The following is a 144,179-nucleotide window of genomic DNA, read 5'->3' on the forward strand; positions in this document are numbered from 1 at the left end:
CCCGTTTCAGAATTGCATATTGTATAATTTGATTATAATTGGTGATGCATTCATATATATATATACTTTTAATGTTGGTGAAGGCGTAGCTAATGAAGTACCTTTTATAATGCAGCAGCTTAACCTGTGATAATATATCTTACTTTATTAGTTACTTTCTGTTTTGTCTTAATAATCTAAAGCTGTGAAGTAACTATTAACTTAAGCTATCAAATATATGTATTGGGGTAAAAGTAGCATACAATTGAAATATTCAAAGTACAAGTACCTCAAAACTGTAGGCAAAGTACAATACTTGAGTAAATGTACTTAGTTACTTTTCACCACTGCTAATGACGTTAGTTTGGGAAGAAAACACACAGTAGTGAACCTTCATGTTCTTTATTTACAGGGATCCTTGGTTTGTTCTTTGCTATAATATAATATAATATGTATAAATATATACATATTATACATATATATACATATATACATAGCACAGGAGATTGAAAAGAAATGAATAAATACACAGAAGTGTGAATAGTGTTAATTTGTATATCGACAACATAAGGCTCTTTTCAAGTGTATACCTTCTCCTCATATCTTGTTATTTACAGCACAATTGTGGCAAGCCAGCTACAAACAAATGGAAAAAGTTATAGATATATTTTTTTACTCCAAATGAATTCCAAATAGATCCAGACTGAAGGGAGCAAATGTGACAGTTCATGTCGGAGAGAAATCATCTGTTCCTTTTACTACGCCAGGCTCTCCGTCAGCTGAGTGTGTATATCCTGAAAGCTCGGCCTCTGCTTGGCGTTCCTCCTCCAGCAGCTCAGCATGAGATCATTGTAGACTCTGTCAGGACAACAGAGAGGCTTTGGCAGGTACACCTGGGAGCATGAGACAAAATAATAACATAGCATTATAGTTTAAAAAGGCTGTGGGTAGTACTTGTTATGGGCAAATATGTCATCGTCTTATGCTTTAGGATTAAAGAATGTAAATCTTTAACTGTACAGGCACCAAACACCTTTTCAGTAGAATAGATGATTCTATCAGTTTTGCATCCAGGTGTCTTGTTATCTGTTGTCTTGTTATCCTGTGTATTGTTTCTGTCTTTAAAGACGGGGACACACACAGGGGTCATGATTGCGGTATTTCCCTTGATGGGCATCAGCTGAAGGGCATGACCCTCTGCAGGCATATATGATGTGTGATGGTTCACAGGCTTATTCCGTCTCTGCAATACTGTGACTTAACTCTTTGACCAGGTCACAGTGTCATCAAAGGACACATCTGGCTGGGTGTATCCATGGTTTATTGTGGGGCAAACTAATAACAAAGGGATTTGTAAACAGGCCTTAAAAGCGCATTCAGGTTATCGTAAAGACAGGACACTATGCTTCAAAGAAAAACATCTGCCTTGACTGGTTTCCGTCTTCTGTTTATTCTTGTTTGCGAACCAAGATAACAGCATGCTGACTGAGTATAAATGTCCGTGCATTTAACTGTGTCGTCAGAGCACCTCTTGCAGATGAAGGTGATGTATCTGTGAGACTGTGCTCTCTTTGCTTGCAAGCAAATAAATTGACTATTACAACTTTGATCGTTCATCCAGACTCTGTTTCATTTGACATTGATTTGATAACACTTTGACACTCTTCTCCCGACTATTCATAGAAATATTCCACAACATACTAGAATACAGCACCGTGAGACACAAATGCAGAGGAAATATAGGATACTTTGTACGAGTGTCACTAATAAAACCATAACTGAGATCATAATGAGATTATACTTTGGAGGATTGGTAGCCTAAACCTGTGTGACGCTCACCTGCTTGCCCTGGTCCCTGAAGAACTCGCCTGTGTTTTCAATGACCTGCTCGTCAGAGAGCTGGGAGTAGGGCTGCTTCTTACACAGAGTCAGAATCTCCCACAGAGTCACGCCGAAGGCCCACACGTCACTGGCCATGGTGAACTTCCCCTGAGAGAACAGACAACTTAAATCCAAATCCAACCTAGTAAAGACTTTTTAGAGTTAGAGTTAGAGTGAGTTATTTATTTTGCACAATTCAAACAACTAATTTTAAAATAATCAAACATAACAGAAATAAAACTAACTTGGCTTATTTGAAGCCTCCACCTATATAACATAAAAATTTTACAAAATTACAAAGAAAAAAATGTAATATGCTTAAGACATTACATTACAACAAAACAAATAAAGAAAGAAAAGAAAAAGAAAATAAATAATGTAATTGTGTCACGTGTGAGTGAGCGTGTGTGTGTGTGCATGTGTAATATAACAGCTAAAACAAGAAAGACATACACTTCGTGTGCATGCCGGTTTATCACAGCTGCAATATTATTAGCAGACTGCAAATCAAAACAATCTTTGAGCACAGAGGCCCAATCCCAATGTCCGCACTCTTGGACTGGGCGTTTAGGGCTGTCCTGTCCCACTATCAAATCGTCACGTTCTTGAGAGCTCGCTCACAGATATTTTGAGAGCTTTATGCCCACTTTCCGTAAGTCTGCATTTCTGCAGAAATTACCCACAATTCATAGCGTTGTTTTTGTCTACTGTGTAACTATTCCAAGTGTCTCCGGCTCCGCACAGCACTCACCAGTAGGATGCTCTCCCAGGACATCCAGCGAATGGGCAGGACGGCCCGGCCCTGGATCCTGTAGTAGTCCCCTCTGTACAGGTTCCGACTCATGCCGAAATCAGCGATCTTTATGGTGTAGTTCTTACCCACCAGGCAGTTGCGGGTCGCCAGATCCCGGTGGACAAAGTTGAGAGAGGACAAGTACTTCATGCCAGATGAGATCTGCACAGCCATGCCAATTAGTTTACTGTAGCTAAAGAGCAGAAGAGACCACAAACACAGAGATTACAAGTCATAAGTACAGAATAGACCTTTTCATTGCCATTCTGCTTTGGTCCAAGTTTACTTCCTGTCAGCTACTGCACTAACAAACACAGCAACAGGAAATACAAACAGTCCAAACAGTTAGGGCTGTCTAGTTGGCTCTGTGTATGAATCCAAGATAGTCATGACACTTTATTGTCCAGATATGAGCCTACCTAACCATACTCTCCCCCTCTTTCTCCTCCTGGTCCATCTTGTCTTCATCAGCGGCCTCTTTCAGTCTGAGATTGCAGAGGAACTGGTTCAGGTCTCCATTTTCCATATACTCAGTGATCATACACAGTGGGTCTGTGTCCACGCACACGGCCAGCAGACGGACAATGTTGGGGTCCCTCAGGCGAGACATGATTCGGATCTCCTTCAGGAAGTCATTCCTTCAGCACAGCAGGGACAAACTATTGTAATGTACCGCTTGATTGGCGGCTGACTTATGTACTGTACAGCTCGTTCTTCTACCTTGCATTCTTGTTGGCGTCTTCCCGCAGTGTTTTCACAGCAACCAGCAGAGGTGAGTCCCTGTTTCCCTCTATGGACAAATCCTCATCCAAAAAGTCCTGCATGCCCTCTGCCTCACACAAGTGCACCTGTTTTTAAAAAGCACTTTATTAGTCCATCATACACTTGGCACCACAAACCAACTGTTTAACGAAGTGTTGCCTGTTTGTCAGCATGCACTGTACAGCCATTGCATTTCACACTCATGCTTTTAACACACAGCAATAACTATCTTTCAATCTTAAAATGATAGCATTAAAGAAGATGCATCAACATCATTTTAGTGAGGAAGGAGAGAGCAGCTCGATGAATCTCATATATTTAACATACCAAATCAATGCCAACAAACATTACAGGTACAAAAGACAATATACTTCTCCAAACTGGCCCTCTCCCAGCTTCTCCTTAAAGGTGAGCTTGTCTCTGGGGAACTCGCTCATGGATGAATCGGTGCCAGCAAAGAGATTCATGTTGACAGCTGTGATGGAGTAGGTGCTGCTGTCTGAAGACTCCTGGAGGCTGATGATGTCTGCCTCCGCGTAGTGGGGGGCACCGTCTGAAACACTGGTTGCAAGGGCTCTACAGGAGGTGCTCGGCCCTGATGTGGGTGCACATACAAATACACATTCAGCTATAGCTAAAGTCGACCGAAATAATAGTATTGATTGAATTGTGCTTTTACCGTCTTACCAAGGTGTTCGGTGGACTGAGCAAACTCGGGCAGTTTCCGGATAAGGCGGGAAGGCTCCTGGTAGTCGGAACAAAGGGGGAAGATTCTCTCATAGGTGGAGTTGGAGGTGGAGCCGCTCTCGCTGGACAGAGAGGAGTGGAGGGAGGAGAAGGCCTGGGTCTGCACCGCAAGACGAGCTGTGAGTTCATTATCCAGCAGGCGACGAGATGCCTGTGGAAGCAAGTCGGTGAGAGCGGAGGTGTGTCATTTGTTGTTTCGGTCAAATAATCTGCAAGATCATTTTCACCTCATATTACATACCGTCAGTTTTTGGGATGTCAGATTTATCAAACGGAAAGAGGAAATACTTGGATATAAGCAGTGGTTGTCACTGAGGAAGAGGAGAGGTTGTTTGCACACTGAAATGTGCAGAAATGTTTTATTCATGCAACGTTTCTACCTAAAAGGTCTTCATCGGGCAAACTCCCTGGTGAACATGAAGCAGGCTATATATATATATATATATATATATATATATATATATATATATATATATATATATATATATATATGCAGACACAAATATATAAGCTGCCTGAGATGGAGCAGGGCATGGGAGGAGCCTGGCTTGATCAGAGTCTATTTGGGATCGAGTTCAGGTGTGAGCCCTTTGAATTATTACCTGCAGCAGAACTCTGGGCTCTCTACTGGCAACAATAGTTTGTCTGAGTGTAAAAGTGAGTATACTACATTTATGTTAGCAGTACGTGTTGATCGTTGACAGTTAGGGGTGCCAGATATTTGCTCCCTATATTCAATTTGGAGTAAAATTTTAGATAAAACCAGCATTGAATGCGTAAGCCTCACCTGCTTCTCATTGTCCCTGACCAGAATGTTCATCACATTACCTGGTAATCATCGACCTCATACACTCCTGATTACTGAATATACTACAATCTTGTTTGATCTGATACAAACGGCTTGAAAAACAACAACTCTCTCCTCACCTTCTCAAGCATCTTTTGCCAGACCTGCCTCCAGAGGATGATGACTATGATGGTCAATAGGATGGCAATAATAGCCACCAAGCAGCCAATCAGGATCCTGGTATTGCTGTCATCCAATTTATGAGTAGGATCATCTCCTAACAGAACCAGATGAGAGTTACGACTTGATGTAATCCATCACAGCTCAAATTTATACTACAATATATCCCATAACAATCATATTTCTATGGTATAATCCCCTTCATATATCATTACAACGACAGTAAAGTAATTTATTTCAATGATCTGTCATTTCTGGTGCTACCAGCAGGGGGCACTGTGTAACCAGAAAACATTTTAGTTAAACCGCCTTTGAAACTGAGTTAGATGATAATCAACTTTTATTTCAGACTCATGAGTCCATATAGCATCAAATGTGTGTAATTACCTTCACTAGTAAATCACGTTACATTATAGTAAGATGTACGACACCAATCCAAGCTTGATTAAGAAAAATCATAAATAAATGATCTAAATATATCATCGAAATATACTTTTTTTTATTGTATTTTTGGTTGAATGGCGGTAATCCCCGGCCCGTGTTTTGTTTACAACCGCGGTGCTTCCCAGCAGCCGTATATCAAACCAGCCTGCTGCACACTCTCTTGCCAGGATTTCTTCCACTGCCCGACGAGCAAATTCAAGAAAATTACAACCCCTACTTTAAGAAAAAAAACAATCACATAGGGTTTAGCTATTGACCTGGCAGTGTGTTCGTGGGGTGTCCGTGTTTGCGGGGACTCAGAGAAGTGTTGTACACGGCTGAGCCTGTGTGAGAAAGAAAAACACAAAGCTAAAGGATACAAGTTCAGGCAAGAGTTTGGTGCAGTAAACATGCATTAACATTTACTTGTAATGGAGGACAAAAGCCCCTTCAAACAGGATACACAATCAAATCAAAGTTCCACTCCAGGTCCCATCTTACCTGACTGGAAGGCAACTTCACTGAACAACATCCAACGGTCGCTGAAGTGGAAACGGCATTTGATGGCGCTGGCTGTGCGGTCGCCGAGGGACACGGTGATGAAACGGGCGCCTTGGCTCACGCGGTCGACGGTGGGCCTAAAGGTCACGGGGTCAGCCTCCCAGTCTGATCCTGACCGGAAGTAGCAGGTGGCCTGTCTGAACATACTCACCCCGCGGCTAAACATGTTATTACAGTGAACCTGTGGAGGTGGGATGTGTAAAAAAACAAACAAGCATGATCAAAGTACTGAAGACTGTGTCCGCAAATAGTTGTCTTGTTAATATCTACAGGGGAATATGCATTTGTTTGTCTACCTATGACATTGATGACTAAACGGGAGCAAAAGTGCTCCAAACAGTCAGAATCGAGGGGGAAGATGATGCAGGAGCAGGTGTAGTGATGACTAATCTCTGCTGAAAAACCCCCGTTATCTCTGATCTCAGGCCACAGCACGTAGCCATGGCTAATTATACACAGAATGTGATTTTCACACTGCGAGGCTATTTTGCAGGAATTTATGCCTCAATAGAATTTGCAGCAGCTATATGTAAGATGGGTGCTTGCCCGGCGCAGTTCAGTTGGCTCAGAAAAATTCCACTTTATTTTACTATTGAGCTGATGAGTGAAGTTCTCCCCCGCACCCACTTCTTACCTTCATGGAAGTGAAGTTCCGGACGTGGTCAAACTCAAAGATCATCTCCGCGTAACCCTTGGGGAGGCTCTTGTTGTTCCAGCCCACGTAGTCGTACCCAGGCCACATGCCGTATATGTTGCTGTGGAGGAAGTCATCCAGACCCCAGGTGCCGTCTGTCAGCTGGCCGAGGCCCTTTGTCAGCCTAGTGCAGAGATGGATGGAAGAAATGAAGATAGAAAAAAAAAAAGAATCGTGTCTTAAATCAGTTTTGGAGAAAATGACTGTTCTCCCACAGGGTAAGCGAAAAAAGATAAGATAAGAAATATAAACCCCTAATTGTGGCAGTAAAATCCAGACCTTTCAGCTGATGCTCCATCATACACAGAGTCATTAAAGTAGACATCCAGGCCTCTGTAGATCATTTGGTGCCCATCTGGAATGCTATAAGACATCAGGCCATCTACAGGGAGCAGGTCAAAGGTCAGAGATTGTGATTGATTTACTCAGCATGCTCATAGGATAGAATGACAATGAAGTCATAATAAAACTGGTAAGTTGCAAAAAATCTGTTCAGACTTTGGTAATTATTTCAACAAAGAAAGATAAACTCGACGATGTGAAGGTGTTGCACTCTGTATAGTGGACATCAATGACTAACCCAGCCATTCACAGCCGTAGAGCTCCACTCTCATACACACGATCATGGAGGGGTCCGTCACAGGCATGAAGCGGACAAAACGAGCTATAATGGGGGGCTCCAGATCCTTCAGCACCACATCATACGCATTCCTGTTCCCCTCAATGACCTGGCACAGGATGACACAGATAAAACTGAGTGAAACGTGTCAGCATATATACGTTATTGTCAAATCTTTTGTGAAATCTGGACAAATCTGTAAAGGTAATCTATAAATTAGTGTCCTTTATCTCAAATTGAAGTAACTAGTACGTAAAGCTGTTAAATAAATGCAGCCGCTTCCTGTTTGAAAACTGTCAACCCGGTCCCTCGGGCCTCCCTGTCATGGCCGTCTCTGCTCCTCTCTTCACCTTCATCTGATGCAATTAAGACGTCCTGATAATGTGAAGACCGAAATTGAATCATACATGCGCCTGTGGAAATGAGAAACAGTGACAGACGGTAATATCTAGCCGTGCTCACCTGCCTTCCCTTCCGATCATGCCAGCCCACCCAGTTGCTGCCGTCGCGGCTGTACTTGATCTTGTATCGCTGGGCAAACTCATTACCCATACCGTCGGCGTGGCGCCCTTGGGTGCCCACCAGTGTGATGAAGTGCAGTGAACGCAGGTCCACCTGGAGATACTCGTTGAGGCCGTCTGGCTCTGACATGATGTCAGGACACCAGGCCCCATCACCGTCGCCGTTGTCTAAGTCGAGTCTGAAGAGGTGGAAGAAATAAGAGGAGAGAAAAAGAGTTCTGGTGCGCAGACGAGAGGAGCGTGACAATTCAGAGGGAGAGAGATGGATGAAAAGGGGGAAGAAATGTTGCATGATATGAATGGAGGAAGAAGACAATTGAAAGTGAGTTGTTCACGATGCATAATTCATATTTGCATGACAACATATTTGACGACTCAACGTTGCTGCTGGACAACAGCTGTTAAAACAGCACTGTGATTATTCCGCCTGGGTCCAGTGAATGAAACTTTCACGTATGCTGAGCTTCAAATTTCATTCTTGACCTTGGCCGCAGCAGATGACCAAACAATCTCAACCTGAGCTCCATTTAGTAGCTGTTTTTGGAGCAAAATCCATCTGCTGATGAAGATCACTTGATTTGATCAAAAGCTCCAGGACAGTGCCTAAATGGACCTTGAAGTGATATTGTTTTGTCAACTTTCACATTATGCTGTTTGCAACACCAAGTCTGAGGCATTTAAAAAAACAAAAAAAAAGCAGTGTGGGATAAATCGAAGACGAATTTAGCATGAAAAGCAATAGCCACCAGGATCGAAAAGAAGTGGTTACAAATATGTTACCCAAAGCAAATGAAATGAAGGTCAAATGTAAGAAAAGAATCATCATGCCACGTGCCTGCCAAATCTTGCAGCAGTTGACTCGGACCACTGACTGGAGGCAGAGATGTCCTCGTCCTGAATCTGCCCACCGGTCATACCGAGAGGATATCGACAAATTTCTACAAACACAAGAAGCATCCATGATACACATGCTGCTCACACAATGATTATGTTTGTGAGTACTGTATTCTTTCACATGAGTTTTAATCGTTTCTATTTGCATGTGAGGGGTTGAGTGTAAAGCGGTCAGGTCCTGTCCCTCCTCCCCCCCCCCCCCAGTCCCCTTCCTGCAGCCCTGCAAGGCCTCTAAAGCCAAACAGAGGCATCACTGTGTAGGTACCAGTCTAAGCAAAATGAGTCGGGAGTGGCCTGCTCTTCAAGTTTCATCCTTTTTTATAATCTTTACCAGCCACGTGAGAGACATTTTACATGTTTAAAATCCTGGCATCTGGCTTTATCAGTTATGTAATAAAGATAAATTTGGCAGCAACAGATGCCACGTTCTAGCGTTAATATGATTCAGTGCCCATACTGTACATCTGCTCACTGCATCTACCAGAGTGTCACTGTTTATCCTCAACATCTCTACCTGGTAATTAAGGGACGTCTGTGTTTTATTCACCTTCCCACACCGAACGCCTGACATGTACTTTAACAGAGCAGCAGAACAAATACGCCTTTTACTGTGAAAATATTCCAAGTGGGAAACTCAAATGAGCGCATGTGTGAGTGAAAGTGTGTGTGTGTGTGTGTGTGTGTGTGTGTGTGTAGGTGCCTGTGTGTTACCTACACCTATGCCTACAAATTTTCTAACTTTATTTTTCCACGAATGCCCCCTGCTTGTGAAAGGTCTGCCTGTTCTGAGGCTATTTGCTGTCTGACCATGAGGTAAATCACACACACACACACACACACACACACACACACACACACACACACACACACACACACACACATTACATTCTTGCATTCTAAGCCCACCCACCTAAATTTGCTTTCCTTCTCCATCTTGTCAACATGCGTCTCCCTCAGGAGGTTATTTTGAGCTGATGTATGACATATTGACTGGCTCATACTTTAATCACACATTAAAAAAAAACTACACTTACATCAAATTAAACTCATGATATCGTTGATTGTCTGACTCGTGTGAGCCCTGCGACACACCAACAGGCCCGACCAAAGTGTCCTTGAGCAGGATATTTAACCCCTTCCTGCTCTGAGAAAGAACGACACGGATGTAAAACACACATTTCTACTACCTGGGTTGACTTGAGATCGTACAGCGACAGCCAGGATAAGGACAGTGAAGACATGGTGTGAGATCTGTTGAACCGTCATGACCCTCATCTCTTCTCAAGAATCTGCACACCTAAATGCTTTTAAATCAGTGGATGAGATTAGTAGTACACTTTCAGCCATAACTGTCAAGATAATTCATTTATTTGTTTTCATACATCACATCAACTAATTCCCCACAGCAAATGTTGGGATTTGTTTGAAGGATTCAGAGGTTTTATTTGCCACACACACAATATGTGTACTGAAATGCAGGGTGGCAGACTTTTAAAGCTGTGCTAAAATACTAGTATGCTGTAAATAATAAGAATTACATTATTAGAGTACAATCCCCCCAATGAAAAACAGACATATAAACATTTTTAAATGTGTGTAAAGTAAACGTCAGGATAGGATGTTGTAAATAGTTCTATGGAGTTGAACTGCTCCTCACAGTGGTAAAAATGCACATACAGTCCTCAGCCCAGAGTCTTGCACACTCTGCCACCACCACTACTGCATTTTATTTACCTTGTAAAAGCCCTGTGAAGGTCTCAGCGACTTGTGCCTCTAACACACTCTGGTGTAGTCTACAAGAACTCAGCCCGCTGTTCACAAACTGCACCTATAGACGTACACATCATTTCTCCAAAGATTTGTTGGGACAATGTCATTCTGTGTCAGTATGTGAAGAGAATGTAGTTATACTGTAGTTTAGCGCAGGAGAAGTTGAAAAAACCACGTCTGTAAGGAATGTTTCAGTCCATTTCTGGAGAGCTGACATGATGATCGCTGACTCACTTTCCAGTGGAATAACTTTGTGCCATCAGTCTTTGAGGCACAGATTAAATGATACAAATGAAAGGCAAATAAAGCACAAATATTGTGCCTTTCTTCCCCTTAATGTTTACAGATATACCCTTTTCTTGCATTTAAACCTATTTCAAACCTGTGTAATGTATTTTCCTGTATGATGTCACTTTCTGTACGGAGCTGAATTGACACGAACTTCTTTCAGAGTCAACGTGGACACTGGGGTTAACAGCCACATATGAGAAAAATACGGATTTGACTTACTTTGCCAAGTTCTTCTCTTGTTATTATCAAACCATCTGTCTGTGGTAGTATTCCACATCTACTGTGACTTGATGCATGCAGCACTGTTAGTCGCTGACCTCTTATTTCTCGGTAGGTCTTTCTGGGAATGGAAAAGAGAGAGAGCGAGAGAGCGGGAAAGAGAGAGAGAGGGAGGTAACGGAGGCTGGTGTGACAGTCTCTCTGGCTGGAGGAAAGAAACAGAGAAAATAACACCCTTTGGGATATTGAGGGGAAGCCAAAACCCCAGAATTCCACCTGATTCACAAATGGTTTCAATTGTGGCCCACAGAGCAACAGTATGTGGCAGCTTCCACATAGAGCTACTGACAAAAACAGACTGGAGTTCTTCTTTTTTCCTGCAGAGGAGAACTTGCTAATTAGTGAAGGAGACATCATGTTTGAGAAAATAAAAATCACTGCATACGAACAAGATGAGTCACAGCTGGGATTCAAATGGACACAGCAGCTGAAGCAGAGAGGAGGCGAAAGCTTGTTCTGATTATCATAAATCAATATGTGAATCTGAATGCTTTGGTACGGAAAAGCACACAATATGTATTGAAAAGGATGTACAGATGTTTGGTAACCTTTTATTTCTCATGCAACACTTACAGTTCTCATACAGAACGTACAATACAAACACTTTTACACTTGACACTTAGAGATCATGTTAATGTGTTCGATACTTTAAGTAACCAAAGCTGGCATTGGGTTTTAACGCAGAACTTAACTGTGAACATTTTATTTTCTACTCGCAGTCATTAAAAACTGCTGCAGCAGCAACACAAGTATATCAATATTCCACAGCAAAAGGAAAAGCCCAGCACTTGTAATGATAATATAATATCTTATAAAAAAGGTCATGCGCATGTTTCCAGTCTTTGTGCTAAACTAAGCTAACCTGCTGCTGGATGCAGCTTCATGTTTCGTGTATATGAGTGGAATTAACATGCAGATTTTGTTACCTCCGGTCAGTCTTGGTGTTTACCTGTTTCTAGTCTTTTAACCAACAAGTTGCTGGCTCCACCTACATATGTATCACTTAGACTGCCTGCCTTCAATCACCTCTGGCCAGATCATCCTTCATATGACTACAACACCTCTACCCGGTTATTGCTGCTGTTGGCGATCTTTTGCACGACTGTTTAGTTTAGTGTTACTTAGTTCATTTAATTTAATACCATTCTATTTTATTGTATATACTGTGAATTTTCTGCATTTTTTATTACTTTATTTCCTTTAAATTTAATAGGTTCTGCTCTGTTATTTTATTGTATTGTATATATTGTGCATTTTCCACACAAATTTTCCCCTGATGATGAATAAAGTATCTATCTATCTATCTGTCTATCTAGCTATCTATCTATCTATCTATCTATCTATCTATCTATCTATCTAATGTTCTCATGGATAGGCCTATATGACATGACATATGTGACAACAGACTTGCTCTCAATATATAAGGATGAACTGGGAAAGCAGGTGGATTCATTTTGGTAAGCGTTGACAAGCCTAAGAGTTTACAGGTAGGAGCTCACAGTGACAATGCTACAGGTATACGTTGCTGAGACGTTCACTCAAAACCACATGTCACCTCATGGTGGTGCTAGAAGAAAAATGGGATCACCAAATACATCAGGATTCATCGGGAACCATGAATGTCTACACACAGAGTTGAGATGTTTCCGTCTGTGGTGGTGGTGGACCAACCGACTGACATTTCCGTCTCTCCAGCCACAGTGCTAGTCTGCTAAAAAGTACAAACCAAGGGATGGACTTTGCACTGCGTGTTCTGTGAAACAATGGTTTTTTTTTTTTTTTTATTCCTTTTTACCTGCAGAATACAAGAGGGGTTGAGCACAATGACACTCTAGACCATTTTTCATTATGACCAAGTAAGCCAAAGTAGAGGCCGCGTCCTGGAGGCCACCCACTATCTGTGTCAGCAGCAGCTAGCGGAGCTGCAGGGTGTTGTGGCTGGATGTGGGTGGGTAATGGCTGATATTCTTTATATTTTCCAGCTCGTCTGCAGCGTTACATCGAGCCGCTGCGGTCCTGCACACACAGTGAGCTTATTGAGAGATGTCCCTATTTACCACAGCTGGTGTATCTCTAGCAATAATAGAGTGCGAGCCCTCATTCACACACAATACATTTTCTCTGTAATCAATATTAATGAGAAAAACACTTTGAAAAGGTCAGCCCAGGAACCGTTGCTCATATTTCTGGTTATATCCCCCAGAGATGTATTTCAGCAATTAGTAACTCACACCAAATGCACTGAACACCCCATGACAGCAGACGGCATTTGAGACAGGGCATGCAATTCCACACGGAGAAACATTGATTTAAGTGCACTTTAATTCTTAGTACACTTCATCTGAACAGACACAACTTGGCGAGAAATGACAGAGGAATGTGAGTGCAGGAGAGCGGGAAGAGGTGACAAGCTTCAGGGAAAAGAGGGGAGGAGAGGGGAGTGAGGGAGAGAAAGAGGGAGCGAGGGAGGGCCAGGAAGCGATTAATCGATTTTGGAAAGAGCTCAAAGACACGTCCTCAATTCGGTGATTCAGAGATCTGGCTCACAGTCAGTAAAGGTGGAGCCAGTGCGACTGCTGGCCAGAAGAATACGAAGTCCCGGAGTCTCATACGCCTCCATCTTTCTCTGAAATGCTACTTCAGGACTTTCCAAGCAAGTCCTCTGAAGGTTGGAGCAACAGTGACCAAGCAGTTTATGGTTGCCGCAGCACAGCATGAACTAATAATACTGACAGTACGTGGTGGCTACATTTTTAAGCAGCAGAGACAAGGTTGTAGCAGCACCTGGGCACAGTGAGATGTCTGCCTCTGAGACACAGCATCATCTAATAATATGAAACACTGGAGAATATTATGAATTCAATCATGGCATGTATTTTATGCAACGCATATAAGTTAATCAAACTATATACAATGTGTTGAAAAGAGAAAAAAAACGAACTATCAGAGAAACATGCTCATTTTTAAACCCACGTAATTACAGGTAAGCACAGTAAGGTTTTCATTTTCACACTCCAAAACAAATGTGTTAGCATAACCAGACAGACTTGGCAAAGAGGTATTTTTCTTCACAGATCTTCATTTGAAAACAGCAAAAAAAACAACAACCACGTTCAAGTCGGATTTGTCACAACTCCACAAACACAGACACAACAGTGTAACAAGCCCGGCGAGTCAGGAAACCAAACGGATGTAAGGTACAACAATCATCAAACGGACACAGGCACAGTATGTAATGCACATACTAGCAGAGATCTCCAGAGAGACAGAGCCTGAAACACCACAGGGTACTTTCTGACAGGTCTGCACTGGGCCAAATCCCCATCTAGAAGTGCACCCATTTCTTTTTGGGAGGGGGTGGAGCCACAATAGAGTGAACTTAAACATTATCGGATCAAATTTGTCCATTCAGTTATACTTTCTGAATCTCTGTTTCTATTATCTAATCTCCCTCAGCTCATATGAGTGGGACATTTTCTTTCTCAGTGCACAGGAAATCAAAACAGGAGGTGAGTGAGTCAGTTGATGATGCAGTTTACTGGTGTCACAATACAGGATTTCTGTCTGAAGAAGTCCTTCAGATTCTGAACTTCAGCTGTTTCCCATTGGGCCGGTGCAATGTGCAGCTTCAAGAGCACCACCACTACACAGCCACCTCATCCCCTAAGCAGTCCGCCAGACACTCTGTGTTCAGCACGTTTAAGAGTCGAGCTGCACCGTCAGACCCCGCTCCCTCCCCCTGACCCCAGCTGTCCCGGTCATCGCTCTCATCTGTGTTCGATTCGTACTCCGATCCGATCCCCGACTCCCTAAACCGGAGCAGCTCCAGGGCTCCCAAGACCTGCTCCCCTAGCAGCGGGCTCTCATCCGGGGCCCCGTCGCTGGGAGTCTCCCCTGTGTTCTGGCCCCGCTCCTGGATGTCCGGCCCCCGGGAGGAGAAGCGGAAGCACTCGAGCCGAACTCCACTGCTGCTGAGCCCCAGAGGGCTGGTGTCGGTGCCCAAGGTGCTTGGAGAGCAGGGCCCGAGGAGGGCGGAGACCCAGGGACTGTCACTGATTTGGACCTGGGATTGAGCTGCAAAAGGGCCCGTAGATGAAGAAGAGCTGGGGGGCTTGGGGCGGAAAGTGATCTCCAGAAGACTGTCCTGGGAGCCCACTGAGGACAGAGAGAAAACATCAATGTTTAAGATGAAATAAAAACACAGGGAGTTATCACATATAAACAGAGATACATGAGAAGAGAGGTCTGAGAAAAGAGGATGAGATTATATATATGACGTCTGTGCTGACAGGATTTGATAAATCGTGACTACACGGTAGCAGAGGGCGTTACTGAATCCTCTGAGAGGGTGAGAGGGCTGCCATGGGATAATTAATTACGTGCCTGAAGTGGATGAGAAAAGAAGCCATAAGGACAGGAAGGAGGCACAAAGAAAGTGACGAAGGGAGACGAGAGGAAGGAAGAAAAGGATGATTATATGACAGAAATTAGTAAATAAGAAAAAAAGGAAATAGATGATGATATGTGGCAACCAAACAAAATACAATTATATATTCTAAATGAGAAAGAAAGTAGATTTCCACTCACTAGATGTTAATTGGCCGGCAGCTTTAAGCTCCAGTTCTTGGATCTGTTTCACCAGCAGGGAAATGTGTTGCAGCAGGTCGGTGTTCTGCTGCAGCAGCCTCTGCACTCTGGCCTGAGTTTCAGTCCGCGTACATACCTCCACCGACAGCTGCTCCTGGAGGACATGGACCTGCACACACACACGCACGCACACACACACACACACCCACACACACACACACACACACACACCAGTAAGAGGCAACCTGCTCATTAAATTCCTCAGTGGCCCCTAAATTTGGAGTTTGCTCGGTCAAAACGTTTACTCTTTAGACAGTAATGAGTTGAAGAAAAAGGCTTTCATTTCCCCAGAGGCCGTATTAAAGGAGACAGGCAACACATCAGCATTACGAATCAAAATCTGTCAATGAGATTGTCCAATGAAGGCTGCAAACTCTAAAACTCACTGACGCTTTGCTTCAAATCTTCAAAGGCCATGAAACCACAACTCAAGCGAATTTCATTTGATGTGAAACTTTTCAAAAGTAGCGGTTTAGAGGAATGAAAGAGGTGAGGATGTAATAACCTCAAACGCCTCACCACAGTCTATTAAACACACCACTGATTGAAAATGGAAACAGCGCATCGCTCTATTATGTGCTGTAACGTTTTGTGTCAAGCATCAAAGAGTTTTCCAATAATCCTATTTCAGGGATTTTGATGTGCATCCTAATACCACTGAAATAAATAATTGCTCCTTTGGTTGTCAGGCGCTCATCAAACAAACGTGCTCTTCAAAATTCAGTGAATTTTAAATTGAGTCATGTGTTTTTAGCCGTAATAACAGCAAGTCTCTGAGGATAGCAATGTCCGTCGATCGGTCATTGGTTGGTCAACCACTTTGGTCCAGACTTAAATATCTCAGCAACTACTGGATGGATTGCCATGAAAGTTTGAGATAATTGATTTCCAGAGATTAAAAAACAACTGTTGGATGCGTTGCCATGACATTTGGTAGACACATCTATATCCTCCTTGGGAGGAACAATTCTATTTTTGGTGATACAAGGTTTTGCACTTAATTCAGTGAATTGTAAACTCTAGACAATGAGGCCATCAGGCGTTTCATCAAGAACAATACAAAATATCACAGGTGTGGTACCACAGGATACAATAGTTGCCATCAGTACCTGCTCTGAAGCGGCCAGTTTCTGTTGTTCCTGCTGCTGCAGTTGTTTCTGGAGGAGCTGGACCTGGGGCTCTGCAGAGCAGGGAGCCTCTTCTGCCGACTGACCCGACACAGAGGCCTCAAGGATGGGGGAGCCCAGCAGGAGAGACGGGTCATCGGACACCTAACGCAGATGACAGTAAATTGGGCTCTATACTTCTAATGGCAACAAAAATGTAGCTGTGATGTTTTCTTTCCTTGAAATGTCAGTTTCTCTGAAGTGATCAAACACATAGAAACATAAGCACCACCCACGGGAATTCAACTCATCATGAGAAATACAAAAAAAAGATAGCTACGTCATTTATGAACCTTGCAGTGGCAGAAAAAAAAAGAAGAAAAACAACATCACAGTACATGTGGCTGAGTTTGGGCTGCATGGGAAGAAAAGAACAGTAAAGTATAGGGTAAGATAGCCAACAATCCAAAGTAAAGTAACAGTGGAAAGTTAAACATCATATCAAAGCTTGAGTGTATACTGTATAGTAACACATCTAAAGAGGTGGTTTAAAAGCTGACACTATCTCTCTCTGCCAGCCTGAGCTCCTTGGAGGAAGAGTCAGAAACTCCACAGATGAGGTATCAGCATTACTGCTTGATGGTCAAGGCCTTCCACAAGACATTCTGTGATGAAGCCTTAAAACCTACCTATTCCCTCCATTCGGTGCTAAATCAGTGAGTGAATTAATTTACAGCATTTTCCAAAAAGAACCCCCAACAGCACAAAGATTGGGGTCAGCTGAGCTATCCAAGTCAAACACTCCGAACAGGTGCATGCTGGGGAACATGCTAATCACTAACGCGCTCATGGCACCTCGTCCATCGTGATTGCTTTCTGCGTTCACGGAGCAACGTTTTCTTTCGGTCAGGGGTTTGAGGGCTTTCTGCTGTTTTTTGACCATGTTTAAGTCACTGTAGAGCTTAATTAAGCTCCACGTGTTTCACAAGCTTGCAGGGCGCGAAGTGGGACCAGAGAGGCCGAGTGGACTGGATACATTGTGGATTGAGAAAGAAGGAGCAGAGAAGTTGAACCTGCAGCAGATTGAGGAGGACTGGTGAGTACAACGAACTCGCTGTAACATCGGTTACCGTGGATATAAAACGTCCACGTTGCTAGGCAATGCCCGTGTGCGCATTACGCGCTGAGTGACATGTTTGGTTTGGTGATGTTTTTACTCTGCTGTTGTCTGCAGGAATTGTCAGATTGTTTCATTTATGTGGGTCAGGCTAATATTCATTTTTGCACCCGCCGTGGTGTCCATTGTTATTTACTGTCGTTTAATTGTCTGAGGTTTGTCTCTTTTCTGGTTCAGGCTACACGGAGGAAGGCGGTTGTATAATCGATAATCAATTGTGTGCACAGGCTGCGATGTGTCTGTGGACTAAAGCCATAAGGGCTCTGTGGTGCGATGTCAAATTAAATGTCAATGCACTCTATTATGTAGCACAATTGCCTTCTTTAATATGTATAGCTGTTCTTACCCCCCTTGAATCATGTCGCATACATTCTGCTTTTATTTGAATAAAAGAGATGTCACTTTTACTTGAGTAAAGTATTCCAGTACCTTTCCCGTCCCTGCTGACACCAACGCATGCCATTTACTGATGTTTCAGACCTTTAAATGTTTTCTGCTGCCATTGTATAATCTGAAGGGCAGTGGAAACAAGCTGTAAACACAAAAGTCACACTTCTTTAAATTGATTTGCCTAATCTGTTTGTAAACCATTACCTTATTTCACATTCAGGCTGTCTGATGAGTATAAGTTGATATCTACAATATTTACTTGCTATTTATTAAGAGCTGGGCACTTTGATTGAGGATCCACAACCCAAGCACGACAAATCAGTCATACTGTACATTTAGCTCTCATCATGTCAAAGTAATCTCTGGTCTAGAGTAGCATCATTTGATCTAATTGTGGAGATGGTGTGTTCATGAGGATTGCATCTATAAGTAGATCTATAGATTGACTGGATGGGCCTGGACAGGTATCATGACTCACACAATTATGCTAGAGTGCTGCTGTGAGAAGAGCAGCCCTGAATCACACGACCTGTCTGTTTTATCCGAGATGGGAGATCAATACGGTGGATTCAGTTGTCATTAATATGACATATGAGATGTTGACATATGACATACTGCTGTTAGACGGTGGCAGAATTATATGGTAGCTTTAATATTTATATAATTAAATAATACAGCAATTTTTCTTGTTCTCGGGTAACTATTTAATTAGTCGTAATATCCATCAATCTAAACCTCCACCACAAAACTATAAAGCTGACAGCGCCACAGAGACGCTGTTTGAAAATGAGCCGGCAGTTATCAGAGAGCAGATATAGCGGCTTGCTAGACAGCCTTGCTATGTTTTTAATGAATAAACCATACGATCACATCAGTGGGAGCTTCTTGGAGCACTTCTTCACAAACGAGCCTTAAAGACGCCGTTGCTCGCTCTACGTGCCTCAGTGGCATTTGCTCATCGTCATACGACTCCTTGTGATGCCAAACATTCATCATGACACATGTGAGCTGCGAACCTCCCAGCATTAATTATTACCAGGACATTTCTGACTGTATGGATCAAAATTGTTCCAGAATATTAGACGATCAGTCAAAAATACACCCTGTTTATTCTCAGATGTTTCCTCTGAAGGAATGAATTCATGTAAAAGCAGCAGGGACGAAGAGACTGATCTATTGACTTGCTTGTGTCCTGTCTGGGTGGAAGAGGGGGCTTCAATTAGGCAGTTCAGTAGCAGGACAGCTGAGACAACGAGTCAATTAGTTATTTAATCTACAGATATGTAATTGATTGATCATTTAAAGGGAGACTCCAGTTATTTAGTGTTTTACATATGGGACATATGTTGCTGTTTTTATTTAGAATTTTATAGTATAGTATTCCTTATGACAAAAAAATGGAAGACTTTGGCTCGTGGACTGTTGGTCGCACAAAACAAGTGATTTAAAAACAGTTTTGGGATATGAGGGTCATCTTTCTACATGTCTAGACTTAACGATTCATTGAGAGTATAACTGGGAGCTTGACAATGATAATTGGGAATAAGAACGTGTTCGTTGCAGCCATGTATTTTAGTGGCTGTGTGCAGCCATAAGGATCAATACATTATACATCGCAGGGTGGTTTTCATCTCTTTACAAAACCTCCTGTGTTTTTAATAGAGTGAGAAAATAGCGGGGCTTTGTACGCGCGACACTGAAAGGATTTCAAAGGACTTCTATACTCTACCGTCTCATTGTTGCAGAGGGCCTCGTCCTTTTTGCTCTTCTCCAGGTCGGACGAGGAGACGCACTCAATGCTCTCCTCTGTGGTGGCTTCAAGGTCGGTCTCTTCTGACAATGCAAACCTCTTCTTTGCTGCAGAGAGACCAGATATACATATAAAGGAGAACTGGCACACAGCTTTTTCTTTGACCGGCTTTGTAGTTTGCAACATATCTAGAGGCGGCGACAGCCACAGCAGCGGGCGACGAGCTGGCAGAAGCCCACACACAAGCAAGGCCTTTGATCAATGGATCGCCCGACACACATCTGCAGCTGCAGCAGGGCAAGCTGCTGGAAAAATATCGGCAGTGGCGGATAATGACATCTTTTCTGTAGGAGAAAGACGGAGACGGGAGGTAGAAGGAGGTTTGTGGATGCAATTTGTGTGCGTAAGTCACCTGGCACTGCCTCCGATTCCTCCACCTTCCCCTCCTCATCCTCCTGGTCATCGCTTTTCTGCTGCAGGGTCAGCTGGTGACACACATCGAACGCCTGCCCCACCGTCCGCACGATCCTCATGGCCTGTGACTGCAAAGGGAGGACACAGAGAAAAGGTGTGTTGGGGTGTTGAGAGCAGGGGGGGGGGGGTAAGCAGCAGCAGCAGGAGCACAGTAAGGGAGGATGCAAAAATGAACGGGCAGGGGAGGAAATGAACGTTTGTTTTACTTGTTGTGTTGTGGAGCTAAATAAATCAGATTACTACGCTGATGATTGAATAACATCAAACATTAGTTAGAGTGATTTGAAGACGTCAGCTTGGAGTTTAGGGCATTGTGACGATTAATCAATAAAGAAAATAATCGTCAGTTGCAGTCTTGTCTTTATTGTATATAATATAATCTATATATTTTTGTACTGGCTTAAATGTGGCACACAGGCAAGAAAATTCAATGTGGCCTTTGCGACAGCAGCACTTCTAAAGCTGTAATATTCAGTCCATGTCCTTCCCCAATCTCACTAAAGATGAGTTTTTGTGTTTTCCATATTGAACAGTGGCAGAAGCGAGAGTTGCGATGAATGTGTTGTCCTCTGGAGAATGATCCCGCCTCGAGGCATTCAGTCAATATGTCAAGGTGACTCAAGCCTGAAGGCAGTTCAATCAAGTGAAATAGCAAAAAAATAAAATAATAACACCGGAATAAAGTGATGAAAACGATTTATGAAATTACATTTCCCTCCATGGATTTCTTCCTGTCCTAAAATTGTCAGGTTAAACTACCAGCCCTCCCAAGGCCAAACACAAACGGCTCTGTTTGTGCTGACATCTAAGCCCCGTTGTGCCGCAACATGCCGTGATGAAAATAAATCAAATCTCTTATCAGCTGGTCCATCTCCTCCTACTCAGCACACATGCTTGGTCTGCAACGCCGAGGCCCCGGGGAGCTACTCGGGCACAACTTGCCGTGTGTCCCTGACGTTGTGGTGGGTGTTGGTTCAGCGGTGGTGAAAATGTCTGAAACCGCTGAGTGAAATAGACCCTCTTCTTTTCTCTTCCCACCAGGATGATTAGTATTCCGCTTCACTAAGTCACTGTCAGACTGGTATCCATGGTGAAGGGATGGGAGTCAACCTCACTGATGCTCCGTCTTTGTCATGGAGGAAAGAAATGCCCCTGCTTGGGATGCAGATATGTGGAGATTCATAAGCATTTTAGCTCAACGCACGCGAGGGATCTGACTCTCAGATTAATTTGCCATATGTGAGAGCCAACAGGACAATACATTACCGAGACAACGGACATAACCATCATTAGAAGCTATGTGTGCAGAGGAGCTGAAAACAAAATTATTTGATTGACAGGTGGTGATTACTGGAAGGACAAAGGCCGAGATCTTCTGCACTTCTGTAAAATACCAACAAAATCCAAAAAAAATACCAAAACCAACAATGCGTTTGTCGTCGCTTGACAATTTGCAACCGCCGCAGCCTGACCTCTTGCTCTCTCTTTTATGGGAAACATGCTTATGATTTCTTGCCGAGAGTGAGATGAGAAGATTGATACCCTCCACGTGTCTGTGTGGTAATTAAGCTCCCGGCATTTTGTGTGTGATATGATTGCTATCATTGTTGTATGGCTGGGCTCAGGTTAAACCCTTTGTAACACATGAACAAACACATATAAATAAGAAATATAACATAGAACTTTCTTTTATTATGTTTGACTTAAATTAATAAATCTAGGAAGGAATAAATACTCTCTGTCAAGAGTTGCACATGCACAGTACGGATCGGGTAGCGAGTGACACGTGCTGTTGACAGTAATATAAATATAGAATATCACGAGACTTAAGCATGAGCAAACTTACTTTCCTCTTTGACTTGAACACATTGCAGCGGAAAATGTTGCTCTGTCCTTCTCTCGCTATATAACTGAAGATCTTCAAGTCTTGGGCATCATGTGAGACATAGAAGATCCTGTCAACAAGAAGACGATACACGTTTTTTAATGTAGTTGGTTACTTGCTGCCAGGTTATTTGGTGTCTTTTGTTTTTGATTTAAAACCTACCTGTAGATGGGATCCTGTGTCACTAAGATCGTATTGTCGTCACATGACCATCCTTTTCTCTGTTACAACACAAAGAAACATGTTGGCTGACGGCGACAAAGGTGGTGAGAAGACAAAAAGATGTAATTCAAATAAAGTTGCATTTCACAGGACTAACCTTCCTCTTTTTGCGCAAAATCACTTGGACACAATCAGTAGATACCACAATGTTGACCTTCTTTTTCTTTATGTTCTTCAGTTTGAATTCATACTGTGAAAAAAAAATATTTGAATGAACCGAATTCTAAAGTTCATTCAAAGCAAACCGATTATTATGCAAGGTGTGACCAGCGTTAAATACCATATGAGCCCGCTAAGATGGAGCCCTTTACACAAGATAAATGAAATGTGTGAACAGAGGGAATGGATCATGCAGACAGGAATATATTTTGGACAATTTTCCTCTTCGGGTAAATGTGAGATTGAGTAAACACTGTCAGTTTCTGTTTGTGGGAGCTGTTTAAGCTTTCAAAGCCAGACTCAGAGGGAGGCAGACATGTGTGGGACACTTTCCTCCCTCTCCGTGATTAATGCTAGAGCCTGTACCCTCTGCCGACACTGCAGGCTCAGACTCCAAATATCAGGCCCCAGAGATCTAAGAACAACCAGGATTTATGAAATAACGCGCCGCGCTTTGAAAAACGCAACATCAGATGATGAATTGATCAGATGGAGTTCTGCGAAATCTGTTTTGGGCGAACGACCCGCTCTGCCTGACAGACTTGGATATTCTCTGTCATCTTTTCTTGGGTTTGTGCAAAAATAACAACCTGACGCTGTCTTTTATTTTCCAGCAGGATTGGAACTGTCCTCGCACTCTTGTATTGGCATTTTCATAATGAAAGAAACCTCACGGGAAGTGAAGAAAAGGGATTGTTGTTGTTGCCAACATAGCAAGTCGTATCTGTGGATTTAAGCCCTGATGAATGTGGTGCAGTTTCTCTATAAGCCTGTGTGACCTGTGTCACATGCTGCAGACAATTCACCTCATTAGAAGCTTCAATGGGCCCTCATTCCTTGTCACCCGCTCTTATCTAGTTCATCAGTCTTATTGTTGTGTGGGAGGTTTGCTCTGCTGTAGAGGCTCAGGCGAAGGACACAACTCACACAATGTGTGTGTGTGTGTGTGTGTGTGTGTGTGTTATCCAGGCCAATGCAACTACATGTAATCTGGGACGAGAGGACCATCCATCTCCACACGCACTGCTGTCAAACGGAGATGAAGTGGAACACAGGAAGTGTTTATGTAGATCCAATTTTCATGCACATCAGCCACCGCCCCAAGCATAATAATGCTCCACAGGTTGTGCCAATTCACCTCATATCGCTTTATCTCTAAATCACTGTGAGTGCTTTAAGGACGAGTCAGCTTTTGAATATTCAGAACCCGTCTCCCCACAAGCAGAGGCTCTTAATTGCTGTGCCATTACCGCACTCACAAAGAGCCCCCGACTCTTTTACACGCTTGCTTTTACGCTATCATCTTCAATCTCGCCCGCGTCTAATACCACGCTGTTTATTTTGCATTTATTTGTCTTTTAATGCATTTTCTTTTCTTCTATTTCTTTTTGTCTCCTTCCATTATGTTTTACTTTAAAGCTTTGCAGAAAAGCATTTTGTCTTCAGATAAAATGCTGATAACATAAGACATTTAATTAAAATGAGTTTGTTTCGGGACAGATAAAAAAAAGGTGCATCACAGTTTTGTCCATCAAGGTTTTCAGCAGCCCTTGGATTACCTTGTGCATTGTGTGGGTACATTTATTTCCCCATTTGAGCTGCTCTATCAAGAGCTCTTTCATAATGCATTGTGAGAAGAATTGTGAAAATCTGAAATCGTTGAGATTCCTGAAGCATGTGCGAAGCGAGGAAATTCAAACCGCATCACTAAATCTTTGCCAGCACAATCAAATGGCCATTATACGGCACTGTACATGAGGGATCAGGATTAAGTGCTTCCTGGGTGTAACTGGCGATGTGGCCGATCGCCGACTGACTCCGTGACTTGGTCCTTAGATTAGATCCAACAGCTGACCAGCAGCTAAATCCTCTCCTCCCTGCGCTTCACTGTAACACTGCAGTGATGTGTAAATAACAAGGCATCGCAGTGTTTCCTGTGGCCTTGTCTGGTCTAAAGACGGCCTCCAGAACCGACGTTTTTTCAGATGGTATCATATATATATAAACCTGCACGCTGTATCTCTCCTCAGCCATAAAGTCTGAGCTGTCCTGAATCGTTGCCGTGATTTAAACCGCTACTGACAAGCCACTGAATCTGCCGAGTGTGTAGTTATGCAGACTTGTGTGTATCGAGGATGTTGAGGTGAGTGAGGACCCTCTGAGCACCGTGCACAAGGTGAGGCATGACACACAGGAGAGGAAGAGTAAATCTTCATGCAGCTGCATCGATGACTGACAGTTAATGTGTTTAGACTGCTGTTGCCACTGTGAGTCAAGTTCAGCTGTCTGGTGCAGGGAGGTCACACATTTGAAGTTTCTTACTCTGATTCTCCTCATTGCAGCGACTATCTCCATTCGGCTGCTGGGGCGACCGACCTCCGAACTGCCAATGTACTGCGAAATGTAAGAGAACGGTTTAAAGATTGACAGTTTGAGGGAATGAATGGATTACTTGGGGAGTGCTGGCAGAGTGTTGATTGCTATTGTAGTTTTGACAGCTTTTTCAGACATTTTGGGAAATATTCCTCCGCGAGGAAATCATTACACGCCAGAGCTGCAACCATTAGTCGATCAGCCAATCCACAGAAAATTTACTTTTTTGATACATTTTCCATGAAGAGTATGAAATATTTGATGGTGCCAGCCTCTCAAAATTGAAAATTGTTGGTCGGACATATCAAGACATTTGATACCATCACCTTGGGCTTAATGTGATGGGCATTTCCCACAGTTTTTGTGATGTTTTGTAGACAATTACTCTATTATCAATTGAGAAAATGTTGCAGCTCTATAACATTACATCGTGCTGGGTGCCAGAAGAACAAATGAAATGTAAAATGTAGGATTCTTCCACCCTCATCAAAAGTTTGTCAAAAACGACATGACGGAAACAAATTCATCAGCATTCATCAAGTCATCAGTTCAAGCGACACTTCTCTATGCAGGTGAGGTAAACAGTAGCGGTGACATGAACAGCCCTCATTTGGACGTTTGACACACAGTAATAATAACCCACCGCTCCCATACTGCCACCCAGAAAGTATCTGTTGCAGAGGGTCCTTACCTTTGCCTCGAAGCAGACCCCATGCTTAAACACCTCGTCGTTGTGCATGGGGATCCTCAAATCGTGCGCGTCATCCACTAAATTGTACTTGGTTACCCCTGGCATCGCTTTAATGTTGGCTGACTTGCGCCGGACTCCCGTTTTACGACCGCGCTAGAGTACCTGCAGATATGCGCATCTCCTCCGCACTCTCCCTCCGTCAAACCGGAGGTCATCCAGGTTGAGGTGCTCCGGTCGCCACGGATGGGTCGGTCGACGGGGTTCAATTAACGCGCTGATCGTTGATCGTTAGGTGCACCGACTGACCCGCTCCCTCCCGGTCTGAGACTCGACGGAGAAGCTGTACACGCCGCTGGGGGTCCCGATGACGCACAGATCTCAACACATGATTGCTTATTCCTCGAAGCACCGCGGCATCAATAAGCGCTAATTCATCAGAGTGAACCATCAGTATTCAGAAGCGGTAGGCTCTCGTTATCCATTGAACTGGGTGTGAACAGATGGAGACGGACTGCTTGTAAATACTCTATGAGCAGCTACAGCTGGTGTTTGGTTTTAGGACATCTAGTGGCATCACAGGGAACAAACAATTCCCAAAATCACTCGCTCCCAGTGGATTCCCGGAGCCCCCAGGGGCCCTTGAATGGCTCCTGGTTCTCTCCTGCAATATGAGGTTTAATGTAGCCGTTTGTTTAACAGAAACTCGGCAGAAGTCTGAAAATGTTTTTCAGACAAAATAATGCAAGAAGCATGATGCTGCTGTAATTAGCTGACACAGTGTAACTCATGATGTTGAGCTGGTGAAGCTTCACCATATAAAGGCATACACAGATCCATTACAAGGGGTGAATGCAGCAACTTCTTACATGTGAAGAAAACGACCTAGTACCCCAGATAAAAACAAGATATCATTTGCAGAATGGGCATAGATTTAGGGGAAGGGTTTAAGACATGTTATCACATTATACCATCAGTTTACTGATAATAAACGTATCAAATGACAATGTGAAAACAATGTCACAAAGTGAACGGTGTCGCTCGTAGTGATGAAGCTACTGAGAATCATCACAAGGATCTGCAGCTTCCCTTGATTTCACAGTGCTTTTTTTGTGAGTTTCAGCTCATTGTTCAGCTGTCGGACCCGCAATCGACATGTACGCCTTTGGGTCCTCCTCCCTGCTTTCAAAGTGTTGTTTTCAGGCACAGCAGGCAGCTGTTTGCAATAAAGAAAGCCGAAACAAACCCAAAAATATATTTACTCCCCTCGCAGCTCTCTGTCAACTCCTGAGGGAAACATCTGGCTCTGTAGATGCTAAATGCTCCACTATGTTAGTTGCTAACAGTATTTGTCTGCTGTTTGGTGTTGTTTAGGTAGCGTGGGTGAGGTGTTGAGGTCTTACTGGTTAAAACAGCTGCCTGCTAGATAAGAGGCTGCTAAAAGCAGAACAGTGAAGCTGTGGACCTTAAAACCAAAACAGTGAATTGAAGGATGCTAAAAAAGCCCTGTAGATCTGAGGGGAACTGGTGATTTTATGATTATAGCAGTCTAAGAAAGTCTTTCACGTTGACCAGTGCTTTCTTAAATCATCACTCTAGCTGTATACACTTGGCATGTACGTTTCATTTTCTGTGTTGAGGTACAGGAGTGTTTCACCCACAGACTGTAGGAAGTAAGTTTTGTTCAGGAAACCTTCGCCTTTGTTTTCCTCTCACTTCTTCCTCTCACATTGTTTTCCTGTTTTCTGATCAAGCTTCAGTCATCTCTCCAGCAGGTGGCAACAGAGCTCTTTAAAATTGTACAGGACAACAGCAAAATACCAACAAGAGGAGACAAAGTCAAACACCCACTTTGATGTACTCGGCGTGCTCCTCTTCGTTTCCTTTGTCCTTCTTTGTTGTTTTGTGCTGCTTTTCTTTCGTTGACCTGCAGGAACCGCTCAGTGTGATTGTTGCACTCTCCACCAGTAAAGCCCGGAGAGACTCCATTAAGCTCCAAATGAACAGAGTGCTCTGTCGCTTCAGAAAATCGCCTCCATCACTTTGTATTTTTTGGGATACAAGCATATGGCCTCTTTTATTCTTTTTTTTCTTTTCCTTGGGACAAAATGTACTCCGAATTCACTCATTGACGGAACAGAAATACCGTGTTTGTCTCCTTTCAAGTAACTGACGTCTCGCTTTGCTGCATCCGGTTCCTGCAGCTTGAGTGACGTACGATCTACGATGCCGCTACAATCGCTGGTGACGCGGCTATCACCTGTTGACACTTAATTTGGTTTCATTTGTGATGCAGCACTTCTATGGAGAAGAGTGGTATCGCTTCTTGTGTCCAAGTGAGTTTTAAATCACTCACCTGCTGTTGATTTGGTTGCGAGCGCCCAATGAAGGCCAAGTGGGGCTTCAGTGGATCTCCTTGTTTCTCTCTCAGCATCCCACTCGCCACGTGTGGGATGCAGGAATACAGCATGAATACAAGCCCAGTCATGTTGCTACACACCCTTTCCTGTCCCTAACTCTATTAAATTAGATTCTAAAGTGAACAAATCACATTTTTGGTGCCTCACAATTTTGTCTTTTGTCACATTAAGCTCTGTTCAAATCTGAAGAGTTGATTTTATTTAAAAAAGGCTCATAGTCTACAGCCACTAGTGGCTCTGTAAGGCTGTAGTTTAGTGGCTTCATGTAGCAGTGAGACATGAAATGGCATCAGGCAGCAACCTCTGGGTCTGAAAATCAAAGCCAATGCTTAAGTGCCATGAATTTGCATTCGTTCTAATAGCCAGCAGGGGGAGACTCCTGATTGTATGGAAGTCTACGAGAAAATGACCCTACTTCTCACTTGATTTATTACCTCAGTAAATATTGTTAACATAAGTTTATGGTCTCAATCGCTCGTCTTCTTCAAAACAGCGTGCTGTTCATTTAATAAATGATGGTAACAATTAGAGTAAAATAGATGATGAAGCAGGGTATGCTTTAGGGGCGTACCTTGTGATTTACGGGTCGATACCACAGGATGCTCAGTCTGGGAGTTGTCTGTGTTTTTGTCTTACAATGTCATTTGTTTTGCAGGTTTAGCAGAAAACAAAGTATTGGACCAATTTGATATTTTACTTGGCGATGACACTCCTGAAACATCAAAGGATCACCAAAGTTATTACAATTAATGTGGGGAACATGAATGGGTGTACGAAATTTCACGGCAATCCATCCAGTAGTTGTCGAGACGTTTCACTCAGAACCACGCATGTCAAATCCGTGGTGGCGCTAAAGAAAAGGTCGTTGGATCACCAAAGTCAGTATATGCTTCATCCTCTGTGGACCATGAATGCAAATTCCATGTCAGTCCATAAATCTTAAGATAATTCAGTCTGGACCAAAGTTGCGGACCAACTGACTGACATTGCCAATCATAGAGGCATGCTGCTATGAAAACAAAAACACACACAACAGGGGTATCACAAAACCAGGCATGGACTCAGGTTCTGCATGGTCTGACTTATCAAACAGGAATCAACTGGAACGTGACCGAGCCGCGTGACTTCTCTGTGCTGCACAAAGAGAAAGGAATTGAAGGATTGTTATGCATCACTCAACCCAGTTAACTGCCAGTTTCTAAAAAGCTACACCAGTCACTGTGTTATTGAAATATAACAATACTGTTGGGGGTGTTGGGATTCATGACATGCTTATGCGTCTTCACAGACGTCTCCTGTGGCTCATTACTGCATCGTTAGTGTCTGATTACGTTTTTTAGGTTGTTCCTCCACGGCTGACTTTGGACTTGCTGTTGTGACAAATATGTGAGCTTAAAACTTTAATGGGGCACATGTGTATGAATATGTCCTGCAAAAAAAGTACGAGACTCACCGGCCAGTCACCGGTCACGGCTGATGAGCTGAAAACCTGCCAGTTTCGACTGGCAGCCGATCCATGAGTGTGTCTCTATACAGTGGGTTAATTAGTGAGCTTTAGAGGTGCTGATGGGTGGATTTTGTTACCTTTGAACAAAGGTCCCGTTTATGCTGAGCTAAGTAGAACTGCCCGTCTGAAAGTCAATGAGTCAAATCATCCGACAGTGACCCGAGTAGAATCTAAATTCCTCCAGTTGAGGAAGATAATGTAATGCTGCTAATGCGGTCTAAACCATCACTAAATCTCATGCCAATGGTTTTTCTAATTGCCAGATAGTCTGTATAAAAAAAATGAATTGGCCAAATTTGATTTGAATCAAAAACTTCTGATGTGTGTACAGCCCTAAAGCTGGACGAACCGTCTCTTGGCTTTAGCCTCATATTTATGTACGGGCAACAAAGAGATTAAGCGTATTTCCCAAAATACCAACATGCCTCAGTTTGACTGTTTGCACATTTACTTTGCGGTCGTTCTCAGCTCTTCAGTCCTGTTTAAATTCCCACTTAAATAATCAGCTTGGGATCCTGATGCTTTTAGCTGTATCACTCCATTAGCGTTTGATTAATGTCTGGAGTTGGTCAACATAATGTTATATGACTGTAAAGCTTTTAAGCCTTCACAACATTGAGTCAAGTCCAATGCATCCTACTGATAAGTAAATAAATAGTAAACAGAACAGACAAATGCATGCTGGGAAGTGCTTTCTTTTGCATTAAACTGTCGTATTAGTGGAAGATTTACTCACCTTAAAGCATGCATATTAATGTGGCAAAGAGGTCACTTCAGAGGTTTGTGGTCTTGTGTCTTGAAACGTCTCGTCAGCTGATTTCCCTGGGAAGATGGGGCTTTGACATGAACTTCACAAGGAAGTTCCTTGAAATCTCTATCAGCAGAATGTTCTCAAATAAATTACAAAGAAGGAAGATCTGATCACAGTTAACACCACAGTGGGTTTCTTATGGGTCACACGCTCACAAAGAGATACTTCAACTCATCCTTAGTGCACTTTCTTTGTGTTTTGTTTATTTTTTGTATAAAACTGCCTTTATAGCCTTTTAAATCAGCCTATGAGTGTACTTCAAGAGGGAGAAACACCCTGGACAGACAACAATCCTCCTCCATACCTTTGGTTAAGCTGGCAGTCCGTTTCGGTCCATCTGATTTGCATGTTTTTGAACTGTAGTAGAAACCAGAGAGCACCAATAGAGGATGTCTACTGAGAAAATTCAAACTACGTCTCCTCAGGCTCCTCATCATTTTTTCCTAGAAATTTAAAATAAGAGCAAACATATGTGACTTTACCTCACAGAGGTGAGTCATCATTATTTGCCATGCATGGCTCGACTCCATGCTGTCTTCATATGGCATCATGAGTTAATGCAGACCAGATGTTGCTCTATTCTCATGTCTCACTCCAGTGTTATGAAGTGTTTTTGAGACCTGACAAGATGCTATTTTCAGCAAGTGGACACAAAAGAGCGTATTTGTGGTAACAGCTTTTAATTTACCATCCAAAGTAAATGAAAATGAGTCCAAGCTCTTGTTGACAGTTGCGTTTTTTCTTTTCGAGTGGATGGGACCACTCAGCTGTGCTGGGTTTGTTCCCTTGGTAACCCAGTAACCATGCCTGCAGCTCTTTGTTTTTACGCCTTGCTCCCGAGTTCAAGCACCGTTGGCAACACTATTAATCACCACTCGCACCGCAAATATGTATTTAAATCAGGAACGCTGACTCATTTCTGCCAGTGAAGTAGGTGCCCAGATCCACCGTTCCACAGAGCTCCACATTGTGTTTACACCTTCATCCAAAGCACTGAAACCGATCCGTGCTTCAGAAACTCTCATGTATGAAAAATATGCCAGCTCATCCAGGTGTGAGACGTGCCTGTGTTTACACTATGGACTGTACAACTTGATGATCCTGAACGTTTACAAAAGATCTTTTTTTTTGTCGTGTAAAACACAGTACGGCTATTTGGAATAACTATTTAAAACTTGAAAATGGAGATTATACGTCTGACTTCAAACACATGAATAAAGACATCACATTAAAACCCAGGCTGTCACAGAAATTGATTGGGCAGTATAGTCAGTCATTTTGTTATCGTCTTGAGTTGTTTTGCGTTTGGGTAGGCCTGTCACGATAACTACTTTTGTATATTTAATTGCAATAAACAATATTATTGTCATTTTAAGACTATTTTATGCCACTGATATGATAATATAATAGCATAATCATGCAAGTCCACTTGTTTACAGAGCTATGCACTTTTAAAGGTGCTAAATTTGATGTTTAGATCATTAAAATAGCAGCAAACAACTATTCGTTATGTAGAAATATAGTGAATTAATGTATTCTCAGTAGCGAATGGAGAGAAAGGATTTTGAAAAACATTCACATAGAAGAGTGTTTCGTATGTTCCTGATAAGTTTTATTCATCAGGTTTCCATTACAATACTAAGTTCTGTGTACTTTGAGTGGTTATCAAAAGCATGCCGTGACTCCTTTGCTTTATGGTTTGACTTGGCAGATAGTTACTTTGTCTTTTTCCAGAAGAAACGCCAGTACATTTTGTTTTTTATCAGTTTAGCATATTCCGTTCATGGGACTGTTTTTCCCCCAGAGACATTAATCTCTGCTCATATCTTGACAATGTCTTGGTGGGTTACTGGTGTATCCATTCCTCATATTTGTCAATTGTGTTTCGACATCATTTTAAATTTGAACTTTAATGTCATCACCTATGTATTGTTCATATATAACAAAAGGCCCTTAAATGAATACAATCACAGAGACGTGATGTTCATTCTTCACCTACTAATGGGAGTTTGTCATAAAGATAAGTCATGATCTTTTTTTGGAACGCTTTGAGTCCTCCTCCGTATACATGTAAAGGCTTTTACACACACGGGTGCGTTTTTTACAATCTCATTTATTTTAACTGTTTATTCATGAATACTCTCACACAGAAGGTGAATATTACTCGTGAAAAGTGGCATACTTTTTCAGAACATTGATTTTTCTGAGCTCTCGCAGGACAAATAAAGGCATCAACTAAATCAAGTTAAGTAAAAAGTGTTGAGACGCGTCTATATTTATGAAACAACAACACGGAGGCTCTGGAGTCCGAACCAAGACAGCAAACTTAATTACTCCATTCAACCTTGACAAAGGCAGCGCGCACCAGATCAACTCCCTCCATTCTTATCTTTCACAATAAAAGCCCCAGACATATAATATTCACAGGCAAATATTCAGCATTTTCATGTTGTTTATTTGTCACGCCCCCGGTGAGTAAAAGCCTTCGGGTTTCTTTTACTGTATGAACATTATTTCTTCCACTGCTGACTGCATGTGTGTTAGGATTGAAAAAAAGAATGAAGACGATGGATAGCTAATATTTAGATGGTACGCTTTTCTAGTATTTGACAAACAGATAAAACATCTTGTATCAGAAAGTAATGAAAATGGTCCAGTCACGCTCTCACTGGCATTAATTAAATTCTAGATGATTCACCAGTAATTTATTCATTTCAAAGTTATTTTGTCCATCCACCTGTATGCGGTTACACACATGACACAGCAATGCATAGCTCAGCTTCACAATAGATTCATTTTCTTCTATGTACACGGAAGTGTACGTCGTCGTTGTGTCAACCATTGGTTTGTGGACTGCGGTTTCGAAGCCTCAGGTTCGCTATCTTGGGCTTTGACCGTTGCCATCTTGTTTTTTTGCAACCAGTCTAGGCAGTGACCATATTTGGAAATAGAGACGCCGTATTCGACTCTGGTAGTCAAAAGGTAGCCACACCCTGAAGCAAACCCCGCTTAACGGTCTATTTTACTCTAATTGGGACCATAATTTACGAAATGAACGTCATGCTGTGTTGAAGAAGACTTGAAACCATTGATTGAGAACATAAACTCATGTTCACCATGTTTACTGAGGTCATGAATCAAGTGAGAAGTAGGGTCGTTTTCTCATTAAACTTACATACAATCGGATGTCTTTTTTCTGCTATTCTTTATGTTGATCCAAGTTGATCCACGCCAAAGTGAACCAGGCTTTAACAAAAATCTCAATCTTTTTTTCTCTCCTTCTCTGTCGCTCTCAGATTTCTGTGTTATCTGTGTTTTTATTCATCTCAAAAACGTCTAGACTATACGCCTTCATGATAACGCAATATAAAGTTACATGGAAACAAAACAAGCCCTGGCCACCCACCTGCAGCCGCACCTGCTCAGGTCTCCACATGCCTCTCTTCTTTTCCAATATATATTCTGATTTTTGGGAGATTAAATTAGACATGAATCATGAACATCTGCCCAAAGAGACGGCTGGAGTCAAAGTGAAACGCAAACTTGTATCAACAATATGTGTGTAACATCAGCTGATACAGCAAAGAGTATAAGTGACAATTATAAGTCAAGTCCATCTGCTGAGCGAAAAAAACAAATCAGTGTTTCTTCAATGAATTTCAATTAGTGTATGTCCAGTAAAGGCCTCATTACACATCACTACTGGTCGAAAGTGACAGAGAGAATGACGGATGGAGTGGAAAGATAAGCTCTGTCATTAACCAAGAGTGTAATGAGCGGTGTTAATGACTTCATCCTTGCCTGAACAAGGCCTCCTTTCCTGAGTGTTTGAACAGAAGTCGGCTGTAGGTGAGCGTAGGAGGGGGAGAGCGGTGAGGAGGTGGGCATATTAGATGGCAGGAGAATGGAGGGAAGGGGCTGATTTACAAAAAGGAGGGGACGAAGCTGCCGTGACTCACAGGCTGTGAGCTGTGGCTAGGTAAACAAACCTGCCTGTGCAGGTGGTTGCTGTCTTCATGGAAACTGGCCATGCACACTCTGATGCTTCCCAGCAATATGATCTTGTATTTTGGATGTGTGCATGACTAGAATTTCACTGCCTTGCACTTCTGCCCAACTTAACTCAGGCTAAGTCCTAACAAAGCTAAGTCCCAGGTTCGAGTCCAACCCGTGGCCCTTTGCTGCATGGCATCATCACTCATCCCCTTTACAGATGCACTTTCAAATATAGGCAAAAAAAGCCCAAATGAATCATCTTAAAAAAAGAAAGAAGAAGATTGATACCACTCTCTTGTTTGTGTGTCATGTGTCGCTACAATTAGCAACAGCAATCAACTGGAAACAGCTAGCCCGGCTAAACCCACCTAGCACATCTAAGGCTAGCTGTTTCCCCCTGTTTCCAGTGTTTGTGCTAAGCTAGCCAGCTGCTAGCTGTAGCACCATATTTATCGTACATACATACCGGCAAATATACTTGCTATTGGCCGATATCCAAGTTCATCTATCGGGAACATCTCTACTTTTCTAGTATATATATTTTTATTTTTTCTCAGCATGTGTTATTGTAATTGTTGTCTTTTATATGTTGTCTATTGAGACCTGTCCGACTAGAGTCCCCTCACCAATAAAGTCATCTATTTATTACAGAAGCTGTCCTTCTATCTAAATTCAATACCTCCTAATTGAACACTGCCCAATATGACCTACCCTTTCCTCCTCACCACCATCATGAACATTATTTAGTTGATAAAAGTAGAAGAACTGACACACAGTCACTCCATGTCTTCCATTCACTGTAACTGTAGAGAAAGAGTCATCCAGACACCCACATGTGAAGCGGAACCACTGAGGCCACAGATTAGTTAGCAGCTATAACAGCACACATGAGCAACTCTTCTTCTTCCTTTCTGCTACATTTGTCTCACCCCACTAACCACATCCCCCTTCTGTGTATGTGTAGGGAGTTTTCCATGGTACAAAACGGGACTCTCTTGTCTCTGGAAATTGGTCATCTTTTATTCATTGCACTTATTTTTACATACAGTACTTCAGATAAAAAAAAGAAAGAAATTCAGATCAGTTTTCACCACATAATAATAAATATATAAATAATAAATAAATAAACACTAATGCCATTGAGCCAGCGGTAGATTTGTCGCGTGAAAGCAACTCATTTCTGTCTATCTGCATTTCATAATTCATGCAGCCCTGGTACAGTACAGGTGTCTCTTTCAGAGGCAGACGTCTTCTGCAGCACAGTCTTGTCCTCAAAGCTTCACGTGTCCTTCAGCTTCCAGCTTGGACGCAGATCTGTATGCAACCTCCGGTCCCCAAAATAACTCCACAACCTGACGTGAATCTCCTTGGACTGAGGTATTTGCTCCGTGTGAACTTTTCCAGACTCTGCTGTGCGTCAGTACGCTTATGTCCCTTTCTGTCTGCTGCTTGCAGGAGAGTTTTTTTTAAGTACAGTTTGTTAGCTTGACCTTTCTGCTGAGCTCCAGCAATGTGGGGGACTTTAAAAAGCGAGGGTAGCAGTCTTTCTCCATCAGGGTGTAGATTTTGGCTTGGGCCAGATTGAAACAGGACAGGTTGGGATGCTCCATGTTCTCCTTTGTGATGGCTTTGGTCACATGGTCAAGATTTACCTGTAGGGGAGCAGAGGAGGTAGAGATGTGATTATCAGATCATCACAGCAAGACAAGGGAAGCCAGCAGATTAACAGAGCATCCTAAATAGTCTAGATAGGCTGTTTTTATATTTACCTCTCGTGATGCATCAGAGCCGATGAACTCGTCGTAAATGTTCTTGGCTTTGGCGGCCAGTTTTGAAGGTTTCGTTTCCCGGTAGTCCTCACAAGCCAAGTAGAATGCGATATTTTCCTCACTGAACTGTGAGTGCAGGAACGCTCTGAACAGGCAAAGTCCATCTAGAAACAGGAGAGAAGGAGAGAGAGAGAGAAGAGAGTGGTAGGTTAACATCTCAAAAACTTCTTGAATGAGTGAAACGTTTGCATCAAGTGTGAGGTTGAGGATCGCTCTTACTTTGACTGGACAACAAGTCGTCAAACGACTCCTTCCACTTTAAAGGCTCGTCCGCGTTTAACCTGCAGCAACAGAAAAACATTAGGAAAAGTTCTAGAAATTACAGAGGTCCACTTTGATTTAACGGACATGCATGAAGAGGGAATTTGAATGCATGTCTTACCTCAGTTTGTCATTTTTCTTTGACTGGCTAGTGATGCTGTGATCTGACTTTTGGAGTAAACTTACAAACAAATCTTTCAGCTCCTTTGCCCTGCAAAGATAACGAGGGATTGTTACAACAGGACTTAGTATGACTATTTAAATCCAGCTGTCATAGCCTAGAAGTACAGGAATAATACATTTTCCTCCAAGACATGATGGATCTCACCTCTCCAGGCAGGTGGTCGGCAGTGATTCAAGTCCTCTGCACATGTTGAGATATTTTGCAGCTCGCTGGTGGATATTTCCAAAGGGTTTGACAGTTGCTTGTAAAGTACGTGATGTGTTACAGAGTTGTCTTCCTTGCTGTAAGTGAGTGAGCTCTCAGCTGGTCTGCCGTCTGTGTGGGAGAGTGACTTTTTATAGGGTAGTCCACTCTGTGACATCACGCCTCTCAGCCAATGAAACCAGACGTGTGGGAGGATGGGGAGACTTCTGGGCACTGATTTTCCTCCAGACTACTTCCTCTCTGACTGAACGACATGTGTGATCGTTACAGCTACTGAGCAACTTCACATGTCTTAAATGTCTTTGTGCTCAATCAGGGTGTGTGAAGGAGTGAGTGTGTGTGGTTTTTGGGGAGTGTGTGTGTGTGTGTGTGTGTGGTTTTTCAATAGTTGTGAAGAGAAGCAGACGTTCTCACATAGACAGAATAATCCCCTTATTCTGGTGAGGTGAGGACACCTCGCCTTGCCTTTTAATATAAAATAAGTTTAGACTTGGTTCAACATATCTTGGCCCCCATATCTGTCGGTAAATTCCAAAATGACCTGAATGAATGATTTGGCCGATCAGGTCCTTTACTAGTAAAATTAGCAATACCACATTGTAAAAAAACTGTGAAATACATAAATAAACTGCCAAAACTATAAACAAAATAATAATAGTGATAACAATTATCTATGTATCTGTTTGTATATATTTGTGTGCAATACAAGACAAAAAAACATAAACCATTCATTAGGTTTCTCCAAACAGCTTAAACAATTTAGTACTTACTTTTATTGCCTAACATTTTTCCTGAGGGCCTCATTTCTTTATTTACCTCATTATCTTCAAATGTTTTCAATAATGGAGGAATTAAGGTCCTCACGGGTACAGTAATACAAGAAGTGTGTTTGTATTATATGTGTTATACAGAAGAGCTTTCATTCTTGCCTGTCTTTCTCTTTCAAGGCGTGACCAAGCAAAGGTAATTGTGCCTTTATATAGCCTTGGGGTTGAGAAAACTATTGTCTAAGAAAATCTATTTTAATACTGGACAGAGGGCCGCTAACAGTAAACTCTGCTGATGGGTTATTTCTCAGTAAGTTCAGAGGGACATGCTCAGGAAAGGGAAAATCAGATAGCTGGGTGAGACGGCGGAGTGCTCATTGAAAGTGTCTGAGCCAGCTTCCTCTGCCCCGAACAATACTTCCCCTCTATGGCTGCTTTGTCCGACACACGGTTCTGCGTGTCAACAGCCGGTCACTTCAGCCTAAAATAATGAGCCGCTCACCTGCTTCTTCTGTTGAAACACAGCTGAACATGGAGAAAGGAACATCCAACAAGGAAAATGTAAAAAAACAAAAGCAGTCTGGATTACAAGAGGGAGTAGAGGGAGTCATCCTGTGGTTTTGTATTAGGGAAGTGTCGCAGTATAGTGTGTTGATTTAATGCAATATTATTTTTTTAATTATGGGGAAAGCAACTATATTTCCAGTACTACAAGAACACAACAATTAAGTACCTTTTTAACTGCAAAATAGGATTTTTCAGAGAAACAGAGAGGCGGCAGGCGGCAACCTCTGGTTCTCAAAAGTGAAGCTAATGCTGACCTGCCTTAAACTTGCATTCTTTCTAAAAGCCAGCAGGGAGGCGACTCCTGTGGTTGCTAAAAGAAGTCTGATTGTATCGAAGTCGATGAGAAAATGACCCTACTTCTCACTTGATTAACTCAGTGAACATGACTTTATGGTCTCAATTGCCAGCTTCAAGTCTTCTTCAATATGTTCATTTAGTAAATTATGGTCCAATTTAGAGTACAATAGACGATAAAGTAGTGTATGCTTTAGTGCAGGGGTCTCAAACTCATTTTCACTCCGGGCCACATCAGCATCATGGTCGCCCACAAAGGGCCGGTTGTAAATGTAACTACTCGTAACATATTGTTAAATAACTCTCTGCATTCACAGTTTAAAGTAGTCTTCAATGTGCTCACAATACATTTCCATGTCAAATGTACAGTAACCAGCCAAAGAGCTGCTTCTAACTGTTTAAGTATCTCATAATTTGACTTTCTATTTCATAATTTTGACTTTCAATCTCATCTTTTTGACTTTCAATCTCATAATTTTAATTTTCAATCTCATAATTTTAATTTTCAATCTCAAAATTTTGACTGTCAATCTAATTGTTTTGACTTTCAATCTCATCTTTTTGACTTTCTATCTCATAAGTTTGACTTTCTATCTCAGAATTATGACTTTCTATCATAGTTATGACTTTCTATCCAATAACTTCGACTTTCTATCTCATAATTTCGACTATGGGGATATTTTTATTATTATTAGTCTAACGGTTTTTTTTACTTTTTTTTTTTTTGTGACCAAACTCTGCTGATGGGTTATTTCTCAGTAAGTTCAGAGGGACATGCTCAGGAAAGGGAAAATCAAAAAAAAGGAAAGCAAAAAAATGTTTTTTTATATTTTATTTTTTTTGCTGGCGGATTCGCGGGCCACATAAAATGACGTGGCGGGCCGGATTCGGCCCGCGGGCCGGGAGTTTGAGACCCCTGCTTTAGTGCGTGACTACCTTCTGATTGACAGCTCGATACCACGGCGTTCTCTGGTCTGGGAGTTATTTGTGTTTTTGTCTTTAAGACTTTAACCCTTTCACATCGTGTTTTCAGGTCATGAAAGTAAATTGTAACATTTTTGGTCAACTAAAAATGTCTTGTTCAATGTTTGGTTGTACTTTGGTGTCACTTCTGGTTGCAAAAAAAACCAAAATGGCAACGGCCAAAAACCAAGATGGTGACGTCCAAAATGCCGAACTTGAGACTTCAAAACAGCAGTCGACAAACCAACGGGTGACGCCGCAGTGACTACGTCCACTTCAGTCTATGGTTTCAATTTGCAACACTCTGAACACAAAAGACTCAAAACATCTCACAAGCACACAGAATATACAACATCTGTATTAAATACAGTACAGTAATACGTCACACAGTGAGTTACTGTAGCATTAACACAGCATATGTTCCTCTCTGAATTTTAATCCTTGAATTTAAAAAAGGATTGTTTTTTTAATAATGTTTTAAAAGTGCAACAATGCAGGAGTCAGTATTTCAACATATTATCATGTATTACTTTGTCTACAGCCAGTCTACAACATTGTGATTTAGTAAAAACACATTTTACATCATATGGTTTAAGTAAAAAAAAAAAGGAGAGTGAAGGATGCAACGTTTTTTTTTCCCCCACATCCCCAAATGAGTCTTATCAAAGCTGAAGGTCATGTGAAAATTGCAGATGATTAAACTGAAACACAGTTTAATGACTCGTCAGACAAACTCACGAGTCTCTGCACCGTGAGGAGGGTGAACGTCGGAGCCCTGAAGAGCGGATGATCTATTTCCACTCTTGCGTCAGTGTGTTTTTGGACACCGTGGCTCGAACATGTTCCTCTCCTCAGCCAGTGGAGCCTTTCTTTATTGAAGACACTTGACATGTTTTCATTAGCAGTTGCTCATTACCAGTTTCATACGGGACAAAACATGATTTCTGCCAACCAAAACATTCTCCTTCATATCGCAGTCATGCAGCGTTTGATCATTGCAGAGATTGGATCATGTTGTGAGATTCAACGTTCAACCCCTTATTAATACACATATATTTTTCCACAATGCAATATGAGGACATTTGCATTTAAAAAATAAATTGTCTTTTATCTCATTCAACTGTTCATGTTTGTTGCTGACACACATTTTTAAAACACTAACTCTTAGTTTCTGAATAAGTGTCTGATAAAATATAATTTGGCACATTTATCATGGCTTTGCTGTCTCTGACAATGAGAATAATGCAGGATATTTTAGACAAGTCAAGATGGGTAAGACAGTGTCTCAGCATGCTGTAGTATAGATCATAGAGTTGCTCTGTATCTGCTGGAAGTGTAAATAAGGAAGTTAAATAAGGTTAGCTACATCAACTCTATGAGATGATAATGTCAGTATTGTTTTTAGAGCTGGTTTCTGCTGGACTTTTGTTGTGACGATTTAATAGGAAATGAAATGTGTTTATCCAGCCATTCCTTTGACCACAAAATGTATCCAATCACGAGCCGATCATGCAGTTCGCATTGAAGTGTCAAGTGTGGACACACATACGTGTTCTGATTGGACTCATGGAATCATGTTTTATTGGCAGAATTAAGGTGAATTAATTCCCAACAAGTGTGTAGCAACACATAAACTATTTGACACCTAAAGTGGAGTAAAGTTAAATGTATTTATTTTTTAATTCATAGTGAAAGTTGAATCTTACTCGAGGCACTTTCTTGAACATGGCAGATCCAGAGAGTCATTTAGTAATTGTTGCTTCAGCCCATATATGCTGCACAAACACAGAATGAGGCAAGCTGTTTTTGTAGAGCTGCAGTTTGAAGCTTCTGCGCAAAGAGGACTATGTTTACTTTATGCTGTGCAGGGAAACATCAGCTGAGAGCTTTCAGAGGGCAAATGTGGCTCCATCATTTCGGAGTATCGGCATCAACTTGATCCAGCCTGAATATGTCAACTCTATTTTCATTCAGTCAGTTAAAGAACTACAAAACCGTGATCAATCCAGATATTCACTGATGACTGTTTTGATGACGATCAAGCTTAACTTAAAAAAAACGTTGATCAATGAATCATTCTAATTCAACAGAAAATTAAAACTGTGTCAAAGTCACGATATTGACGCAGTGGGGACTGTCGCCACTTCCTGCCTTCTCAGGCAAAGTCAGAGCTCGCTTTCAGGAAGGGTCTTTCAAATGCGGAAACTACTTAGCAGCCTGGAATTCCCAGTTACTCTGGCCATTTCCCAGCCGACGTGACCCCAGCTTCTATCTGGAAGACTTCCAAAAACAATACTGTTTCACCACTTCTCCTCCCTCCCCCACCCCGACCAAAGCTCACATGTCTAGATTTTAGTTTTTCAGCATGCATGCAGCGTAATCCCAAGCCATGAAATAGAACGACATAAACACTGGGCATTTATCGGATCATGCCTAGCTTTGGACAGCATCTTGTTCTTTGTTGTTGCATTGTGCAGTATTCAGGCTGCAGATACAGTTCGAGTGGCACCATCTGCCAGTAGACGGAGGAGCCATGGATCAGCATATTCACTCAGCTACCTATATCTGACCGAGCAGCTGGAGGCTTAGCTAATGCATCCCAACTAATAAGTCCTGCCAGTGGCCACCAGTGGTGCACATGATCCTATCTAGGTACTGTGATATCAAATGCCAACTGGCCATAGAACATCTGGAGATGCAGCAGCAAGGATAATAAATCAATGTTAACCAGCCTCAGTTTCAGTGGAATATCAATGACATGAAAAAGAAGCTTTGGCATACAACCATCTGTCTCAGTAGCTTTCTCTGCCTGCCAGCTACTATAGCTGAATGTATTTTTTATTCAGACACACTGGCTTTTGTAAATACATGCATGACTTGTTTTTCAAACATCTACTATCAAGCTTTATAGCATGTTGACAGAGTCCCACTTAAATCTGCTACTTTTAGCTCAATTAAAGCTGCATCCTCCTCCAAGAGCACACAGGGCATCTTTTATCACACCGTGAACATGTTTGGTAAGACATTTAGAGCTTCTCTTTCTTAGAATAATTCCAGAGGGCAGCCAGATAAAAAAACGTTTTCTAATTTTTCCAAAGAATACTCTGCAGGATGCTAATAAGTTTGCACTCGCTGCCACTGAAACAAATACGCCGCCAGCAAGGCAAGCGATGCCTCCGCAGGACACGCGGATAATTGGGTACATTGCCAGCAATCCAGCAGTAGGCAAGACAAAAAGCTGTTATATAGGAAATAATCAGGGAAACTATACTCCACTCATGTGCCTTCACTTATTCTGTAATATGGCTGCCCTGGGAGACAAAAGGGTGAGTGGGAACAGAAGGTTAATGAGGTGCCAGTAAACAAGACAGAAATGCGACATTGGTGTGATGAGGGCACTGGTGTCTTTTCCATATTTATTATATCATTTATTAAATGAGCCAACAGGTCTGTCAACATGTTCTTTTCAAGGAACAAAGCTCAGGAATGAATAATGCAATGAGATGCTTTAAAAAAAAAAGAGCACGCAAGAAAGCAACATATATCAATAACATCATGCCAGTTTTAACAAACACCGTGTGGTTTTTTTAGTTGTCTTTCCATTACAACAACGTAAGTAAATGGTTGATAGCTTTTAAGTGCTGGGGCTCTTTGGGGGACAGGTGAGGGATATTCTGGGTCTGGCCTGTTGAAAGTATCTACGCAAGCACATCTGTTGAGAGCGCTGCCTGCTTGGCAACACTCGAGTGTGGAAATCTTGGCTGAGAAAACATGAGTTTGGTCCAAATCGCTAGTTTCAAGTCTTCTTCAATACCGCATGATGTTCATTCAGTAAATGATGGTCCTTTAGTAAAATAGACGATACAGCAGGGTATGCTTCAGGACGTGGCTACCTTGTTATTGACAGGTTAACATGGTGTTGTCTGGTCTGGGAGTTCCGTTTCTTTGTCTCTGGACTTTAACCCTTTCACAGTGTGTTTTCAGTTTGTGAAAGTTAATTCTAATGTATTTAGTGTCCGGTTGTACTTAGCTCCACCCTCTCGTGTCACTTCTGGTTGCATAAAACCGAGATGGCGACGGCCAAAATGCCAAACCTGAGGCTTCAAAACATCAAACCACAAACTAATGGGTGACGTCACAATGACTATACGTCCAGTTACAGTCTATGGTATTTAGTCATACATGAATGATTTGGACGAATCTAAATGTTGATCTCATGATGGTGCTAGACAAATCAACATTGCCAGCACTAGCTGCTTGATGCAAGTGTTGCTAAAAATCTGATTCGGGAACCAAAGGCCCTTTTTTGGAGGAAGCAGGGCCTAATGTGGGTTTCATCAATCATATGTTCATAATATTTCTTTTTAGCACATTTGGTTATAGCTCCAAGCTCCGCTAAAGCCAGTGAAAGTACCGTAGGGAGAGGTAAGGGTTAATCAACTTTGTTTGGTCCATTCAGATAGTTTACGTAGTTGTGCAAGCATTTTATTTCCAGGAGTTAAGTAAATATCATATTAACATTAAATTAAATGAGATGATGAACCCGAAACCATAGTCTCTTTAAATCGACTTAACATCATGTGGAAAGGTTGGGTTCACTACAGACATTCGTTAGTTAAAGGGCTTCTGCCCTTAATCATGATGAAATCCATAAAATGACCTTCTCTCTTTGTCGCGCACTAGCTTTTCGCCACACTCCACAAGCGATCCCTGCATGCGTTACACAGGGAGTAACTAACTTCTCATGGAAAATGAATGAAAATAAGTTTGGCTGTCTGGCAGATTGTGTATGTCGGTGCTTCCCAGTTTGACTGCATCTCCAACAGCTTGCTAGTGGCCTGCGGGGGAGTCCAACAGAGGTTTAGAGAGAATCAGTGTGCAGGATGGTTGTGTCTTTAGCTTCTTTCATAAAGATGAGCTGTGAGCGTTGCTGGTAGCAGAGACGAGAGCTCAAAAGGCACAAGGAGTGTCAGATCTTTTTAATTGCTATATGCAGCACAGAGTTGGGGGGGGGGGGGGGGGGGGGGGGGGGCTGGTATCTAATTAAAATTACAGCTAACTGTGAGTAAAAAAAGGAATGGGAAAATTGTGGAATAAACAGAGAAGGTGGCCTCCAGAGCTTCCTCTCAATCTTGCTAGCATGAATTTCAAGGTCTATTTTTGCATTGACAGTCAGTGACACAGCTTATATTGTCGAACACATGAATACCTCCTTAGGGGGCTTTGTGCAAAACACAGAGAATGAATAAAAAATTTGAATAAATAAAATAAAGGTTGTGACATCTCCTTGCTATGTGCGATTGGAGTTCATCAGTATTTGTCTGCAGATTATCCAGAAAAATTCAATCTGAGCTGACAGCAAAGGTAAAATCTGACATTTTGAAGCTCCGTCCTGCTGGCTGCAGATTAAAGTTGAAGTCGCCACATTTCACTGTCTGCTTGGCTGATATTTGGGATCTGTTGAATGTAATCTGTTTTGTCACTTGCAAGCAAAGCAATAAAGGAAGCATGCACACCAAGGTTAGCGACTGTGGAAGCAGCATTTTCTTCCATGTGTTGCAATGCTTATGGAACTCAAAATCTGTGTCGTGGGAAAATATAGAATCTTTTTTTGCAGCAGCAGTTCAATCTGTGAAGACATTTGGGGAAATGGAGTTTAAAATTGAGATCTGGAAATTCACCCTTTCACTTTCCATTCTAGAAGAATTCTACCAAGGCTCTCCCGGTTCCTGTTTCCGTACTTTTTTTGTGAAAGATGCTATAGACATTGTTAGCCACAATATCTGTAATTCTACATATTTGTCTGAGTTAAATTGTACTCAAGCAGCATTTGAGACATACATCATAACACGTTCATGTCTTCTGATGATTTGCAGGATTGGGCTTGTTGGTTCTCTGTAATTCTACCATTTTCAGAGAGAACATCATGAATAACCGCCTCCATAAAAAGTTATTTTTGTTGCCTCATTGCAAAAAAGTGATAGTCATTGTCCACAGTGAGGGCGTCTGTAAGTAGACAAATTGTTGATCATTATCAATTATTCATTTCCCTTTGCTCATGACGTCAAAACTCGCCGGCTTGCCAACCAGAATTTCAAGGCAGTTAAACTGCACATCTGCATACAATTTCCTGCTCCGTCCTGGAGCTCTGCAGGTTTGTCTGAAGTTATAAAAGCAGTGATAAAGCAATACTGATGTCAGTGTAGCCTATCTGGCCCTCTGCTCCGACTTGTTGTTATATTACTCATCTTAACGGAGAACATGTAGAGTGCAGGAGAAGAGGGGACTGTGTCAGGGGGCTTGTGTAGAGACAGTTACAAAGATTGATAAAGGACACGGGTTTCCTAATTCTCCTTTATTATCATCGATTCTCAATTGACATATGGGAGAAATTAAAATAATAAATGCACCTGATTCTCTCCAATCTTTTTGTATTGTCTCTGACATCCTCCCACTTGGAAGGTTAAACCTAATGTAATCCTTTCATGGCTGCGCTCACAGAAAAGCTCTTGCAAATCTTTGAAGCGAGACAAAAGTGTTTTCACATTAAGAGTGGAGGTGGTGGGAAAGGTAGCTAACTTAGTGAGCATAATGACAGCGTCACAGTACGCCAACTTCAATTGGAGGTGTAGGAAGCCACAGGACGTATTGTGCCACGGTTCAACCTGGTTTAAAACCCGCTCATGGCCATTGAACGCCAACGTGAACTGTCCGCCCACATGGCAACCGGCGCTCTGCTTCCTTTAACATGTTCAGCACTGCTGGCTGTCTAAAGCTGCAGTGACTCACTGGTAAAACTATACACTGTCTGTTCGGTAAAAAAAGTGATCAGTGATCAAACAAAGGTAATGGAAAAAATACGTATTTCAGATAACAAAAAAGTGACTTCACACTGATTTAAACACCAGATAAGCAGTTACTGTGTGAAGGATGCATCCGCCTATTCAGTGATATCATGTTAGTGACACATTGTGCTTGTTCTTAAAGGTGTTGGACATTCAGAACATTAGTATAGCAGCAAAAATAGTAAAGTCTACCTGAGCAGAGATTGAAGTTACTCTCGCGCTGTGTGTGTGTGTGTGTGTGTGTGTGTGTTCATGGTCGTTAATGGTCACGTGATGTACGTTTTCGAAGGTTGCCGTGTGGATGCAGATCAATTAGAAAACGATGCTGAAACGCCCGTGTGGGCGGAGATCGTTTCTATTTGAAAAATCTGTTTCCAAATAGAAACGGAGTAGTGTGGATGTAGCCTGAGCTTCTCCTTGCTTTGTTGACACAGCCGGGCCGATCGCACGTGCCTTTTAGTGAATGTTGTGCATGTGAGCGTGCGGCACCGGCTACCTCATGGGCGCAGCTCTGCACTGCTCTTATATGTTGGTTCCAGCTGATAACGCCACTTCCACTGACGACGTTTTCACAGAAGCGTTACGCCCACTCTTCCGATATCGAGCCGATATCGAAATGCAGTTGAATTCATTGTCAGGCATCGTGAACCTTTACTCATCCAGACTGATCAGGTTAAGGACTGACATGCACTTTGTTAAGCCGACAAGAAAATCCCCAGGGTGCATTGGGGTTTTCTGAACCTCTTCATGTGAATTTCCTTTCAGGAAGTTTGAAGCTGAAACATCTCCCTGACGTTTGAACTGCTTATGGTGGAGTTGTCATAAATAATCAGAATATTGAATGTGGTTTAGTTTCAGAAGGCTTAAACAGGAACAGATTTATGTAAATCCCCCAATTCACCAAAACACGGATGACTCTGATCTCGTTTTACAAAGACTGAACTGCAGAATATATAACATTAAAAAACAGATTATACGATCATATTTTTTATCCGACTTTTGATAATTTCATACCTATGTTATATGTTAACGTAATTATTCCGTTATTTCACTCAAATGGAGAGAAATGCGTGCAGATTAAAGTTTTACTGTGAGGTCATCTCTCTCAGCCATCTGGTGGAGGCTCAGTTCTAAGAAAAGGAATTGTTTTTTATAAGAATGAGAGCATTAAAGGGTTCATGTGGTTCTGAATTTGAACTTGATTTTCTCAGAATACCAATGATGGATTACGAAAACCTCGCGTTATTCTTTTTCACATGTTGGCTTTCTTGGTTATACTTTTCATATTAAATGTTTTAAAGCTTTTAGAGAGTGTCAGTATTTGCTGTTTGGGGGCTTTTTCATCATTCAATTGAGAGGAATTGTGACAGCGATGATCAACAAACTGATGCTGCCACATATCAGGTTCAGTGGATCCCCTGATGTCCGACAACACGACACAGAGTCATGTGTGGGAATGTTGTGCTCCCAGCGGGAGGAATATATGCATAATTTGTCACGTGGGGTTATATTTTTTTATCTAATGGATACAGAATTGGGGAAATCACATCCAGCTTTTATCATCAGTGAGCCCCGAGCTCTGGTTTCCCCTCTGAGGCATGAGCATTCTTGGCTACATGCCGACTAAAGCCACTGTGGGTTTATTTTCATCGGAAAAAATGTATTTTGCAATGAACGAGCTCTGTGAGCAAATAACATACTGGAAATTAATCTAAGATGCATCAGACAAATTAAAATGAATCAACAAAGACGACTTTCGTTTCACGACTGAGTGAGATAAGGCAGGTTCACCTAATCTCCCCGAAGGTGACGGCACGTGACACATCAAAACATACACGCCAACTAAAAACAGGTTGTCCTTTTTGCTATCTTTTTCCCTAAAAGCATCAAAGACTGACTGGGCTGACAAACATGGGATCATTTTTAATTCAACAGTATCTTCTTAGATGATTTCTAGGTTTTGATGTCAGTAAAAGTCAAATACGTGCCTTTCCTGGTCTCACCGTACCTTTTTTTTGGAATCATCATTCCATAAAATGTTGTAATCTAATGCAGTCTCTGCTGTAGTGAGAGGGGAGCATTGGATGCCTCACAGCAGACACGGTCCCTGGGTGATACTGTCACAGCAGTGATGACAGAGGGCCAAGCGATGACAACCAGTGGTCTCACTGCTCTCTCTCGTGTTCACCCTGGAGACCGCTGACCAACCAGCATGTGACCTGAATCGCTTTCACAAGAGCGCCGTTACTGTTACCGTCACTTTTGTTTCTAACGTGAGTTTTCCATCCATCTTATTTTCTAATATGAGCAATGCTTTTAACTTTACTTTAGTACAAATGTAATGTGATCACTTTGAAGAATAAAGGACACATTCATCAAGTAACTTACTCACATGAATAATCCTAGCAGGAAGACGGGGATAAGGATTTGTATTTTGGGGATAAATCTGTTATTTTTATATCTTGTGTTTCTGCTTATGAAAACGCAATATATTATTTTGACAACTTATAAATACAGATGTAGGAATGACTTTATGGAAAAAGGGCTGAAATGGAAACCAATAGAGCATCTTGTAGAGTTCAGTAGTGAAGTAGTATACTTGCTGTTTGAACCCCTAATAGAAAATAAGTCATGTAACACCATAACATGTTCAATTCAAATGCAAATAACAGCCTAAAACTTCTTATTGTGAATTGTATTTTATTAATAATATTACTTCAGCTCACTGAACAATTAAACCACATAGTGCTTCGTATTAAAAGGACGAAAGCCAAAACGTTTGGTAAACCGCTGGTCTAGGATCTGCTCTGAACCAAGCTAAAGGGCTGCTGCAGCTCTCTTTATTGTAATTATTTGACATTGTGATACATTTGATAAATCCCTTTTATTTCCAAGGAGTAAAAGGTCACTTGCAGCAGTTTGATGAATATGGTTCACAGCAGCCGTGTGTTTCAGTGTTTGTGCAGCAGATGGCAGCAGAGTCTCGCCTCTCTGTGTCGCCTGAAATCAGTGTCACAGCCTGACAATCGTGCACTAGCTCTCATTAAGGCGCCTCTCCTCACTTCCCGTTTATATAACGACAGTCTGTCGACTGTATTCAGTATTTCAAGGTTCAAAAAAATAATGAAAACCTTCTGCTGAATAAAACAAAAAATTTCGGTCAAGCCTAACCTCTGTCATTTACATTAAAAGACAAATTCCTTTGCTTTGCTTACTAGAAATAGTAAAGACACATTGGACGCCAAGCACAAATGATTTTAAATGGAAGTTGTGCATGATTATAAGGCACTAATCATTTCCTGCAGAATAGAGGCAGGCGAAAGAATGCTGTTTATGTTTTCCTGATCAATTTCCTCTCCCTGCAGAAACCCCTTGATACGTTGTGTTTGTCTCGCATCTCCCCCCCATGGACCAAATTATCTTGCACGTTTCCGTAGCAGACAATAGAAACAATGTTTCGAACGCTTTCACGCATTATCCACTGGGTGCAGATATGCATGTGTAAGCATATTTTGTCTCATGTTTACCAATATTTAGCTTTAAGTAAAGGCAATCATTTCAACTGTGTATCAGACGTTTCTCTTCTCTCTGAGTATACTTGAACAAAAAGCCAAGGTGGATACTACAGTGCACCACATTGAGCTGTTTTCTTATATGAATACAATTTAGTGAGACAAGTTTAATACATCGTTGCTATAAGGTAGCCTTCCTCTAGACCTATTTTGTCTACTGGGATCGGTGGGTGTGATTGAAGCCAAATGGGAATGGATTATGGCCATAAGAGCACCTGTCTGAGGATGATAGCTTAGATCAGTATTCTCTCTGGCAATGAGAAGTGGAAATGGGGGCTGCAGTTAAGGCAATAGTGATGTCTATCCCCTGGTCTGTGAAATGGCTCAATCCCCGTGGCCGCTCCACTGTTTGATTGTTATAAATCTTTTGGAATCACATTATCTTGGCACACCAATTATGGACGGTTGTGATTCGGAGGCAGTGAAAGCAGAGTAACCTCTGAGGTAATACTTCACATTCAGTTCTACTGTAAAATAAGAAAAAAGGTCAATGTCAATTTTTTGCTCGTCCTTTGTGGACTGGATATATGTTGGGGTCTGGCGTTTTATGGCCACGGTTTGGAGTGAAGGTTACATGAGCAAGATTGAGAGTCTACAGATATCCTGTGCAGCCTCTCTGTGAGGCTGCACAGGAGTGCTTTGAGCTGAATGATAACATCAGCATGCTAACATGCTCACAATGACGATGCTCACATGCTGATGTTTAGCCGGTATCATTTTTACAATGCACATCCGAGTTTAGATTGTAAGGATGCCAACATTTGCTAATTAGCACTGAATAAATGTGTTCGTGTGACTGCTTGTCCTCCAAGTTTAAAATATGTTCACACTACTGCCCATGTATCTAATACGTACTATTTTAAACTGCCATTGAAGGCACTAATCCAAGTCATTTCTCAACATGTACGATCATTACAGTCACATGGGGGTTGAAGAAAAGGGAAAAACAAGTCTTCAGTCTACTCCGCTTTGAGTGACTTCATCAGAGCACTTAAGCTAAAGGGGTAATTTCATAAATGGATATGAAAGCCATTGAAGTAATTTGTCTACCTTTCTAATATATTTTGATAGTCTTTTCAGTAAGAGGGAGCTATTTGGAGCACTGTGCTCTTATAGGACCATTAGCGATAACAAATAAGTCTTTTTCAGCAGGCCAGGCTAAGAATATCACTAATCATATCATATTTATGTTGCAATTATCAATTAATTCATGCCTAAAGTGCAGCACTACAGATAACAAAAGGGTGATAGATATTTTCCTGTTCACACATATATCCGTTTGTTAAGAAATCCAACATGACTTAAAAAGGCTTTTATCCGTTTATTGCCAACATAAAAGTAATGCAAGCCAGAAGCAGCAATGCTTGCAGGTATGATATTTACGACCATGATATTGTTCTGGAAGCTTTGTTTTCAGAATACATAATAGACCACTTCAATAAGACACATTGACTCTTTTAAGAAACATGGAAACAGAAATATTTAATATTCCTACTGTCACAGGCTGACAGTCAGGAGCGCTGATGGGAAATTAAAGCCGGAGTAATAACATGTGACATGAGAAACCTTGTAGAGAACGTGATTTCGTCTCCGTGATGTATTTCAAATGTTTCTGGGCTCTATACAGACAGAGGGCTGCTGAATTATTTGTCTCTTTCCACCCGTCATGCAGCACCCCTGCCTGGAGTTCTTCGAATTTGATCATTATAAAATATATTGTTGAGAGTCATTAAGCATCTGCCATAGCAGTAATTAAACCTACATATAGTTCACCCCCTTAAGTAATTCACCAAGCCTTTGGTTGCCAAATTAGCATACGGTAACGGTCCTCTTGGAGGCCTAACCCAACGTGAGCCAGTTAATTGCAACGCAGCTTAAAATGCCAGTTTCTGAGGCCGGAGTCAGATGAAAACTCTGGAGAGCTTTAACGGCCACCTCGGTGATATAAATGCATGTTCCTTCAACTCACTGGGGCGTCTCAGACTGCTAAGGACAGACTGCCGAGGACGAACAAGGGCAGCAGGACGGAAGCAGAGCTTAAAGCTAATCGTAATCCCCCCACACACTCTTATGTTAGCTCTCATTTTACCCAGGAGAGCTCTTATGGCTTATCAAGACAGAATTGAAGACTTACACTGTGCTGATCGCGTTTAATTAAGACCCACTAGTGAATGGCTTCTATTGGTGTAACGTCTCGCTAATAGAAGATAACACGTCTTAAGAGACGAGGGTCATTATGGGAACATCTGTTATGACCGTAATACATATAAGAGAGGTATCCCGATGTGGTGTGTAAAGATGATATGCAGGTTAATCATAACAGCCAATCAGTCATTGCTTTTAATTAAAATAGTATTCAATTTAGTCTCCTCTGTAGCCAGAAGTACTTCTCCCAGTTCATAACGGGATGTGCGCTTCCATAAAGACTCACCTGGAAAAGGTAGAAAAGGTCACAGTGGGAACATGAGGTGATTTTTGGTATGCACATTTGTGATGGTCCTTAAAGGGACAGTTCACCCCAAAATGACCTTTAGTGCTATTTATCAGTCTAGATTGTTTTGGTGGTATCGGTCATAGGAACTATTTTATTTCGACTATAGTTCAGACTCAAAACTGCTCAAAACAAGGTCTGTGGATTATCTTGAGTAACCGGCTCGTGATTTCTGGAAAGATTGCTGTTGAGTTTTTCAAATGTTTATTTTGTTTTGGCACTTTGACCACCACAAGCTGAGTGTCATGTAGTCCCATTATATTCAAGGGAAAGCAGACACCTCTTGGCAACTCACACCAAAACAATCTAGACAGATAAATAGCAGCACAGGTAAGAGGAGAACTATGTCGTTTTGATTTTGGGGTGAACTGTCCCTTTTTAAATGTGCCATCAGAGAGCTAGAGTCCGGTAACAAGAGTCCACAGCGATCCCTAACCTTGGTGTTGAGGCACATCTTAACGCTCAAAGAAATTCATGAAATATTAAATCAGATTTTAAGGGTAAAATGTCCTTATTTTACCTCACATCTCTTTGTTCAACTCTGTTATTTGTTTTTGGAGTTTGGAGGGAAACACTGGCAGGCCTACAGGGAGGAGTTTATGTAACTTCCTGGAAGTGTCTCAAAGCTCTACTGGAGGTCTACAGCATGTGGGGAGTTGGAGGCTCGTGAGTTAACATGCTACAGCAATGCAAAACTCCCAAATGCTTTTTTTCATTTGTCTTGGGCTTTGCGAGAGAAGTGTAATGTAATTAATCATTTTACACAGTCCTTATTTTGCACATTTTCCTTCTCCAAAAATAAACATTTCTTCACGAGAGCTATTTTCTCAGCCTGGATTACACACATTTACATTTCTGAAATGAAAAGATTACTACTATCCTGTAGTCTCTGTCACTGTACGACTGTGGTTGTCCAGGTGCAAATGTGACCAATTACAATTTATTATGTACATGTGAATTCAAGAGTTTTTACGAAAAAAGCTAAATACAGATTTGCCTGTTCGAGGAGTTATATGCTACATAACTTTCCATACATTACTGCGAATGTGTGAGTTACTTTACAGTGAGTTCTGTGGGTTTCATTCTCGACAGTCACTCAGTCCATCGCTCCTCAAAACACATTATTTCCTTGACTTTCATTTGTCTCATCTAAGACTTCAAGGGGGACGTGCAGGCCACAAAATTTAGGATAATATTCCTGAATCACTCCATCATCTTCTGGAGGATTTATCAGGACGGTGTTTCTGGTCAGACCTGTCGTTGTCACCCTTCATGTCTTTGATGCTTTATGATCCGTGAAATAGACACTGCAGATGTTGGTATTTTGAGAGCTGGCGCTGCCTTCGCTCCTCCTCTGTTTTTCTCTTCGCTTCTCTTTTGTTCTCTCCTTTGCTGCCGGGAGACAAGTGGGCCACATGAGGAGGCAGATCGAGAAGAGACGAGGCCATCACCTCTGTCAGACAGTCAATCAGGATGACTAACGGTTTAACAACGTTAGGTTACACCATCAGGTAGACTCTCATTCCGGAGCATTGTTCCCTGTAATTTGTTTTCGCTATCTGTCATATCAATGCGATGGCACAACATGCACTGCAGACAGAGATTGAAGTGAACACCTCATTACGTTATCTCTCTCTTCGGCATCCTTCAATCCCAGCCTGGTGAAAACTCGCTACTTCACAAACTGCGATGTGCCAAGTTAAATATTGTATATATGCAACACAATTACAAAGTATATGAGTTGGAAGTCAGAGTTATTTATACAGTACAGCCCTTCATCACAAAAACCTGTCTGAAAGAAATCTACAGAGACGAGCCAACCTAGATCTGATGAGCAGTCAGTCAGAAAATATAACGATGGAATTCACAAAAACAAGGAAACAAAACAAAGCACAGAGAAAAATAGCCGACAAGCAGCCTGGCCCATCGAACCGTTCCAATTTCCCCAGCATGTCCATCTTTACAAATTCAGAGGTGTCGAGCAGGAAAAAACACATTTATAACAAACCCCTGCTGGTGGGAAATAAACCAAAATGTAAGCATCCAAACCGATGTGACCTTCAATTTATTGGTGTGTTTTACAAAGCATTCACTCGTCTGTTAAATCCCTGAATGTTGACAGTGAGATTCGCCACGAGGATATCGGTGAGTGAAAGGCGGCGCAATACGACACACCTCTGTGAAATTCAACCGATTTGTCTCAATTTCCCCATCAAAGAACTTGGAGCATTATTGTGATCCTATTAGTGGACGTCTCTGGGTGAAGACGACTTTATTAAGCCATGGCGAGTGGGATCTGACTGCAGAGTGGGGGGGGGGGGGGGTTTGAATAGCGACTGGGGTGTGAGGCTGAGGATGGAAAAGTGCAAGGAATGTATAGCGGAGGAGAGGAGTGTGTAAGAGACACCTGAATTGAGAGTAATGAATCCAAAGAGGAGCACAGACATCTCTTTCATCTCCGAGCAGACTTGAAGCGCTCTTCCATCATCATCATCTGAAAAAATGTGCATGCTCATAGCACAGGCACATTTACCTGTGGGAGGAAAGACAGAATTCACTTTCAAAGAAAACTCTGCCACTTTCCCTCTTGGCTGCAGTGTTTGTAGTCATTCAAGAAACAACACCCACCGTGAGGGACACGGGCAGGTGACAATTATTTGCCCTGATATTAGCCTTGTTATTGTGCCTGATCAATGTGTGTGGAAATTAGGAGTGAAGGCGTCGAATGCCAAGCTCACAATGCAGCATAACAAGGGCATGGGGGTGTGTGAAGAATTGCTCCGCATGGTGACAGAAAGCAATGTGAGGAGCTCCAGTTTCTTTCACGTGTCGAAAGCTGAAATACTTTGAGGGGAAAGGAAGTTTCATATCTCGGATTTTCTGTCTGTTGTTGAAGTCAAGGCACATCAAGTCAGTTTTATTTTTAATAACCATGCTAGTCGCGTGGTTGTAGAAATTCATTGTTCCCCAGCGGATGACTCCTATCGACTTTGGCGATCACCTGGTTTATTTGCCTATCGTGCCTCCTGCAGGTCCAAGTCTTCCCCTAAGTGAAATATCTCAACATCAGAATCAGAATCAGAACCGTTTATTGCCAAGCAAGTTTTCACCTGCAAGGAATTTGTCGTGGCGGAAGGTGCATAACATTCAACAATAAACAATGACATTTAACTGTCAAAACAACATTTAACGATCAAATAACACTTAACTATCGAATAACATTTAACTACGGTATCAAAAACAGTCAGCACAGTGCAGGAAATAGAAACATATTTGAAATGTACAATAAGATATGGAATATAGGATATGGAATAAAGTGCACACAAAAACAGATAACAGGACCGTAAACCAAGTGAAGTGTATGCATGTTAAAAGTGACGAGTGTGTTTAAGTAGAGAGACAGGGATGTGCAGGGGAGAGACCAGAAGGAAATGTCCTGGGGACCCACGGGAAGAAACTGTTTGTGTGGCGTGAGGTCTTAGTTCTGATGGACATCTACATGGATTGAGACAAAACTTTGCACAGACATTAAGGTTCCCAGACATTGCATCCCTCTTTGGTCACCATCAGGTTGATATTTTTTGTTTTTGATGTGCTGTAAAATTTGATAGACATTCATGTTCCCATCAAGATGAATCATAATACATACGTTTGCTGATCCCCGGATTTTTGATCTTGCGCAAGCAGGTCAAAATCTTTGGTTGAAACGTTTTTTCCCCGACACTTATAAATAAACATAAGCGACATTAGCATATGGCTCAAAGAAAGAAAGTATGTCCGGCACAGCGCAGCAGCTGGTATGGCTGTTTTTGTGTCTTTTAATTGAACGCAAAGGCAGCATATTAAAAGAGGAAAAAAGCTGGTGCTCTCATCTCTCTACCCTTCCTCAGGTGATCTCAACCGGGTTCGTCAGCGTGTGTGTGTGTGTGTGTGTGTGTGTGTGTGACTCGGTGCGTGCTGCTGAACTAAAGCTCAGTGGCCTTCCTCGGTCCACAAGCAAAAGATGTGATGTGACCATCTGACTGGATTTACTGTGACCCAGTAAAGCTGAATTCTCGGCTGCTGCACAGACAACCATGGCTTTGCTGACCTTTGCTGAATTCCTTCTTACTTGAAGAGACAGCTTAGTGTGGGAAGACACAACAACATTCAAAAAGCATTTAGTTCGGTCGATTATTTTCACTTGAGGTGAGCTTAGTCACTGGTTTAGTCATCAGAAACATTCACCGCGCTCCCTTCTGCTCCAAACACGCTGAGCCTCGGACTGGGATTACGACAACATTCAATATGGCAGACATATAGATATAATCCAACCAATCAATAGTGTACAGCTTCATCAGTTTGTTTATTCGGCTGGTGAATGGCATTCGGAGAGATGAGGTGCATTGTGATTTTGAGACATAATTACTGCATCCAGCTGAGGTTTTTGGAGCTGTCCTTGGATATGCCAGTTTCCTCTCAATAATTGGCTGCGGGATTCCCGGCTGTGAGATTGCTGTTTGTCCAGTTATGGCAGCTTCTGCTTTGCAACAGTCCCTACTGGCCAAAAGTGCTGATTCCTAGTGGTTTTATCAGAGAACTTATTCTCTCTTCATCGCAAAACGGTCTCCAGAGGCCTTCTTTTTTTTTTTTTTGGGCGAGTCAGCCCCAGTTTGATTAATGTGATCTGGGAGCGCTGAAACTGCTGCCAGGCTCAGAGGTGTCACCCAACACTGCTGAATAAATGAACAGAACTAATTGTTTGTTTATGATTTGAAATATTAATAACATTGAATTCATGAGGCCGTCAGTTGAAATCAGCGTTTGGGACAAATATGCGCTGTGGTTTGTGTAGCTTCGTATAACCATTAACAGCAACAGCATCGGCTGCCCCGGCATTAGGACTTCTCCTAAATGAGGCTACATTAGTTGGTCTTTGATGCAATTACACTATCCCCTGACTGTGTCTTTGATTAAACTAGCTTGCATGTGGTTTTAGGGGGTAAACATTTGAAGGGGAAACAGCTGGAGATGGCAGCGAAGATAGTGGCTTCTGTTAACGAGATGATGAAATATTCTCCAACAGCTTACTGCACATTGCATATCTTCACTTGGCTGTATGACATTCACAGAGGAAAACAGAGAGCTGTCACAGTTACAGTTACACTGCCATGGAGACCTTGAATGATTGTCATCAAGTATTATTTCACTTCAAGGATCCTCAAGTTCCACCCTGACAGGTGCTCTCTAGTCACAGATGAATGGACTAGTATGTTGTGCTCGAGAGCCACTTAGAGGATGCACCAGGGTTTCCACAGGCAGTAGGACAATGAGTACAGAGACGGTGCAGCGCTTGTGTACGAGCCCTGGAAATCCAAACCTACTGATTCTGTTCAGATGTTGCATTTCGGAGCCTCATCAGGATTTCTGCTCCCTGCCTCTCTAATGCCGCGAGTTTAAAGAGGATAACGCTGAATCTGGAGACTAAATCCCATCTCCCTCGCGGTGCAAACCCCAGGCAAAGTGTTGTTTACGCTGTGCTTCATCAGTGATCTGGGAAGCATTGTAAACCCTTCGCATCTCCGCTTTCATCTCTGTTGGGAAAAATCTAAATGACTAATTAGTATGCGTTTAAATGATTAAAGAATGTTATACATTTAACAGAAGCTCATCTCCTCTGTAGTGTTTAAGGCCTGTGTCCTAGTGCGAACTTTCACTGACACTTCAGCAAATGTTCAGTCTATTAAGAAGCAGTTGATTGCCGAAAGAACACTTCAGCTGTTTGTCCTGAATAAGAATGATAACAAACGTGTAGAAAGCGTCAATACTTACGCAGGGCTCATTTGCGATAGAAAGTGGCATTTGTACTAGAACGAACAGTTAAAGTGTCCAGAGACATAGACGCCTGTGTGAAACGCGAAATGTGTGTGTGTTACCCTGTGCAGCCCACTGCATGTTGTTTACTGAGGATAAATACCAGAGGCTCGGAGACAGATCTTCGAGCGGTCTTGATGTACATTCTGTATGTGAATCAACATATGTAAATCCAAAAGCCTCTGTCGTTGTTAATCTTGGTGAGGAAGCGATCTCCAACATTTTATTGTGCAGCACGCAGCTCTCAAAATGAAATAAGATGATGATGTTGATTATGGCTGCTAGTGGGGAGCAAATAGGCAGGTCTGAATTATTCCAGAGCATCTAATCAGTGACTTCATTTTGTTTCATTGCACAATGGACAATCTTCTGGAGTAGCAAAACAAACCAATATATATCTGTTTGCAAATGTATGGGGTGAATAGTTGCCATTTTCATGTATTGTATTGCAGTCGTTGTCATCGGGTTTTTATTACTTTAGTTCCCTCTATGGCCTAATTCATAATTCTCTAAAACCAGAAATTTTTGAACGTAATGTCAGTTGTGTTTTTTGTGATTTGTTCCCTGTTTAAAAACGTAATGTATATCGTAGTGTCCCCTGACATTGAATGCCTTTGCTGACTGATTTCATCATTCCATCAGTTTCGGTTATTTTGTGCTATTTTTAGCGTCAGAAGATGCGCTGCAGTTTGTGCTGATTGAGAGGATTTGCCGCTCTGTCACAAGTAAAATCCTGAGAGAAACACTTAACATTCCTACGACTTTTGACATGAGAATACCCTCACTTTACAGATGCATTACTGACAATGTGACGTGCGTGTAGAAATGTCGGTGTTCCATTGAAAAGCCGTCAGTCAAACAGATCTTGGGCAATCATGAGGTTTATTTTGGATATCTTCATGAGCCGTGACACCGTATTCAAACAGCAGTGTGTCGTATTACGCAGCTGGATTGGCGTCACCTTATTTGATGTCTTATCATTATTCCAGTCTACATTCGACCGCCTACTACTGCTGGCAGACCATAGCCCCACTCTTAATTTTCGAAATGAACATGCCCTCATGCAAATTAAATGGGGTTTTATTAGCTTTCAGTAGGCAGCATTTCAAGTGAAGAGAAAAGCCCCCATTGCCCACCCACATTTTCTGTCGACAAAATGTTTCCTTATTCAGGACTGATGGCACCTGTGGACTACCAATTAGGTCAGAAAGCGAACAAACGCGATCTCTTAGCAGCCGAGAGTGTTTGTAAATGTAAAGCCAAAAAAATAAAAATGATTTGTTTTTGTGATATAAATTCCAAATGTGAAATATATGCAGTGATCAATAACCTGTTTCCTGCTCCTTTGTGTGCTCTGTTCATCGTAAAAAGGTGTCGAAGGAAGCAATGCTCTACAGTTAGTTCCCAAAGACAGTCTCCCTCGTGGCTTTTAAAGCAAGCTGTCTGGGCTGTTCTGACATACCGTCAGCTATTATTCCCGATGCCTCCCATGGGGTTGTCCTCTCCATAAACTCTTCCCCTTCACTGAGCCCCTGCCTCCCATCACCAGCATGCTTGTTAAACAGACACACACATTAGTCTAACTCATGTTTCCTCAGAGGCCCACAAGTCTGCCAAGCCAAAGCTCCTGCTTATCACTCAGCCTCTGCCCTGTGTGTGTGTGTGTGTGTGTGTGTGTGTGTGTGCGCACATTATACTCCTGCTCTGCCCTCGGATAAAACCTCTCGAAGTATGCGTACTTTTTCTTTTCCCCTCTAAATAGCAAAGTGTGTTTGATTTGTTTGGCTTGAACTGGAGAAGATTTGACCCAGAATCCTTCAGCAGAGGGGAACATATGCTAATTTCCCACTTGAATAAAAATATAAATATCCTGATAAAGAAGGAACTTTGTAAAGAATATTCTGATATACTGTATAGCTTCACACATCATCCCAACAGACTGTATATTCAGATTAATCTGCGCCAAGAGGAACTCCGTCTTTGATGCATAAATCTCTGCAGGTTAAGTGGAGTTTGAAGGCAGTCACATCACTGTATCTGCATATAAGTTCCTCAAAAGCATTGAGGTCAAGCACATCAAAAGTATTCTGAGGTATCGAATAGAGAGACTTACCCAAGGGTAAGCTAAGCAACTGAAAGCAAAACCAAATCACAGCATCAGTGTTATGAACTAAATCTGCAGAACTCACATCCCAGATGTGTTACAGCATACAGGCCTGTGCAGCAGATCAAGTCAGCTGCTGCATGAGCACAAACAGTGTGCTCCTGGTAAACACCAGAAGCAGGCCATTACACCGCTATTAGTGACAAAATAAACAGAGCAAGACCCGTATTGTTCCAATCAAATCTTTTAGTCATTTAACCTAAGGATTTTCTCATTAGTGTCCCTGTTGTTTCCAGTTGCTACAGCAAGTTCACAATCTGTCCGTTGTTGAAAAATCAACTCTTGTTAGTTGTTTGTTGGCTCGTCGCTGCTCCCTTTAGGAATAGTTCCCTGGGTATGTTTCCTTATTCATAATTTCCTGACTTCACAAAGAGGATATTCAAAATTGAATGCTGTCCATTTGTTTAAAAAAGAAAGTGGTGAAATATGAAGGTCATGCAGCAGGCCTCAGTGGGCAGATAAGACAAGCCAGCACTATATTAATATGAAATATTTATGTTGTTTATTTTGAAAGAATATTAAATTAAACTATTTCGTTATTAGCAAATCAAATCCCCATGTGATGTACATCCACTTTAAACATATTTATGACATACATTTTAAAAGATCAATCTCAGCTTGAAAGGAATAGTAGAGTGTTAGATAAGAAGATCTGTTTGCTAATATCAAGCTAATGCTAACAGCCTGATAGCTTAGTTATTCATAAAGACTGGAAACAGGAAAAAGGCGAGCCTGACTGTGTCCAAATGTAACAAAATCTACCGACCAGCAACTGCAAAGATCACCATTTAACTTGTTACATTCTATTGGTAATAACTGAAATGCTAACACGTTAGCTTCATCTTTGTTCTACACAAAGCGAATCGCCTCGTAGTTGTAGCTACTTAATTAGCGTACAGACATGAGAGGGGTCTACATTTTCTCACGCAACTATTGGCAAGAAAATGATTAATGTTGAGCTGTTGCTTAAATGGTGGTAAAGTTTGTTCTGGCTCCTTCGTCGTGACTGTTTGTCTTTGTACACATAATCCTCAAGGCTTTAGTGAAGCTCTCAAAATGTTTGTTCAGATGCTTTTGGGGCCTAATTAATGGTAATCCTTGAGTGACACTAAAACTTTAGTTTCATGTTACTTTTTTCCGTATAATTTCTTTCTATTGGAATACGCTAATGTAGTTTTCATTTTTATCCAAATCAATTAAAGTGAAAAAAACAACCTCTGTCAAAGTGTTCAGTCCATTAACTGTAAATTCAGTCTAGGACGATGCCTTCTTTTTCAAAAGACCTTGTCAGACTAGAACTTCTACACCAGAGCCGCTCATAACGACGCATCTCTTTCATTCTCTTCCCCGTGTCTCAGCCCAGAGGAACACTGGACTGCTTCCAATTGCCCTGCACCACATTTTCCCACCCAGATGCAGAATATTTACTTTTTAAAAAGATTTTAAAACCACACCAGATGCTCACTGTTTAACCCTTTGCTGGGACGTGATCCAGATTCAATATCTTTCTCACACACAGACTTTCCCCTGCGGTCAATTAAAGCACACAGTACAGGTTGGTAGATTTTGGCATGTTAAATATTACTACAGCAACTACTTCCAGTGCATCAACTGCTTTAAAGTCAAATTACTTTTGAAATAAGAGCATGAGAGAAAAATGAGTGTAAAGAGGAATTTTACAAGGTGAGTCTAACATGATAACTTGCCAACACTATGATGTATGATAGCTTAGTAAAAGACTTGTGTTACAGCCTGGGGACAACCCTGCTGTGTCTTCAAATTGTAAAATCAATGTTTAAGCTCAATAGCAGCCTATGGGAGATGCTCGTCATAAAGGTGACGTCTTACTTTGCCAATCCACTCCACTCAGTGCCACATAAACTGATTACACTGATCTTTTACTGTACTGCTGCAGCACAATGCATCATACTGTACAGTCGATCTGGATGACTGTAGGGGTGCTGGTAGTAGTGTGCTCGGCGCCTCGTCTCACAATCAAAACTGCCTCATCCACCTTTTCACATTTGTTCTGAACAATAGCATCAGAGCAAATTCTGTTTGGCTTTAATCTCAGGAGAAACGTGTCAGGTGAATCTTGATGAAGCTACGTCTTTGCTACGAGCTCTTTAGATGCTCATCAAAGCCGCACCATGCTGCGAGCCTGTGGCTCTGCTGACGACGTCCCTTGGGGGATTAAATCAGATTTCTCTTTTGGTCTGAATCACTCTTTTGAGTGTCCGACTCGCTCCGGTGCTGGGCGAGAGTACTATCCGTGTCCCTGATACCATAGCGTACTGTTGTTTGATGTTGGACTTGTCTCTGAGGCGCTCCGGCTCATCTATCACAGTAAGTTTGAATGGCGGACGGGGACGGCGGCGGAACAGAGGCAGGCTGCTCCGACCCTCCCTTCTCTCACTATACACTTAGTAATCTGTGCCGAGGCTATACCCTCAATGGAGAATGGAGACCTTGTGTTCTGAGGCTCCAGATGGGCAAAAACAACGCAGCACACACACCACTACGACTCTCCAGTGAGATAACGGAAGGCTATGAGGATATCTTGAATTTAAATTGTAAAATGATAGTAGGTTATTTTCTCTTTCAGCCTCTTACTATGAGCAGTGGGCTTGTACACCAACACAATATTTTCGGTGACAGTTTTGGTTATTTCATGTCATCGTTCTCACAAGTGTGGAAAAGGTGTTGTCACGCATGTCAATGCATCGATGATGATCAGGGTTTAGCAAATTTGAAATCAAAGCATGATGACAGTTGTCAGGTTGTTTGCCCATGTGGTCAGTCCACTGTCATTTAAATCTGATCACACCCACACTGTCCTGATGAATTATTATTATAGTATAAAATGTTGAACTAATAGGAAATGGTGCCTATAGGTGTTTTGTTTCCCAAACTTGAAGTCTCTAATTGTTGCTTATTAAGTCACAAATGTTTCCTGTTGTATTGAAAAGTTTTCAGGGGGTTTTATTCCATAAAACTACACTGAAATTAATAAAAACATCACATTTAATTGCACATAAGTGTATGTACACCACATCCTTGAACAACATATCACACAATTGACACAAATCGATCCAGCTGACAAAGGATACAGGTCTGTCCGTGGCAAGGAAATAGTACAAAACATCAAATAGTGGCCATTAACTAACTACACAGCTTATTCGCCTCGTACTCCTCGTAGTTTGGTTGTCTGGCACTGAAAGCTTGCAGGGCAGTGAGTATCCTGGTCACGTCTGCACTGGACAGTTTGAGTCTGTGGCGGAGCAGACAGGCGAACAGATCCACGTGTGGGGCCCCGGGAGGAGAGAGGCGGTTAACCCTGTAGCGCAGCTCCACCAGCTGCAGCAGGGCCGAGTCCTGTGATCCCTGAGTGTACGGGTAGTCTATCTGCAGAATCAGGTCCTGGATAGCCTCGGCGTCGAAATGCACGCTGTATCCGAACAGCTGCATGCTGTTCACTTTCATGTAGCCGATGTTGTTCGACGGCTCTGTCGCCTCCAGAGGCTCATAGTACACCGTCGTGTTCTTGCTGCCTCCTGTCACTCCCACAGGGTCCCTGATACGACTCCTCAGGTAGAAATGAACCGTCTCAAAAAAACTCTTCCATCTGTTTCCTAGAGTTAAAGTCCAATTATAGCAGTGCAAAGGGTTATCCAGCTTGGTTCGCTCCCAGTCAGGGAATCCGTGCTGACCTATAGGCATGGTCCAGCTCTCTGAATGGCTGCCCCCGAAGGGATTCACGAACAGAGATAACGCCGGCTCCAGAGTGCTGTTTCTGGTGAGGCAAAACTGGACGGCAAGTCCGAGGAGCATATGAATGCGGTTGGACTTCACCCGGTTGCTCTTGAGGGTGAGCAGCATCCTTTTCCTCCAGGACGGGTCAAACCAAGTGTTCACGCGCACGTCATTGCTCACAAACACACCGTGCAGAGCGATGCGGGGGTCACGCCGCTGGAGCAGGTAGCGTAGCTCCAGATCCTGCAGGTCTCGGTCACTCTCCAAGCCCAGGTAGGGGTCCGTGGGGTCGGGCACGGCGGGCCGGCAGGCTCCCTGGGTAAGGGTGAAGCCAAGGTTACAGCTGGAGCAGCGTGTCCTGTTCTCCGTGGAGCAGGAGGCGCAGCGGGCACCGTCGCCCACAGAGCAGGGAATGAGGCCCTGGCAAGGCGGATGGTTGTAGGGGCAGGAGCAGCTGCGGTTCTCGTCACTATAAACACCAACCTGATTGTTCTCACTGCAGTATAAAATGGAGAGGGCGTAGCTCAACCAGAAGTGCAGAGGCCTGAGGAAAGAGACGACAGTTGGGTTAAACACAGAACCTCTCATTCATATTTTGTTAATCTTGTTTTCATGTTTTCTGTGATAATGGGATGATGGAAATGTGATTTTTAATGTGCAGCAAAAAACAATTTAAGCTAAACTCTGCTGGAGTTCCAGAAGCAGAATCTGATCAAAATGAATATTTAAATGTATAGAATTCCCCTGCTGTGTTGCAGATGGGTGGTGATGACACCACATACTAACAAATGCACATACGCATACATACATACATACATACATACATACATACATACATACATACATATATACATACACACACTATACATACTCTTTTTGTTTCGTGGCTTTTTAGTCTCACGTTTATACTACTTTTACAGCACAGTGACTATGCTATTAAAATACAATTACAATGTGAAAAAGCAAATAAATAAAACACACAAATATTCAGTTTCAAATGGACACAAAAAAAACAGACTTACCCAGTGACTATAAACCACTATTGTATTCTTTTTTTACAAGTAGAAGGGTTGCGATAAAGATGTGTAATTGGACTGTGGACTGAAGAGGCAGTGCCTGCATTTGACAAGTGAGCTGATGGATTGTGTCATTTAGTTAATTTCCCTGCCAGAAATAGCTATAAACATAGAGTGTGCATGAGAGAGGAATAAATCTGAGTGAAGTTATGACCACATCGGTCTCCGATAGGCTGCAGAAATAGATTATGCAGGTGGGACTGCTGCTGAAACAGCAGCTGTTATAGTAAAAACAATACAGTGATAAATATAACCAAAGTCGTCATGTATTACTGCCCACAGCAGCTTGGATTCTAGGATGCGTTTCCATTGAAACAAATGGATTATTATATGAGACATTTTAAAATGCTGTATTGATTGTAATGCAGTTCAAACCTCAAACAGTGAAAGTTGTCTGTTTGTCCAAACACGATGGATGCCGTTTGTTTTGTCTCTCCCCCCGGTGGAACAGAGGAGCAGCTTTGCCCCTGTCAGCACTTTTTCACATCACTCCACAACTACTGTTTCTCAAGTGCCTTCTAATAAGTACCGTCCTGCTCTGCTGCTTTCTCCAAGCGCCTAGCGCATAAATCATTTTCATAATTATAAGTTTTGGGGAGCACCTTGGGTTAACGGGCAGCGGTATAAATAGTCCCCTCTCTTGTTCTCGTCTTGCCTCTTACCTCGTCCTCTGGAGGATTATTTTCGGCTTTTTTCGGCACCGCTTGCTGAGGCTGAAGAGCTTGTTAACGGTGCGGCGAGCTTTTGCGAAAAGCTGGTTGCCACTGGTCTCCAGCTGCCTGTAGCGCTGGAGCACGCTGGCATCCGTCCTCCACATGTGTTCCACGACAGATGTGTTTACGGCATAATGGCTTGGCAGTTTCTCAACAAAGCTTTGGAACTCCTCTGGTAGGAAAGAAAGAACATGAATAAATAAAGTTTGCCTGTGGCGACGAGCCGCAGGGTAACACTATCCCTGGAATAAAAAACCAACTGTCTCCTTCTCATTGTTTGTCCCAGAAAAGCAAACAGCTCAATAGGAGCAATAACAGCTGCAACATGCCAAGAAAGCATGTTTTGTTATTTAGATTTTCTTCAGAGGAAGGGAATGCTGATTTCATGAGCATGTCAGACAACAAACTCCTTTCATATTTCGTTTCAGCGAGCAGATGCATGTTCACCACCTATTGCCAGCATAGAGCACTGTACACCTTCAAAGCAACTACCGGTAGTCTCTTAATTAGAAATGAGTGACACTGAAAGCAAAATGGCAGCTTTTGCCTTCAACAGTGTGAAAGTAGGGTGGGCTGCTGCTGTAACTTAAATCACACATGGTGTCAAACAATACACTGAAATTATGTGAGTCTGAAAAGTCCCGTGACATTTTCTGTTGCAGGAGGAAACTTCCTGTCACATCCCTCAAACATCAATCATAGTATCGTCGTATAAACCTGGCCTCTATATCAGCAGGTCCTTTCTCCTGATTTGTGCAACGAAACAATCGATCAGAGTTCCGGGTAAATTGCTACTTGCTGCTAACCTTCTGGTCGGGTGTGTTTATAGTAATTATAGCACTGTCTAGAAATCAGTGCAATAGTAAAAATGTTCAGTAGGTGTTTGATTGCCAGCCAGGCGTTGTGTATAGTTGGTTAATTTGTGTGTGTGTAGACACTTTTTCATGTGCACAGAGCTCAGGAAAATGACTACAGGAGCCGTAAATCAGGAAAATACAGTCAGCGTGCTCTGATACAGGAGACCTTTCAATCAATGTCACACAATCAATGACGGAGCTCCACTTATTTGGCATTATGATTTCATAACCTTAATTCTTTTTTGTACACTTTTTGTATGTTAGTTACCTTTTTATTTGGATTTGTATTTTTGTCATTATGAGAGCTTTAAATGATTGACTTTACAAACAATCTTCCCGAGAGTAAGAAAAGATTGATGCCACGCTTATATCTACACGGTAAATATGAAGCTACAGCTTCCAGTTGTTGAGAATAGCTTAGCGTAAAGACTGGAAACATGCAGCACCTGTAAAGCGCACTAATGAACACGCTATATCTCGTTGTGTTTCAACAACGTAAGGGTGGGTTTATTTGAAGTTGTCATCTGAGCTATTTTTACACTTCGTACAGATTAAACAAACACGACTTCACGTGTTTGATATTTACAGTAGGTATGAGAGGGGTATTAAAATCCTCATCAAGAAAACGATCCTTAAAGGTCATTACACCTTGTTATGTGATTCTTCACAGCACTCTGAGAACAGGCTTTTTGAAAGGCCTGTGTATTTTCACACACTTCAGCCCTGAGCACCTAAAGAGGACCGGAAGCATCATTTGATTCATCTTGATTCAGCAGCTGGCAGTGTTTGACAGCCAAGAATGCATTTAGAACAACAACAAGACATGTGTTTTTGTTCATGTTCCAAAGAACAGCATTCTGAGAGTCTCAAAAGCCCATGTTCAACCCGCGAGTTCTTTGAAAGCGCCATTCAAGCTGACATTTTCAAGTCCTGTTTTTGGTGCGTCATAGTGAATTAAATTCCCCGACTTACCGGATTCTTTAAACTCCTGGTTTGTCAGCCTCCAGGTGTCTCTGATGCGCATCAGGTTGCTTTCCAGAGTTCCGAGGTCAGAGAGAGGACAGTTACACAGAGGGAAGTCCACGCTGCACTCGCACCAGCAGTCGCTGCTCCGGCACACAAAGTGGCCCTCAGATTTACAGCCGACGTAGTTGAGAGCCGCCTGAATGAAGCGGCTCTGCAAGTAGCCTGGTAGGATGACCTGCAGCCCTGTGGAAGGGACAAGACTCGATGACGATGGGCTGAGGTCACATGGAAATAAATTATTTATTATTATAATCAATTATTGAGAAATTAAATATTATAAATTATTCGAGATAATTATTCCAAATAATAAAAATGAAACCCATTCAAACAAGGGCAGATAGACAGTGAAATTAGACAAAGTTGCTGATGGGCTATATCTTCGTTATTGCCAGTAAAGTCCAGAACAAAACCCAATATGAATTGATCCCACTAACAAGCATTGTCTGTGTCGCCAAAGCCTGAAGTACCTCAACTCCTGCCATAGACCTCCATTAAATCTTTAAAGTGTAACTTCACCCCCAGGTCTGAGCATAAGTCCACCCACTGCATCATTTAGAAAAATGCTAAAAAGTAAGGGGCTGAGAGATGAAACCACACCCACTTTCATATGACAAAAGATTTGATGCAGCGTTGACAAACATGACAGCTACTGTAGCTTGGAAAATAAAGAGAGTGCACTGAATGTGATGGATTCACTGTTTATCGGACCATAAATGAGACTCTGATTAAAGGGCGTTGATATTCTTTCATTTCATGATTCGTTCCAAACAATAGTTTGGTCAGTCTGAGTGTTTCTCAGAATTGGCCTTGCAATATCAAGGCTGATTTCAAACAGTAGATGACGTTTTTGAGCCATTTTCAACAACGAAATGCAGATTTTTTTTTTTATTGATTTGGTAAGAAATGCAAATATTAACAGCGTCAATGATGTGTTTCATCTCAGTGCAGTCATATAATTTGGTGTATATCTTAAAAAACATGTTTAAGTGCACTTCGTCTTTAGGTTATTTAAAACATCATCATTGCACTGGGTAAAATGTAGTGTAATTACCATGAACACCCACACACACACACACACACACACACACACACACACACACACACACACACACACACTGTAGTTTATTTTGACTCCCACACACACTCTGTGCTGTTGTGCTGGCAGAAATACTCACTAATATGCACCACATATGTAATAGTCCTCGGCATAAAATAATCTGATACAAACACGCAGTTTGTTCCTGTTTGAGTACTGTTCACTCAAACCACAGCGCCCAGCTGCTTCAGAAATTCATTTCCATTTTGTAAAAAAAAGAAGAAGAAAGAAACGTACATTTGTGACCCGCTTTTAGAAATCTATGCCTTGAGCAGTAAACAATGGGCTTGGAGCTGAAATCTAGAATAAAGCCATATGTATCCTTTTAAGCACTAGTTTGAATTTCTGGGAAATGCAGCTGTTCACTTTCTTGCTGAGAGTTAGATTAGATGATCAATATCACGTTCATATCCGTTCGGGAAATATAAGGCTGCTGCTGGTGTCTTCTTCATCCAAATCATTATGACGTGTGTGACATTATGAAAGGTGCACGAGTTCTCCAAACTAACTTGCTTTCCAAAGTGACACGAGCGCTTTCCGATCTACGGCGTCTGTTGTCAGTGCCTTTTCAACAACTGTTACATATGTACGCTTGCAGAAATGATTCATGTGAAAAGAATGATTCATACTCAAAGAAAACAACGGTGACTTTGGGTTGAATAAAAGGTTTGTGACTTGGACACAGGAGAGTGCTGTGTTTCCTGTCTCTGTACGAACAATCAACATTGTTTCTTTTTTAAAATCATGACTACCACCGTTTCCTACTTTACTAAGAGGTTTCAGAACCTAAATCAAACCAAACCTTGATCAGAACGGTGACGGATCAGAAAATAGTCACAAAACGTAACTCTGATCGAATATCTCTGTCGGCAGAATGACATTGTTTGTCAATGCCTTTCAAAAACTGTTACAAATGATGCTTGAAAACATGATTCATAGACGTGACTGCTAGAAGAAAACAACGGTTGGTATAGAAACCAGAAACAAACAGTGGCTGCTTGCCTCAAAGTCACACGCTTTGTTGACGTGTCCGTCCACCTCGACCATGTGATGTTTTCCGGCGTCAAAGCAAAGTCACGCTACATGTCAAATTTTTCATGGCTGCTGGAGGTTAATACCAAAACATTTTTAGTTTGATTGTTCAAAAAACATTTTGAACAGATTTTACCTTGTAGCTGGACCTTGTTTTCTGGACTGTGAACCAGTACGGAGCTGACTGTGTCCAGATTGTCATAGTTGCTGCATCCAAGCGGCCCAGTTCTGGTTTCTGTCACCTGCAAGACATTTTTGAGAATGTGAATCTTTTGTATTGTGATTTTTTTGTCATTTCAATCCCCCCTTCTTCTTTGTTTATTCGGTGTGGGGACAGTCATTCGTCACTTTTAAAAGTACCTGTAAGTATTGACTCATCTTACTTGTGTATTTCCAAATAAAGAAAGCCAAAAGAACATAAAAGATACCATCACAGGCATTTCATGCCGAAAATTAATTTTGATTGCAATGAGTCACTGAAGTAATATTGAAAAGGCCTTCAAGTAGATGCTATCTACGACGGAATACTTTGCTCTGATCGGAGAGAAGATATCAACTTCCCTCTGACTGGAAATCTTTAGACTGATTCACTTTCCTCCCTAGTAATTAATCTTGATGTTGAACTTCGAAATTCCAACACGCTGAAACACAAAAACACATAACTTACTGTGTATTAGCATAAGTTTACGCTCAGGATGTGTCCTATTTCTGCCCGAGCCCTCAATACCGTGTGCAATTTTAATGAATGACCATCTTATCGCAGGTGCTGCTTTACATCCCTCATAAAATGTGGTTTTCATCTCCCTCTCTCGCTCTCTTTCTCTGGAAATGATCTTCAATCTGCCTGAACTCCACACACACTGCAAAGTGGCAAATGAATGGAAGTAAGCCTGGCTGGAAATGAATGGAATGATATTTCTAATCCATCAAGCTGATGCATAACTGTAGGTACATGTTCTCAGTTTGGAGGGGGGGGGGCAGCTTGTCTTCATCAGTGGCTACTCACTTTAGCATCTATGTTTGCCCCTCAGGCTGATTAATGCGCACACTCTAATGGCCACTTCAGATGATAAAATGGATGATTGGTGTTTTATAGTGCAGGACGCACCGCTGCTGCCGTTCTCTCCTCTTTAAAGCCTCATACCGGGGAGGCTGTGAGACCTTGTATTTTTTTACGTTGTTTTCCGCCTTAAAGCAGTCAATTAGTCTGTAATGGGTGATTAGCACAGACACATTTGACCATCTTACAAAAAAAGTTTTTAAAATTCCTTCATCAAGAGTCTGATGCAAATCAGATCACCCCAGTTCCTTCGGCACACATTTATGTGACGATAAACTTCACGCCAAAGAGTGAAAAAACAGGAGAGAGAGATTTGCTGCAGCCCTGCAGCTACAACAGGTGAATTTGCTGGTGTCGGGGCAATTCTGTAAATAAGCATATGTTCTTAATCCTACCTGATTAAAAAAAGATATGGAAGTAAATTCCCTAAGTGGGAATTAGAGTTTGTTGGTTTATCTGCAAAGTGACATGACCTTATTAAACTGCTCGACACACATTTTGTGACTGACTCTCAGTTAGTGGTGGAAAGCTGCGAAGTACTGAACTTAAAATACAATTTTGAGGTACTTGTACTTAACTTAAGTATTTGCGGTTTGGCTGCTTTATCTTTTTTCCTCTGTCTGAGAGAAATGTTGTATGTTAGTTTGATTACATTTATTTTGATAATAATAAGAATAAAAATACATTTTATTTAGGAAGCGCTTTTCAAGAAACCCAATGATACTTTACCAAGGAGATGAAATCGATAGAAATATTTAAAAACATACATCAGAGGAATGCACAATTAACCAATTTCAACACATAGTTACTTTTCATATTAAGATTTTACACACAATCCATATGATCTGTTTGTAAAATATAAATCCTTCTTTCAGCTGAAACTACCAACAAGAATAGAAACCACCTCAACCAATTACCATGTCAATGCATCAACCATACAGATCCAATAATAACAAGCAGACTAGAAAAGTGCACTCAGTAGAGTGCAGATCACTGCCAAGTCATTCTGCAACAACCGCCGTTGCACTGTGTGATTGAATGAATACAACGAGCGCTGTGAAGCGTCGTCAAACAGACTTCATTCAAACTCAAAAACAAGCGACGGTGTAAAAGTAATGGGCCTGAAGTAATTGCATATTGCACTTTATACAGTCATGAAAGGTAAACTCTCCAAGCTGCCTGGCCGTATAACAGCAGCTGAGTGAGGTACAGCAGAGTGTGCATCGTTAGTTTCGTTAGCTGTTAGCCCCGGGCCAACCACACCGTCCAAAACAATAACAGTGTGCAAACTGTTATGCCCCCCAACTGTGTCTCTGGGCGCGAGGCAGAAGCTGGGCGTCCTCGATGCACTCAGCTGTGCTATCATTAGTGGCCACTACCGACCGGCATTCATTCGTGACACGTAAAAAATATAACATTGCTAGAGGATCAGTCTGCATAATGAGTTCCTTTGATGCTTGAAAGAGTAACTTAACGTCACACGGAGAAATTGTATTTAACTTTCCTCTCTTGTTGAAATTTCCGAGTCTGTTGTACCTGTAACCCAGGGGTGTCCAAACTTTTTTCAAAGAGGGCCAAATTTGATAATGTGAAAATGCCCAAGGGCCAACAGTCCCTGCTGACATTATTTTAAACAATACAAGTAGCCTATACATACATTGTTATTTTATCATTTTATTTTCAATGACAGCAAATAGCAATGTAACCAAATGTAAGCATTCATGTGTGAACACATCTCAACAACTATTCTGCCTTTCTTTCACATCTTGAAAGTCAGATAACAAAGAACAAGCCATCTAAAAGCTAATTACATAGGAACCGATCAATATTCTCACCTCAAGACAATCTTAAATATGACTTAGTGAGGGTGATGAAAAGTTGTCTAACATTTAAATTCAACACACATGAAACAGGCTCACGAAAAAAATCAAGTTGTCTCTTCGTATCTGATGATAGCTCTTCAGTGTTACGAGCAGGCAAACATTAGCAAACTCTGTCTTCTTCTCGGGGCAAATGTTTTCTGCTATTTTCATAACACAGTCTTTGATAACCTCACATTCCGTAAAAGGTTTGTCATGTTTAGCAATTACCACGGCCACTCCGCAGCGTACTTTGATGATGTTTTCATGTGAAAGGGACCGCTGCTGTGTGGCCAAGTTATCTTGGAGTTGCTTCACTTTTCTAGCACGGACGCTCTCTGATAGCTTGTTGTAGCATTAGCACGTTTGGTCTCGTAGTGTCTCTTTACATTATATTCCTTAAACAAGGCAACAGTCTCATGACAAATTAGGGAGACACAGTTGTTTCGGTTTTCGGTGAAAAAAATATTGCGATCTCCACCTCTCCTGGAAGCGGCGGCCCTCATTATCGACTTTCCTTTTTTTACTTGCCGTAGCCATGACAGTTCAAGGGTCAGAGCCAATTTCAAACAGCCAGACAGTTACAGAGTGGTGCTGCCACCATGAGGTAAAAAGAAGAATTGCATGTTGAATTTGTATGATTTATTCATTCCGTTTTGACTGTGCTGGCGGGCCATAAATAATGCATTTTAAGACAGAAGGCGCGGGCCGTATAAAATCTGACCTCGGGCCGTAATTGGCCCGCGGGCCGGACTTTGGACATGCCTGCTGTAACCACACCCAGCAGTGCCGCCACTGAGTACCGACTCTCCCTGGAGTACGCTTCTGCATCACTTCAGCAGGATAACAAGTCAAACCACCGAAGGTCAGCAAAAAACAAGATTTTAGCAGGTAATGCTTTTTTTTTTGTAAATACACTTTGTTGCAAAAATATGTAACATTTACTGACAGTCTGTAACATTTAAAGTTAATGTTAATATCATTGTACTTCAAATGTTTTGTGAATGTGTTTATTTATTGATCGACTGAGATAATCTTGCTCTCCTGACGACGGAATAATGCATTCAAACATATTTAGTAACTGAACCCAAACCCAAGCCGGTCCACCTCGATGCTGTATATCCTGCTGCTCCCATGTGTAAATGCCGGCGGCTAACAAGCGCCAAGCCGGGGAAGCTACACAGCTGCCTGTAGGCAGCGACTGCATGCAGTGTTTCATCTACAAACATCATTTCCGAGTTTTGCTTGACTTCCACATACCCGGATGGCGGTGGATGCAATCTGTAGGTGGTGCAGCCTGCGGAGGGTGCTCTCTCTGTTGGTGAAGTAGGAGGCAGCCAGCTGGTGGAGGGCCTCCAGGGTCACCGTCCCCGTAGTGTTTGAGTTCCTGCTGGTGCCACGGCTGCCGTCGGCACCCGCAGGCGAAGACTCCTGGCTGAGCTTCCTTTTGTCCACAAATATTGTCAAAGACTCCTCCCCTGGTGATAGTCAGGCAGAGGGAAGGAGAGCTTCATTAGCTCTGACAGAGCAGCGCTAATCACCTTTCATTAGTGTCTTTTCAGAACCGATAGAAAAGCGCAGTAGTGATTAAGTGCTGTGGTGGAACTGATAGTTTGGATGATTGGTGGAAAAAGTACAGACAAGGTCTCTACATCTGTTAAACGGAGAGCTTATCCAAGATCATTAATCAACTTACCCTAATTGTTCTAATTATCTTAATTACAGTATTAAAAATGACGTTAGAAATACAACAGATCTCAGGTCTTCTCTGGGAGACAAGTACATTCAATATTTAGAAAAATCTCCAACAATTACAATTTTTACGTATAATAAGAAGCCAGGAAAACCAAGCTACCACAGCCGACTCGATAGGTCTTTTCACACCAACAGTATTTTTGAAATGCAGGGACCAGATGTCTAAACGATACGTACGAACACACAAAAGACGCAGTCTTCAGGAGATATGTTATAAGGTGGATGTGAAATACAAGGTGATAGTTGTTTCACTGATTGTATTATTGATGAATTCTGTCATTGTTTTGATTTACATTTGAGTCATTATTCCACTGGTAATGATCTTTCAGTTGTATCCTGAATTGTGCAGCTCTTTTTAAAGTCTGTTTCAATAAGAGCTCTATAAACAAATCATTGATGATCTATCTGACGTTTAATAATGACGATGGAGGTGCTTTACAGGTCCATGTGTTGAATTAGGACGGCCACTACAAATAGCTATGGCTGTGCGTAATGACAGCTGCTGTTGGAGAACTTCACCGATGTGTCACAATTGGTGAGACTGCACGGCTTCTTTGCCATCCTTCTCATTGGCAGGTCTAATGAGTGGTGGAGGCGGGCACTATCGATAGACAAATAGATGTTTTAGGGCGTTTCCACATCCACTTATGGCCAACTGTGGGACTGGAAATGAGGCCTATGTGCCCAATTCCACAACAATTGACATCTATAAAAAAGAATCGGGCTTTATAAATCAGATGAAAAGAATGCATATGCACATGTGTGTCTTTGTGAGAACACAGTTTGAGCATGATGCATCTGGCCCCAGGACTCTTTGTGATAAATGATGTTGTTTTTGACATTTTTACTCAAACTGCCTCATCTACCGTGTTTCTATTGCAATAGTTGTTTCCCCCACATTTCTCAATATATCTTTCAGCGTCTGTGCCCCAGAGAAATTCTATGAAATTGCTACATTCATCTGTGAGTTATTACATTTCATAGCAGGTAAAATCAATAGCACGCTGTGTCCACACTGACCTATATAGCAAACATTAATAAACCCAATTATTTTGTCTAAAGGGCTGGTTATCAGAGTTACCAAGGAAATGCAGCCAATGTCTCGGCTGTTATTTAAAAGACTGTTGAGTGCAGTTTGAATGAGTAAAAGAGCATCCAGTGTGCACAGCGTGAACACCGGGAACACTTCAGCAAACCTAGGCAGGATTAAATCCTTTTGGAACTCTTATGGCATTTCCAGTCCATTTTGTCGATACAGGTATTAATCGTCCCTCGCCACACTTACAGAGCATCTGGTGGTCATGAAATCATGACCACCACTGTTTTCTATCCTACACCGAGTAGTTTTGGAGCATAAACCAAATCGAACCTTGATCATAACAGCGACAAATCTGAAAATAGTCGCATGTAAAGCCATCCTGATCCAATGCCTCTACCGGCAGGAGGACATTGTTTATCAGTGTAAATCTGATAGGAACAGCGGTCCGTCCGAGTTAAAAATCAAACCCCCCAAAACATGAATTGACTGTTTTGCTTGCAGTGGAGTTTTACCATCGACAACATCAGCTACGTCGGTCAAAGTGTGACTGTCTTGTATCGGGAGCTGTTCCAGGGGAAACATTGCTGTGTTGTGTTGCGATCTGCTGAGTCCACTGTCAGTGGAGGCGATTGTATCTTTGTCTTTTTTAAGATGGATTTCTGCCTGAAAGATTTTTGAATTCTGGTATGAAAGGTTTAAACTATAAAGAATTGTTTTGTCTTCAATTCTGAGACACTGACATCCAAGCCGTATGTTTCCTGACCGGATGTTTGGCCAGTTACTGTATTAATGGGAACAAGATGAAAGCGCACCGAACATCAAAATAATCTTAGTTTTCAAGGTTCGCCAGTAGCTGTTTCCAACTAAATTTGCATTTGGATAGCTCCTTCAAATCTGTCTTTTTTTCTTCTTTTTTTTACAGCAGAAACCTTTCAAACCCAACTTTCTATTGAAAGAAAGAAAAGAAAAGCCAATTTCGTACAAATGATAGTCTTGAAGCTCCATTTAGAGAATCATCCTATTTTGACAGCCAAACAAAAATATTGAATCTGCCTTCTCCAAATTATTTCTTGTACACTAAACCACAGCGATTTGATTTTTTTTGTGAGCCAAAAGACACTGATCCAGAAAAATTATGATATATGCTTTGCTGTTTAGAAAGCAGCAGACGTTAAAAACGGTGCCCCGTGTGCTGAGAAAACAAAATCACATTTGAAGCTGTGTGAATCAGTCTTGCTTTGAAGCTCCGCGTACTCCACCGTACCTCCCAGGGTGGCAGAGAGGAGCAGGTGAGTGCCATATTTCTTGATTAGACTCTCTGTAATCGTCTGGAGGGTTGGCCGCCTCCCCAGCTGGCGGATGGTGTGCGTGAAGTCGGGGTCGAGGGGCAGAGCCAGGCCACCACTGCCACCTAAACCGTTCCTCTTCTCCACCGCCAGGCTGTTGACCTTCCATCGACCAAACTCCCTGGAGACACAACAACACACACACACACACACACACACACACAAATGCACAGAGACATTTGCTCACTAAGTTTAGGCCTTTAGTGGCGCCCCAGGCAGCTGTTTAACAAGCTGTGTAGGAAAAAAAAGGCTCCGGTGAATGTGTGTTACATACTCTGAGAGACTACCGGTATATATAGTGCTGTACAGTACTGACCACACACTCATGCACATACTTCATTATCACACGATGTGATGCATCCTCTTGGAAGCTCTGATAATATTCCTCTAATGTATCAGAAAACTACTTTTAACTTCCTGCTTGTATTCTTTTTTTGTGTTGGCTTTAGGTTAACATGGTTGTGGTTCATTATTTATCCATTGCCACATTTCTTTCCCCTGGCAGTCACAGAGTTTATTGGGGCATTTTGAATGGAAAGCTATTTAACCTTATGATTGATACAGTGTAAAAGTGGATTGTTGATGTTTAGGCTTGACGTTTTTTCTATAACACTGGCTTCAGCCAAGTTTGTCTTCATACTACTGCCACTCGGCGCAGAAGCTCGACACATCAACCATTTATCCATCACTTTTACCTTTCCCAGTTCGTGCAAGGCGTACACTATAAAACGCAGATCGGCAGAGATCTTTTCCAGACGTGGTTTGTGTGCGAGTAATTGCAGAATTGCGGCAGTGTATGGTTGATTGCGTGCAGCGTAATGTCTCAGGGAGACATCGATTATTGTTTCAATGTATGTTTTAAATCTCCTTTACTTTTGCCTTTATGCTTTTAATGGTTTCATGTGAAGCACTTTGAATTACCTTGTTGTTGAAATGTGCTATACAAATAAACTTGCCTTGCCTTCATTTGATAACTAGTTTTGACACACTCTTAATCGTAGCCATGGCTGTAGCTGCTGTTGAGAACACTGAGGTCATGTCCCTGCTACTTTGTCAGAAACGTTGGGGTTTTATAGCTACCTGGAAGGGGTTTTACATTATTCAGTTAAAAGCTTCTTTAGGCTCATAACAGTACTTTTCTACCAGGATGCACTATTCCACGATTTTATTTTCTGGCGACATAGAGAGGCTTTGAAAACACAATGTTGGGAAATAAAACACTCATTTGATTTCTTGCAGAGAGTTACTTGTGTAGATTGATATCATCCTACTCATGTCCGTACGATAAATATGAAGCTACTGCTAGAAGCCGCTTAGCTTGTTAGCTTAGCATTTGCTTCTTTTGTTGTGGATTAAAGAAACCACACACAACGTGTTACTTAATGAGCTTTAGAGGTGCTGGTTAAGTTAAGATTGAAGCTGAATATTTAGCACACCGATACGATAATGGTATTCATTTGAACTAGAAAGCGAATGAGCGCATTTTCCAAAATGTCAAACTGTTTTTTTAAAGACCTGCAATATTCAAAAAAGACTATTTGTGTCCAGTTGGAACTTCGTTGGACGGAAACATGTCCTGTGCAGTCCGCCTGTCATAGCTAGAAGGTTATTTGGTAAATGAGAATGTCGTCTTTTTCAAATGAGCTGAGCTGTTCCACAATATTTCCATGTTGGTTGGGAATCGTTATCTGTCACTGTTGTCTGAACACGCTTGTCACAGCTTTAAATAACAACTGCACGGATAAAACAGAACTTATTGACATGCAGCGCTGCATTTCCCTCAGCAACAGACAGACGTAACACCAAAATAAAGTCCCAAATTATCAGCTGCCATCATTTGTTATCGTGTGCCTTTTGGTCACAAGTCTCGATGAACGCTCGCTATTCACAAACCGTCTGGGAGATATGGCTGCTCCTCTCTCGCTCTCTCTCCCTCCACAGCATCAGTTAATGTCTACCTCTCCCCACCGTAATGCCTGCTGCTCTGTGTACCTCACTCTCCTTCTGGGAGGCAATCAAATCACTGCCACAAGAATAATGATCGGCAGCGAAATAATTGGGGAACCGGGACAGTGTGGAGTGTGTCATTACAGCCAATCATCATAACGAGGGGACAGGCTGAGAGTCCGTCCCTGGTGGACAGATGGGCGTTGTGGTTCCAGCCCAGGCTTTAGCCTGAAGCTATTCCATCAGCATGCACATACGGGCAAACTGAGGGGTGTTTGCTGTGGGAACGTACTCAGCAATCTAAATGGATGCTTACTGTATGTGCTGTAAGCAATCAATAGTGATGAAAGCAAGTCCCTGGAGGGAAAACGCTGTAAAAGAGGCAGTGAGGAGCAAATCAACAGCTTAAATGCTGCTGCATGATTGACAGCTGTTCTGGTTCAGTTATTACAGAGGTCAGCGGGGCAATATAGCAGTTTAGCCTCCAGGTTAAGAGCACATATAATAATACTGAACATCTGCAACTCTGTGGGGAATGGAAAATAAGTCTTACACATTTCTAAGAATAAATGCCGTTTGTGTTTCCACAATTTATTATTTGCATTATTGTCATTATAGTCCAAAACACCTCCTTACTGGAGGTTTTTTTTTAACAAAAGTTGGGCCTCGTTTTGGATTCCTCCTCTAAATCCTTAATCCCTAATCCTTAAAACAGCCATTGGGTTAGAAATGTGAGCCGGCAGTTTAGGGGCTGCAGGATCGACCGCTTCAGGGTAAAAGACCCTCGAGCGGCGAGACGTCAGCCAGCAGATGGTGGGCTGCCTTTTGACGGTCCGAGCTGTCTGCTCCTTTGTCAATCATTTTTACTAACGTTTTGGAAAAGAAGAAGTCCCAAGTCAGGGGACTATTGGGACATTTGTGCAGCAGGCCTGTTGAAAAAAAATGCAGCTGTCACTCAGCGATAAACACCACAGCCCAAAAGACTCCTGAGAGGAGATAACGGACCAGTTGATTCATGCACTTATAGATGCGGACCATGAAGTGTCTTTTCAGAAAAATAAACGTTAAGGCATTGATAAGGCACCTAAATACTAAGTATAATGAAAACCGCACCAATAAACACAAGAGCAGACTTTACGAGGATGTCTTCTTCTCAGCAAGATAAAAGCCTCTAAATATATAAACCCTATTTTACAGACAAAATATCAACAGACTTTTGCCAAAATCAGAACCACAAACATACGTAATTACGAATACAACTCATTCCAATCATTTCATTTGCATAATAACTGCATGTGAACACATTTATCAACATTTTTGGCCATCTAGTTCTAGCAAAGCAAGAGGTATATCGTTTTATGAACGCTTGTGAGGAATGTTAGACAAAGGCGGCAGCAGTGAAGCGCAGCTCTGGGACACTGCAGGAAGTCACTGAGAGACTGTAAGTGTCCACACATAGTCAGGGGATTAACTCCTGCTGTAGTCAAATGTCAAACCCTGAAGCAAAAACCCAAGAAAGGAAAAATGACTAGTCTGGTGCCATTCACATGGCTGATTAGCTTTCAGTGTGAATACTTCAAGGCAGGAGCAAAGGGCACACTTTGCACCGCTACAGTAATTCTTCAGATTTGCTCATCAGCTTGCAACTAATTCGGTGCAGTTGTGGTACCTACGAGTGCAATCCAATGAGTGTGCATGGTTTCATTCCAAACACTCTCAGCAGCTGCTTTCTCTGATTAATTCCTCCCTGGCTCAGAGTGCTCATCAGTGAAATGATCCTTTGGAATGTGTGGTGAAAACCTGCAAACACTCACAGCCCAAAACCTGAACCATACAATAAACACATGCACCTTACAGAGCCCTCCATCAGTCTCACCTGTAGATCTTGTATCTGGTGCTGAAGCCCTGTTGGTACCTCTCCGCAGCCTCCGTGAACTCCAGGGCCTGGTGGAAGGGCCCTTTATCCGACAGCAGCCAGCCCAGGGAGCCGCGGGTGCCGGCGTCTTGTCCGGCGGCAGACGCGGCACCACCGGCCCCGGAGGTCCAGCAACAGCAGAGCCAGAGGCCGAGAGCCGCCCTCACCCATACCAGAGACAGCCGCTTATGACTGATTCTCTGACAGCTCATGCTTAACCCAGCGACACCTCATCCTCTCCGGACTGGGAAGAGGGCAGACAGTTTCATTTTAGGGATGAAAAAGTAGTGCGTCTATCTGATTCTTCGGACAGAATTTGGACATTTCCTTATTTAAAACCGAGTATTTGAGAGTTAGTGCATGATCAAGTGTTTTATTATACGGAAAGTACACGTACCTGGTTTTGCAATAGGGATCAAGTGATGCGCTCTCAAGAAGAAGTGAACTCTGTCTTGCGAGAGCTGCGAATAAAACCTCTCCGGTTCAGCGATCCGGACACATGCATTAATTCGTGATGAGTCCTTTCTTTCAAGCGCTACTCCAACTTGATTCCTGCTCTCGCTCAACTTTATTTCGGGAGGCGATCCTCCCGCATCCGCGAATCACCCGCTCCTCGGTGAGAAGTTGCAGCAGCGGAGGCACGAACACAGACGAGTTCATTTTGGGGATGTCCGCGCGGTCACTGCTATTTCCAGAGGCTGCATGCAAAAGGTAGACGTCTCCATTCTGAGCGGAATCGATGCACTTATGTGATCCTTTAAGTTGCTTGTAATTCATCTAAATTCACGGTCAACGTTGCGTATGAGCTGTTATTCCCCTCCTCCGCAGAGTGAGCTGCATGAATGAGCGCCTGCTTCCACACAGAGAGCTTTTTCTTCCCGTTTTTTTTTTTTTTTTTACGAGTGAGAAAGCAAGAGGGCGAGCAAGTGCATCATAATGAGGGCGAAATATACAGTCTGAGTGGATTCAAGTTTTGAGGACGGCAGGATGATGATGACGATGGTGCATCAGTGCTTCTCACCTTTACCTTCACATAATTCATCCTCATTATTTGCTTTCACAGCATGTTCCTCTCTGTGAAATCATGGCACATTAAAAGTGTTAAAAGAAGCTTGATAATAGACTGATTATCTCCCAGTGTTGTTCCCCCCCCCCCTGTTTTATTGTCATGTGCCACAGCTCCAGAGCCTGCAGCTTGCACGACTAAATGGCTCACATCAACCGACATGCACACAGTTTCACCAGCGAGAATAATTACAGGCCATTATCAGGGAACAGGTTTCTTGGGTGATGGGATTCAAGTTCAGGAGTGCGTCTTCATTTTTTGCCACCTCATTTGCATAAAACTCTTTCCCCCGTATAAAAGGACGCCGACAACCATACTTATGCAAAATAAACATTTGATCTGTTACTTGCAAATAATAAACTTTGAACCCTCAAAACACTTTAGCATGAATTCACATTACAAATGGTGTAGTGATGGTCGAGGCAGGTGTAGGAACAGATGCTGATGTGGATTACTTTTCCCCCACCTGCCTCCCTTGCAGCAACATCACAACTACTTGACGTGTCGTCGACAAATCTTTCAGTCATGTGAAAGCTGAATGCCGTGAGAGGAAATGTATCTGCCTCAAGCCTTCAAATTGTGGTGGGTTAGGTAGCAGGGACAAAGCGCTGCGTGTTTGGGGAAGAAGGTCGACAGGTACATCAGATTACTCCCTAATTAGGCTCCTGTATCTGCTCTTCGGGGATTACAACAATGAAAAAAGCTCAATTCTAGAGCCAGAGTTAGTTTGACGTTCGGGCAATTACTTTGTTTGCGGTCCTTTATCTTGCTCTTTTAAGTCGTCATGTCATATGCTTGTCGTTCACACTGAAAACCTGATTGACAAAGGCCTCCCTGTGTTAAATGGGCTGTGAGGAGAGTGTCTGTCATCCCTGATGGGGTTGAATCAATAGCCTGCCTCTATTGATTCCCCTTTTGCTTTAATTTTATTTGGCAAGCGCCCCTCAGGATGCCAGGGCACATTTTTTCTTTTCTTTTTGTAGCTCAAATGAAGACAGTCAGTTCAATAACATCTTCAAAGCCTAAATAGCTGTAGTCACCGTCGGCGCTGCTGACCGTCTCAATCAACTGAAACACTTTGAAATTTAAAGCAGGGGGAAGTTGTATTCTTATAATGCGCCAACAGCAGGATCTGCCTCCCCAGGTAGCTGATCTTGGTGTTCGGGACATCTGTAATAATAGAGAAGCCTGCGTTTGCTTGTGCAACAAAAGGAACGCATTAAATATTCCAACTTGCAATTCGTGTGGAGAAAGGATATAGAGGAATGAAGGAGGCTAAATGAGCTTTTCCCTCCGGGCTGCAGACTGTTATAGTCTCTTGAAATCTGGGTCTTTGTTGTCTGCGTGTGCTGTAATTGAAAAGTCCCAGCCTCCCGTTTCTCTCTTCCTTCCTTTGCTTTCCTCTCGCTCTCCCTAGTCCCCCAGCCTGACTACTTCCCTTCCACCACCCAAACCAGCAGTCTTTCCTTTTTCTTTCAGCGCTTTTGCTTCTTCTGTTTTAATTCTCTGTCATCTCTCGTTTGACTCATTCCCTCCCGCTCCCTCTTCCCTCTTCCCTCCTCCCTCCTCCCTCCTCCCTCCTCCCTCCCTCCTCGGCCGCCTGCTGAGCTTTAGGATGAATGTAGTCGATTTTGATCATTTGCACCCCAACCATCCCGCTGAATTAAGCTCTGCCAGCTGATGAGGAAATGGCGGAGAAACTCCGAATTGTCCAGGAAGATGATGTGAAAGGGCTTGACGTTGCAGTGGTGTCAATATGCCTGAACACAAACGCCTCTAGCCCGGTAACATGCAATGTGCCAAAGTAATGACGAGTGAAAAATGACATTGTGATTCCTCCCACACTAGGAAGTCAGAGGAAAGAGGTTCAGCTGCACCTTGTGACACGAAGGCTTTGGCATAAAACAGGACTGTGTGTCTGTCTGTGACTGTGTGCATGTGAAGCTTGGCGTCGACTCCGTTGAAATGACACGAAAATGACGAATTTCTCCCAAGAGCTCTGGCATCTCTCAAAGAGGTCTGCGTACGTGTTCCTCTTTCAACTGATAACACGCTGTGGCTGCCCCCTGACTACAAATGTGTTTCTACTGACTAATTACTTGCCGTGCACCTTGTACTGCGAAGGAGTGAATTGTAGTTGATGAGCACGGTGTGAAACGGATCATGGACACACTGTGTGCGCCGTGTGCCCACTGTTCGTTGAAAGTCTCTCCAAAATGGGATGTAACTTGGCAGGTGGTGAATGTGAAAGTGCGAACAAAATGAAACGTATGACGAGGTCTCGGCTTTGCTAATTCCATTTCAGCCTGCAGTGAAGACAGCGATTGGACAGAAACCTCTCTGGTGTGAGTAATTGGACAAACATTGCAGAAAAGATGTTTGGAAACGAAATAGCAAATGCCCTCGCACTTTCATGTGAGCGCTAAGGGGGCCGAGGCACATGAGCAATCGTTTCAGAACATTAAACATGATCTCAACGCTGAGATTTATTAAAATTAACAAATTCATGTTTGATTCGGTTTTTTTCCCCCAGACTCTTGTTTTTTGAGGGGACCAAATAGTGTCGGCTCTGCTATTGCTGTCACTGTAAGTGAGGGGGGAGCAAACAACAAAGGAAAAGTGCCGATGGATGTGAAAATAAAAATGGTGTTATTTTCCGAACACGTTCGGGGGCCTACCTGGTTGAGTGCGCCGCAACTCTCTTGGTTATTCAGGTCAGGGAACACACATGTCCGAGGCTTTGTCAAAGCTTTTGCTTCTGTGGCCCAGCTGCTATTTTTGCCCCTTCCCTGGTCATGCCCTTTCATTCTTGAGTCACACTGGAGCATTAGAGCGCTGACCTAGAATACTGAAAGCCTGTCACGCAACAGGACGGGAACATCCGTGCACAGAAAAGGTAACGAAACAATGACGGCACTCAGGAAATAACACTCCTTTTCTATCCATTAAATAGCCTCGTGACAGCAGTGCTGATACATGCACTTGTGGATAATTGGTGCCTTTGAATGGCATTGCATATATGTGCAAAAATGTACTTCATGGATAATTATTGTGCTACAGAGTTCACTATATTGCTCATAAGGACTCTAATCAAGTAGCGGCACTTCTCATCTTATGTTTCTCCAGCAATGTGGTAAAATATATAATCTGCATACGCAAATCAGTTTACTTCAGCGGCAGCATGTTTATTTACACACTCCTGTTACTGCTGAATAAACTGGAGTCTCTCTGTCACTGTGAGATTGTGGCACAGAATCCATATGAAGCTCTTTTTTTAACACAAACAAACTAGATTAGCTGTTTCCCCCAATTTCCAGTCGCTATGCTAAGCTAACCAGTTGCTGGCACTATAGCTCCGTATTTAGCGTACAGACATACGCAAAAAAAAAAACACTCAAGTTGAGTGGCATCGTTCTTCTTATCTAACTCTCAGCCGCAAACTATTCCTCTGACATCCTTGTATTATCTCATCTTTTTGTATGTTGGTTTACCTTTTTGTGTCGAGGAGTATGAATTATTCATTCGGCGGTAACCTTTTGTCATGTGAGAGCTTTAAATTACTGACAATGTTCAGTTTAATTTCACTGATGCAAGTTACAGTAAGTTACTGTACACTGAAATGAATAGTGTAATACTGTAAGAGCAGTAGTATTGGCAGGACAGCTTTTTTACTTCACCATTATTACTGGGAGGTCCATGCAGTCAACAGCGTTTCTTTCTGTTCCTTAAAGCTCTTGGTCATTATTGGGGAATTGGGTGGTTATTTTACTGTATTTAAAGAATAATGAAAAACATGCTGCATTTCCTCTTTAGTTTTATAACTGAAACTGTCTTTGGACAGAATGAATGTTAAGTAATTTGCAGAACAAAATAAAAAATCAATGCAGCTAAATTTGATTTATATAGCCCAATATCACAAACTTTCCTCCGGGGATTTACAATCTGTACAATATGACGCCCTCTTCCTCTGACCCTCGCATTGAAAAATGTCTCAATGTCACATTTTGTTAAACGTACACAATGCAGCCAGATCCTTGTCAAATATCTACTCTCCCTTTAGCTTCGTTTAAGTCTCCACCGACTCCTAAAGGGAAATTCTTTATCGACTCAATGCTCCGCTATGTTCACTTTGTGTAACTTTATCTTTCTGCCAGTTAGTGCTGAGCAGGTAGTGTAGAGTGACAAGGACATTAAGGCAAGGAAGGAAGGAAGGAAGGAAGGCAATACCTCTCCCCCTACACACTATGGGCACCTAACACTTCACTCACGCACCTCAGAGGCTGTGTTTCTGTTTTCAACTATCACACGGCCTCTCAATCGCTGGCACTACCTTTATCTCTGTCATACATAGTCTTTATTCAGACTGTTATTTTGTGCAATAATTGACAGTCAAACGATTGATGCATTTTTTCATAAAGAGTGTATATTTGCATAAAATGTGTGGTTTTCTTTTCTTAAGCTGCTCCTTTAATTGCCTTTTATTCTCCAATGCACCCGTACTGTCCTGTATCTGTGCTAATGTCAATGAATCAGATCAGTGGACCCCAGTTAATGTTGAACTCTTCATATTGAAGTTGAAATGTATTGCACAGTATGCGGTTTTCCTTGATATCTTGTATCCTGTCTCTCTAAAGTTGAACTTGCCTTAAATCAGTACACCATGACGATCGTGTGCTTTTTGTCAATGCAACTGTTAATGTACCTCGATTTTAAAGCTCTGCACTGCATCACAACACCGACTTAATCTTGGCAAATACAAAAGCACATACAGTGATGTTCCCTGTGATGGATTATCGATCTCAGGCAAGTTACACCTTTTTATTTTAGTTTTATTGCAAAGTGAAAGGAGAGGAATCAGTTGGCTGGCTGGAAGAGGTAAATACCTACGACAACTCTTTGATTTGTAAATGAGCTAAAATATGGAAAAACGCTGACATAGTCATTTAACGGTTTCGCTAGCTCTGTGTCAATATAACAGTCGATCAACTTATTTTTTTCACTTTGAATAATTTCAAACCATCACTTTTCTTTGCTGCAACTGTGAAAAAGTAATGAACTTGAACGACCCGTGCTGGGCCGCTCCATTGATCGACGCAGTTGACCTCAGAATCAGTCTCGAGCTCGCCGGGTGTTTCAGTCAAACAGCTGGCCGCTCAGAGGCACAAAGAGAGCCGCTGAGGATTATTTGATGGATTATTCCATGCAATATGCAGGAACAAAGCCATCATTTGATTATTATAAAAGATGAATGTTACGAGTGCTCTATCAGACAGCCCTGCAATGCTCCTCGTGCATCATAATTGCTCCTAATGTATTTTTGCGAGCTTTAGCACAGGAAAAGCTGTTGCGAATATGTAATGATTGCTCGGTCAGTGGCGCATTAACACGTGGAAAGAAAACATCATGAGCATTTTTGCCAGGCTGCTGTCATTTGAGTACATCGCATTATGTCGAATCCAAACAATTGCTAATATATCACTGTGGGCAAACACTCTGAAGCCTGTCGCTCCGTTTCCAAATGAACCAGTTTGCTGGCTCACCCGAGCACCTCCAAACCTTCTCAAACTGTATGGGTGTCAGTTTGCTGAAACAAAGTGTGACCTTCAGCTCTCATTAATTTTTTACATTGTGTAAGTAATTTGCGTGAGAAATTTAGTTGCCAAAAACTCTCCTGCAGAATACATCCACTGGCTCATTAGACCAAAATAATATATAATGATGTATTCTAGCGTTAAGGTCAGACTTACTGTGTATCCGCCGCTCAGAAGAGACGGATACACATTTGTTTTCCCTATCATGGTTTCATAATTCCCTTATTTAATTACAAGGATGTTGTGATGATTCGTTGGCATTGTCAAAGTTGCTAAACAGAGTCAAGGGACTGTTGTATGTACTTTATATTAACAGCGCTGCTCTAGGCATGACAATTTTAAATATCTCAGCAACTGTTGAATGGGCTGTCAGGAAATCCATATACACATACATTCATGGTCTCCAGAAGACGAAACCAACGATCCCCTGATGTTTCCAACAGTGCCACCATGAGGTTCACATTGGTTTCTCCACAACTATTTAATGGCGTTTGGGAATTGCCCAATTCAAACAAATTCCTCAAGACCTCAATCCATTTTCCTATTGTAGATGGTTCGATGGTCAAGCAGCCTTGTTTTGTTTCCGGTTCACAATCTCTACTTCTTTTACAGTTAACTGACAGGTTACAAACATAAGTAGCCGACAGCGCCAAATTCTGACAAAACTATAGCTGAGGTCATCCGCTGCAAACCGGTTGATGGAAACACGTTTTATTGGCATTTCTTTTTTTTTTGCGCCATTTCAAAAGTTCACTATAAAACGTGGCTATTGTTTAAAGGCCACTGACCAAGCTGCTGTATTTGAATCTGCAGACTCTTAGTCTGCTTTGTATTTTACGACAACAAAGTCCTTGTCTCAGAACAAAAGGAGGGCACATTTTCACCAGGACATCATGTTCACTTTCTAAATTGGGCTTTGAGTTATGTCACAGAACCGCGTTATTGTGGTGAGAAATTGTTGAGTTTTGTGCTATAAGACAGACATGACATCCACTCTGACCCCATTGCTGTCAGGATAATCTGCGCTGTCAGCTTTAATAAAGAACCAAAGGACACTAAAAAGAGTCCTTTGACTAAAACTAAGCCTCTTATTTCAATTTTAAGCCTTTGCTTTCTTCATGTGCTCTTCCTCTCCCATTCCCTGTCACAGTGTATATCTGTCTGTCTATCTATCTATTAATCTCTGCCCCGCAGCCTCTCACTCTCTTTTACTTCTTTGAGGAGGAAGCGCATTTGTTGTGAACACTCCTCCTTCACTTTCAGATTTTAGAAGTGCAGGCATTCGTGCAGAGATGCAATGTTTTCTTTCGCTCGGTGCCCCTCTTGCGTGCAACACAACTCTCGTAATATGGAAATCACTCCATGCCTGTTACCTGTGTAGGAGCCACTGGTCCTCGTTAACCTCTTCAGCTGCAGTCATCTGTTTATCATGACATTTCTTGCACCACACATGGTATACACAACACGGTGCTGTCATGAACTCAATTCTTACTGCGTTGGAGACAGCGGGTGTGAGATTATGCTGTCCAGTGGATGAAGTGTGTCCAATCCCCCGCCTGGAAAAGAGATCAAGAAAGAGAGAGAGTGTGTGTCTTTGATGGACTAAGTTGTTTTGCTTGCTCGTGTCATTTGAGCTTTGGACTTTTGGGGGAAGTGAGGTCATTTTGGCCAGTCCTCGCTTCACCCGGTTTAGTTGGTCGTCGAGGTTTACGATTTTGGATTAGGGATTCATTTAGAAATCAGGTTTTGCTCTGAGTAAGAGTGCAAGGCAAGAGTGAACGCAGAGAAGTTGCATTTAACAACTACCAGTACTCATCTTGATCGTTTACGTGCATCAGTAGATGTCCTCAACTGCTACTTGACCTGGTTTTGTCAGATTATGCAATTTTATAGAGTACATCTTGTTTTTTTGCAACTGGATTACTCCATTGTTAATATTATACCTTGCAGTAAGAGAAACATCAGGATCCTCACTTGTCGTTCATACAAAATATGAACAATATTAACTACACATTTGACCACATTTTGTAAATGAGCTAAAATATTGAATGACACAGGATTTTGATGTGTGATCCCTCTAATATGAACAGCACAGTCCATCTGAGCATTCTTTGTCACAAGACTATATGGTTTTAAGGTTTTAGTTTATGTTAAGCTTGGGCTTCAGTTTAACTGTGTGCATCACTGCCTCCTAAAAATGAAATGTCTATGTTTTGTTGGAAACCTCACAGCTCGTGGATTACCACAGCAAAGAATATTCAATTATAATGATTCTATCTCTATATGTGTTTTCAGTGTATTTCATTTACAATATCCACTACATTTTGGGTATTGTTAAAGCACCAGCAATAGATACTGTTGAGGACACACGTCATCTGGTGAAATGATACAAGCCCGGCCGCGCTTCAACAATGCCTTAGCAAAGCAGCTCAGGCTAAACGTCGTGGTGCGCCTGTGGATCCGGCCTGCGTGCACAACTGATCATACGTTATTCGCGGAAAATAGATAATGTGCTCGCTTGCTCACTGTAGCCTACGAAGCTAACACGGCATGAGGTATGAATTCGCTCTTCCCTCTTACAATACTGTAGCTCTCTCTTAGCCCAAAGGCTAACTAGCTAGCTAGCCCCACCACATCTATGCATCAAATGAAGGCAGTGGTAAAGTAGTTGAAAAATGTTGAATATTTTCATTTTTATGCACGTCTAAATACCGCTAGAAAAACGCAGCACCCGACGCGGCACCATAGAATAACAATGTTTTTTTGCGGGAAAGTTGTTTCTAGCAATCTCAGATATGTTCAGGGTCTCACAGAGCTCAAAATAAATACCTGAATAATTAGAAATAATAGGAATTTAGTATTTTCCACCAGAATAGCATTCAAATAATTGAACACTTCATTTCTAAATAAAATAGTGTGCCTTTCTTAAATAATTTTGACAGAGTTTGGTTGGTGGCGAGTCAAAAATGTCTTAGTTGGGTGAAGTTCTGCTTGGGGAAGTTTTTGGACTCCTTATTTCGGTATTTCTAAAAACCCATGCACTTGTTGGAGAAGAATTGTGGTACCTACAGGTTAAATGTTAAGTCCTGCGCAGTATAAGAAAATCAACACAAGGCAGCCATCAAATGTATTCATGCATGTGGCAAATTAAATAATAAGTATAAGACATTTTTAGGAGACTTGTAATGTGTGAGCCTCTGAGCTGCACACTGTGTTTGGGTTAATGAGTCATGACAGTCCAAGCAGCAGTCTGGACCAACTCGACTGCATTTTGATAGACAGGCTGACTGTAGGATAGGGGTTGATAGTAAAGAGTCGATATACCTGTCTGATTGATGATGCACACTAATGAGTGTGTTAAAAGCAGCCAGTGACACATTAGTTCAGGTTATTAGCCACTTTTTATCAAAAAGGAGAAACATATTTTTCTGCCGCTGTGTTGTTAATGGCTGATCTGAGATCACTGATTTCCCAAGGGCATACACATCACTTCTAAAAGAGTGCAGGCGCACAGTATTTTGATTTATTTTCACTTTCAGGCGTGTATCGGCCTCACCAAAGGTCTCTTTGACTGTTAGTTGTCAGTTATTACTGCTGCTGTTTACTTAACGGTGACCAGCATACAGATTAGAGGCCCGGTCTTGAGGTAAAGGCGCTGCAGGTTTGAGACTGCCGACGTGGCACTTGTGGAAATGAAATGAGAAGCCAACCTCACCTATCGTCAGGGAGTGCACAGAATGACGCAGTCGAATACTGGAATCTCAACTGAACTAAGCACTTGAGGTTTTGCAGAGACTAAACACAGGTTTTCACGTGGAGGAAGACTTTTGAATCATTACAATATGTGATGGCCTGTTTACAGCACCCCGGATCAAAAGGATTCAAATGTTTACAGTTTTAATCATGAAGATTAACAAACTTCATATCAACATGTTGGATTTCAATGAGGATGTGAATAGAAGGAGATCAAAGTTGTTGTTTTTTTGGTCTTTGTTTTGAAGTAGGATGCTTTCATGAGCCCCTTGGGTTTTCAATATCACCTGCATTCCTTCTATTTCCCCTCAGCGTGTTTTTTGCCGCTGTAATTTAATTGTGTTTTTATTCTAACGTTGCCCCTGTTGCAATAAAATGCTCTAAAGTTGTTGACCTTGGCAGAGTACTCTTCAGCCGCACTGATGTGACAGAACTTCCCAAACAGCTGAAACCTGATGAAGTTCAGCAGCACTTTAAGAAGCCTCAAACCTTTTGCTTAAGACAGCGCTCTTGTAAGTATGAGTGGATTCAGAGGACCTTTCTTGGCATTGAGCACATAAAGCCGCAGACATTTTTCAGAGCGAGTATCTCATTTCACGGTGAGTTTATGGTGTGGTTTCTTTCTTTTTTTTGTGCCTCTTGGCTGTTGGAGGCTAGAGGAGAGGTGGCAGGGATTCAGAGAGCAGGTCAGGAGGTGCAGACACCATCATCGATCCCTCTCAACTGGATCCCCGGGAGCTCTAGCGTCTGAGAGTACATCTGAAGGGGAGCGTGCATGTGTGTGTGTGTGTGTGTGTGTGTGTGTGTGTGCAGCCACAATATGCATGCCTGTCTGTGTGTGAGTCTCATGAGGAGTAGGTGGGTGCAGCCTCACTTGCAGTGCCTCAAAATAGAGTGAAATTCCTTCTGGGGCGTTGGAACAAATATGAGTTTGTTCAGAGGGATGTGACACTCAGCGGCTCAGCACTGAGGCAGCGCTTTCACTTTAGAGCAACTATCCGAAAGGAAACATTCGTCCACTTATCACAGGACTTTACACGTCATCACACCTAATGACAATATTTCTTTCTGTATATGTGTGTAGGGAATCTCCAGACTGAGCTCATTAAGGTTATCCTACTCTGTCAACGTATTTCTGTGTCTTGCCTTTTAAGCACCATATCTGCTGTAATAGAAAGCCATTTACTGATACCTCATTAGGACAAAGCCAAACAGCAAGTGCTAAAATATCAGCGGTGAAGCTCATCTGCATTCCGAATGTGCAATACAAATGGGACTATGAGATGAACACCGGCACAAGGCGTGAGTCCCCATGCTTCACTAAGCTAAATTAAAGAAATGTTTTGTTTGTACACACACACACACACGCACACACACACATTCACGTTTGGCAGGCACACAATTACACCTCCCTAAACACAAACGCATACAGATATTGACACACAAACATGAACACCTACTCGCATTGTCTGCAGCTTAAAAAGAAACCCGCCACAATATTTCTTGTAGCTGTGGAAAACTCACAATTGATATCGAAGGAAAACTACGAGAAAATAAAGAAGAATGCAATTCATGGTGAGGAATGTTGTTTTGGGTTTTTTTTATATTTCTTTCTTCCAGCTGACAGCTTCAGTTTTGGTATGGAAGGAATGTTTCGTCACATCACAGTATTGATCATAGCTGTAATCATGTGGGCTTCATATCTTACAAGTTCTCTTCTCGTAATTTATTTAGTCCTCCGCCCTAAAGATACCCGGAAGCAACAGATCTGACTGCAGCCACTGACTCATATGAAACCAAACTCTTTCACACACTGAACACCACACACACATGCAAGTGAAACGCTTTTACATACACAAGGGAAACAATCACACAAACAACTGAAAAATCACACGCACAAACACTAAAAAAGCTCTCATGAAGGCTGTTGAAAGGATTTCACACATAATGAAGTGCTCATACAGTATACACAGTTCAAATGCTCTCACGTAGTATTGTGAAAACCTTTACCCAAATTATTGCCAGATGTACTTCACATGTCTCGAGAACCGCTCATCCAATCGAACTCGCACAAATACTTTCACGAGTCATCACTTGAAGCAAGGCTGATGCACATCAGGTCTGTTTCTTTACGTTTTGTGACTGTTGGTGCCAGCAGCATGTTTATCAGAACATTTATATCCGCTGTCGCTGTTTTTATGTAAAAAAACGTAACGTTTTAGAAACTTATATCTCCAGTCAACCTCTTCGGGTAACGAGTATCACTATTCCACAACGTTCAATGATGACTAATCCACAAAGACAAAACAGCCAGGAAATGAAGAAAGTCTGAAACGATCGCATGAGAGTCTATGGGGCAGAGCTGGATAGTTGTCGGATCCTTCGGAGCCGAAGCTACACTATGATTGGCCAGTCTGTGTTTGAGGGCGGGACTCAGTGAGGGATCAAAAATAACCTCCACTTTTTCCACAATAGAAACTTCTTTGTCGTGTTCAAGAAATGTATTTTGTTCTTATCCACTGACATTCTAACTAAATGAACAGCAACACATGTCGCTCACACAATTGCACGTTTGTAAAGCAGAATACAACAGCATTCTTGATGATTATAGTTTGGCTGCCAGAAGGCCGAAAAGCCGATTTTCACCTGAAAAACATCTTGTTTCTTTTTTTGTGTCTTTTATGATTGTTTTTATACCCAGCAAATGGACCTCAACTTCTCCTTTGCAATTTATTATGACCAAGCCTGCAGGGAAAATAAATAACTAGCTGCAAATAATTCATTTAAACGTAAAGATAATCCCATCTCAGTTCTGGCTCACTGCTAGCAACAAAGGCAGAGATAACAACCCGATGGCAGCGATTATAAAGCATGTGCTGTAAAAGAGGAGACAGCAAAAACTACAGGGGGACTTCCTACACTGAGCACCTCTCTCCTCCTCTTCTTCACCTCCGTCTGTATGCATTGATGTCCCATTAATGCTCATTACTAACTTTACTTCTTCCCCGGAGTATTTGTGCTTTCTCGCCTCACAGGATGGCCGCAGTTTTATCTGGACACTGGTTCTTCAACCAGCCATGGCCCTGCTGACACCTACTACGATCTTCATTCTTAACATTATTAATCCGATTACCGACACCATTAATGCACAGTACTGATTTTGTCTCTTCCCCGGAGTCCTTGTGCTTCCTCTCCTCACAGGTTTCCATGGAGCATGGTTTCATCTGGACCCTGGTCCTTCCTCCTACCATGGCCCTGCTGACTCCAACTGCTAATATCACTTTTATTATTACTCACATTACTATTTCATACTACCGATACCATTAATGCACATTATTGACCTGCTTCTTCACCAGAGTCTCTGTGCTTTCTCGCCTCACAGGTTCCTGTGTATCCGGGTTTACCTGGACCAGGTGTTGCCTCCTGTCGTGGTTGTGTCACACATTGAATGTGCTGTAATTACATTGAATGTGTTGTAATTCACTATCCTGTTCTACACATGACATCATTGCACTTCTGTCCATCCTGGGAGAGGGATCCCTCCTCTCTTGCTCTCCCACAGGTTTCTTCCTCTTTCCTCCCCATTAAAGGGGTTTTTGGGGAGTTTTTCCTGTTCCGATGTGAGGGTCCCGGGACAAGAGGATGTCAAATGTGTACATATTGTAAAGCCCTCTGAGGCAAATTTGTAATTTGTGATTTTGGGCCGTACAAAAATAAATAGAAAATTGAAATTGAAAGGAGTTCAGCTTCAATGAAGACCACAAAATAACACAGAATCCTCTCCTCACATCAATGTCAAACAGTCCTCTGTGCCAGTCTGGGAAATTATAAACTTGGCTATTACAACCCTTGATGAAAAATAAGTTACCTGTCAAATGTACAATTATGTTAGACTCTTGCGATTTGCATTTGTTATTTATACACGGATCATAAATGCAGCTACCGTACAGTTATAATGACTGCAGAAGTCGACTCTTCATTTGACTTGTGTTCGGTGGGCAGGAAAAAGCAGGCTTTTAATGTGATTGATGTCAAAGTTTCACCATTAATTCATGTCTTTTTGTTTTACAGCCTTAGCGACTTGGCAACACAATAGTTCATAGTACCATATGTTCAGCGGCGAGATCTCATGATGAGTTTATAGCTCTGAGTGTGCAATAACCTGGAATGATTATGCAGTAAACGCTTGAAGTGCCTTGAAAATACAGAGTAAAGTATCCCCGTGTCACTGGTTTGGTCAGTGCGTTTGTCACAGACAGAGCATCTCTGGAAAATATGATTTTCTCTTCTGACAGGCAGAATGATGCACTGTTGTCTGTGACGACTAAGAGCTCACAAAGTCATTGACACTAAAATTGAAAAGTTTTCGTCAACAACTTATTGCTCTGATGCAGTTATTATAATTCTGAGTTCTGAGTTGAGTTTTGGAGACGAGTGTATCTCAGCTCCAGTTTTGTCTGTATGTAGCTGAAGGAGTTTTAGTCACATCCAGACATTGATTCGTGCACTACAATATCTTTTTGTTCGCACAAAATAGTTTGTGGGATATACTGTTTGTATTACACAGTGAACCGGCTTGAACTTAACACAAATTGCTGCATGCGAGTCCTTCACAGAGATTGAAAGAGGCTGTTGTTTCACGTTAACCCACCTATAGAGCTGCTTTCTAAATGATTCAGTATTTCTCTTTTGAAAAGCATCAAGAGAGATGCAACTGCAAGGAGTTCATCAGCAAGGACCAGGTGTCATGTTCTTCCCCTTCAAGCAGATCAAGAACAACGCCTTTATATTCAGTATTTTGATGAGCACAGCACTGGGTCACACAAAGACATGGTTAGCAGCGAATTCAAAATTTTTAGTTTTGCAAGTATTCATAATATAATTGTTTAACCTTGCTCTGTTGCTGTCGCTTTGCTGAAAAACATGCCATCTGCTTCTGATTGAGTAAAATATCAAATATCAACCAGTGTTGCTCTAAGCCAGGGATTCCCAAAGTGGGGTGCGCGCACCCCTGGGGGTGCGCGAGCTGCCTCTAGGGGGTGCGCGAGAGGAAAAGTGTAATGGCGGTCTGATGGTGTAATAATATTAAATATAAAAAAAAAATGTAATTTTAATTTAAAAACTGTCAGGTGGGACATCTGAAGCTATCAGTCGTAAAAGAGGAGAGGGACAGAGAGAGAGAGAGGAATCGGAGGCGAGGGGAACGGAGAGGTGCGTGGGGAGAGACCGGGAGAAGAAATCTAACGGGAAGAAGATGAGACGGAGGAGACCAAAAGGAGGAAGGGATAGCACAGACAAATCGGGAGCACATCGGCCCATCGCGGAGTCAAGGTGAAGAAAGAGGAAACGAGGGTGAGCATCAGACTGGAAAAACAAGAGGAAATATGATGAAAAGTATCTGTGTCTGGGCTTCACTTGGATTGGCAACGCAGATTCCCCAAAGCCACAGTGCGTGGTGTGCAGTGAGGTTCTGGCTAACAGTCTGAAGCTCTTATTTACGTCGCCACCTGAACACCAAGCATGCCAGTGCAAGTCAAAAGCCCCTTACATTGTTTATATCGAAATTGGAGGAGTTACAAAACAGCCAAAAACAACTGCAGTCTCATTCATGTGTTGGTCTATAAATGACGCACTACGGGCTTCATATCTGGTTACAGAATAGCGAGAAAGGGGCTACCGCACACAATCACTGAAGACGTGAGCTTGCCAGCTGCCAGAGAGATGGTGGAATGTATGATTGGGGAGAAAGAAGCAAAAAAGTTGGACATGATCCCAGTGTCCAACAACACTGTGTCGCACCGCATCGATGCTTTGTCCGAAGACATCCTGGCTACATTAGTCGCTCATTAATTGTAAATTAAATGTGATGCAATCTGCCTCTGAGCCTGTGCGTGTGTGCTCACATCCGTATTGCTCTTTAAAAGTGACGCCTTGTGTAACTGAAAGTTATTGAAACTTTGTTGCAGTGTTTCAGGGCGTTTTCACAGCTTCAGTTCGTTTGCTTTGTTGCAGTTGCTCCTTTATTCGGTTTGTGTTCACACTGCAACATTTAACAGCGGACTAAATCTTGTAAACAAATGCACGCGCGAGCAAACTGTTCTCTCATTGGTCCGATTCTTATGCAGCTATGAAGGCTTAAAAGGCTCTGTTGCTTCTTTTTTTTTTTTTTTATGAAGGGGGGGGGGGTGCGCGAACCCGGTCGGGATGTAGAAGGGGGTGCGCGGCCTAAAAAGTTTGGGAACCGCTGCTCTAAGCAGTCATACTCACCACAGGAGGTACTTCTGTAGTTGTCTGTGGAAAGATTGTGGGATAGCACAACGCGTTAAAACTTTAGAAATCAAGATTTGACTGAATGAAGTGTTTTGTGCTACATCATGAAAACAGTTAAAATACTAAGCTAAAAAAGTCACGGTTGAAATAGTCAGGTTCAGTCACAGATAAACAGTTGAAGTAGATAGTTACTCAGTTAGTTATTTGCCCTTTTCACCTGTAGTGTCTTGCAAAATGTATGCAATTATGCAATACTGTCTAAACAGGCTGTTTTCTCTGTATCTGTATTAAACGCAGGTCAAGCGGTCACAGCGTGAATAATGTGTCTAGTCTGGACCGGATACTACTTTTGTTTCGACTGTGAATTTCTCCTTTGAATCCGGATGTATAATGTCGGTGAGTATCCCTTAAATGCTTTCCAGGTTCACCTTTGCGCTGGAGATTTATGTGGATTGGAGACAATTTTTACATTATTAGAGCTTAAAATAGTCAAAATTAATACAGTATTCAAGTGTACTGCGATTAGTATTAATTATTGCGCTTTAGAGGTGTTGGTAGGTGGATTTAGTTTGACAGAGCCAGACTGGCTGTTTCAGATTTTTGTCATTTAAATTTGTATTGCATTCATGGTTTCACAGGAGAGATATTTCTTGTTGCTGACAGTAAATGTAGCATCAGTGGCATTAGAAACTAAAATGAAAGAGAAAAACTGAATTGTAGAGGATACTTAACGACTGATAACAGCACGACTAGGAAGAATATCCATTCAACGTGTGATGATATTAATCAGTCAGCAGGATATTCGTCCAAAAAGGATCCAAAACTGGTGAGTTGCTGTTGTTTCTGTTATTCATTCTGTTAAGCATAAGCTCATCTGAAGCAGTTTGTATCTTATTGTTTGCTAATTCTTTTAGTTCTGGAGGTTTGGGTGTTTGCCAGTATCTATGTACGGCCCTAACCGGCAAGCTGCTTCATGACTTTATGCAAAACTAAACTCGTCTCCTGGCTGTATAATTATCTTACAGAGAGTGGTATTCATCATTCCATCTTCCAAAAGAACTGTTCCTCTAAAATGACTCATCCATTGTATTTCCCTGGCACACACCTCTACCAGATTCTCCTAAATATGAATGTGACTTTACACAATGCCATTATTAGAGTCAAAACAATTGCATCCAAACTGAAACTGAAACCAACAAGTCAGCCGCCGCACCTGACCAGTCAGCTGCCAGGTAGAACTCAAACATATGGACTGAGTGAGAAGAAAATGTACGTTCTCTCTAAAGAGACTGTCCTCTCGCTCTCCGAAAATCTTCTCACCAATTCACTTGAAATATGCCAAGTCAAAAGATATGCCCCTGCGTTGGGAAGTTTCACAGCAGGTCATTACAATGCATGTAAATGCCTTTTCTGATTTCTTGCCTTAACCTGATTAGTCCCATTCACGTGATTTAGTGTGCACACGTAGATGTAGTCATTAACTCCAGACTTAGTTGCATATGTAGGATGTTGTTGTTTTGGTATTTCAAGCATCAGTGGTGTAACATTTTCTCTCCCTCATAACAATGTTGGGTTCTCTCACACATGCATGAACACACACACACCATTAACATGTAGACGTGTGAACTTTATTACCATCTGCTCCACCATTTCATGTGCATATAAAAAGTGGCAGCATCCCTCATACATATAAACATGTCCTCATCGGGTATTCCTCCGATGCAGGATTACGTGTTAACTTTCTAGATCCCCAAGGTAAATTCCACCTTTGCCGTTTCTGCTTGTGGGTTCGCCCATTTCATGTTAATTCAGTTACTGCGCTGGCATTAACTCAAGTGCTGCAGCGATTTGTCACAGGGTGGAGAGCCAAAACTAAACTTCAAATGCTCTGCTGCTACCCTCCCATATATCATATCAGTCCACTCAACAACTTCTTCTTTTGACCCACTTTTTCCCCAATAGTTACTTGATGTTTTTTGAATAATGACATTGAAGTGATGGATGCAGCCATCAGTCACACGCTAACATTCAAGTAGGCCACTGCCCACATAAACCCTGCATTCATCAATTGCCTCGTGCTGCCATTTCAGGCCAAACGCAGATTGGAAATCAAAATGAAATCGACGTAACTTGTGGACAGTGCGGGGAAATTTGTGTGTGTTGGGATCATACTTCTTGCTGGTGATGAGGTTCAAGTGAGGTGAAGGCCACTTTCTGCAAGCCATGAGTAGTCTCGCTGCAGGTGCGCTGAAGGAGCTGTGATGGATGGATGTGGACCAAAAAACAAGGTCTCCTGCCACGTGTTGTCAATGACGCTGCACAGAGGTACAGCATGTGGTCATGTTGACACAGTGGCAGGTAAAGCCACTCACAAATGACAAATGACACTGTGGAGTTGAAGGGCAAAACTGTCATCACTCATTGTGCCAATTTAACAGTTTGACACTGATATCCATCAGCTGCTCTCGCAGTGAAATATGTGACATGGATTACAATCTCACACTTTAATCAGTTTCAGTTAGTAAAACAAGGTTAAACAAGGCAAACGTAAGCGTGTCGGGATAAAACACACAGCAGCTCGCCCTGGTGGCTCATGTTAATGTAGAGCTCCCCGAGGATCAATTGTCGACGCTCATTTAGGCTCGATTTAAGGACATTTACCGGCGTTTCACTGTCACAGAAATTGTTTAATTTTAATAGACACATTTTGACTGTTATTTAACTTCAATTGTGTGTTTGTCTGATAAAGAGTCAAATCACCTGAGCTCTTATGAATATCAGTTATGTAGACTGTTCATCCATTTCCATCAAACTCCAGACACAAAATCCAAAAGGTGGAATAATCATGAAACTCCAAAGATTCAGGAAGAATGCCATCTATCCATACAATATCACAGTATCACAAGTATTCTTTATTTTCAACCACAATCTCATATTAAGCACTTCAATACAGGTTACAGCATGACGATTTGGTTGGGTGATTGTTGTATGATAAAGCAAAGGCAGACAAGTCAAGCGATACAATATGTTTCAATATGAAAGCTTTCAAATGTGATCAATTCCCTTCAGCGGTTCCCAAAACCAAGTGATAATTTCAAGCTGTGTATTTAGTTCGACCAACACCCGAAAGAAAACATCTTTAAAATATAAAATTTACAAAATTATGAACTGAAGAAATGCATCACATTGGATAGCTGTAACCAGATATTGTTTGAAACGTACAGCTCCCCTGCATCCATTCTTGTGATTTACAAAAATAAATGTAATAATGCTATAATGTAATAATAATCTGTTGCATCATTTCCCACAGCCATAATGCAGTTTCTGTTCTCTCCCCTCTGTCCGCTAAGTCATTACGCTTCTGAATACAACTGAATGAAGAAATATGTCTGAATAAAGAAACGGCCTTCTTGTTCAACCTATTTCTAGTTGAACTAGCAGCTTCAGAGTTGTTATATATGTGATGGACAGAGGGACAAACTGTACGTGATTAACAAGCGTGTTTGATTTACGCCTGCTGGACCTGTACGCGAGTAATACAAACATTACACTCCATTGTCTGATGGATTGCAGCAGTAAAAGTCTCTTGGTCTCTCCGTCTTTCTGTCTGCCTGAATCATCTGCGTTCAAAACATTCATGTCAAAGCCACAAAAGAAAAGTTCGATTTATGATTTATACAGTTGTTCTGCTTGTTCTAGTGCAGACGAGTTATGGGCTTGTTAAAAAGTGTCATCTGTCAAACTAGGGATGAAGGCTGAACTCCAACGCCTTCACACGGTGAATCAGTCTGGATGTCTGATTCCCTGCTGCTCATAGAACATGTTCACATTTGGCACCAAAATGGCCGATCTCATCCCAATAATGACCAGACAGAGAGCTGTCGTGTGAACACAAGCACCTCAGGATTACGACATTTTGGGAAATACGCTTTCACTTTCTTGCTGAGAGTTAGATGAGAAGATTGATGCTACCCATGTCTGTCTGCTAAACACAGCATGAAGCTACAGCGTACAGCAGTTAGCTTAGCATTGCTAAATCCGAAGGTAACTTGAACTTGTGAAAATCCACCAACCTGCTCCTTTACAATCAGCGAAGACTCCACAAAGTTGCTTCACTTCAGAAAGAATTAGTCCCACGCGTAATCTTCTGTAAATCCATAACAGCTGGTTTTCACACTTTCTTTTCGTGTCCATGAAACAAACAAGGTGTAACGTGTTAATTAGTCAGCTTCAGAGCAGCTGGTAAGTTGTTGCTTTTGTTTCCTTGGATAGAGCCATGTATGCTCCTGTTTCCAGTCTTTATGCTAAGCTAACTAGCTGCTGGAAGTAGCTTCAGATTTACAAACATGGTGCTGTCAATCTTTTCGTAACTGCGAGTGTATTTCCCAAAATATTGACCTATTCCTTTAAATTGTGTGAATTTAAATCATATTGTATTGTACAGTGTACAGTTACTATTTTATTAATTAAATTCTATTATTGATTATTACACATTCAAATCTGACACATTCTCTAGTTTTGATGCCAGTTGATTCAGTTCAATCAATAATTGTATTTGTAATAGAGGAAATGGGTTTTTGTTGAAGCAGAACCTTTTTAGTTGTTGTTTCCTGTCATCATTTGTGTCATTTTAGCGTCAGATATACTTTCAAAATTTAGAAAGATGCAATTTCCTGGTTTATTCTAGTAGCTCATTTGAAAGGATTTTACTTTATTTCTAAAACACAGCGAAGACAACAGAAATGTACCGATTCTTGGGCCAGATGACATGGTCACAGTTAGCTAAAGACAGAATGGTGTCATCCAGGCAAACATTTTTAATGAGACACAAACCAAGATGCGGTTGAGAGGTGACTAAATGCTACAGAAAGGTTCTTGTAACATCTGTGTTCATCTGTGCGTGTGTGTCGGTGCGCTGATGCTGGAGTATTAATTTACTTTTATTATGATTTTAAACTGCAGTGGGGATTTAATTGTTAGGATTCCTTTGCTTGCAGATGACCAAAAGAAATCATCAAAAAATGAAATAAATATCAGCGGGTTATATTGTAATTTGCATCAGCTGCTTTTCTCTGTTTCAGGGAAAATGTGGCATCGGCGGGAGATACAGTTGCTGACAATTTGACAAGTGTGACATTTACAAATAAACCCCTGGGGGCTGTGGGAGACCAGAGACATATTTTCTTTCCTGACAAACTTTGATGAAAGCCAAGAAGACACAGTTGATCTTCTTCCGCTCTGTGTCTTGCCGCTGGTGTCGGCATCTGTTTTCCGTGTCAGTTTCCTTCTTTTCCCTCTGTTTCTCGTGTGATGTTCACCTTCAAGCTGGTGGACTGATCTGTATCCATATAAACCCTTTACTTCCAGTCTGCTAAAGCCGCAGAACACAGTCTTGATTACTTGTGCTCTTTCCAGACCACGATCACCAGATGGCTTCCTTTCCATTACAACAGGAGCTCTGTCATCCCTGTTCCAGAGCTTTTTCTGTCTATTGTAATCACATGGGTTGGATACAGTACAGTTTTCAAAAAGCTGTCCACTATTCTGGTATATTTGGTCAAAACCATAATTTTGGACTCTAATAAACATATGTGCATGCTTTGCAGTGGGCTATTACGACTGGAAGCAGTTATGTCCTACGACAGGAAATTCATGATTTTCTTGCTAAATTAATGCAAAAAAACCCCAGAGGGTTATGACGAGCCATTAATAATACAATTTTTAAAAACAGCATTCACACTGAGTATCACTCAGAAGCCAATCTTGTAAAATAAATGTATACTTTTAATGCCAATGGCGCACTGGAGCCCTCCAGGACTTTCTGTTCTTTCCTGGAGGTAAAGAGAATGTCCACATGGCAGAGTGCCTGCTGGAGTTTCTAGCATGCATTTTCCCTGTAATTTCTTCAAAAACCGTTTCTTCTGAAATGAGTCATGCAGCTCCTTGGCTGTATTCGCTGTGATAATGACAGTGGTCGAGGAAGTCTTCAAACCATGAAAAAATGACAGTTACATGACAGGATATGCAAAGGAGTGATTTCCTCCCAGTAACCTTTATAAGCCTTTATGTGCTATGATTATGTACCATTTATGAAGTAAAACACCCTGCCAGGATCTGCGTCCATTCTAACAGGACAGACCCTAGTGATCAGGAACCTTCAAAAAAAAATCATTTTACATGCAGAACAGAAGCCGAATATTTACCCCAAACATGGGATTGGGTTTATCACGAATAGTTGTACTTTATTTAGACAAGCTTCCTCTCAAGCAATCTGTCACTGCAGACAGCAACCATACTGCCATCTTCCTCGCAGCATGGACTGCGGAGAAAGATGCGGTCATGTGGCCATGTCCCCTTGCCCACTGCCATCTGGAGATGCTGTCAAATACAGACTGACTCCAGTGATTAGAATTAGATCTGCAGCCAAACAGCCGTATTCTAATTTTTCTTATTGCATTGCGTGGGTTGGCCATGATGCTCGCCCGGATGTTCAGAGTTCATAAACAGGAGCAACCTTGACCCAATCTGCCAGTTCCACATTGAGCGCAACACTTTCACCTTTCCTGCCACGCTGTCAGCTTAGGATGCAAAATATGGCAGGACAAGACTTGGCCTTCTGTTTGTTGAGTTGCTATGTTTTTGTCGGTTTTCATTTTTTCCAGCTTAATTGCAAAGTGCACTGACACGAGGCACAACTAATCATCGCTAACTTACAGAAGTCACCAGAGAGTGGGGGGGGGGGGGGTCATTATTAAATGTGAGAGAGAAAAATATAAATCAGGCAGAGCGGACAGTCAATTTTTGTGTGTATGGCAAGTGAAGCACCAGGAAACAGAGGTTAGACACTCATAATGACATTTCGACCCTTACATTAAAATGCATCTCGTATCCAGATATGTTTTAACCTGATTACATTGACTCCTGGTATGAAATGTCTCTCCAGTGTCTACATTGAGATTCGATTGAGATCTGATCACTCTGTCCAGCCCAAACAAACAAACGTAGCAGCCAGGAGCTGTTGCCTTTCTCCACCATTTAAATGGTAAATGGACTTGCATTTATAGAATACCATTCTAGTCCTCCAACCACTCAGAACGCTTCATACCACATGTCAACATGTCCCAACTTGTCAAATACTGAAGCTTGGTCATTGAACCGCGTGTCAAACTATGCTAACCCTCTAGCGCCAGTGGAGGTTATACATTGGAGTTAGTTGAAAGCCCAGTGGGTCGCAGACAGATGCTTACGTGTGCCTTCGTGTGTTGGCATTAGAGGCCGAAGGTCACTGAACAGTGAGTTGGGAATAACAGCGAGTTAATGGCAGAGGCTGCGATACAGAAGGGCCAGACTTCTTATCAGGATCTAATCTAATTCAGATACACTCACACACTGATAACCTAGCCTTTGGGAACAATTTGTTGTTGCCACGGTCGCCCCCAATAATTGCGTTCTCCATCCAGATACAACTATGTGGCTGGATTTACGTATTTGCGAGTGATTCTTCCAAACCAGCCAGGAAGCAGCCATTAGTCATTTAGTATGCTGAGCAAGAAACCAAAGAAAACGTTTTGCAAGTATATAATAATTAAAAATAAATTATATTATAACAGTTTAATGCAATCACTTACCCTGTTTCCCATACATTGTAAATAGTTAATAATATGAATGTTCCTTTGTAATTATTAAATCTGTTTCATCATATTTCAAAAATATCTCAAAGCATGAGGATCTACTCTATATCTATATTGTGTCCCTGCTGTTTCGTTACGTAATTAAACATTTGATGTGCCAGCAGCTTCAGCAATCACAGCTACAGTGTTGAAAAAGGACAAATGGTTGTTTGCAGTCCCACAGATTTGATTCAGAAAGACACAAATATTGTCAAAAGTAGGTTGTCACAATTGTATCGTTCCAGCTGTGTTATCATCATTTAAAATCAGCATGCGGCTGAACTAAACATGTGCGATACGTAATGACAATCAGCTCCAGTCTGCAGGAATTAACAAGGATAAGAGTTCAGCGCAGGTGTTCTGCAGTTGGAGATAATTAGTACATTTTATATATAGAGGGAGTTTGAATAACTGAATGTCAACTAACACGTACTGTAAGTATCATTAGTCCTTCTAGAAGCACCACCAGGGAAATAATAAAAAATATAAAAGTAGAGAGTAGCATCTACTCGTGTAAGCCTCTGAGAACTATTGACAGAACAAAAGTCTACAAATAGAAATAGGTTATGGTTCAGGTGCACTCAGCTCGGTGTCTCTCTCTGTGCCTTCAGACCTGTGATCAGCCCTGAGGCTCAGATGTTTGAGTCTGATTTAGGGCAAATTTTGATAAGCCTGGGGCTACTTTTGTACATGCAGATTTTCCCGTCTTATTGTGGCTTTATACTGGGATTTTTATAGAATGAGAGAAATTGTGGTGCTGAAGATGGGGGGATTTGAATTCCTCTCTACAGTTCATTTTTATTATCAGGCAGGACTTCATTTTAGGTGGTCATCTGTTGAGCAGCTCCAACTTTTGGAAACTTTGAACATGATGAGCCTCAGTGCTCTGGGAAGAACAGTTCCATCTCTGATCCCAAAAGAACGATGCATTTTAATGCAAAACACATTGAGCTTACTTGGCCTTACAGTATTTATGTGCCGTGGGTTTTGTTTTAAGATATACTTGCTGTGGCATCATATACAGCGGCCGAAAGAGCTCAACACATCGTAACTTTACAAAACACATCCAAAGAGAAAGAAAATAGGCAAATAAAAGAAACATCTTGACACATTGACAACACATTCATTCAACACAGTCAACACAGTTATGCATCACGAATACAGAAAAACTGCAAATTCGAACATTGAAACATACTCCACCATTTTCCACCAGCCACCACTGTTGGCTACTGTCCATAACATTTTAGGATTAACAAATAAATGTATTCAAAAAATGTCCCGGCCACTGTCGTCATAGTCTGAGCCCTGACGCCACATTACCCCCTGAGGCCGCTGACCATCATCATGCATTATGTGTTCCCAAACCAGTCCCTTAAACAGATGAGATGTTTGTTCCTGTGGAACCGACAGAAGCCGCCACCTCTCAGTGCTGCAGTGAAGAGGGAAAATAATGGCATGTCATCTGATAATGGCTGCATTGCGGACGAACCAGTCCTTTTAATGGATTTGTAATTAATGCTTGTGTGTTGGCCGATTCCACCGATGGCTGCAGAGAGGCAGGATAATGTTCTGGAACTACAAAGACATTTTAGATCAGTGTGGATCAAGCCGAGGCCACAGAATCAGAGATGAGAGGTGCATTTTTATTCCGTGAGAGGCACTGGGCTGTCAGCTGCAGTCCAGAGAGCTTTTTTCTCTTTCCCCTCACAGTCTGGGCATTAGAGGCCAATGACTCTCCAGGCTGCTCAATACTTACCACTTAAAGGACTCAGGTTCATTATTGTTCATGTTTTGGGGTCAGTGATTTATACCTGGATGAACACAGTCATAATTGGCCTGCATGAATGGGTGATTTTTCATTGGTTGTTGTTACAAGCAGACTCAGATAAGGGAGTTTGTGTATTGAGATCTGAGGCTGTATTCTGGGCTTTTCTCCCTAAAAAGGATCATTTTTTAATTGCAGAGATGAAAGGCACAGGCTATAAAAGAGAGTTTTTCATGGCCATCTGATGTCCTGTAGTATAGTATACTGTACAATTACAGACTCAAGATGCTGGCTGAATCTTTGATATGTTTTTGATTTATTTCAATGGCTGTTGAGAATGTTTATATCAAGGTTAACTAGAGCATTGGCTCCTAAAGTGAGTACCGGGGACATGACCAATGGTCCTGCAAGATTTATCATATCATTTCGACAACATTAAAATGAACTAAAAATGCAATGCACAGTAAAAACGCTGTATTTAAACACTGCAGTTATGACACAGCTATGTAACAAACCACTCAGTCATTCAGGAGCTCAGACACATCTGAGCAAGCGATGGAAAAAACTTGACATGGCCAGCAGAGCTCAAAGAAATGCTGATACCGCTCAGCCCCCAACTCGGTCTCACACGACCAACAAAACTAAAACGATGGGTTAGCCATCATTGTCTGACAGCATATTCACTGTGGTACTGCGCGTTCCCAACATCAAATATGTGATCGTATATGGTTGATCCGGCTCAAACAAGTTGGGAAACTGTCAGTGGAGTCAGACTGGTGGGGTTTTCTCTCTCGCCACCAAGATTGAGAAAAAGGAAAAGAAAGAACTTTTTACATATTAGCACATTAAATTGTATTTATTTATTCATAATTTAAGTTAATCTGCAGGGCACCTGTTGGCTGATTGAGAAATATATTGTCCCAATTCAGGATTGTATGATAGAATATGATACGATATAAAATAGTCATGGAACCACCGAACAAGAGAGTGCTTACCTCTGCCAAGGCTGCACTAAAGTTTAGAATTTAAAGAAAATAAATTTCAAGAAGATATTCATAGGAATACCCAGAGCGACATCATGCTGACTGCGAGAGAATATCTAAATGCTGTGAATATAAAGGCTTGTTTTACAAGACAGATAGATATGGAGCTCCTTGGTGGAAGTAATATTCAACTTGAAGGAAATGACAATGACATAGAATTGAATGCAATTAGAAGAGAAAAAAACATGTTTTTCATACATCAGGGAAACCTGACAGAATTTTCCATCAAAGTTTCAAGAGATTTCATGGCCGTGGTAGGGAGGTGAAGCGTGAATAAGTACATCTTAACCGACGGAGGGTAAGTGATGGGCTACGATTATTTTTGGTTCAATTCCGAGCTTTGTAGTTTGATCATTTCATTTTTATGCTTGATCAGTGAAGTCGGTGGCACAAACAACTGCAGATGTGGCATATCAATTACCGGTAGCTCTGCAACTTCTGGCATTTTGGTCGTCGTTCGCTGATTTGTAATTTGCTTTAAAAGGGAGGTTGGTTTGATCAAAATCCATATTTAAAATCCAGTTCTTTACATGATATATGTTGCATGTGCTGGTTGGAATTGTGCGTGCTATGCACAGTAGAAGTCATATTTATATTTGTGTAGACTTCTTCCGGTAACACGCACACAAGCCCTAACTCTGCCCCTGAATCCCAAATGTCTTCCGCTTCATCACATAAACTTATTTTCAGAGCTTTCGGATGCTGCGCCCTCCTTTGACGCACAACAGCAAGCTCACGCTTTATGACTGAGCGAGTGACAGGTGTGCAAATGTTTCCCTCTCTCATCTGTCTGAGGCCCGTCAGACTGGAATGAGAGGTGCCGGGTGTCGACGCCGGTCAGTGAAACTTTCAGACACATTCGCAGCCTTTTATCCTGTGTTGTTGAAACAATAATGTCAGCAGAGAACCTCGCACCCCCGCGCCAACATCTGAGAGAATATGTGTGCTTCATCTACATGACTTGCCACATTTCAGCATATGAGATAGACGGTTGCATCACTTAACTTCTCCGAAACAGCTCAAAGGCTTCATCACTTGACTGGCAAGAACACGCTGCCATGGAGTACAGCAGTGACACGGCTCACGAGCCTTCTAATATGAAATGGGATTTTTTTTATTTTTTAGCAGTGACGGGTCGTTTTCTTGATGAGTTGAGGGTGGGAAGAGTGTAACTCCTTCACTTAGCCTGCCCACACTTACCCATCCAGTCTGAGGGTTTGAACAGACAACCTTTGAACCTCTCACCTTTAGGCAGCCGTCACTCATCTGCAGCGCGTTTTCTCGTCCTGGTATCACATTCCGGGGAGAGGCACTCACGATGCTCCCAATGGAGATCCTTTCTAGGACACGCACTCCTTCCGAGATCAAAAAGACTACAGCAACAAGTTGGTTGCTGCAAGCAACAAGCATAGAAAACACTTTTGTTTCAACTTTTCCCTCATGATGAACAAAGGACAAAAAAACAAGCGGGCATAATTCCAAATTTAGCCTTCAAACAGTTTTCACAGAGAAAGTATGAATTTTACATCTGTAGTTTTTATATTAGTTGCTATTTGAACTTATTTTGCAGTGAACATGTTTTATGTTTACTTTTATTCTTCTTAGAAGCATAAAGATGTCACGTTTCTAACCTTCAGTAAGGACAACAAGATCTCTGACTAGACCTTGGATGCTTCTCTTTACTTTATTCTTTAAAATCCTTGTGCACCCAGTTTAAACTTCAAACAGGATCAAACTAAAAGACCATTTCATCTATGTGTGTCTGGTTATTTTAGTTTTGGTTCGACATCACATTTTTTTTTTTTCATACATTTTTCAGACTGGAGGCATTGACAAAATAAAGACTGCTACATTTTAATATGCAAAAATACACGAGCACACAAATACAATACAACTTGATACTGTGAGCTATATGTACATACATTTCTTTACCTATTTTTGGTCAGTTGCATTTCAAGTTGCACCAACCAATATTTCCACATTAACAGTGGATCAAATCCCTATGTGTAGTTTAAAACCCAAATCTGCGGTTCACGTCAGCTCTACAAAACGTTGTAGTGACGTTCAGCTCTTTGTTTAACAGCTTTACTGTTTGGTTCACTCTGACCTTTCTCATCAGTGTAGTTTCCAGGCACATCAGGCAGCTGTTTTCAACAAAACAAAACGATACCCTCGGCTTCACAGAAAGAGTTCCAGCTCAATGTTTAGCTGTCCGGCCCGCAATTTTACTGTTTTGGTTCACTCTCGCAGCTCTTATAGTGTTGTTCTGGCCGTGGTAAGGAGCTGTTTTTAGCCCCCAAAACCAACTCTACTCTACCTGCTCAGTACCAAACAGCAGTTACACTGTTAGCAACAAGCTGGTGAACATAGCGAAGCATTAAGCAGCTACAGAGCCAAATAGTGTCTTCAAGAGCTTGTAGAGTCCAAAACAGAGCTAGAATAGAGTGAATGTTGGACCAGAAAAACAAATCCAAATAAAAGCTAATGTTGCTCATTAACTACTGGATGTATGCAACGATTTGCAAATAAATTCTCCATAACTCTGAAAATGAGATGATACGGCAAACCTGAGTTTACAACACAGAGGAGGTTGCCTTGAATAAAAAAGTGTGCCTCACTCATTAGCATTCATTGTAATTCAAAACACTGTTTCGTAGTAACTCCAATAATATGTAGCATAATAGTCCTGTACTGTAATTCATCAAACTGTTTTTAGCTGTTCTATAACACATCATACATTTTCTCTTTCAAATAATGACAGGCCTTGTATAAGAAAAGCCCAATTAAGAATTTTCTGATTGATGGATTATATCTTCGGTCGAATAAATCTCCGGATTAATAAAGCTATTACAGATCTGACCTTAAAGGAACTTGGATGTCCTATTTTAACTTGAAAGTATGACACTATATGTTTATATTTTTTTATAAAATAAGGCTTAGCACTAATTATTTTGAAGTTGCGTCCATAACATTGCAGATACTGTATATTTACTGCACCTACACATCTGTTTCTATCATTTCCAATATGACAGTCCTTTTGTAATGTCCTCCGATTAAAACAGCATCATGTTTTCATCTAATCTAATCATGAAAAACCTTCGAGGTGGTTGGAACACAAATGTATCTCTGCAGAGGAAACAACACACTGTAAGGTTTAATAACTTTATATGGGTTGTTGTTTAGAGGCTGACTGAGTTAACTTCCAGAGTATTAGTCCCTCCTTCTTTTCTCTCAGTAGAATATAAAACAGCCATGTGTGATAGAAGTCTGGAAAACGTCATTGCAGTTTGTTGAAAGCCTAAATAGATATGCAGATTGATTTAATTTGCACAAGAGTGTGGTCAAAAGCTGACCAGCTCTAACGATAGACTTCGGCGTAGGACGAAAACGTAATTGTCGAATCACTCCGACCGAGTCGAACGGCCGAGCAAACATTATCGACATGCGAAACGTGTCTTGTTTATCAGTTGTCAGAAAGTCCTGGCTGAAAAAAAGACATCAGGTTTAGATTGAAGGTTTAAAGCTGATCTAACGATTGCTCTCCGTTCTTCTGTCAGTGAGTTATGTGGCTGCACTTTGAATATCTATGCAACTGATGTATTCCTTCTTTGGATAGCAAACACCTGAATTAATTATTCATTACTCAAGTGCCTGACTAATTCACTTGGCCAAAAAAAAAATGTATTTGCCACAAACTGACATTTTCAGAACGAGTGGAATCTGCAAGTCGTTTGAATTAAATAGAGTGAATATTCGAGGCTGAATGTTTTTCCTGCCTGTTAATTAGTTCTTATAACAGGAATGTGTGCAATGAAGGGTGTCCTCTATCACACCCAGAGTTAATCCCCCTGAATATTAGGAGGGTGGTAACCTCAACAGGTCCCTCATGGACTCGCATGAATACCAAAGATGGACTTTTTGAAGTGGAGAATGCCTCACCTATCTAATTTCCTGTTGTTTTTTTGTGACAGTGTTTTTTGCCATTGAAAGTACATCACATCATATGACGAATCCCCCCTTCACTCTCCTCACTCAGACAGACAAAGAAACAAAAAGAAAAGAAAGAAACTGGCGGACTGATTCACAAGTCGTTGATTGGATTCATAAGCGAGCTCTGACGTGCTCCTGCCCTGTGTTCTGCCTCAGTTGGTCACACTCTGAGTTATTCAATTGGTAAACCACACAGTGTTCTTCTTTTACCCTTGACTTAAAACAGAGAAGAGTGTGTCCTGAAGAAAAATGAGGCTGACTGCGGGCACTGAATGAAAGGGTTTGTTTAATCTTGGCCTTGGATACAATCTAAGTGGGTTAATTAGGGAAAAACACAACTCCTTCCACCACAGGGAAGATGCTGTGTTGATACATCAAGGGTACAATTTGAAATGCATGGATATGGTGATGATTTGCATGGATGCTTTTTAAGTTCAAAATGTAATCTGAAAAACGACTATGAATTCTATGATGTTAAAAGCTCTGATCTGATCAGCTGCTCAAGGACAAATCATCAAAAGTGTACATTGCATGTATTTTGCTATTGGAAGGATGCTTGCAAACAGAAGACACAAAAGAGGAGAGAATCATGCCCACATGTCTGCTGACTCAGCAGGGTTAAAGGACAAGGAGAATAAATACTTGAAAGGAATAGAGCGTGCCTCAGAGCCTTATTTTTATTCCATTATTTTCTTATATGTTGAATTGTGACCGGCCGCCTTTTTTTTTTCCTGAACATATATAGTGCCCCCCCCCTATTGTTAAAACAAAACCTTGGTCCAACGTGCCCCCCTGCTATAAGTCTCGTGCGGCCCTTGGATATTTGTTCTAGCGCCGACACTGAGGAACACACACATGAATACAGGACGAATATGGATTTATTCTGCATTCATGACCTTTGTCAGTGCGAAGACACGTTGTAAAGATCGTCGAGTGTTAGTATGTGGGTGTGAATAGTACAATTTGCCAGTGTCCTTTAGCCTCCTATGTGTGTGGCTGTGGATCACCGGGTACGCTGTTGTTTTCCAGCTACAAAGCACCATACAGCCACATTTAAATTGGTACATTGTGAAAAGATTGACACCACTAGAGAGATTATATTCGATCATTTTTTACATTACAGCAAGACTATGTACATTGGCTTGAATTCAACCTTTCATTTGTCAGAGGGAGCTGGACAGTCTCTCTTCAATGTGCTACCTCGTTGACCTACTCTTCACTCTTCTACTCCCAGAGAAAAGTTGACCAAGTGTGCTACATGCTGGGAATTAAAATGTACCAATATTTTGCACTTTGTTAGACTATGCATGTTTGCGAGGGGCTGCTGGAGCCTGTCCCAGCATGCATTGAGCTTTTTCCCTGTCAGGTGGAATGGATTTGAAAATCATTCAGTAAATTGCAGCTAATTCAACTGTATTTTGCGTCTCTTTATAAGCATTCTTATGTTTTGTATCTCGGGCCTTTCCGATGTTTAAAGTGTCCAATATATTACCGATTGCATGGTCTGCTACTGAAGTCCGACACTGCTGCGGATGGTTGGATGAAAAGTGCCGCGCTCAAGGGCACATTCATTTTAACACAAGGAGCACAAGATTCTTTTTCAGTTGCTTTCCGCACTCGTGTACCTCATTCTCTAACCTCTAGGCTACTGTAGCTGCTGCCCGTCTGTATCCCACCTGATTCCTACCATAGTCCGCTCTGCTGCAGCCATGAAAACATTAGCAGTTTCCTAGAATCATGTGGTACATCACCATGATGCAGGCGCACTTTATATTACATGAAGTTGTACAAAATGGGAGAGTAAATGCTGTGAAGTTTAGAGGTGGTGGACAGTACACATACAGAAAGTTACTCACATCATTATCTGTTGAACTTTGATGACCGCTCTTTGATTTAGCAGTGAGCGCTTGTACAATAGATGGTCTATTTAAAAAACAAACAGAATTCAGACCTTGAGGACATGTAATTAACATAAGAAACCAAATCTGAACTGAAAAGATGTTTTTATATCTAACATGTCCTAATGTAGCTAATGATTGCATATCCTGTGTCGTATTTCTGGAACTTAGTCATTTAAATAAATAAAATAGAATCACGACTAACGGTAATTCGTGTCAGGTCAGTGACCATTTGATTCCCACAATGCAAATGTGGTATTTCATGTATTAATACTTGACAAGGCTGCTGATATGTACACATGGTAGCCACGGTAGTTTACGCATTTCATTAAGAGTAATGACATACGCACTCACACGGTCACAGTGAGGGGTTGAGTCCATCAATGTGAACCCACGTTCGCTGTCTTATCTTCACTAACCTATTGTCTAATTACAGTAACAGCAAACTAGATATTGTGTGCTGCGTATTAACTTTATGTTGGATATAATTACAATAAGAAGCACACTGTAAACAAGCCTCAATTTGCTTCATGAGGTTTTCAAAACTGCCTCGTGCACATTCATGGTAATCAGCCAGGATCAGCCTTTGATCGCTGGTGATTCTAATGATGTTCTTAACCATCACAGGTCGCTACAACAGCACATTAACTCGCTTTTTTTGTTCATTATAAACACTTTAATGAGACCCAAATGAATTGTGTTAACTAGAGCACAAGCTATTCAGAATAATTAATAAGATTAAGTCCTGCATCGTGCAAAACTGTGCTGTAAACATTATGATGCATTCCATAACATCATACGGTTTGCTGTTATTAGCTGCTGTAAGAGGATTGAGGTTCCTGGTACAATCTAAGGCGTCTCTACAGGTTGGACATTAAGGTTTACAAACTCAATTTAAGCACATGCAGCTAACGAATCAAAGAGCTTTAAGTGTTCGCCTCTAAGTGTGAAAGTTTACTGCTGTATAGTTCAGAGCAGGACAGATGGCCTGTAATGATGTTGCTGTCATCATATCTACAGTGAACAAGCCCCACCCCCCCTTTGTTACTGTTGCTTCACCTGTCAAGCTGTCCACTCTACGGTACATATACCAGTATGCAGTTTACAGGAATTACAACAGCAGATATTCCACTCGTAATTCTAATGTTGCATTCACATAGCAAGAGGCAGACGGCAGACGGAAAACACCTTCTGGACGGCACAGGAAAAATAAACAAACAATCTGTAAGAATGACAGTAAGGAAAAACTAGCTTTGGTGATGGAATAAAATATATTAAATAAATGCGTTTTTGTGCCGACTATTTTATGTAATTATTCGAGTAATGTATGTATAAAAGTCAGCTGTCTCCTAATTTTCTATTGCAAACTTAAACAACTTTCTCCGGTGTGAGCGAGATGTAACATCTGGTTATAAATGATGTGGCAGAGGACGGCAAAAAGGTCAAGATGTTTAAACTTTGGAAGGCAGTGCCGTCTAACGTAAGCGCTGCCGGTACTCTGCCGCCCATAATGTTACCGTCCTGCTCTCATCCGCTGACATAATATTGGGTTTGCCTGATTCCATGCAAGCAGCATTACTCCTTGTGTTTCTGATGGGTTCTTGGTTAGATGCCTGAAATAAGGTTTGTTTTTGATTTTAACGTTTTTTTCTACGATATAGAATACGTCAGTAAATAAATACCGCTCTTGTGAGTTGGAATATTGAGGCTTTTATGCTGTTGCTAAAAAGTGGCTAAATTACACTAAAACACGTTCATTTGGGAAGATTATTTTGCTGAGTAAACCTTGTAAGTACCATAAACCTTTGTTTGCTACAGAGTTTATTTTCTGCAATAATCCCAAATCCAGTGGAAAAATCCCATCGGCTTTTTGTCGAGGGAAACAGTGGCAATTTCCGGGGTTAGCCTACAAAAATATGTCATCCCTGCACCACTCTATTCTTAAATGTTTGAACATGTATTTAGTAAGACTGGAGCTTTACGATGTTAACAATCTGCTTCACCCCAAACTGAGACACGCTGCTCAGAATGAAACGCAGAGACCACAGTGTTCCCCGCAGGAGTTTCCAGTTTGACCGTTGGTTAGTTTTATCCGTGACCTGGTTTCTTAATCACGCCTCCATCCTCGTACGCTCACAGGCAGAGGGATTTCACAGATAGCAGTCTGTTTATAGTACACTGATAATTGCCGCAATGTGTTTCACAGACCATCAGCCAAATGATTCACTCTAATTATAGTTCCTCTTACAATGTGAGAGCGGGAGAACTGAACTTTTAGAGATGGTAAGCTATTGGGATGACAGACAGAGAGGAAAGGGGGAAGGAAGGGAGGGAGAGCAACCTCAATGATGAGCCATGCAACATTTCAACCTTCAAAGTAATTCAGAGAGAGAAAGGGGGAGAGATGAAGGATCGAAAGCAGGTGGCACTGTGGCAGCGTTTTATGATTTTACCATAAATAGTCTAAATGAAAATATGAGAATGTACCCTCTGTAATTACAGATACAACAGCATATAGTGGGATGAATGCGACTCATGTTCTCCCCTATGGTGAGGAACAGATAAAGAGTCACATGGGAGCTTTCTGCACAGCAATATTGTTCAGTTAGGACTCGAACATCAACAGCGGACACAACACTGCTATGGGGACGTGCCGAACATTACCTTTGAAGTTCATTGATATTATGACACAGACACTGTTGAGCCATTACAATCTTTTCTGGAATACAAGTTACCAAACTCTATTCAAATCAATGAAAAAACGATACGTTAACGCTGCATATTGCGAGGGAACATTTAAGCTGGAGGTGTTCTAGAGGTGACTTTTGGGCAGCAGGTATGGCACCCTGAGCAGGGTCACAGACCTTCATACCGGAGGACTCTGCAAGAGAACGTCCTTGAGCGTGACACTGAATCCCCACCAGCTCCAGGACGACTGGCCTGTAGCTGACCTCTGACCTCCCTGCGGAGGGGAGAAAGTGAATCAAAAAGATCTTGCTTTTACGCATGATACACTATCTACTTTCCCCCGGCTGCACGGATGAGATAGCTGCTCTAGTCAAACAGGTTCAGTGAGAAGAAGCAAGAGCATTCAGAATTCTCTAAGAATTTTGACTATGAGGGGATTGTGAAAGAAAAGTAAAGCTAAAGTTGTTTTCTATTTGTGAAGGCTAAATTGGCACACGTTAGTATCCATTCATAAAATGATAATGTTAGAAAACCAATCAAGTCCATTTCCAAAACATAATTTCTGGCTGTAATCCGTTCTCCTTAGTGTTTAAAATATTGCTATTGTTGTGTTTTCATATGAAAAACTAATATTGCCCGAATATAAAATAAGACAGCAGACAGTTTCACAAACTGCTGTTCCTGCAGAAAGGCTCTTCACAATTCAAACTCCAATCTGTTTCACAGTATGACTCTGTTCTCTCAGTCCGGCAGTCAAACCTCTATTACATTTCTTGCAATGAAGAGACACTGAGGTCGAATGTGAAATATCAAGCGTCTGTCTGCAAAGTTTTAGCACTCCGGCAGCGTCCAGGCGTGCTCCAACATCTGTCACGGCTGAAATAGGGCGACTTCCTCCTCATCCAACCTCAGGAGCAAGGCGGTTTGTTGCTCTCCTCTCTGTCTTCATCAGCGAGGCAAATGCTTTCAGCTAATTGATTAAAATGATCTCTGTATTTTACAGCAATGTCATTAGCATCTTTATAATTTTGGCCGCTGTGGCGACTGTGTCTACCTGCCTTTGCTCGGTGTCTGACAGTCTTTTATTGTAAGAGTCTGGACTAGAATTAAAAACAACACATGCTGATGTGAGAAAATTAGATTTTGTTTATGCGTATTGACGGAAAATATTTACTGAGAGGTCATCCCATTGATGCATGATCTCATCATCAACAGAGCGCTTGATTTGATTACCGAGACAGGCTTGCAGATGCAGTCTCTCCTCAGGAGTAAATGTTTATTGATCAAGAGAGACTTGGCATGTAAATTCTGATTTGTATGTGTGCGTTGTCTGGGGCAGAGTAGCTGCAGAGTAGAATCCATCACGATTGGCATGTGGTCCTGATTACTGGAGAGACTCTGAAAGTCTCATAGACCTATGATAAAGAACTCTGTCCAGGCCTCTTCACAACCACATCACTCAGGATGTCTGCACAGGGGAACAGGGCATTGCAACAAAACAAAAAAAAACACCTCGCGTTGCAGACCTCGTCTTGGCACAATCACCTTCTCTCGGCTCCATCCCAGCAGAGATTCCTGTGTCTGGTCCGCAGGAATGCATCTTAGGTCTTCAGAAAGGAATATTTTAAGGAAGAGAATCATCTCAAATTGGATAAGAACCGAAACTTAAAATCACAATGACATGTAAATGTGAAAAGTGTGTGCAGAAACAGATGCATTATTCATGGGATGGCAGAGTGGTGGAATCTGACTTGCATTTGATTCTCATTTGAAATGGAAGTAAGATGCAGCAGCAGAGCCAATTTGTTCACGAGAGGAGGCGGGGTGGTCCATTTTGATTTGAAACACCACCCTCGCAAAAGAGAAAAAATTAAATGTGAAAAACGATCTTTTCAGCAGCGGGTATGCTAATCAGGATGGAGTTAGCATTTTGCAACAGCAGGCAGAAAAACACAGTCTGAATACGCTCCAGACAGTACAATGTATGTGTAACTGTGAACAGACGTACAAATGCATCAACCTGTTTAGAGTCTCCTCCCATTCTTCCAACTGAGGAAAATATCGATTCAAACCCATGAAAACTGGATGACTCACAAGAACGTGCAACTTCGTGTTCCATTAGTCAGGATGAAGTTCAGCCTTTGGTTGCTTTACGAAGCTTCGGCTCGTCAGGAGGTGGCGGCATTGACTCCATTTCGCCTGTCAAAGCGATTATTCAAGGCTAGTAAACAAATACTTGCTGGGCTGTGTTCATTAGGGTTGGTCAGTGGGCAACATTGTTCATTAGAAATAGATGACCACTGATGGAGAGCACACATCCACATTCGTGTTAAATTTAGAGCTGCAAGTAATTTGGTTAATTATGTTCATAAATGGCAAATTTGTTGTTCATTTTCTTGGTGAATCAATTTTAAGCGTTTGGGCAATTAAATGTCATAAAAAAGGTCAGACTGCCCTGGACGATTCCCTGAAGTCCAAGATGATCAAATGACTTTATTTTCTGACCATCACTCCGAAACCAAATTTCTTTTAACCACATGAGACAGTGTGTCCCTACTTTGGAGGCGTGTGACCTTTTTAAATAAAGCAGCGTCTACTTTTGGCCCCTCATTGCAGGTTTCAGAAGTCTGTAAATTACAAATCTTGACCGCTTCATTTTTTATATTGTCTCATTTCAATACAGTATCAAGGTCCAAACGGGTAAACTATCAAATATTTCTCAAAAAAAGTAAAGATTGGAGATAATAATTCAAATTTACAGCCCCTCAAATTTAGTCTGTGTTATCCATGTATTTTATTTTCTCTGGCGGTTAATCTAGAAGTTAATATTACTTTACAATCAGTTGGCTTGTCTGACACAATCATAAAATAAGCTGGTCTTAACATGTTTTCTATTGTTCATTTTCATGTTTTTAATTTTTAATTTTTTTTTTTTTGAATTTTAAATGTTTCTTGTAAAAAAATAAGTAACTTAAATGTAAATATAAATGCCATGGTTTAGCTTTACTTTTCAAGCCCACGTCGTAGGTTCGATCACATTTTTTTACAATATTTATACAATAGTTGAGAGAAATGCTACAGTGTAAGTTCCTGAATCGGATGTTGTTGCTCAGTACAAGAGAATCCACACATACTGAGTGTTGAGTCATTTCACATATCACAGCCATTTCACAGTAGACCAGAGCAAACATTTGTGTGCTTGCCAGTACATTCCCCATTCACCGCATGCTGTGAGCTGACAATTTACACTGAAAAGTGGCTCGCCTTTCATCTGTGGAGGGAGCACCTGCGTGACTGGCTCACAGGGAAATGATGTCACCGATGTGCAGCCATGTCTGCTTGTCTGTTTCTCAGACACATCAGCTAAAAGTGGAGCTCATTTCCTGTAAGCTTTCAACGTTCTTGTAAAGTCTAACGAGGGAGATCCCATGCCTGATCGCAAAGCTGTGAAAGCCATTTTACACACACAGTGTGCAGATTTAAGCCTTCAAGCCGACACACTGCATATTCATTTCACCGAACAGATAAGAATCCAACTAATGCTATCACATAATGTGGTTATTATTTCCACATCTTATTAAATTCATTTAAATTCATTCAGGCTTATTTTTGTGAAAATAAAAGCATTCATCGGTTTTTGGAGGGATCCATACACAGCTTGTGATATTGGAAAAATATGATTCTGGTCAGAGTGGAGAAAAATACCATTCGGTGAATTAATATGCATCACAGGTTATAACATTCTATTTTGATGTGGATCCTTTTGCTTTTCCCTCTTGTTATTCTCTGGATGTGTCCGCTGCTCTGCATCACCCTCATTCTCAGTACTTTTTGTCTTTTGTCTTTGTAAGAGCATTGATTTTATGTGAGAGCCACATTGACTGGGCCAGTGATTCTCAAAGTGGAGTCTGTGTTTACTCATCAGTTTGGTACCTTTCAGTACATAAACTAAGACACTGGACTGCGTTAGCAGATAGTCCACCCCTACAGATCACGCCACAGTTATAGTTAAAAACACAAATATTGACAATTTGTATAGTTTATTATTATTATAATTATTATTTTTTTTTTTTGTGTGGCTCATGGTGGGGCCATGCCCCATGGCCCTCTATTGACCAGCCGCCACTGGCACTAACAGTGCAAACAACGTAAACAGTGTTAACAGAACTAACGGTGTCAAACAGTGCAGAGGAGCGGCCCTGAAATCACCAGTGGCGCATGCTCACATGCACTAAAAGTCGCTCGCAGCCGGCCCGGCAATGTCAACAAAGATTACTACACACAGAGGGAGAGCCTTTACTCCACGTCATTTGCTGCTGCATTAGTGCTCTGAATGCCAAATGTAGCACCTTTAAATGGCCTTGCTCCAAAATATATCAAGGAATTATTCACCCCGTGTGCCTGGATGTTCCCTTATATCGATGGATGCAGGCTGACCGGGCCTTTTTGCAGTCAGAGCCCTCAGACAACTCTGCCCATTGAAATCAGACAGACTACATCTGCAGCGTCCTTTTTTTTTTTTATTGCAAAGCATTTATGAATATTTGATGTGTTGTTGGATTTCATCGTCCCTCCTGGCCGTTTTATGTATTTTAACTTTATTTTTATCGTCCTTTTGTTTTAATGATCCCTCTGTTGTTTGTCTTTTATTCTTTTGTTGTTTTTGTTTTTTTATCTGCTTTTTTTGTGCTGTATAAATAAAGTTTATTATTATTATCATTATGTGGGTTGCGAAATGAGCGAAGGAGAGCTTCAAGAGGGTCCATGTGAAACCCCAGGCCTCACATGGACTGCGTACTGTATGTCTCCAAATAATTGGGCTCATGTTTAAGACAAGATGAGCCCAGTAATGCCCTCGAGGTTACACATATTATGTTACTTTTTGTTTTTCATTCACTGCACACAAGGAACCCAACCACCCAGTACGAATCATTATGTATAAAACTGGAAGACTGAAGCTGGAAAGCACCTCTGCTGGGTATTGAGAGGTGGGCAAAAGTTGTTCTTCTGCACCAACCATGATCATGGTAAGTAAGCTGAGTTCCACTTGTACAACTCATCAATATTGAAATACATCTTGGTGAGGTTTTTTTCCACTCTAATGACTGCATGCCAACTCATGGTCAACTCGACACAGACACACAGACAGTATAAGGAGTCAATATACAGATTTCTATGGGGTCCATCAAGTAGTGGAAGAAGTATTCTGATATTGCACTTAATTATAAGTAGCCATAATACAGTGTCTAAATGCTCGGTTACAAGTTAAAGCCCTGCATTCAAAATCTTATTCAATCAATCAAAAGTACATACAAGTGTTAGCATCAAAATATACTGAAAGTAACAAAAGTATAAGTACTGGTTATGGAGAAAAGCCCATTTTCAGAGCCATATATAGTACGTTATATACTGCTGGGTAGTTAGACATCATTATTTATTAGTTCATTTCTATTTTCTCCACAATTCAGTGTAGTAGAAGCATGCAATGTAAATATTCAAATGTATTACAAGTAGCAGAACATGTTCTTAGGAACATTACTTGAGTAAACGTTGCTTGGAAAGCATGATGGCTTGCATAAAGCAAAATGCAAACGGATGCAGGACATCCCATTTTTGGCAAACTGCATTTGATATACTATGTATTGGGACATACAGAATACTTTTCTGGCATACTACATAGTCGTATTTGTATTGTAACGCACAGTGAGATTTCGGTTCTGTGATGGCCCAAACTGGTCGCCTGCTTGAAAGTCAAGTGTAATACACGCCCATCTACCGTAAAGAGCACACTGTCATTGGCACTGAACATTGACGCTGAACATTGACGCTAGACATAAATCATGTGGTGCAGAATTGTTCGATGTGAAAATAATTCCAAGTACAGTGGGTTACAGTCCCAAAACCACACCCCTCCCTAGATCATATTCATCCTAACACCTGAACATAATACCGTGTTTACAATGGCTCAACGCACCCAGCCTGTTTGGTCCATGACACCACACTTCTGCCCATAATTGCGGAACAATCTAACATCATGCATGAGTGAATGGTGAATTTTCATTTCCAAGCTCCATTTGCGCAGATACAACTTTTTTCCTCTTTTAATCGTTCAATGAATGAATGAGTGGATAACACAGTTCTCACATCAAAAATGGGACAGAAGCACAAAACCGATGTCATTAAAAAGAATGTCTAATGTGGCAAATGATGAACAGAAATAGAAGAAGTTCTTCATCTGTCCTTCCTAGTTTGACATATTGTTCTCTCTCGGGAAGGTTCAAGGCCTTATGGATGCCCAGCCTCTCCGCTCAGCACCCACATGCCTTTCTCTTGATCACGTATGCGGTGTCCCAATTTTAGATGAAAGCAATCCCACTGAGGCATAGTGTTTATTTTCCCTTTGAATGCACAAACACAAATGGAATATTGCAAATGCTACATTTTGAAGAAATGTCAAACCTAAACTTTGTTTCTATGTTTGTTGAAGGTTTGTTTGTTTGTGTTTGTGTGTGTTTGTGAGTATCTTGCTGGTTCAGTGGAGCCTGTTACGTTTTCAATTGTATGTCTTTCTGTGTGAGTTTAATATGTTTTCTGAATGTACAGACATGCCAGCCAGACTCGCCCTCCGTGAACAGATGTTTTCAGACAGGAAGTAACAACAGTCCTCCTTCCTCCTTCACCCGTGTCAGCAGTTTCAACTCAATCACTTCCCCTTTCACCAAGCGACATCCAAAACACACTCGTGAAGATATATATGCACATTATCGCTACCTACAGAGGTACAATTGTGTTTAGTGATGCCATAATACAGGAACAGAATAAGGACAGTCTGCAATGCTGGCTGCACGTTTTCAGTTCACCAATACATCATGTGATTTCCTATTAGTGTAACTGTTGTGTTTGTACAGTATTTAATGCTTAGTTCAGTGACACTTCAGACAAACTGTTTATCCCTGAGCTGAATTGCTTTTCGACAAACCTCTTCTCCGGCAATAAATGCAGAAGCACAGTCTCTGTTTTTCCTTCCGTCTTTGCTAACAATGTGTAATCACATTGCATGGAGAACCGAACACAAGACTTGGTGTTGGTAGTTAAATAATTAAAACCGTAAATGGGAATATTATTTCAAAAATGATAAAGCTACACAACCCTAATCTTTTGTCCCAGCTGGCGGGAGAACCTCGTTGCTCTGTGTGTGTATTGATTTTGTTGGTTCTTTCATCTGGTATGTTGACAAGAGGCAAATACATACAGCGAAGCTAATGACTGCTATTTAATTTGGTTTCAGTGATTCAGCAGTCCTCTGTTTACCTGAAGGGAAAAGGATACCGCAGTTTCAGTTCATCGGCTCACTGGGTTGTAGCTGTACACATGCCTTTGCAGTATAGAATGTGTCTCTTTTAATCAATGGGTGTTGTTTGGATGGAGAAAGGCTTTGATTCAGCCTGCAGTTACACGGATGAAATAACATGTAAGAGCATTTTCACTTGCTAGGTCGCTAGCTGTAGCTAGCTATAGCCTAACGTAACGCCAATTTGGCATAGATGTTTGGTCTGCAAACAAATCCTCCCATTGATGAGTTTGGTTCGTGCATATATACATTTAGCTGAATTGCGCATATTTTCCTAGTCCCTTGGCCCTTCTTTCACCTTCTGACACAGCATCCTGTTGCCCACAATTGTGAAGTAGTTGATTTACAGATTGAACTTTGCTTGACCCGCGTGTCAAAAAAGGTTAAAAGGTTGAGGCGGCCAAAAGAGCACAAATACCCTGCCTCAGTGATGTGAACAACATATGACAAGGATACAGGCCCATATCACGGTATGCATGTGAATATACATGAATACATTTCAAACTATGGATATGATGTTACACAAATATATTTCAAGACACAACTACATGTTTCTCCCGTATCGTATGTGGTCTTTATAGCTCTAGATGGATGTTTCGGTCCACAATTACAAATACAGCAATAAAATACTGATTGATGGTATCATGATCTTGAGTGTGCACTGGAGGCTTCGAGTTTCCGCATTACTCTTGTGTAACCCATAAATACACATTAAACTCAGATTTAAGGTGAGCATGGAGAAAACAGCCTTCTGGTGTCAAACGCTGCACATCTTTCTGCACAGTGAAGGTCAAACATGCATGTGATGAAACAAGATGTAAAACACACATCTGTGAGTTGAGTGGGACTTAATTAAGATAAACTATGATTGGTTCACTGTGGTAGACCTGCTGTTTTTTCTTGCTGTCTAAGATGTTATCTTTGAAGACAGTTTCAGTCTCTCTCTAACACAGACATCACATTTGTCTCCATCTGTCCCAGAACACACCTATTCCCTGTTGCTTTCCAATATGTCACAGTGAGTTTGTCTTTCTCCATTAAGGCTCGGATGTTCTGGAAAGAGCTGGGCCAAGACTATGTGCAGACACATTTTATTATGCATTACATTTCATTCTTTCCATCTCTGCATCCTTGCTGGTGGTGCAAGTGGAATTGTAAAATACGAGTAATAATCTCTTATAATGCCCAAGATCTCACACTTAAAGAATGCATTCATCAACAGCAACAACAAGAGAGAATAAACAGAATCTACAAAAAGTCTGACAACACAAGTTGGTTTTACGTTACCTGGGTTATTAGGTGATAATTGCTTCAGTACAATTTGCTATTGTTCAATTGTGAGATATAACCTCGAGCAAAAACAAACAAACAAACAAACAAAAAAATCGTGAATGATAATTGCCAGCTGTCTTTTTCACTTTTCTAAGAAAACAGTTGACAGGATGTTGAACCCAGGGGGTTTTCTGTATCACCGATGGAGCTGTTAGCAATAAGTGGTGACACCATTACAGGAAGTAGAGCAAGAAGGTATGGGAAATCAAATGTGAAGCGAGCGTGGTTTATAAAAGGCGAGGTGGTTCATCGAGTGATGGGTTAAAAAAAATTCAATAAGCTATTTGTGGCCTGCCGGTTCGCACACCAGATACAGACAAACCAGCATGGAGGCGCTTCTTTTTCTATTTCCTCAATTCAACTCCATGGCCCCAAAGGAGGAAGCGTATTTCAAAATGCTTGGTCCAGAAGACTTGCAGCCACCAAAGATGAAGGACGATAGTAGCAGGTTGGTGTGTGAAACTCGGTTGTTTTTAAATGTTGACTATGTGTTTACTATGTGTGTTGATAGTGTGCTTTACTAAATGTTGCTGTTCGTGTCAGAAATGAGTGAATAGTGCCATCTTCATCACGAGAAGAGATTAAGCAACAGCTTCTTTCTGTATAGAAGTCTTATTGTACTCCAGCAAAAAGTGTGTAGAACAGCTATGTGATGTTTCTGTAGAGTTCATTTGAAAGCCACTACAGCTGACATCATGTAAGGCTGTTTGATTTTTAAAAGCTGTCTCTGCTGCCTTTTTTGACATTTGTTTTGTTCCACAAAGATGTTGTGTAATTTATGACTTGTCTTGTAAGCCACTTTAGAAATGTGTCCATGAGGCGTAATTCTCTTATAAGTTGCTGATTTGGTGAACAATGCCCCAGTTGCACGTACAGACAGTTTGTGGAACTTGATGTATTTCCCTCTTTGTTGGCAGACAGACAGACAAGGAGAGGAAGAGCCGACTAAGCCTTTTTCTCACCAAGTCAGGCTCTCATGAAAACGTCAGTCGCAATAAAAAGACAAATACGACACCCACCAAGTAAGGCAAAATCTATTCCTTTCATATATACGTGCAAAGTTGTGTTTGACAAGTATTCTTCATTTCTGACTTTGGTTTCCAGCCCCCTCGATGACTCATTGCACACTAGAAACTAAACGTGTCACGAGAATCCAAAACATTTCTTGTAGCATCGTTAGGGAAGAGCTGACCTTAACTCTTAATTTTATTATTTATTTATTTTTGCAGCATCTCACCAGCAGCGGCTTTGCAATGGAGCGACTCCTTTGAAGAATTGCTGAAGCACTCAGGTCAGATTAATGCCCAAAACTTCTCAAGAACGTTGAGGCGAATCGCCGTCCAAAACCGTTTATTCAGCTGTCAAACTATTTACTCCTATTTGATGTGCTAGAGGCAATACATAGTTAATGGAGAGAGCAGTGTGAGTTTCACTACATCTTTTAATGTCTTTAGCAGAGATTGTAAAACAGAAACTGGGCAACTTCCTCATAAGCACAAAAGTTGCACTTAGTGCCACATTGAAACTGTGTAAACCACTGTATGTGCTCATTTGGTAATGTTTATAGAGTCAATTCTGTATTATGAAGACCATACTACTGTAATAAGTATATTTAAGTTATTAATTAATTGAATTATTTGTACAGTAATGCCATTAAGGAGAAGTTATGGAGAGTATATGCCTTCTTGATACATCCTGCCACGATCAAATGTAAACTTCGTTTCCCCAACAGGCTCAGATAGTGATTCAGTTTTGAGCAGCAGTTCATCTTTGTATTGTGTCACTGTAACAACAGTGTGTCTTTGTCTCTGTTTCTCTTCATCAGATGGGGTGGAAAGCTTCTCTCAGTTCCTCAGGACAGAGTTCAGTGAGGAAAACATTGAGTTCTGGTTGGCCTGTGAGGAATACAAGACCATTGATTCAGACACGAAGCTGCTGTCCAAAGCCAAATATATTTATACGATTTATATTGATTCAGAGGCCCCTAAAGAGGTATGGCGTGGCATGTTTATTTATCTTACATTGCACAGATGTAATGCTGCATAATAGGCTATACAGTGGAGCTACAAAAGCTCAAACAACTGTTGGAGGTTTGAAATATTATGTCGTTGTATAAAAGGAAAAGTGGGCGAATTCTTAAGCACTGCAGAGTCATGGGCCTGCAGCACGTTGACCTTTATGAACAATGGTTAGGAGCAGCAGCACGCTGAGGTCATGCATATTGTGCATGCACCGCTGCAAACCAGGTCGGGTTATATCTGTGCGAGACAGTTTCAGATTCAAAGGTTTCCATTGCCTTGCAAGGACAATGCGACCCCCATCTGATATGCTTTCGTGGCCTGCAGCAGATCTGACCGTTAAGAGTTTGGTGTCTGGTTTGAGGTTTTGACAATTCCTCTGCAGAAGTGGAGAGAGCATCACCCACACACTTTCCGTCTCACATGAATGTCTGTGTAAAAATGGAACATGCTGCACTAATATGAAAGCGTGTACCAGCTCCAGTGATTTGCAGAGAGATGTAAAAATGTATGTTCAATATTGATGGTGGGAGAGTTGCAGTTTGATACACATGAATATTTTGAGAGTTGTGTTAGTGGTGATTATTTGTATTGCTGTGTAAGAAGCTTCACTGCTGTTGGTCTTTTAAAGAAAAACTCCCAGTTTAAAGACAACTCACAGCCAATCACTAGCATTGTCCTAACCAGTGTTTTTAAACAAACAACTCATTCACAAAAGCAGGCACCAGATAATTAACATTCATATCTGTGACGACATCCGGTCTGGTGTGTGTCAGTGATTGCCGGTGTGAGCTTTCAACTCAAATTGGCTCAGTGCCAACCAAACAGCGAATCTGTCCTTATCAAGTCTCGGTCTTATCTATCACCAAAAAGAGCAGGGTCATTAATAACGCAGAATTTAGCTTTGGCTCACATGATTGGAAAAGAACGATCAAATCCAAGAATGTCAAGTAGATGCTCGTGTCCTCGTGGACAAAGATCCTCTTAAGCGGGTTTGGGGAGAAGAACAAGTATTTAAAAGCATCTTGACAGTTGCAAATGAATGAAATACCATACTTCATATTTGATCCTAAGTGTATATAACTTGCAGATGTTGATTTTCTCCACTGTTCCAAGTCGCTCTTCTTTACACTGCTCTCACCTTGAAGCTTGGGGCTTCCCCCCTTTTTTCTTGTCACCATTAGATGTTTTCTCACCAAATCAACCAGGCCCTTTACGCAGGCCGCAACCTCCGCTTCTGAAAAGTGAAGCCAACGTGAAAGTGCCTTAAACTTGCGTTCTCTCTACTGGCCACTAGGGGATCCAGTCCAAATGTGGTCACTTCACTTCACTGGCTGCAAAAAATCAAGATGGGGATGGCCAAAATCCAATATGGATGGCCAAAATTTTTAACTCAAGACTTCAAATCCACAGCCCACAAAACAATGGCTGACGTCTGGAGGACTACGTCAGCTTCTTATATGCAGTCTATGCCTTTATTTAACCCGTGTTCTGTTATTGTGTTGTTATAAACTTTATTCAAATCCTGGCACAAAACCCTAAAGCAGCCATTCAGAGACATACGTGTGCATCGTTAAATATGGCATTCCTTTAGTATAGATTTCCTGTATGTAGTTGATATGACACATCATTATTCTGCATGGTTTTTCATTATGTTACAATTTCTATTTTACTCAGATCAACATTGACTACAACACCAAGACAGCCATTCAGAAGGTCATAGCACAGCCCACAAAGAGCTGTTTCGAAGCAGCCCAGATGAAAGTCTACAGCCTGATGAAAAAAGACTCCTACCCCAGGTTCCTCCTCTCTGACATTTATCTGCGTCTCACCAGGAGGACAGGCCCGGGGGCCACCATGTTTCGCAGACGGTCACGCTCCTGTGTATTCAACGACAGGGGCGAGGCCACAACTGAACCTTCGGCCTGGTAGTGGTAGGCTAACATTGCAGACTCACTCAGATTTTTGTATAAGGGGGTAATCCGTGATTAGCAGCACGGCTGTTGAAATGCAATGTGTGGTTCGGAGGCTTATAATCCACAGGTTTGCTTCTGCAGTGTGTTATTTTTTTATAACCACTTCCATAATACCATGGCAGCTTGCCAATGATTAACAATTTAAAGAAATAGGTCTAGATTTTGGGGAATACGCTTACCGTATTTGCTTCCATGCAGAGTGTAAATTGAGAAGCTTGATATCTCTCTCCTACCACACAGATGTATCTCCTCGTCATCTTCTTCTTCTAATCTTGGCCAGACAGCGTATAAACGTATTTCCCAAGATATCAAACTTTCAGTACTATACTACACAGCTGGATAACAGCTGACACCATTAGCCTTTTTCGGCCCAAAAGAGTACGTTTAGAACTGTTATGAGGCCACTACGTCAGAGCAGTGTGGTTATCTGAACATAATGGAGACCCTCTGGCCAATCAGAACTGAGTATTCTCTGTGGCCATAAGAGAGTATTCACTTTGCACATGTGGAACAATCTAATCTCCTTCTCTGAGGCACTGCACTGCTTGTGGATTGAACCGTTATTGATGATTTTAAGATTTCCTCAAATCTTGCAAAACTCAAATGTCAATGGGAAGGTTAGGGACAGAATCTCAGCTAAAGTGCCTCCATGCTACTGACAGTATCCATCCAGCCGTACAGGCAGCCACACTGAGCTCACTCTCCTGACTTCAGCGTCATTACACTTCAATTGTTTTGTCTTTCAGTCCAATAGCACCTTATACAACCGTAATACAGTTGATATGGCATGCAGCTAATTTGACCACATCTCATTAAAATGGGCTCGTGATTTTATCCTTCGCATTGTCCAACCCCCTCCAGGCGAACTTGCAGAGCAAGCCTGCAGCCACGGTGACTGCAAAGCACAGACACTTTTTAATAAGGGATATGTATCTCATTTCTGTTTCTGAAATCAAATGTATCCCATTTTCACACACGGAAAATGCATATATGTTATTTGAATACTAATATGACATTATAATAATTATAATTGCTGTTTTTCCGTTTGCTGTCATCCAACATAATTTATGTATTACTATGCTCATATGTGTTGCCTTGCTGTTGTAAAATGTACATACGAAACTCAAATAAACACTTAAGAAGCTGTTTTAATGAGGCCTTTAGTGTCATTAATTCGTGGATGAATGGTCACATCTAAATGTGACAAATGGAGACATCATGTTTGCATATTACACTAATAGTAAAATTGGGATCATGTGTACGTACCTGCCTATCCCAAATTGCTGATAAACGAATAGACCTTATCAACAGCAACCCCTCTAGCACATAATTAGTCATGTTACTGTATATGTACAAGCTATACTTCTTACAAAGACAAATATATATTAATTAGAAACTGTCCCCCTCACCCCCAAACTCTTGAGTATGTACATACATGTGCACAGATTCAAGCTGTGTACACACACATACACACACACACACACACAGAGCTGGTGTATCTCATTAATACAGATGTCAGGGTTTCTAATATAGCCTTTAGAGAGAAGTCCATCTCATCCCAAAATACAGAAATAGAACAACGTTGACTACCTCATAGTTGAGATTAATGAAACACCCATGTAGACAGCGGCATGCGTGTTCTACAGTTCCTGCTGTCCTCTCACATGAATAGTCAGAGAAGAGAGGGAAACGTGACGTTGTACTAACAAAGGTAGGAGCTCAGCTGGCCTGCCAAATTCATCACATTTTAAGATGAGTTGCCCGCTCAGAATTCTGCTGGCAGATTTCTTGTTTCTTTCCCATTGGTATTTAAATGTGTGACTCAGTGTCTGCGCTAAAAGCCTCTGAAATCATCCACAAGGTAAAGATGTATTGTAGGGACGCTGAAGGGAAACAAAAGAGTATAAAGCAGTTTGCCTGGAGATATGAAGCTTGTAAAACAAGACGAATTCCAGCCTGAGAGAAGTTTAAAACAAAAAAGGTTTGTCATAAGGTTTGCTCAAACACATTGGTTTCTTTTAAAATAATCCTTCAATCTTTGCCATAATCTGTCAGTATTTGCACCCATGGGCTTTTTTGAAGTGAAGAAAACCAAATAACAAATAAACCACTGATCTCAAATCATTTTTCTGGCAAACCTTTATAGCACAGGTTCCCATTTTCAAGAACAATTTTGTCTCATCTCAGAAGCTTTTATCTAACTCTATGTGAGCCAAATTTAGTAACAGATATGCTGACTCCCAGTCTCAGATATTGAGTTGTGAAATTGTCCCCTTACAAATCAGTTTGCACTTGATGCTCTTGGTCTGGCAAAGATATTGTCCGACCTAAATAACATATCAGTGCAACGGCAAGCAAAGGGCCAGTTTATGAAAGACTCGAGGTGAAACTTTGTTCCTTCAATTCTAAACCGTACTTCAAATAAAGTTTTAAGTGTTTATGTGGGAGAACAAGAAACAGTTGAAGGCCTGATGGGCGGGTTCTCTTGACGCTAAAAGTGGCGGAATGGTTTTCAATGAATAGGAACCATGGTTCCTCTGAAGAATCTTTGCAGTCTGATGGGTAATTATCCTTCAACGCAATTCTGTGACAAAAACGAGTGTGTCATCGGCATTGGACTGATAAAGCATGCTGAAGAAAATGAACAAAAGTTTCACTGAGTCTTTTCACTGAGGTGGAGTAGATGCTTGGCCTCGAGTTGTTCTATGGTTAGTCTGGCTTCATATATTATTTAAGGTCAGTCAGACATTGGAAGACATGTACTGCTGAGAGTGTGAGACATAAAAAAGAAAGAAAGAAAAGAAGGTCTCTTCGGGATCCCTGCTGCTCACTGTTTTCACTATATTACAAATTACAAAATCAGCCTACTATCACCTGAAGAATATATCAAGGATTAGAGGACTTATGTCTCAACAGGATTTGGAAAAACTTGTCCACGCATTTATCTTCAGCAGACTGGACTACTGCAACGGTGTGTTTACAGGTCTCTGTAAAAAGTCCGTCAGAAAGTTGCAGCTGATTCAGAACGCTGCAGCTCGAGTCCTCACTAAGACCAGGAGGGTGGACCACATCACTCCAGTTCTGAGGTCTTTGCACTGGCTTCCTGTCCAACACAGAATTGACTTTAAAATCCTGCTGTTGGTTTACAAAGCACTGAATGGTTTAGGGCCAAAATACATCTCTGATCTGCTGCTACCTTATGAACCATCCCGACCCCTCAGGTCGTCTGGGACCGGTCTACTTTCTGTTCCCAGAGTCAGAACTAAACATGGAGAAGCAGCGTTCAGTTTTTCTGCTCCACATATCTGGAACAAAGTCCCAGAAAGCTGCAGGTCTGCTGAGACCCTCAGCTCATTTAAATCAAGATTGAAGACTTTTCTGTTTGCTGCTGCCTTTAATTGAACCACATTCAATGAATATATTAATCAATTTCCTGCATTTCTGCATTTTACGACTGCATTTTATTTCTTACACTGTTTTTTTTATGTTTTAATGCAATGAATGTTCTTAATTGTTTTTAAATCTAATTTTCTTTTGCCTTATGTTTTGATGCTTTTAATGGTTTTATGTGAAGCACTTTGAATTACCTTGTTGTTGAAATGTGCTATACAAATAAACTTGCCTTGCCTTGCCTTATACAAGTCAAGAGAGGGAGATGAGACACTTTCTAAATAAATGAACGGCATGCTTACTGATTTACTTTCAGAGGTTTGAAAGCTAATTCATGTTCATCATTCAATTACAGAGAGAGGTGGACACTTAATGCGATTGTAAAATAGAGATACGGGGCCTGGAGATGACGAGAGTGCCACCCTGTGTGCGGTGAAAATATTCCAACTTGGTACCAAGTGAATTGCTTTATCACTAGTGAAACTCAGCAAATTTCATTTTATAATGTTAGAATGAAAGGAAATCAGTGTTCTTTTACAACATGAGCCATGTCAGGGCTGTGTTGAGTCCCTTATGTCCTTGGATGGTAACACTGACTGCTCAGAATGAATTTTGAGTTCAAAAACATGGATACTCTACATTGAGCGCTCAAAGAAAACACTCACCATTAAAGTCCTTGTATCTTTCCTGGCGGTTCCTTTTTTGAAAAACAAATTCCTCTATTTGGAGTGTCTACACACATGCAAATAGGGGCAGCCTGGGTGTTTTCCATCACCTGTTGTGATTTACATCCTTGGTTTGTTTGGGTCCATCACATCCCTACAGCGGTCAGGACAGGTCAGGACAGGTTAAAATGCACCGGATATACTTTTGAAGATATATGTAGTGCGATTCACTGTTCACATACACCAAACAGATCCAAAAGAGCGGAGGACAGTCCTCCACATACAACTCATGAGTAATGATATTCTCTGAGGCTGGGAAGTGGCAAGTCAGAAATATCTCTTGTGTTGATCTGTCTCAAATCCCACGAACATGTAATCACACAGAATGTCTCTGCTCTTCGCAACATTCTGCTTTATCTTTGTAAAGTACTTTAGTAAATACTAAAAAGTCTAAATCAAACATCCATGGATGGAAGTTTAAACACAAAAGACATTGTGAACACAACTGCTGACTCATGTTGCAGCAGTAGTTAATCACCCTGCTGAGAATATGTGGAGTGAAAAACGTATTCAATTCTTTACCTGGTGTTCTGTACCTGGTGTTAGTCATGTTAGCGGCGCTTCTCTGGCAATGTTCCTCTGTCAGTCAGTTGGTCTGCCCTGAACCTTTGCACGTACATTCATGTTCCTCAGAGGATGAATCCCACTGACTTCGGGGATCCCCTGACTTTTTCTGTCCAGTAGGTTTGCATTTTTTGTTGTTTTTTGTGGTCTTGACTGGATAGGCATGACATTTTGTACAGATGTTCATGAGCCCCAGAGGATGAATCCCAATGACTGTGTTGATCGTCTGACTGCTACGAGCAGGTCACAGTTTTAATGTGACCTGTGAAATATCATCAGATAGATGGGGTGCATTCTGTACATGACTTTGGTGATCCCCTGACTTTTCCTCGAGCACAGCCATGAGATTAACATTTAATGATTTTCTGTGAAACGTCTACCGGATGGATTGCTATGAAATTTGTAACTGACATTAATGTTCCCCTCAGGATGAATTGTAATAACCCTCAACATTTTATCACACATCATGACTTTTCTGTATTCCAAAGCCAGTGCAGATTTGAAGAGCTTGACGAGTCTATGAACATGCAAAACCTCGGTCCAAATCAAAACCTTTCTGTTTCAAGGGCTGCTGATTACCTGCATCAACTGAGCTATGAGGCACATTGATAAATCAGTGCGCTTTTGCGCCCTTGATGAATAAGTAACACTGCAGATATGCAAATGGAAGGATGACGAGAGTTTTCCTGAATCGTGAATTTGTTTGTGGCAATTTGTTTATGGTCAGGATCTTTCCCCGGAGTTTCCTGACCATTGCTCATTGCTGTAGTTAAATCTTGTTCTGACTTTGACATGTCGTACTCCACCACAGCAGGCAATTATGTTACCATATTCCTGATTATACTCGTAAAAATATAGTTCTTACTGCTGATTGAAACATATTCTGTAATTTATAATTAATTTGTTTAAATGATCTTAATCCAATTAAGTTTATATGGATATAAACGAGCTGCCACCCTCATATTGTCACATCCATGTTAATGATGACTGTTCATGGACAACAGGTGCGGTCAACTTAAATCCCAGCTGAGCTCTCTCCTCCTCCAGGTGCGACAGACACGGAAGGGTGCCATGTCTCTCCCAACAACAACTTTGCATACAGATTTCCATATATTCCATTCATGTTGGGTGGGGGTCATTTAGATTTGTTCAGTCACTTGACTCCCTCCTTTCCAAAGAATCACAACCTCATCTTCAGTCTGGCAGGATCTTATCTCTGTCTCCCTTTGTAGAGGACGAGGAGATGGCGATAAAGTGAGTTACTGCACATTTGATTATTGGGCCTTTACAATTTTCAGCAGGCAACACCTTACAGCAGCCATGTGGAAAACACCAAGGAGGTTTTCACTCACTGTAAGTCTCACTTTGCATTGTGCTTTTATTTCTGATGGGGCTTATAGTGATGTGAGGTTGCTGTCAGATGCTTAAATGCACCGACAGTCATCTTTGAACATAACGTACGATAAATGACTTGACCTGCCAGTGTGGTTTGCAGTTGGTGTGTGCTGTGGAGTTCACAGATAACTGGGCTAGTGATGGATCTTGATGCTCTTTTCAAGGGTAGATTGTGTTGCTTTCCCAAGGATCCACTGGAGGATGTTGAGACTTGGAGTGAGTCTGTGGACAAAGTCCTCAGTTGTAAAGGTGAGAGTCTCCTTTGATTGCAGCATGTATTTGATTGTATGTATTGCTACATGCTTACTTTCGTCTGTGATTTCCAGCCGGACAGATAGCTTTCCGGGAGTTTCTGAAGTCCGAGTACAGCGAGGAGAACATACTGTTTTGGCTCGACTGTGAGGAGTATAAAAAAATCAAGACGACGCCAGAGATGATCTCCTCTGCCAACAGGATCTACTCAGAGTTTGTCCAAACAGAAGCGCCCAGACAGGTAAGACAAGCTGGATTTCTTTTTTTTTAGGAATTCAAATTTTCTAAAAAGATGATCATTTATCATGATCTCAATTTAGCAGGCCTATAGTGATATAGTGACTGTTGTAAGGTAGTGCATTTTACTGTGGTGAAACTTCAGAAAGTTACTTTAAGTGCACACAAGTTGTCCCCCCCCCCCCCCCTCCCCCCCTCAGAACATTAGAGTGAATGATGATGAAAATAGTTGCTGAGACGCCCTCTGGGCAACATTGTTTGATTCCAGATCAACATAGATTGTGGTACCAGAGAAAACATAACAAAGAACATCTCCCAGCCTTCGCTGACTTCGTTTGATTCGGCACAGAAGCTCATCTACAGTCTGATGACCAGGGATAGCTACCCGCGCTTCCTAAAATCTGGCATCTATCAGGGACTCCTGAGGAGAACTAATTCAAGGTGACTGTTTTAAAAAAGGACAGCCTCTCAGATGCAGGCTCGCAAAATCTTTTCACCAACATTTCAGTGTAGATAACAGTTTCTTTCGCCGTACAATCAAGATCCCAAGTCTATTAGAAATAGCTTTTCTCAATCTGTGTGTTTCAGTAGACAGTTTGTGGCTGGTATTATACGTGATCTCTTTTAATTATGTCATGGTGAAAAGAAAATGAAAAAAAAAATCTTTAAAGAGACTGTGCACGTGATTCTTCTATTATCTATTTTCTCTCCTCCACCCCATGAGGTTAATAATAAAACGATTCCCTTTATTGTAAGTATTATTGACACTTAATTGATTATGCAAATATGAACCCTAATATGCTCTCAGAAATTCAACTTTCACATGCAAATAAATATGTGAGTTTATTGTTAAACATTTGTCTCGGTTTTGTGTTTTCTTGTTCTAGATTGGATATATCTTAAAAACGAAATAGTTGTTTGGCCTTTGGGTGTGGTCTTTTTGAATGATGCCAATCACCCTTCGTCTGTGTTCTGTAATCCAGTCATTGGTCAAAAAATACACCAGATGGCAACAGAGTCCTTCAAGCAGCCTCATTCAGTAAACAAGAAGACACATCAACAACAACAACAAAAAGAAAAAAACGCTTCCTCTCTCACTCTCTGTTTGGTGTATTTCCACAACATCTCAGTTGCGTTAGAAGGAGTTTGTACATTGTGAAGAGGAACTGTGTAAATCATCTATGTCTCAAATTTGCCGGACACAGGGGCGTGGATGGGAGGGCACTTTTGTGGTCAATTCAGTTGGAGTTCATTCAACATGAAAAAGTATCTTAGAGGATTCAAACCACAACTTTGAATCTGATGTGATGGAAAAAAAATCCTCTCTAACTAAACTCATTGTCATTTCTGTTAATCTCCCCCTCAAAGGAAGATTAGTGTCATGCAGAGTATTAGACAGTATTTGCTATTTTATCACTTTGGTTTTTGCCTTGTCATGTCTAGCGAGGACATGGTGGATTTTACAGTCTTATGTGTTCTATGCAAAACTCTTCCATGTAAAAAGCATGCAAATACAAAAGAGCATAACAAAGCAGGATCTCCACACTGAGACATGGCGTTCAGATCCACAAAAGAAAGTCATCTCCGCATATAGGACTTAAATTAAAAGGACGTGATACATTAAAATTCTACAGTGACAATGTTCCCTTTTTCATGTCCAATCTTAACGTGTTTATTGTCTGATTCGTTTTTTTTGTGTTTGGAAAGTGGAAGTAGGCACATCGTGGTTTCTCCACCTGACTGCAGGGTGCTAGACGAACATTTTGTTCTGCTCGTGTTGGTGGCATTGAATGTGCGAAGGATTCATTCAAAGAGCTTTTGTCATACAACCCACTTTGACTTGTGCAGACAGCTCACCGCAGCTTCCTCTCGTTTAAACAACTCTTGTTGCACTCACCTGTTGTGGGTGGGTGGGTGAAGGGTTAAGTTCATGCTGTAAAAAGAGTGCGTTTGACAAACCGCATGTTTAATCTACACTTGTTAATATGAAGCAATGTGTAGCCCAGCAAAACTACAGTCGATAATGCAGGAAGTGAAGAAGACATGATAGCAACTGAGCAAAGTTATAATCCAGAGTGACAGCAGTTGATGGAGGAAACTCACAGACGAGTGCTGCAACCGATAAAAGAAAATGTCTGAGATAACAGTTTATGTCACAAGCCTTCAGCTGCCTTCGAACACAAAACATTTCCTGTCACGCAAACTAACATGAACATAGACAATGTGACTAAACAGTACTTACTTGTGGTTCAAAAGCAAACCATTACGTTTACTTTGAAACTTGACTTGATATGTTTTCAGGTACATTTTATGTCAAACTTGCAAGTTTGACATAAAATGTACCTGCAAAACAAACAAAAGCAGTCCAATACAATGAGGAGGACATTGAAATAAGATATAGGTAGATCAGTTGGATAAAGTAGAATTATAGGTTATAACACAAAGTTTTAAACGAATGACAAATTGTCGGCTATGCTGTAGAAATACATTTTCTGAAGAAACCTAAAGTCCTCATGGACATTCATGGTCCCCAGAGAATGAACTCTAAAGACGTTGGTTCCCAAACAGTTCGTATGATATCTTACAAAGCAGATTTCCTACAAAGGTCCCGGTAAGGTGATGGTGATCGCTGAAGAGTTTCAGTAATCTGATTTTGTCAAATGTAGTGAAAAGTACTCAACTCAATTAGTTACATTAAATTAATCTCCATGCGATGTAAGGAAAGTCTCCAGGTTTTTTTCAGGGATAAACGCACGAGGATGCTTTTATATACAGCATCGACACGACTGGGTGTATTGGAACATGTTTGCTAAAAATGTATTCCGCATCACATATGAGGATCAGGAACTTACAGGATGTATACGGTTATGAGAAAAATTCTATAACGAAACTGCTGACGGTGTATTTCTTAATAACTGAGGACAAGCTGAGTTCTGCGACGAGCTGTAAAACCAGACTGGAAGTTTTTAATAATAAGGCAACAAGGTTGTCATAAAGAAGCAGCAGTCCAAAAACGTTCCTATGCTTACATCATTGGTAGTGAATAAGAGGAGAAGGGGAACTGGAAAAAGGTCAGATCATGTTCTCTTTTCAAGACTTTAAAAAGCCATGGGAATGTCCGGATGACAGGTGAAAGCTTTTGTTTTGACAAACTTCCTGTCAACATAACAGGAAGTGAATGAAACATCCTTCAGTGACACGGCTCACAAACACTGAGGGAGGATTGAGGATGTTTTATTCAATGATGTTTACAAACTGGTTATAGGTTTCAGTCTTGTCTAAAATGGAAACACTGCGGCGGCTTAGTTGCATGCCACATAAACACAGTGTCTCTGGTTTGGCAAGACCCAAAATACACGCTAGTAAGAACTGCATGTTGAAGTAATAAATTACATTGAGCAACAAACATGGATATTAAATATACTAAACAATTCAGTCATTACTAAACAGGGTCGGTTACACCAGCTGAGAGATTTCTGAAACCAAAGAACGAACTGAGTTTAATTTAATTGCACCGTGATTGTTTCTAAACAGGATAAGGGTAAATATGTGTTAAATCATCACTGTCAAAAAAAGGAAAACAGTCTTAAGCCACTGGCTCAGTAATGTCAGTTATAGAGCATTATCTAGCTTAAAGGGACAGTTCACCACAACATGAAACTGCTCACAACAAGGCCTGTGGATTATCTTGCAAAACCGGGTCACAATTTCTGGAAAGAGACATTGCTGTTGGGTTTTTCAAATGTATTTTTCTTTTTGTGCTTTGAGCACCACAGGTGAGTGCCATATAACACGGCCGATGCCTCAAAACTGTGTCTCACACACTAAAACAATCCATGATGAATAGCACTACAGGTAAGTAGAATAACATGTATTTTAGATGTTTGGTTCAACTCTCTAAGTTAACAAAGTGAACTGGTTAAAGGAATAGTTTGACTATCCACCAACCAAACGCTCGTGGTTATACCAGGCCGAGTAAGGCTGTAGCAGCAAAACCCCTCGCTGTGTTGAACTGAGCGAGCATGCATTTTATTGTTTATCAGTTTTCATTTGTAAAGGGAAGATTGTTTCCAAAGCCTGAAAGCGTGGCACTGGTTCTCGAGGCAGACTGGAACAGAGACGAAAGCATTTGCCTATCTGCTGCTGAATTTTCCACTGCCCCATTTGCATGCCCAGACTTTAAAATAAACACGATGCAGGTCTAAGCACACTACACACAGGCTACAGTTGCGTTCCGTGCAGGTTTGCGTCACACCCCCCAACTTCCTCTTTTTCTGTGGTTAGTTCAGCATGATGTTGTGACGCTATACTCAACAACCTCATTTCAGACTTCTGCTGTACATATGTATAAGTTGACACCAGCGGATTCATCTAACAGACACAGTCACACATCTCACATCTCTCGAAGAGCAGCCCAACACACAGTCACACACGTACAACGCATTGTTGCCATGCCGAGTCTCGATACATCAGCACCACGGGAGCTGCAGAACCTCAACATGGACACTGATAACAAGAAGAGGTAAATATTTTATCACAATTATCTACTTTTTTTTTTGTGTCATTGCTGATAAGCCTTTTTGGTCGAAGAACAACACGCCAGTAAATAAGCCTGGTTGATTTGTGTTTGGTTAACCAGGGCAGGAAACCTGAAGTCTCGGCTGCAGCGTAGATCGTCTCAAGCCGCTAACACTGAGGGGTAAGTGGAAGGGGTAAAGGACATTTCTCCAGTGGGAAATAAAGATCTGAAATGTTGGCATGTATTGTTGCTCATGTGAGTGACAGCGCACCCCTGTTTTGCAGGCTTTGTTATGAGGAGATGTCCCAGTGGTCACACTCACTGGAGAGCCTTCTATCATCCAAATGTAAGTTACGTACAGTCCCGTTGTCAGGTTTCACAGTCAGTATTCTTCCTCATTGCTGACTAACTCACTTTTCATTTTCTGTTTAGACGGCATGAAGATATTCCAGGCTTTCTTGAAGTCAGAGTTCAGTGATGAAAACATTGAGTTTTGGCTGGTGTGTGAGGACTATAAGAAGATCAAGTCTTCCTTCAGGATGTCCTCCAGGGCCAAAAAGATCTTCAAACGCTATATTCAAGCTGAGGCTCCCAGAGAAGTAAGCACAGAGTTTTTTTATATTGCAGAGAGATTTACTTTATTTTCGCAAGACGTAACACCCCTGTTGCTACTTTTTAATTGTCCTCATTATTATTCCTCTGCTTCCAGATCAACATTGATCACAAGACCAGAGAGCTGATCAGGCGGAACATGAAGACGCCCACCGTCGTGTGCTTCGACGATGCCCGGAGGATTGTCTACGGGCTAATGGAGAGGGACTCCTACCCACGTTTCCTCAGGTCTGACATCTATCAGGCTCTACTGGACTCCACATCAGAATCAGTTAAGATGTAAAGAAAGCAGATACCACAGACATTATGTTTGTAGAAGCTGTACTGTGAAGCTGAGCCTAATGCGGGGCTACCTGAGAGAAGCTGTGTGTTTGCTTGTCTTGGCTACCATGCCTTCCTTCTGAGGCGGAGATGACATGCGTCGGGGTTGGCCACGGCCTCATATGACTGTGTTAGAAAGGAGAAGTCAACTTTCTTGCAAAAAAAAAAGCTGAAGACGGTTTGTTCACAACCAGCTGGTACAATGAGAAGGGACGGATAGAGGCCAGAAATGGTTACTGCCGTACATTTTCAGAAGTGATAACCGCTGTGAAGCACAGGACTTCCCAGAGATGCCGCAATTATGTAGTGAAAATAGAAGGGACTTTCTGTACGAGATGCCAGGAAGTGTATGTGGTGCAACCAACACCCTCCACCCAAGATACCAGTGCTCGAGCTAAAGATTGCACACCATCTTAGGTTCATTGTTATCTCACTAAAGCAATAGAAAAGTATGCTATCAAGATGTGTATTTTTATGCACAGTGTTTTGAATTAAAACATTTTTACATTCTGACAACAATACTGAAATGACTGATATGTTACAATTATAATAATTTGTGTTAAGCTATATGTATTCCACAGTTTGTGAGAATGTTATGTGAATGGGAATATTGAGGTGAATTTGTACATATTTGATAATAAACTATATATATTTGCTTTTAAATCTACACAAAACGAATTACTTTAAACCTGCAGTGCCACATTGACTAATGTCTGTTCATCGCACATAAACAGACACAAACAAGGTCAGGTTCCCATGAAGCTTTCGATACACGTCTCCTGGAGAATCCGCGAAGCAACTTAGTCACCAATTCATTCACATGTCATTCATTCATCTCCTCATTGTGAGAATATTTACTGAGTCGTCAGCAGCACACCAGAATTATTCCTCATGTTCTCTGCAATACTAAGCAGTGTGTATTTAGAGTCCAAACTTTAAGGAATAGTTTGACATTTTGGGAAAAATGCTTTTTTGTTTCCTTGAGTTCGTCCATGTTGAGAGTATTATCAATCTTCTCATTATTTTGCATCAGATTGTCTCTGCTTCTCATCACACGGTAAGTTTACAACGAGTGAAATACCATTCAGTTAACTTTAGTGTTGAACACCATTTCTCTCACATTTCACAATTTGAAGGGTTAATTAGGACCTCATTGAGAAAGGTTGTTGCATAATGCTTCCACCTACGTAGCCAGATGCGTGATTGTCCATTGTTGCTTTTGAATGTCTTCCAAGCACATTCTGCAGTTCATTCATGCCTTTCTTTTAACTTTCAGTCTTTCATTTATGGGTATGAAAATCAGACCTCATCCTCAGAAACTGTTCTTAGTTTCAAAACTGAAACTGGATTATGTTACAAAAGAAACAAAAGGGAAGTTCATGTATCACTCTGTTAAAGGTTACAGAAATAAGGGAGAAGTGTTAAGACCCAAATTCTCAGCCACATCCTCATTTATTAATGTCACTTGTTAATTCTTGCATTTGTGCAAGCGCACACACACTGAGGCGGATGACCATAGACAAGTAATAATGCCTCTGAAGCTATTTCATGCTTTTAGAGAGCAATAGACAGCAAATTGTCAGTGTAAAACGGTCATTTTGTGGTTTTTGCCAAAAGGGCTTTCAGCAGGATGAGAACATCCTTTTTATTTCTCACAGGTCGTTGGTGTTTTTTCACTCGGATGCAGCTGAGGCGGTAAACTGTCACAGATGAATCACTGCCCGACGAGTCATCCTTTCCTCATTTGCAATGCTCTGTTTATTAGTAACAAGATGATGCAACAGTATAGATATGACGGTGAGAAGCTATAGAAGACCAAGAATATGAGGTCCCATCTGAGAGACAGGATATTTGAGTTGTCACGCACTGTATGACAAGAATCTACAAATCGCTATGCATGTGAAACTTTCAGGATATCCACTAAAGATACCACTCAGTCAGTGAGACTGTCGGTTTAGCTGCCCTGTGTGTCATGAGACAGAAGTCATCCTTTTGCAACCACATGGGCGGTGTGCAGCAGGTCACTGGATTACTGTGTGATGTTGCTCAACCAGTTCAACAAAGGACGCTTTGTTTCAGGTCTGTTTCAGAGGAAGGTGAAACATTTTCCAATGTGGAAATGTTCAGCATGATGAAAATTGACTTCAGTCAAACATGTCAAATTAAAACAGAATCATTTTTAGGATTTGAAGACATCTAGACTCACAGTCTACAGCCACGCTAGCTTCTCTGTGAGGCTGTAGCTTGGTGAACTATCCTTCACCAGCATGCTAACATGCTCACAATGACGATGGTCACCCTCTCATAGCGTGCTAACCTCGAGCTAATTAGCACTAAACACCAGGTACAGCTGAGGCTGATCATAATATCATACGTTTTGTGGGTTCATCTGATTTTATTAGATTTTAAAAACCAGAGTAGGCTTATTCGACAAATAAAAGGTTTGACCGGATGGTGGCTCTAAATGAAAAGTTAATGGATCACCAAAGTTTTCATAAT

At 41.6% G+C, this 144,179-nt stretch overlaps 7 protein-coding genes across 7 annotated transcripts; 3 read left to right on the plus strand and 4 right to left on the minus strand.

The window, feature by feature from the left end:
- Positions 1-365: 365 nt before the first annotated feature.
- LOC306789340 (discoidin domain-containing receptor 2-like) lies at positions 366-8,124 on the minus strand. Its single transcript, XM_079285247.1, has 14 exons — positions 7,889-8,124; positions 7,388-7,535; positions 7,087-7,189; positions 6,748-6,931; positions 6,054-6,294; positions 5,831-5,896; positions 5,090-5,226; positions 4,103-4,313; positions 3,787-4,010; positions 3,374-3,501; positions 3,073-3,291; positions 2,612-2,846; positions 1,819-1,968; positions 366-872 (listed from the first exon to the last, which is right to left on the minus strand). Exons 1-14 carry the CDS (start codon positions 8,075-8,077, stop codon positions 738-740), a joined length of 2,370 nt encoding a protein of 789 aa, XP_079141373.1. The 5' UTR covers positions 8,078-8,124; the 3' UTR covers positions 366-737.
- A 6,700-nt stretch (positions 8,125-14,824) lies between these two features.
- LOC306789397 (carboxyl-terminal PDZ ligand of neuronal nitric oxide synthase protein-like) lies at positions 14,825-26,160 on the minus strand (the record flags this gene model as incomplete). The annotated part of the gene is made up of 10 exons (XM_079285321.1): positions 14,825-15,336; positions 15,769-15,937; positions 16,938-17,099; positions 20,231-20,358; positions 20,664-20,793; positions 22,572-22,680; positions 22,773-22,831; positions 22,930-23,022; positions 25,314-25,385; positions 26,056-26,160. 10 exons carry the CDS (start codon positions 26,158-26,160, stop codon positions 14,825-14,827), a joined length of 1,539 nt encoding a protein of 512 aa, XP_079141447.1.
- A 9,719-nt stretch (positions 26,161-35,879) lies between these two features.
- rgs5b (regulator of G protein signaling 5b) lies at positions 35,880-37,321 on the minus strand. The gene is made up of 5 exons (XM_079285315.1): positions 37,205-37,321; positions 36,998-37,087; positions 36,835-36,896; positions 36,556-36,719; positions 35,880-36,438 (listed from the first exon to the last, which is right to left on the minus strand). Exons 1-5 carry the CDS (start codon positions 37,246-37,248, stop codon positions 36,253-36,255), a joined length of 546 nt encoding a protein of 181 aa, XP_079141441.1. The 5' UTR covers positions 37,249-37,321; the 3' UTR covers positions 35,880-36,252.
- A 26,556-nt stretch (positions 37,322-63,877) lies between these two features.
- On the minus strand, positions 63,878-81,718 carry LOC306788829 (BMP/retinoic acid-inducible neural-specific protein 3-like). Its single transcript, XM_079284500.1, has 8 exons — positions 81,652-81,718; positions 81,216-81,498; positions 77,311-77,513; positions 74,513-74,730; positions 70,470-70,575; positions 68,152-68,388; positions 66,272-66,494; positions 63,878-65,077 (listed from the first exon to the last, which is right to left on the minus strand). Exons 2-8 carry the CDS (start codon positions 81,464-81,466, stop codon positions 63,943-63,945), a joined length of 2,373 nt encoding a protein of 790 aa, XP_079140626.1. The 5' UTR covers positions 81,467-81,498; positions 81,652-81,718; the 3' UTR covers positions 63,878-63,942.
- Positions 81,719-125,974: 44,256 nt separating this feature from the next.
- Positions 125,975-130,742, plus strand: rgs18 (regulator of G protein signaling 18). The gene is made up of 5 exons (XM_079284753.1): positions 125,975-126,119; positions 126,589-126,693; positions 126,901-126,962; positions 127,497-127,663; positions 129,367-130,742. Exons 1-5 carry the CDS (start codon positions 125,998-126,000, stop codon positions 129,619-129,621), a joined length of 711 nt encoding a protein of 236 aa, XP_079140879.1. The 5' UTR covers positions 125,975-125,997; the 3' UTR covers positions 129,622-130,742.
- Positions 130,743-135,664: 4,922 nt separating this feature from the next.
- rgs1 (regulator of G protein signaling 1) lies at positions 135,665-136,673 on the plus strand (the record flags this gene model as incomplete). The annotated part of the gene is made up of 4 exons (XM_079285521.1): positions 135,665-135,697; positions 135,904-135,988; positions 136,066-136,232; positions 136,497-136,673. 4 exons carry the CDS (start codon positions 135,665-135,667, stop codon positions 136,671-136,673), a joined length of 462 nt encoding a protein of 153 aa, XP_079141647.1.
- Positions 136,674-140,611: 3,938 nt separating this feature from the next.
- Positions 140,612-142,282, plus strand: LOC306789684 (regulator of G-protein signaling 13-like). The gene is made up of 5 exons (XM_079285763.1): positions 140,612-140,750; positions 140,868-140,927; positions 141,032-141,093; positions 141,180-141,346; positions 141,457-142,282. Exons 1-5 carry the CDS (start codon positions 140,680-140,682, stop codon positions 141,640-141,642), a joined length of 546 nt encoding a protein of 181 aa, XP_079141889.1. The 5' UTR covers positions 140,612-140,679; the 3' UTR covers positions 141,643-142,282.
- Positions 142,283-144,179: the final 1,897 nt, after the last annotated feature.

The sequence above is a fragment of the Melanostigma gelatinosum genome (assembly GCF_949748355.1).
Source record: "Melanostigma gelatinosum genome assembly, chromosome: 15".
Taxonomy (NCBI): domain Eukaryota; kingdom Metazoa; phylum Chordata; class Actinopteri; order Perciformes; family Zoarcidae; genus Melanostigma; species Melanostigma gelatinosum.

Coding starts and splice junctions, on each gene's coding strand:
- LOC306789340 (XM_079285247.1), bottom strand. CDS start 8,077: ATGTCAGAGCCAGACGGCCTCAACGAGTATCTCCAGGTGGACCTGCGT. Junction 7,190..7,387: donor CTACGGCTGTGAATGGCTGG/GTTAGTCATTGA, acceptor TGCTCCCTGTAG/ATGGCCTGATGTCTTATAGC. Junction 6,295..6,747: donor GGAACTTCACTTCCATGAAG/GTAAGAAGTGGG, acceptor CCACCTCCACAG/GTTCACTGTAATAACATGTT.
- rgs5b (XM_079285315.1), bottom strand. CDS start 37,248: ATGTGCAGAGGACTTGAATCACTGCCGACCACCTGCCTGGAGAG. Junction 37,088..37,204: donor CCGACCACCTGCCTGGAGAG/GTGAGATCCATC, acceptor TTATCTTTGCAG/GGCAAAGGAGCTGAAAGATT. Junction 36,720..36,834: donor CGACTTGTTGTCCAGTCAAA/GTAAGAGCGATC, acceptor TCCTGTTTCTAG/ATGGACTTTGCCTGTTCAGA.
- LOC306788829 (XM_079284500.1), bottom strand. CDS start 81,466: ATGAGCTGTCAGAGAATCAGTCATAAGCGGCTGTCTCTGGTATGGGTG. Junction 77,514..81,215: donor ACCAGATACAAGATCTACAG/GTGAGACTGATG, acceptor TTGTGTCTCCAG/GGAGTTTGGTCGATGGAAGG. Junction 74,731..77,310: donor CCTCTCTGCCACCCTGGGAG/GTACGGTGGAGT, acceptor GACTATCACCAG/GGGAGGAGTCTTTGACAATA.
- rgs18 (XM_079284753.1), top strand. CDS start 125,998: ATGGAGGCGCTTCTTTTTCTATTTCCTCAATTCAACTCCATGGCCCCA. Junction 126,120..126,588: donor ATGAAGGACGATAGTAGCAG/GTTGGTGTGTGA, acceptor CTTTGTTGGCAG/ACAGACAGACAAGGAGAGGA. Junction 126,963..127,496: donor AGAATTGCTGAAGCACTCAG/GTCAGATTAATG, acceptor TCTCTTCATCAG/ATGGGGTGGAAAGCTTCTCT.
- LOC306789684 (XM_079285763.1), top strand. CDS start 140,680: ATGCCGAGTCTCGATACATCAGCACCACGGGAGCTGCAGAACCTCAAC. Junction 140,928..141,031: donor CAAGCCGCTAACACTGAGGG/GTAAGTGGAAGG, acceptor CCTGTTTTGCAG/GCTTTGTTATGAGGAGATGT. Junction 141,347..141,456: donor AAGCTGAGGCTCCCAGAGAA/GTAAGCACAGAG, acceptor CTCTGCTTCCAG/ATCAACATTGATCACAAGAC.